We start from the raw sequence: 133,943 nt of genomic DNA, 5'->3' as shown, positions 1-133,943 counted from the left end.
GCCAATCGCATTCTTCTCCAAGACATTGTCCAGGGCAGAGAGGAATTATAGCCAGCTGGACAAGGAGGCGCTAGCAGCGATCACCGGCATGAAGCGGTTCCACGAATACCTGTACGGTAGGACTTTTTCCCTTATCACTGATCATAAACCACTCCTAGGAATACTGGCAGGGAACAAGGCCACCCCAAACATATTGTCACCAAGGATGACAAGGTGGTCCGAATTCCTTGCCGCCTACAACTACCAACTGATACACCGACCAGGAAAAAGCATCTCACACACAGACGCACTGAGCCGCTCCCCCCTACCTGACCTGGAAGACGACCCGGCACCCACCACATCCATACTACAGATAGAGACATTACCCAACCCACCCCTGACCGCATCAGACATTGCCAGAGAAACTAATAAAGACAGGCAACTGGCGTGAGTTTTGAACTGGGTGGAAAAAGGGTGACCGGAAACTGATGGCAGCGACCAGTTTAAACCTTTCCGGAACCGACAGACTGAACTATTTACACAAAGGGGCTGTATTTTATGGGAGGACAGAGTTGTGGTTCCAGGGACATTACAAAAAAGAGTGCTGGCCATGCTGCATAAGGGACACCCAGGCATCATCAAAATGAAAGCCCTGGCTAGGAGTTACGCTTAGAGGCCAGGGATGGACAAAGATATTGAGACATGGGTGGCAACATGTGGAAAATGCCAGAAATCCAGACCAAACCCCTCCTGTGCCTACTCTCGAATGGGAGACACTCAGGGGGCCGTGGTCAAGGGTCTATATAGATTTTGCCAGACCCACAAAGGGACATACATTTCTAATAACGGTCGACGCTTACTCGAACTGGTTGCAAGTTAGCGTCATGCAATCTACCACCACGGAGGCTGTTATAAAAAAACTAACAAAACTGATTGCCACCCATGGACTACCGGACTTGCTAGGGTCAGACAACGGGCCACAATTCATGGCGTTGTCATTCAAAAAATTTCTCGCCGAACTGGGTATACAAAACACTTTGACAGTGCCCGCTCATCCAGCGGTGAATGGGCGGGTGGAACGAATGGTTCGTTACACAAAAGACACACTAGAAAAAATGGACACCGGGGACATACACGACAAAATAAATAAAATGCTCATGATACAACACATAACACCCAGCACGTCAACAAACAAAAGCCCAGCAGAGCTACTGATGGGCAGAAAGTTACGATCACAACTAGATAGACTGCACCCAATATACAACCCTGACAAACCACCAGACTTGTCTAGTAAATACCGCATATTTGCTCAAGGAGACACAGTTTACACAAAATTTTTTACAGGGGACCCACTCTGGGTACCAGCCAAAATAACCCAAGTGACGGGCCCCCGGTCGTACCGGCTGGAAACAGAAGATGGAAGAAGCTGGAAATGACACATCAACCAACTAAGGTCAAGAACAACCACCGACAACACGGGTAACACACAAACACCACAAATAGACATTAATTAAAAAAACCAGAGGGGGGGAGAAACCCCAAACATTAACCAAAAGGGAGGAGAAAACCCTCCCAGAACGCAACAACAAATCGAACACCCCCAACCAACACCCATAGGCAGAAAGATAAACCAACAATACTTATCGGCAGATGACCTTGGCAGAAGAGGACCGGCCGTGGATGATCAGCATGAAGCCTCGCCTGGAAGGAGCAGCTAAGCCAGTTCAACCCGCCCAGAAAGACCAGGAGGGAGCAGCGGAGCCGACAACTCGACCGACCCAGGTAGACCGGATGGGAGTTGCAGCAATAGATTGGACTCACCCTTCCAGGTTGTTCCATTGAGAGGAACGGGAGCAACAAGAATCCCATCCGAACCAGCCGAAGACAACGCCACAACTGAGCTGCGCAGGTCAAGTAGACACGTAAAGAGGCCCCCCTACTTACGGGACTACATTACGTAGGACTGAACCAAGAGGGGAGGGGTGTTCTATATTAGCATACTCGAAATACCCTTGTCTGATTGGTCCACACATTCTACAAGCTGATCGGTTGAATGAACTACAGTGATTGGCTCCATACAAATCAACTGCGATTGGCCGGGCCGATTGCGGGAGATTCAAAGAGCCGTCATTGGCTGCGAGCCGCAAGCAATCCCTATATGAAGGGCTGCCATGGCTTCAAGATCTTGTACAGATCTATACATTGAATAAAGAGCTGTAAAGTCACACTGGTCTCGAGTCTCCTTCCCCGCGATCTAACATGTCTGACACTAGGTTTATGTTCCTACCATTGTAAGTCTTAGAAGAACTGTTATCAGTTAGAAAAGGTCTGTGCATATAGGTCTGTGCCTACTCAGAAATAGTTTTGGTTTTTTTTGGTGGGGACATGGAGTTATATGTGCAAAGCATGTGATCTTGATGACTTTGGCTGATCCCTAGAAATCTAAAGAATATTGCTTGATTAATACTTGGATGGAGAACTACCAGGCAATCCCAAAGTTGTGACAGTAATATGTATCTATCAATAAAATTAATGTATTAAAATTATTTTTAAAGCATCTTGGGGGGATGGCAATGCTAAATCATTTTTGTATTGCTGATAAGAAAACTACTTGGAGTTCATGAAGTCACCAGCTTAACTGAAGGAATTTTTTTCTATAAAAATCTACTTTTCAAAATTCTAAAGCAAGCTCATTTTTAGAGTCGAACTTTTGAGAATAGTGGTTCTCACGTGTTGGTGAACGCTGGTGTGTCCTCCAAAATGTTGTGGCATGTCACCTTTGACACACTGTCATTAGATTTTCTATCACTGGCCTAGAAAGTCCTTCTAAGTCTTTTAGAATATAAAATATCTCAAAAATAGAGAGTAAGTGAATTTTTCCAGAACATCAAAGCTAAGCCAAGTTACAACCGGAAATTTCAAAAAGCATCAAAAATTAGGTGACGTAAAAGGTCTTTTTGTGGTTCCCCTAAAAATAATTGAAACTTATTTTGAGAAGGAGATATAACAATGTAGATGCAGGCTGTGACTCAGTCTAAGTCAACTCTGTAAGACATGGGTAGGGGAGGAAGGGCTGTTTTCCTGTTACGGGATGCAAGGATTTCACTGGTGCTTAGAAAACAGACTTTTTACTTGGAGGTCTGGCATAGGCACAAACCTCCCCTTTTATTTTGTTTCTAACTGGTCTGGGAGCCATTGACCATCCTGTCACTTTGCCAGCTGGTATTTCAAAAGGCTCAGTATCTCCGGATGCTGTCCTCTGACAAAGCATTTGCTAGATATAAAAATAGCGCAACAGATCCAGGCAGCACTATCAAGCCTGCGTGCTTCCTGCTGACTCTCAGAAGCTTTGACAGATGCCACAAAGTCCTGCTTAGCACCATCATGTACTTAGCAAAACCAACCCTTGTATCTTCCATGTTGATATCCAAACAGTCTCCTCTGGCTTCCTCTCTATCCCACAAGTTTTAGGGAAGGGCATACTATTGTATTGAACAGCTTTGGTTATGTAATGCAACAGGATTGGACTGGGAAGTGTACTGTAGTCCTACAAAAAGGGAAGAGGCTCCTTTAATTTGCAGAGCAGTGCACTGGGTTCAAATATCACACTAAACCTTACTGTGGGTTGGCTCTTAGCAGTTGCATGAAGCCAGACACTGTGGTTTACAACAGTGGCATGGTGTGTTTGTAATGATGGTTTTGCAAGACCCTTAGTTAAGCAAGCTATGATTTTGTGCAGTGGGCAAATCCAGTGTGAATTCTGGAAAGGGTATTTTGCCAAACACTGGCTGAAATTTCTTCTTCTACATCAGGGATGTCAAACTCAAGGCCCACAGGCCAGATCTAGCCCATGTGGTGCTTAGATCTGGCCTGCGGAGCCACCCTGGAAACAGTGAAGGACCGGTCCGTGCTGCCTCTGCCAGCAAAAACAGAGCTCGAGAGGGCCATAGGTGGCCCTTCTGAGGTCCGTTTTTGCTGGCAGAGGGTTGCAGGAGGCTGTCCCAGCTGAAAATGGAGCTCGGGAGCCGGTTTTTACTGGGAGAGTGCTCCGGCCACCACAGGCGTCCCTAACCTGAGTGACTTCAAGCTGGCCACGCCCACCCTGCCCACACCCACCTCAGCCCCCAGAGGTCAAACACAACCCTGATGCAGTCCTCAATGAGATATATTAAGATATATGTAGATATATTAAGATATACAATATATTAAGATATATGTAGAACAGGGGTGTCAAACTCAATTGAGTTTGACACCCCTGTTCTACATATATCTTAAAAGTCCTGTTCCCTCATGCTACATTACAGCCCCAGTATGATTCGTGATCCAGCAAATAGAAATTATTACAAATTAAGTTTCCTCCTTGCAAAGATCAGACAGGAATAAACTGGAAGATGAATGGGTTTTACTTCAGTTTACATCTAGGTGAAAGAGAATGCTAGTTCAGGAGGGCATTAAAGACTACAGCTCCCAGACTTCCCAGTCAAAAGCTATTATGGCTCAGAATTCTGGGAATTGCTGTTCCAACACACCAGGAAGGTACAAGACTGAAAGACATTGCTAGATCTGAATTGTCAAGGTCAGCATATTTTCTTTGCTTATCTGTTATTAATCTGGTAAACTTTATCTGATAAATTTAATATAATCCTATATATGATTCAATTATATAGCATAGAAAGACCTTCTGTCTTTATATTTTCTGGAAAGGGACAGTTAGTGGTCTAATATAACCTCTAACAACCAGAAAGAGATTTCAAATCGATAAGTAATAAGATACATGAATTTTAATGCAAGCTGCCCAGGGTCAGTGGAATGCAGTGGGGTACAAGTTTTGTAAAATAAATATTTATTTTAAAAAAAGATTAGTTTGGAAAGTGTTTCGTATGGTTCCACTATGGTGGTGTGGTTGCACAGTAGTTAGAATGCAGTATTGCAGGCTAATTCTGCCCACAAAGGTTCTCTCAGCCTTCTAAAGCCAGTCAAATAAGGACCCAGTTTGTTGGGGGCAATAATATGCTGACTCCATAAACTGCCCAGAGAGTGCTATTGGACAATATATAAGTAAATGCTATTGCTATTTTTCAGTACGTTTTTGCATGTAGAATGGGCAAAAGGAAAACTTACCCCATTCCCCCAGAGTTGTCTAAGTGTATTTGTGCAATAAAGAAGAATTTGGGTTTTTCCCAGAATAAGAAACCAACCCTAATCAAAGGCTAAAAGGAATGGTGTTACCTGCTTCCTGGTTACAAAATGGAGTGACCTTGTACGCAAGGCTTTCTTTCTTATCTCCTCGTGTTCTTCAGAATCCCCTACATTCTTGCCACAGAGCAGATAGGGCTATGAAAAGAGACAAGCAGGGAGAGGCCACTCCTCAAAACCAAGATCACCTCAAAAATTAAGGACAGCTTGCACACAGCTCCAAACAGCATATGAATTATTGAATACTGCTGAGAAGAAGCCAGGTGGATTCAGAAATGCTGGGGGTGGACACAAGCAAAGAGCAGAGGCAGAAGCAGAAGTGGAGCAAAACGAGAGAGAAAGAGGATATTTTTGCTTCTGCCATCAGGAGGGCTGCGGCACCCTGTCTAACTTGGTTCTCCAGATCAACTGCAGAGGTGGTGATTTGGTGACAAACTTCATGAGGCTCCAAGCTAGCTTGTTAAGAAACATATTCAGATGTCTCCACTGTAACTTTCAGTGATATAGAAGCCATGCCTCTGCATTTTTCTCAGTGATTATGTACCATCAAGTTGGTATCAACTCTTATTTTTTTTCCAGAATAACCTGCCCCAACCAGTTCCTTCAAATCTTCCAATGGGATACCTATCACAACTGTAGATGAGCCCTACCTTGTGTTGGTCTTCCTCTTCTTTCTTTCCATCTTTCCCAGTGTTACAGCCTTCTCTATGATTTTCTAATCTTTTGGAGGAGGCAAAAGCCCACTCCCTTTGGAAGAGGTGGAAAGCAACTGTTGCCAGGAGATAACAAGGAAGATACATCATAAACCCTGTCTCCCCGCCCCCCTTGCATCCATATATAAGATGCAGGTGTAAACAAAGAGCTGGGGAATTGTTTCTCGATATTGAGGAGCAAAATCATTTGAGTTAGCTTGTTCCAAGGAAAGGAACATAATTGGTAGACTTATAGCACACAAAGGGTCTGCAAGGACATCTAGTCCAGGGGTCTCAGACTGGATTTCTTCAAAGGCCAGATCAACATTGTAGTTTTCCGTGGGCCTGGTGGGGGGGGGGTGAGATGGGATGGATGCCTCCTGCAGCACCCTGCTGGCCAAAATGGGGCTCAGGGGGCCTCGCACCGCCCCCCGCATGTCCCCTTTTGGTTGCCAGAGACACCATGGGATGGTTCTTTGCTATTTGCAAGCCAGCCCCACGGACTAGATTTAAACATCCTGTGGGCCGGATCTGGCCCATGGGGCCTTGAGTTTGACACCCCTGATCTAATCCAATGCTCTGCAATGTGCAAGAAAAGCAATGAAGATCAATGAGAGGTAACCCAAAGGTGCTTTTTCAAGAGGCAACTGGATTTTCAAATGTTCCAAGAAAGCTCCACACCCATTTGCACCACTCAGGTGACATTGATGAAACAGATAAACCTCCAGGTGTTCTTAATGACTGGCTGAAAGAATACAAATGACCAGCTGTCTGCCAGGAGTATAATGTTCTGACCAAGGCTTCCTGAGACAGTAACAATCACACGATGTTCCCAAAAATATATATTTTTTAATTTCAACAGTTGTGAATTATATGCACTCACAGCCCATAATGAGTCCCAAACGGTTTATAAATAGAAGTCTGCCACAGTCTTTCAGGATAAAGCTGATAAGCACCCACCTTTATCTCCCTTGAAATGCTGCCAATGACTAAATTGCCAATTAGCTGTACAAGACCAAAAGGACCACAAAGTCAGCACAGCTTCAGATTTTAAACTGACCAGAACAAAGAAAGTTGCTTCCTGCAAAGGCTCATGTCCCTTTGCTCCTCCTTTATGTCTTATGGGAGGGGCCAATCATCTCCAACCCCTACTCCCGAGTTGCCCCTTTTGTCTTTACTGTTCTTGCCTTCTGGCAGCTCTGCACAAGCGCACACTGGGAACAGGCTCCCCATGTTCCTCAGCCTCGCTGATGTCAGATTCTGGAGGCTCCAGAGTCAGCACAGAGCTCTCAGATGGCCCTGGCCCCATCTCTGTGTCGGACAGAGATCCCTCATCCGAGCCCACCCCAGACTCCAGAACTGGCCCATGTTCCTCCCCACTGTCCGACTCTGCTGCCCGCTCCGTAGGCCGGCGGCAGACCACAACATATAAATCCCTCCATTCCCCACTATCCAGTCAGAGCTGAAGAAGCTTCTTGGATGAGAAGCAAAAAGTTTTCAAAGAAAAACCAGAAAGTCCAGTTGCCTCTTGAAAAAGCACCTTTGGGACAACCATGACTTGGATGACCGAGAATCTCCGTAGACAATGAGAGGTAACATGTCCTTGAATAATATCTAGTGTCTGGGAATCCTGTACCTCAAACTTCCCACCTGGTACTCCTTGTTCTGCTAGACTGTAACTCCTATCATGCTGGTCGGCAAAGCTATGGCAGAAGTGTCCACTGGGTGCTTAGAGAATAAAAAGCATGACCTTGACAGAGAGAGGGAAGATCTATTAACAAGGCAATGAGCAGATAAAGGTTGCTTGAAACCAAACAAGGAAGGGATATGAAAACATATCAGACAGTTATCCCTGAATTCACATACCCATAAAAGAGGACTGAGAAAAAGCATACTGTATTCAGATTGGTAAGATCCTGTTACTATAGTTGATCATCACAAAGGTAGTTTAAGGCATATGTGATAGCTCTCTGTTGCTCTGGCCTACCTTGTAGGGCTGACAGAATGGAAGGGAAAGCCTTTTCTAGGAACTTGAGTGAACCTAATGCAGAAGAGGCCACCTGCTCCAAGCATTTGATTAATATATTGCATTGTTCATTCCATGTTCAAGGGTAACATTCCCACAACGGCAATTGTCCTCAAGCTGGTGTGTCAGAATAATCAGAGAGCAAAATGTAATGTCCAGTCAGCTTTTTAGCTGTTCATTCAACCTATCTGGATCGGGCATCTGTTTAGGGAAGAGAGCTTTAATTCATCCAGCTAGGTTTACCTGGATGCATTTAATATCATTAGCCAAGGCCCTAATCTAGGGTTGTTCAAACTCACGGCCTGAATGGTCACAAGAAGGTAATAAGGAGGGCACCCTCTGGCTTTGGAGGGGGCAATGAGGGAATTTTCTGGGCAGCTTCCTCCTCTGAATTTCCCTCCAAGCACTGGGACTCCATGTCTCGGTCCATAGCAAGAATACCTGTCAAATTCTGTAGAAGGCCCTTTTATATGCCAAAGAATTGACAACCCTACTCAGAAAGGAATCACCGTTTCAGCCTGGCTGTTAATATTTTGCTAGCACCCAAGCTGGTACCCAAATTTGAAATGCTAGCAAATAGGGGGATATGGGTTGAATAAACTGGACTACACTCTGCAGCTTTGGAAAGACTCCTTTCTGCCCTTCCACAAATAATCTGCTGGGATGGGGGCTGGAGTGGGGGAAGAAGAAGAGGAGAAACCTACAACTTGAGTAGCTCATCATGGCAACATAAAGGCCCTGTATCCTATCATCTGGCATGAATCCAGGGCTCAAGAGAAGGGAACAGTATGCACAGTACGAAGGCACCTCCCCCCTTTCCCAGTCTGGGAGGGGTTCTTGTCTCTTTTCTTTGTGATATTTTTAGCCTCCTTTTCAGCCAAAAAAACCTGGCTCCCCAAGCTTCTCACAGCAATTAGAAAGCAACACAGTTTGCTGTCAAAGGGAGCATCTCGGATGGAGCTGAAGGCATAGTGGAAAGGCTGCCTTTCTCCTGACCCTCCCTCAGGGGCAATTGATTCAAGAAAGCTACCCCTCCTTTTGCTTTTTATTGTGAGCACATCTCCTAAGTGCTATTTGGGAGCCTTTAAGCCTAGGAGTTCTCTGCTCCGGAAGGATAAGGTTTTCCCCCGCTTCCCTTTAAAAAACAAGGCAAGTTGATCTGAGGAACCCCTGGATTTGTGGGATCTTTCAATCATGTTTTTTTTTTAAAAGTGCCTTGCTAGGTGGCCCAGACTTTTACATTTGCTCTGAAAGGCAGGGAGTGACCTTGACCTGGGCTGTGAAGCTCACCCAAGGAATCCTGGACAATACAGAACAGAATAGCAGAGTTGGAAGAGGCCCTGGAGATCTTCTAGTCCAACCACTAACCCTATATCCTTTCAGACAGATGCTTGTCCGGTGTCTTCTTGAAAACCTCCCATGTTGAAGCGCTCACAACTTCTGAATGCAAGTTCATTCCACTGATTAATTGTTCTCACTCTTAGGAAATTTCTCCTTAGTTCTAGATTGGTCTTCTTGATTAGTTCCTATCCATTGTTGCTCCTTGTTCTGCCTTCAAATGCTAGGTTAACCCCCTCTTCTTTGTGGAAGAGATTGGAACAGGTTATTTGGGAATTGTGTTTGAATTACATTTGCATGTTTTGATGTTTTCATTTACTAGAGGTATAAATAGGAGTGTTATTATCTGTTTTGAATATGTGAACCAAAGTGACAATATTATTTAATCCATCAATGCATACAGGAATATACATTACCAATGTCTAGTTTGGCAGCTGTGAGCAGGGTTGAACTGTTTTCAAAATTCCCTTACTCCATCTTGCAACAATAAGGAACATTCCTGGAATCCCTGCTTTGCCTCTTTCTTGACCTGGCCTACAGTGAAGGGCTGACCGTTCTCTAGACAGGTGATCCTCGCTTAGGCAATAGCAAGTGGACTGGAATTTCCATTGCTAAGTGGCACAGTTGCAAAGTGTGGTGTGATGTAATCTAAGCATGCCACTTAGCAATGGCAACTCTGGCAAACCCTGCTTACCATCATTAAGTGAATCACAGTGGCCATTAAATAAGGAGGTCACATGACCACAACCTCTGACTTTCTGCCAGCTTCCCCATTGACTTTGCTAGTGGAATGAGGCAGGGAAGGTCCCAGAGTGTGATTGTGAGACATTGAAATAGTCAGGAACAAGGGTTGGTTTCTGAGCTCCTGGGTCGCGATCAAACAACTGTGATGTGTGTGTGTGTGTATGTGTATAGAGAATATATGTGTATGAGTGTGCATGTCTGTATATGGGTATATATTTATTTTTGAGAACGAGCATCAAAATTTCATTTTTAACATGTGCCAGTGTTTTCACAGAAAAAAAAGTGACAATAAAGGTTACCCTATCCTATCCCATCCCATCCCATCCTATCCTGTATCGTATTTCTTCTATCATCTCTTCTATCATCTATCTTATCATCTTATCTTATTTGTCCTCTACTCTCAGTCTAGAGAAGAATGTTAAAAGATGCTGCCTGGAACATTTCCTCAAGAAATGCCTGGGAGATTGACTCCAAGAAATAATCCTAAAAATAACAGGATGGCTTTTGAAGCATGAGCAAGCATCCTAAGATATGTTCCCCAAGACTATCCCAGTAGAGGTGCCAAAAATATTCTGAAATGTGGGGATGTTTGTTTCTTACGTATAGACGAACTCAATAAATATTCATCCTTAAATGTTTTCAGTCAACCAGACCAACATAGGACCATCTGTGTGTACTTGCCTCAATTCATGTCATTCTGAGTAACAGCCAACGAAAGCATGCTGAAATGGAAACCTTCCTTCATTTTCAAAAAATGTTTATTGTTTTGCTATTACTAATTGAACACAAAAGAACCCAACTAAAACATGAAAAAAAAAACAGTCCCAAGATTTTTTTGGGGGGAGGGGGGTGTTCAGAAAGAAGCAAAAACATACAGGGCACATATTCTTGAAGTTTTGTTTGTTTAATATTTGCTGGTCTTTGTGTGCATTGAGATATTTTTCTATTTTTGTTTCAGTTTCCCGAATTCACCCCCTTTCATCATTCATCACACCAACATATACACATAAAGTGACTTATCTATATTTATTTTTATTTATTTATTTGGTTTGTCAATTGCTTACAAGATAATAGGTATAAATAAAAACATAGTTATGAATACATGGATACATATAAGAAAAATAAAAGAAACAATAGGACAGGGACGGTAGGCAAGTTAGTGCGCTTATGTACGCCCCCTACAGACCTCTTAGGAAAGGGGTGAGGTCAATCGTAGAAAGTCTAAGGTTAAAGTTTTTGGAGTTTGGGGAAGAAACCACAGAGTCAGGTAGAGTATTCCAGACATTGATCACTCTGTTGCTGAAGTCGTATTTCCTGCAATCAAGTTTGGTGCGGTTAACCTTGAGTTTGTATCTATTGTTTGTTCTTGTATTGTTATGGTTGAAGCTAAAGTATTCATTGACAGGTAGGACATTGCAATGTATGATTTTATATACTATACTCACCTCACAGGGTTGCTGTTGTGGGAAAATAAGTGGAGGAAGGAGTAACAGGTATGCTTGCCACCTTGAGTGACTTATAAAAACAAGATAAAAATCAAATAAGTAAATAAATAAATTGTCAACAGTTCCCTGTGTCTGTGTAGATGTGGGAATACAATGAAAGAAAACAATCCCCTTCAGGGACTAAATCAAAATAACATGGTATCAGCTACTGCCACACATAAACCAGAGATTATAATATTGGGTTGACGCCATCACTTTCCTGAAGATTGTACCGTAGGAGTGTCAAATCAACTAGTTTTTAGCATCTGCTGTATCGAGCAGGGTAGTATGGGAGAAAATAGCTGAAACACTGCTTCCTTCTCTCTGGGGCAACTGCTTCTTAGCAATCTGTCACCAATTCGAGCTTCTCTGTGGCAAGGATCCACAATCTGTTGTCTGCTGAGGATGCCCCAAAGCTTCTTGTAGCACACTAGGATGCACATTCCAAAAAAGAAGAAGCAAAATAGGCAAAATGGACTGAACTTTCAGTATCCAGAATTACTAATTTGGGGGGGGGGGGAGATCAGTCTCCTCATATTGTATCCAAAACCTGATTATTTAAGCCTGATTATAGTTAGTCCTCCATTTATAACCACAATGGAGCCCCAAATTTCCATTGCTAAGTGAGGCAGTTGTTAAATGAGCTTTGCCACATTTTAGAACTTGTCTTGCCTCACTTAACTGTGAATCTGGCTTTCTCCATTGACTTGGCTTGTCAGAAGCTGGTCACATGACCCCCGGGACATTGCAAACGTCATGAATATAAGTCAGTTGCCAAACATCTGATTTTTGATCATGTGACTGTGGAGATGCTTCAATGATCGCAAGCATGAAAAGTGGTCATAAGTCCTTTATTTTCAGTAACTTGAGTGACAAAGTTGTAACTGTCACTCAATAAACTGTTGTTAAGTCGAGGACTAGCTGTAATATAGAGGTTCAGTTCTGGAAAACCGGTAGCGGAAATTTTGAGTAGTCCAGAGAACCAGCAGATACCACCTCTGACTGGAGATTTTACAGTTATCCTTCCTCTGCCACGCCCACCAAGCCACGCCCACAGAACCGGTAGTAAAAAATATTTGAATCCCACCACTGCTGTAATTGTAGCTTGAATGAGACCTCTGGATTGATTTGCTCTGTCCTTGGTACAAGTCAGGAGTCTTCTCCAATACCAAAGTAAACAAAGCGTCAATATGGGTAGTTCTCAGTTTATTGACTGAAGTTACAACAGACTTACAGCATGAGTTACTTATCACCTGATTACAAAGTTCCAATGGCTGCCCTCTCCAGTATCATGACCACATTTTGCATGCTCAGCAACTGGCTCCCATTTATTATGCCCATTTCCAGCATCCCATGTTCAAATGGCCCAGTGGTGGGATTCAAAAATTTTACTACCGGTTCTGTGGGCGTGGCTTGGTGGGTGTGGCAGAGGAAGGATAACTGTAAAATCTCCAGTCAAAGGTGGGATTTGCCGGTTCTCCGAACTATTCAAAATTTCTGCTACTGGTTCTCCAGAACTGGTCAGAACCTGCTGAATACCACCTCTGAAATGGCCACGTTTTATGAGGTTTTTGCTGCCAACCAGCATTTACTTCCAGTTTGGGGCAAACCAGCCAGAGGTGGTATTCAGCAGGTTCTGACCAGTTCTGGAGAACTGGTAGCAGAAATTTTGAGTAGTTCGGAGAACTGGCAAATACCACCTCTGACTGGAGATTTTACAGTTATCCTTCCCCTGCCATGCCCACCAAGCCACGCTCACAGAACCAGTAATAAAAAAAATTGAATCCTGTTGCAATATCATGACACATCAGTAGGAAGTCACGTACACAGAAAACCCAATACACATACAATACACATATAGGGCGACACTATGGAACAGCAACGTGTAAAACGTGAATTGGCTATAGCATAAGGTGTAGCCATATATGGCAATATTCCCTATTCCTGTCTAACTTCCTCATGTGTAACATAACCCCCCCCTGCTTGCTGCACAATAAAAGAGAGGTGCGTAGTACTATCTGGGCTTCCTCTCACCAAAAGAAACCTTTGTGTCGCTGTCATCTTTGCCACTAAGAGGAGGCCGCCCGGACAGTCTGCCCGGGTGCAGGTCGTCAGCTGACTAATTCATCCCGGCAGTGGGACCCGCAACGCATCAGAATCCCACCACTGAAACCAGCCCAAAGCGGATAATTGGTTCTGTTATTGACCATGGTGTTTGCTTAATGGCTGCAGCAGCTTCTTTATGACCACAGCATTTGCATAATGACTACCTGTTCTGACCCAGCTCCTCAAACACAACAAACCCTCTGAAGTTAACTCAATGATTCCTTTATTAGGAGTGCCAGCAGCCCCAGTAAAAAGTTTCTCTCTCAACACAGGCTAACAAGTCCAGCTGGCCGGAAGATGAATAGTTGTCTGCCACATCTATTCACCTTCACCCCCTGCCTTTTATCCCTAGAACTAGAATGGGGCCTCACTAGCAGCGGTGGCTCTTCCTTCCCAAGGATCAGCCCACAGATTTCCACTGCTCTCCTCTCCTGTGCCTTCTGCACATCTGCATGTCAGTCACTGGACCCAGCTGTTCCTCCTGTTCTTCATCAGCCACCTCCAGACCTGGGGGCTATTGACCCTCGATCTGAGGGCTGATGGATGGCCCAGACTCTGCCTCTGTCTCTCTTTGTCTCTCTCTGCCAGCTCCATTCCCTCTTCCCCCTCAGACCTCTCAGGTTGCCTTGATGCTCTCACCCTGACTCCCATGCTTCCTCCTTCTCCTCCGATTCAGCTGCTAGAGGGGCTGGCGGCCGACAGGCCCCAACACCACCACAAAATATATTTTCATAAAATCTAATATAAGTCAAGGATTACCTGTACTCTTTCTGCCCTGCTTCTTCAAAATTCAATTTTCCCTTGAGTATCATATAGAAAACCACGGCCTGCCCAATTGTGTTTTTATAGATGTAAGCAAGCACAGTCTCGGTTCATTTCTTCTAAGGCCTTCATTACCAGTAGTCCTCACTTACTAACAATAATTGGAACTTTGTTGTTAAGCAATGCGGTCATAAGATGTGATGTCATGTGACCCCATCAACTTATGGTGGTAGTTTATGATAGTTGCAGTGTCCTGGGGTCATGTGATTAACTGTTGTGAATTTCTGACAAGCAAGTCAATATGGAAGCCAGATTCACTTAAGAACTGTTTTACGAACTTAACAACTGCAGTGATTCACTTAACAACTGAAGCAAGAAAGGTTGTAAAACGAGGTAAAACATGCTTAACGACTTGCTTAGCCACAGAAATTTGGGGCTCAGTAAGTTGAGAACTACCTGGAAAAGCTATCCAGCACGGCAATTGTCTTTGCTGTCAGTTCTATGACTGCTTGCTGTGTTTGTTGTCATTGGCTTGATCTTTTTTATTTTCAATCATAGTGCCATTTTTTTCACTGTGCTGTAGTGTTTTCCCAATGAAATGTTTCTAATAATTTCTATGGCACATGTGCTACAAGTGGCATGCAGAGCCATTTGTGCCAGCACGCGAGCCACAGGCAAACTTACATCACTGCGCATGTGCAGGCTTCTCAGGCCGAATAATATGTCCGTTTCATCACTTCTGATATTACAGGAAGTGACAAAATGGGCCTATTCATCCTGAAAAGCCTTTCAGAGGCTTTTTCCAAGCTTCTGGGAGGCCGAACAAGGCCTGAAACCAGCAGAAAATTCAGCTGTGAGGCGCAGTGCAGGTAAGAGGGTGGTGTGTGTGGGGGAATTGCTTGTGCATGCGCAGGGGGCATCGGGGGTGGGTGCAGTGCATTCTGGGTGCTGGCACATGAGTGTGTTCACGCTAATCACACATAATTTTTGGCACAGGAGCCCAGAAAGGTTAGCCACCACTGCCCTAGTTTATGACTGAATTTAGACCCCTTTTTCTTTCTTTCTTTCTTTCTTTCTTTCTTTCTTTCTTTCTTCTGCTCTGTCAGTTTTCATCCCACTTAAATTTTCTAGTCTCACTCTTTCTCATGGTAATAATATTTTGAAGAACAACCTAAGTCAAGCATCATTATAGCCGTAACGACAGTGAAGCTTGGCCATAGGGATATGTTCAGCAGCATCAGAAAACTAAACTAAACAAAAAACAAGCATGAAAATATAGAATTTTGCTTCAGTTTCATACACGATCACGTTTCTGTCAGCCTCTCTGCAGATTTCATTGGTGTCTACGGGATCAAAACAAGCAGATGGTAGATACAATATTGATTCAGAATAGAGCTGGGATCTTGGAAGTCTTCTAGTCCCAACCTCCTGCTCAAGAAGGAGACCCTATATCATCCCAGACATGTGGCTGTCCAGTCTCTTCTTACAAACCTCCAGTGATGGAGCACCCACACTTTCTGAGAGCAATCTGTTCCACTGGTTAATGGTTCTCACTGACAGGAAATTTCTCCTTAATTCCAGATTCCTTCTCCTTGATTAGTTTACACCCATTGTTTCTTGTCTTGCCTGTTGATGCTTTGGAAATAAGTTGACCTGGAACTGAGGAGAAACTTCCTAAGAACAATTAACCAGTAGAACAGCTTGCCTTCAGATGTTGCAGGTGCTTCTTCACTGGAGGTTTTTAAGAAGAGACTGGACAGTCACTTCTCTGAAATGGTCTGAAATTATATAGGGTCTTCTGCTTGAGCAGGGGCCTGGCCTAGAAGACCTCCAAGATCCCTTCAATTCTCACTGTTCGTGGCAGCCCCTCAAATACTGGAATATTGCTAACATGTCACCCCTAGACCTTCTTTTCTTTAGACTGGCCATACCCAGTTCCTGCAACCGTTCTTCATATGTTTTAGCCTCCAGGCCTTTAATCGTCTTAGTTCCTCTTCTTTGAACTTTTCCCAAAAAGACTCCGCATCTTTTTTGTAATGTGGTGACCAAAACTGGATGCAGTATCGTGACGCATTCTCTACCTTTGGCTTGCATTCCAATGTTAGGCCCACCATCTCAGGTGTTTTGACATCACCTTCTATGGACACAGGTGAATATATAAGAATTGGATAAAGGCCACCCCCTAGCTGAAACATACAGTCAGTTCCTTCCATTGCCAGTGAGATTTCTGAGGCTTAAAATGCTGCCAAAAACAATATTCAGAAGTTGGTTTTAGCACAGAATGCCCTCCCATTTTCTACAATGCCTCCAAAATAGCCAAATTTAACATCAGTGAAACCCAGCCATCCAGCATTGTTCAGAATATGGAATGTCAATGAATACTTCATCTACCTGTCAATGAATACTTTAGCTTCAACCATAACAATACAAGAACAAACAATAGATACAAACTCCAGGTAAACCACACGAATGTTGATTGCAGGAAATACGACTTCAGCAACAGAGTGGTCAATGCCTGGAATACTCTACCTGACTCTGTGGTTTCTTCCCCAAACCCCCAAAACTTTAACCTTAGGCTGTCTACTACTGACCTCACCCACTTCCTAAGAGGCCTGTATTGGGCGTGCATAAGCGAACCAACATGCCTACAGCCCCTGTCCTATTGTTTCTTTTTTATTTTTCTTATATGTATCCATTTCATGTATCCATAACTATGTTTATACTTATACCTGTTATCTTATAATTGCTTGACAAAATAAATAAATAAATAGAATATACACTAAGGGCAGCTTAGAGCAAATCCCTGTAGAGCTGTTGCCTCTAGATGTGCAGACCACAACTGTCACGCTGAACAAAATCTCTCATTGGTTTTGTTTCCTGGATATATTGGGAGTTCTAGACCACAAATTTGAACAGCCTCCAGTAAAATCTGGAATGTTCGAAAGACTCTCCCATTCCCTTTTAAATCAGAAACGAGAGAGAGAGAGAGAGAGAGAGAGAGAGAGAGAGTTGACGAGCGCCCCTGTGTGGTAAAATGGTACACTTAAAACTTAGAAGCGCTGCATTGGAAAGGGTATCAGAGCCGGACTCACTGCTTAGTGCAGGAAACAAAATGAAAGGCTCCCCCTGGACAGATAAGATGATGTAGCCCTGCTCACACACACCCTGTGACAGGCAGGCCATCCACTTTCTGAGTAGCTGATTCCATGATCAAAGTATTCTACTGTTCAGAGGTGTTTTTTTCTAGCATTCATTTAGAACTTGTTAATTATGACGATCTATTCCTCCATGTCTTGCCTTCTGGAACACCACAAAACATATCTTGTGTGTAACTCCCTTAAAGGTAATTTGACAATGGCTGCTGTAGCCCCTTTCAGACTTCTCAAGTCTAAAAAGCACCCACCAACATCTCTATTTAGGGCTGATCATCCTTGTTACCATTCTTGTTCTTAAAAGTGGATGCTCAGAATTAGGATCAAAAAGCAAAGAGCATTAAAGTTGAGTAAACATTACTTGTTTGGTTTTGGAAATGATATATTGATGCAATTGATACTTGCATTTCCTTTTTTAGTCCCTATCACACTGTTGATTCATATGCAATTTACAATTGAATACTTTTTCTAAGCATTTTTTTTACAAGTAGTGCTACTAAGCAAGCTATGCTCCACCTGTAGCAAACACTTGATTTTTATACCCTCAGGGAAGAATTTTACATTTCTTTTGGTTAAATTTTATGTAACTTTCAGGTGGTTTTCTTAACCTATCAATATGTTTTTGAACTGTAGTTCTTTCTGCTAAGATATTAATAATGTCATCCATGTTATGATATTTGCAGATGTTATTTTCCTCTATCTCTTCACATAAGAGATTAATGTTGCAGAGTAGAGGGCCCAGAAGTGAAGGACATGGGTTTCATTTGATCTCACGCAAGAGCTTGATCTACAGTCATTGGCACAGCATCCCTTGCATACATTTGGAACCAACTATGTATCCAATGAATTGTCCTAACATGTGGTACATCTTCAGCTTGCCTTATAATCAGAAGGCCATATTTTATTTATTAAAATAAAGATATATTACATCTGTAGCATTCTCACTGGGTGTTAGAGAAATTACTGAATAAAAAACAGATAAAATTAATCTAGTGATGTTGATTCTGGACAACTTCACGCTGATTTCCGTAAATTCCTATTGTATTAGTATTAAAGGATGTACAATTCATTGTCATTAGAGTGGCTTCTGGAAGTTTCTGAGTGACTGCTGTCAAAATAGTCTATATTGCCGGATGCTCTTTGTTGTATTTTTGAAGAGGAAGACAACACCTGCTTTCCTCCAGCTAGCTGATACTTCACCAATCCTCAAGGCTATCTGAATGGTAATACATGAAGCTTTGGCCAGACCAGACTAATAGAATGCTGTTTATATGGCCCTGGAGAATTAAACTACTTCAAAGTAAATATGCATCCCCTGATCTAGGGGGTCAAATCCACCTAGGGTGAGAGTTAGGTTTCCATAAATTCGCTTAGGAGGGCACTGATGTTTCAAGCCTGACTTATCCACATTTCCTGGTAAAGTACTTCGGAAAACCCCATTGGAAGACAAATCAACATAGAGTTAGGGATAGATTGTGATGAATTTGGAGAGCAGAGTGGACATCACCAATGGATTCGGGATCCTTGATTATGCTTAGGAGGGCACTGACATTTCCAGTCAGTAATCTATGTTTCCTGTTAAAATACATGGGAAAATCCCATTGGAGGGAAAATACATCTAGGATTAGGATTAGGTTTTCATGAATTCAGAGAGCAAAATAGACATCACCAATGGATTTGGAGTGCTTTATTATACTTAGGAGGGTGAGGGTTAGGGCAAAACGGACATTGCCAAAAGATTCAGAGTGCTTGATTATGCTTTGAAGGGAGCTGGACTTTTCAAGTCAGCCTTATCTACGTTTCCTGGTAAAATATATGGGAAAATCCTATAGGTATTAAAATACATCTAGGGTTAGGGTTAGTTCCCTATGAGTCAATAAAACAAAATCGACATTGCCAATGGATTTGGAGCGCTTGATTATGCTAAGGAAGGTGCAGATGTTTTAAGTCAGCCTTATCTACATTTCCTTTTAAAATACATGGGAAAATCTCATTGGCAGTGTGCTGGTTAGACCAGTGGTCGCCAACCGGTGGGCGGTGGCCCACTGGTGGGCTGTGAGAAAATTTTGGTGAGCGGCAGAGAAATCTCACCCCCAGAGCACCCCCCCCCAAAGCAGTTAATCCAGGCTGTGCAGAAACACAAGGCTGCGCTGCCCACGTGGCCCACGGGAACCCTCCCCGCCCACTCGCTCCTTACCCGACAAACTTGCCTACTAAATTGCCATTTTTCCTTTTTCTGACCATCATCTGTTCTGCTGTGCCTGGAGATTTAGATTAGCTAGGAAGCAGGAAATGGTTGGATTTCTTGCTTTCTAGCTAGTCTTTAGATCTCCCTTAGGACTGAAGGTTCTATTATTCAGTGCAGACTCACAGCAAGCAAATTTGAGAGACTGAGCTAGCCGATGGCAGGTAGATAGATCACTGAATGATTCTGTGAGCAATTCAATCTGCCTGCCTGCTTTGCCTGCTTTTGGTTAAAAGTTGCTCTTTTTAAATTAAAAAATCAATACATGGTGTGTTGTTAGTTAATTTTGTGAGTTTGCTTGCAAGCAAATTTTATGTGACAGACTGAGCTAGCCAATGGCAGATAGATAGATCTCTGAATGAATCTGTGATTCTGTGGGGCAACCCAATCTGCCTGTCTGCTTTGCCTGATTTTGGTAAAAGTTGCTCTTTTTTTAATAAAAAAATCAATATTTATATAAATATTTATAATATTTACATACAAGCCATGTCCAGTCAGTCACATGACCACCAAGCCACACCCACAAATTAGGTCACACCCACAGAACCAGTTAGTGGTCCCTGGGATTTAAAATTATGAGTTTGGTGGTCCCTGAGGTCCAAAAGGTTGGCGACCCCTGGGTTAGACAGTATATACTTAGTTTAGAAATGAGACCTGCCCTCTTAAGGGAATGCTTCATGGGAAATGTAGTTAATACCTCATGGGAGACGTAGTTCATGTCACATGGTCACATCTGTAATCCTGATTGGTCACTGGCTTGATCTCTGGTTGGGCTGGGGAAGTTTTTTGGGCATTCTTACCTTGAACGGGAGATTTCAAACGGGTTTCCTTTGCTATAATGCTATGGGATGAAGATAACCATCTTTTCACACTATTGACACAACTATTGAGGCAGACATTGGACATTAGATGAATCTCAACATAATTGTGAGCTATACTTTGAGGATGCCTAATAAAATCCAATAAATTAACTTTGCATGGAAGCCTTTGTAGTGTTTAACTGCTGTCCCAGGAACTTTGGGGACATGAAAGGTGGTAAAATACACCTAGGGTGGGTGTTGGCAACCCATGCCTCCAGAGCTGCATGCAGCTCTTTCATCCCTCTGCTGCAGCTCCCTGTTGGGTGATATCATCAGTAGCTGGTCTGGCCCCTTGCCCTCCCCTCCCAGTCACTCCTTGTCTGGCCTGAGAAGGTAAGGGGATGGGGGGGATGGAAAAATGGCCAGGGCTGATGCTTCTTCCAGCCCTTGGTGCTGGGTGTTCCTTGGTCACTTGGGGAGACACGCAACCTGCTCTCTGCCCCGAGATACTGGCCCAACCTGGCCATGACTGACCCCGGCCTCAATAAAATGAGGGCTGGCAGGGTGGGAATGAGATCTGGGAGAAGGAGATCATGGAAAGGGGGATGGGCCTGCGGGGCCCAGACGCAGCTTTAAATCTTGCATGGGGGGGGGACTTTCACCACCTGGAGGATGCCTTTCAGTCAAAGCACTGCTCCGCTGGAGCAATAAAGAAGCTCAGGACAGTGGGAAAGGGGGCTGGTGCTGCTGAATCTTGCACACCCACCCCGGGGGTCAGGCTCAGAGAAAGGAGGAGTGCCCTCACCAAAGATGCTCACCCATCAGCCGGTCAACCCACCTGCCCCACATGCCTTTGCTGTGCTTTGGCTGAACCAGGTCACTCACTTGAGGGTCTCCCTGCCCGTGCACGCCCTCCCGGCCCCACCAGGAGGCCACGAGCGGAGAAGGAGGGGGGGAGGAGGTGGGTTTTCTTTGGGAATGCCATGGTTCACATTCATTCCTCAGCCAGCCCAGATTTCTGAAAAGTTGCCAAAAAGAAAGAAAAGAAGTAGTAAAGAGCTTCAAGGAGAGCCTGCCGGGTCGGCCAAGCCTCGGCTTTCTTTCTTTTTTTTTCAATATAAATTTTATTTGGGTTTTCACAAAAACATAATACAAATAAAACATCCTTTTTTGAGAACAGCATGATCCCGGGTTATCACTTCTCCATAGAGACACAAACTCAATTTCATATTCATCTTTGTGTTCTATTCCATATCTTATTACTATTTCAACATTTTCTCCATAATTTTTCCCCTCCCTTGGTTTTCTCAACTTTATTTTTAATTATCTCATATCTAAATTCAACTATATATCTTTTTCTAAGTTTCAATGTCTTTCTAATCATTATGTTTATACTTTTGTCCTGTTTCAATTTCATATTATCTTTTCTCATTAAACAAATTTTCCCCTGTAGTTACTAATTGGAGTATGACCCCTTTATATCTTTTAATTTTATCCATTCAACTCTTATTTAAACTTCAATTTATGCCTTTAGAATTATAACATTCAATATAGTACATAACTTCCAGTCGAATTCTGCTTGGTACATTCTTAAAATACACACTATGTTCACACACACACACACACACACACACACACACACACATATATATATTCTTAAGTTTCCGCACGTACTTACATGTATGGTATTCAGCTTTGTTCGGGTATTTTCCCACGTCATTATAGTTGTGCTTTTAAAGTTGTAGCAACGTTTTGGCAGAATCTCATCTGCCATCATCAGGCTTGTGTTTGTCTGTGAGTCAGACTTTTACAGTTGTTTCAGTTTTAAATTTGGGGCTAGCCTACTGCTGTGCCAGAATGGTTTTTTTCTTCATCCTGATTGGTTGGGAGTCTTGATCTGTGTTTATTGGTCTTGGAGTTTGCTGTGTTTTGCTTGATTGGTGTTTCTAATATCTTCTGTCTGTTTTATGGCTTTTTTTGTCTTGGTTGGCTGGCAACATTGTGTTCCTGTATTGGAGGCTTTTAGTGCAGCTTGGCTCTGAGTAAATGGACGGCTATCATTTGCTAGGAAGCTAGGTTTCATCTGGGTGCCTGGTTGGGGTGTGTTTGAGCTGGAGGTATCAGGGGGGATCTGTTTGTGCCCAGGTGTTTGCCTGGCTTGTGGTGTGGAGATTTTTTTGTTTGTGAGTGCAGGCTTCCAAATAATTGACAGTCTGGTGGAATCATCTCTTCTATTCATGCTTTCAGGTCTTCTTTTCAATCTCTATGGCTTCTCTGATAATTCTGTGGCTGGGGTTTTCTATAGTGGCTAGGGTTTTGGTGCCATTGAAGTTGATGCTATGACCTGTGGCTTTCATGTGTTGGACTAGTGAGGAAGTGTTTTCCAGCTTTTTCCCTGCATTCTTGTGTTCATCCAGGCGGGTACTTATTCTTCTATTGATCTGTCCAATGTATGTGGCTGGGCATGATGCATAGGGGACTTCATATATGCCTTGGTTTTCCAGGTCAATTTTATCTTTGGGGTTTCTAAGGATGGCTGCTATTTTTCTGTCTGTTTTGAAGGCAGTCTTGATGTGATGCCTGTGTAGTATCTTACTGATTTTGTCCATAGTGCCTCTTATGTAGGGCAGGACAGCTGTTCCATAGGTCTGTTCATCTTCTAGGTCTCCATTATGTCTCAGTGTGTTTTTGTGGACCAAGCCGGTGATTTTGCTTTTGTGGAAGCCGTTGGCTGTCAGTACTTTAGTCAGGGTGCATAGTTCAGTCTTTATGTGTGTCTTGTCTGCCAGGCATTTGGTTCTGGCGATTAGTTTTTTGGCCACAGAGTTTATCTGTGATATATATATTTATATATTTTTATATATATATAAAACAATAGTAAATAAGACACTCATTCCATTCCAATTCAATTCTATCATTAATATTAGTTACAGTCTTAACTTCTTTAACATTTCTTTTCAACTGAATATCATACTTCCTTGGGAAGTGGGAACACTTACAAACTTTCCATAATTAATTATTTTTTTCTCTTCGCTTATATTTTTATAAATCATTAATAATAGTTAAAATGTTCCCATCCTTTCTTGATTTCATTCTCTCATTCTCTTTATTTCATTTATTTAACAAACATCCCATTGCATTACAATAAGTATTTTATCCATCATTTTAATCATACATTGTTTCATATTTTCTAAAATTATTTCTATTTCTAATATAACAATACTACTATCTTATGTACCTTTGCAGAATCCCTTTTTCAATTAAATTTTCACCCATTATCTCTAAATAGGCTTATACTTTCAATCCTTATACATTTTCCCTGTTTCTCTTATATCTTGTTTCTGTCTTTTATAACTTCTTTTCCTTTCCTTCTTCCTCCCCTTCTTCTCCCTCCCCTTTTTGCCCCCTTGTCTCTACTTCTAATTCTCTCTTCTGTAATCCTCTCTTCCATTGCTTCCTAATATTGTAATTATTTTTCAAACTATTCTTTTTTTGGTTGTTTTTTCAAATCTTAAACTTTCCACTCTCTTTCCCCCCTTTCTTTTTCCCCCCACATAAAATTACTTGATCATTAAAGATGGCTTCTTCTTTGTCCCGACCTTTTTGTTCCACCAGTGTTTCTTGTTGTTTCTCATAGTTCCAGATCTCCATTTCTAAAAATTGAAATACGAAGCCAAAAAAACCTCTTCCTTCTTGTGCATCTTCTTTCTGTTTTTTAAGTTCCATTTTCAGTTCTTTCAAAAGTGATACCATTTTAAACGCTTTTAAACAACCCCCCGATTGATTTTAGTCATTTAAATTCAATAGCCAAAAATCCAAAAATCACCAAGGAATCCAAATAATCCAAAGCTGTTTTTTCTTGCTTCTTTTTTCCACTTTCTCTTCCTAGGGTTCTATTATTTTGTTACAAAGTTTCAGTTAGAATGTATCTTTTAGGAATCTTGTTAAAGTTTCACTGTAAGTTCCTTTTAGTTCCAGGCAGTCCCCTCCATTTTTCCAGATCCCGCCCTTTTATTATTTCCTTTTCTCTCCTTCCTTCTTTTAAAAGTTTTTGAGTATCCCAAAATCTTTAATATCCCTTTAACATTTTATTTTCAGCTGGACTTCCGGTTTGCAAGGCTTTGGCGGTGGCATGAATCCGCGATCATGCACGGTTCCTGCTGCGCTTGCCACTGGATTGCCCCCGATCCAGCCGGATTTGGGGGCTAATAGTTACCCCATAGAGGTGACTGAAGACAGGGGAGATCCAGCAGGGGTCTGGGGGAATCGCAACCCCCCTCCTCAGCTGGCTTAACTCCTTTTTCCAAAAGCAGTGGAGCAGCGGTCAGCAATGGCTGCCACAAAGAAGCTTTCATTCGGACAAGAATGTGCAGGAGGAAGCTGAGAAAGTAAAAGTTTTTGGCTGAACCGGGATAACAAGTAACATCTAAATACCCTGGAAACTTAACTTCATTAAAGATACATTGTTCCCAAAGAAGATCATAAAAAGCGGCGGATGAAAGTTAAAAGGGAAAGTTTGTTTTTTCTCACTCTCCTTCCCTCTGGAGATAGCAGATGGAAATTGGAAAAACCCATTTTGGCATCAGCAGGTAATTAAATTTGAAAACTAAAGCCAAGGGGACATTAAAGATTTTTGAACATTGGAATTTTTAAAAAAAATCTTTTTTTGCTTTAAGTGGGAAGGGAGAGGTAAAGAATTAATATTAAAACTTCACTGGAGGAGGTTCCTTGGAGCTTATAAGATCAGAGTTAAACTGTAACAAGACTTCTAAAAGATACATTTTGGAACTTTGTAATTGAACTGTACCCCAGGAAGAGAAAGTACAAAAGAAGAAAGTGCTAAATGAAACAGCTTGTGTCTATTTGGATTGCTTAGTGACTTTGGGACTTTTGGAAATTATTATTTGAAAGACTAAAAACATTTGGGTTGTTTAAAAAATTTCCACAATGGCATTATCTGTTGAAGAACTGAAAATGGAATTTAAAAAGCTAAAAGAAGAGGAACAAGAAGGGAAGGGCTCTTCTGGATCTGTTTTTCATTTTTTAGAAATAGAAATTTCTACCTATCAGGAATTACAAGAACAAGAAGGTTGGGATGATGAAGAAGAAGCCATCTTTAATGAACAAACAACTTTAGCTGGGGAAGAAAAGGGAAAGAGGGCAAAGAGAAAGGAGAATTTAAGACTTAAAAGAACAACCAAAAAAGGGAAAAATAAGGTGAAAAATCGATACAATGTCAGAAAGCAACAGAAAAGAGGAATACATAAGAGAGTGGAGATTAAGAGGGTGGAGATCAAGAGATGGGGGGGGTAAAAAGGCTAGATTAGAGAAGAAAGGAAGGGAAAAGGGGAAGAGAAGTTACAAAGGTTTCAAACAAGATGATAATTAAGGAGGTTTTATGTTTTTATATCTTGTTTTATGTTCTGTATTTTGTGTGTTTATGTTTGATCGAGAATAAATAAAACCTTGATAGAAAGAAATATAATTGAATAAAAGTGAAGGGAGAAACAATGAGAAATTCGGAAAAGATATATACGTGTTTAAATGGAAATGTGATAATTTGGAACTATGCTGTATAAATGTTTATATTTGAATGAGAATTAATAAAACCTTGATAGAAAGAAATATAATTGAATAAAAGTGAAGGGAGAAATAATGAGAAATTTGGAAAATATATATATGTGCTTAAACGGAAATGTGATAATGTGGAACTATGCCTTAAAAAATAATGTTTTATTTGCCTTGTTAAAACTCATAAGTAATTTTTAGAAAGGAGGTTTTATGCTTTTATGTCCTATGTTTTGTTTGTCTTTAAAAAATCAATAAAATTTGTTCAAAAAAAAGGTTTGAAACAAGATGTAAAGAAACAGGTTTTTTCAGAGATAAAGGGTAAAAACATACTTAAAAAAGAGATTCTGCAAAAGATTGTAAGACTGTATTGTTGTATTTGTATTTGAAATAAAGTTAGAAAACCGGAACATTATATGATTTAATAAAATATTAAAGGGAATGTGTAAAATGCTTAAGATTTAATGATAGAGTTTAATTTGCTATGGCTTATTGTCTTAATTATATCAAACTTATTATTTTCTTATTTTAAAATGTAGTTTGTAGCTTTAGAACGCACTAAGCAGAATCAGAATGAAAATTATATATTATTTTAAGTGTTAAATTTAGGGGAAAGATATAAAAGTGTCATACTTCAATCTGTGATTACAGGAGAAATATTGTGTTAAAGAGAAAAGATAATTAGATAATTGAAACAGAACGGACAAAAGATACAAGTATTATGATTTAAATTGAGATGAAATAAATAAAATAGAATTAAGAGAGTGAAAAGAGGGGAGAAGCCATATAGAAAATATAGAATGGTAAATAAGATATAAAATGGTATACAAAGTGAGCATGAATTTGACTTATGTCTGTACAAAAAGATGTAACCCAGGACTAAGCCGCTTTCCAAAAAGAAGTTTTATGTTTTCATGTTTTGTGTTTTGTTTGTATATGTTTGTTTATTGAAAATTAATAAAATTTACTGAAAAAAAAATTATTTTCAGCTTAAATGCCTATTGATGTCAAAGTGGATTTTTGTCAATTTCTTACTTAAATTTCTTAGCTGTTAGTATAAGGAAGGGGGAAAAAAAGCCAAATCCTTTCTCTTCCCTCTCTCCTTCTCTGCTTCAAAATCTTCTTTGGGAACAATGTTAATTTTTATAGTTCAAATTCCAGGGTACCTTATTTTATTGTTTTTTCAGTTCAACCCAGTCAACCAAAACTTTCTCTTCTTATCTTCCTCCTGCACATTCTTTTCCAGTCAAGTTCTTCTTTGAGGTGGGCCATTTCTGACCACTGCTGCAACCGCCTTTGGGAACAGGAGTAATGACCAGCTGAGGAGGAGAGATGTGGCTCTCCTCAACCCTGCTGGTGGTCTCCCCCCTCTTCACCACCTCTATAGGATGGCTTAGCCCCGAATCCAGCCATCTCAGGGTGCTCTGGCAGCAAGCACGGATCAAAACCACGCACGATCACGGATTTTGGTCCATCACCGAAGAAGCTCAAACTGGAAGCCAAGCCTCAGCTTTCTGAGATAGAGAGAAGAGACAGACAGACATGACACACAGAGACAGAAGGACAGAGAGACCCTCCACACTGAGAGACAGATACAGAGAGAGAGAGAGGGAGAGACAGACAGACAGAGAAAGAGGCAGAGAGTATGATGACCCGAGGCGTGGCACAAAGACAACACAGCCAGAGAATAAGAATTATTAGTTCCAACTTTGGCCCCAATGACCCAGTTACCTTCTGGTCTAGAAAAAACTCTCCCACGAACCTGCACCAGCCTTTGGCTGCAGATATTCCAGTCCAAACATTGTGAACTGAAAACTTTAAACTATAAATCCAACAAGACAAAATAAGGTAATAAATCTGGCAGGACAAGATATGGAGTTCCAGAAATGAAGTAACAAGGCAGTAAATCAAAACAGTTGGGAGGATGCCAGGAACTCAAATAACAGCAGCCAGCACAAGATAAACTCAATGTTTGTTCCCAACAACCATCCCTCCCATCTGCCTCTCTTTTAAATTCCATCCCCAGGTGTTTCCTTGTGAAGGGAAACAGGGCCCTTTCCTCTCTCATAAGCAATGCAACGCACATTGCTCTCTTCTCCATTCTTCCTTACGTGCACTAGGATGAAGAGTGGGTGGGCCTTAGTCTTCCTCTGAACCCAATCTCCCATGTTCTACCTCTCTTCTGCTCTGCACAGCCTGACTTTGCCCTTCCCATTTCCTACAGAGCAAATGGAGCCACTCTCCCACTTCCTGTCAGATGTTTGTCTTCCTCCTCAGATTCAGATTCCAAGGAGGGAATGACAGAGACAGACACACATATACAAACAGAAAGAGAGACAGACAGAGAGACAGAGTGGGGAAGAGAGGGAGAGGGGGGAGATATGGAGAGAGAAAGATACAGAGGGGGGAGAGAGAGACATAGAGAAAGATTCAGAGAAAAAGAGATAGAGAGAGAGGGAGAGGGGGAAAGAGAGGGGAGAGAGAGGGAAAGAAAGAAAAAGAGATATCAAAAGGCTTTTCTGGTTCTGGGTTTATTTTAAAAACTAGTTCTCTGCCCTAATGACAGGCCAAATAGGAATGCCTAGGGGGTCATGTTGTAGCAGCAAATCGTGTTTCCAAAACAGGACACGAGACCACGAAAGGTAGAAGAATACAGGTTTATTTGCGCAAAGCGTTCAGAGCATTAGCATGACAAATTCTGAACTCCCGTCCCCCATTCAGGGCAGTTCCTTTATACCTATTGTGACTTCAGCTGAAGTCTGGGCGTTCATCTTTGACATATTTACCAAATATGGATAATTGTGCTTACAAGATAATACAGAAAACTTGCAAAACATCTTTTTCCAAGAAGGAACTAGAAAGAGGATATGATAAACATATTTTCCTTACTTCGTTATCTTATACCACCAGATTCTTTCCATGCCCACCCTTGTTTATAGTGACAGCTACGTTGTTAGATCCTTAAAGTTATAGATTGCTTAATACCTGAGCAAGCTAAAGCAGAGGTATTCTGACCTTTCTTTGGTTATGACTTATGACCTATATAGGTTGATGATATGATTAACAGTGCTATTATTTTATATCCCCTTTTGGTCCCGCTTCATTCCCCCCTTTGAAACTTCACCTAAATCGATAGATTACTGTGCAGTTTCATATTCCTGGTTGGGCTGATATAAGGGAAGAAGTTCCTCATAGGTGTTTGAAGGGTCCCATGCCCACAGGGCCATTACCTTTTTGGTGGTTTTCTTCTCAACAAGGAGTGAAAGACTGCTGGAAATAGTTCACACAAAGATAGGGAGAACACATGGTAATATTACACATCCTGCGGCAATGAGTCCTATGAGCGTGACGATGGCCTGTAGGCCAGGTAATTTGGGGAACCAGGAACCAAAAAGTTCACCAAGATCCAGCCCATCCCATTTTTGGACCGGGACATGAGCCAGGGTTTCAATGTGCCTAGCTTGTTGTTCGATGATTTCACCCACATCATCAAATTCCAGGCAGCAATTTGTGAAGTTGAACTTTCCACACACCCCTCCCTCAGCTGCCAACAGATAGTTCAATGCCAGACGATTTTGATAGATGGCATCTCTAAATGTCTTCTGTTGGGCTGCCAGGGTGCGTAGAGACTGAGCAGTTTCATTGGCGATCAGCTCAACCACAGCCTGAAGCCTAATAACACGGTTTAGCATATATATGGGGGTACGGTACCCCCAAGACCCATCCACCGCTCGCATGGCCGGGTCATAATAATGAATGATTCTCTCTGGGGGCCACTTGTCATCCTGCCAATCTCCTATCTTGTAATCATTCCCCAGGCTGCCCAGTGGTTTTCGGTCATAGATTTGAAGGATGCCTTTTTCACTATACCCATACATGAAAACAGCCAATACTTATTTGCTTTTGAATGGGAAAACCCCACCACGGGTCGGAAACAACAGTACACCTGGACTAGGCTGCCCCAAGGACTTAAAAACTCACCAACTCTTTTTGGGGCAGCTTTGGCAAAAGATCTAGAGGCTTTACACATACCGGCCCCTGGCGTAGTGCTGCAGTACATAGATGATCTGTTGGTGACGGGACACACTGGGGAAGTTTGCTGGGACAATACGAGTGAGCTACTCTCCCTCTTACAGAGTCTAGGCTACAAGGCATCTAGAAAGAAAGCACAATTAGTCTTACAGAAGGTCAGATATTTGGGCTATGATATTGAACAGGGGAAACGGGCATAAGGCCATGAGTAGAAGGAGGCTATATGTCAACTTCCTGTACCGACAAATAGAAGAGACTTGCGGGGGTTTCTGGGAGCGGCTTGTTTCTGTCGTATCTGGATCCCCAATTTTAGCCTCATTGCAAAGCCCCTCTATGAAGCTACTAAGGGGGCCGACAGTGACCCGCTCCAATGGAATACTGAGGAGGAGGCCAGCTTCCAGTCACTCAAACAAGCCCTGTTGCAGGCCCCTAGCCTAGGCCTCCCGGACCTAGAGAAACCGTTTCAGTTGTTTGTGGACACTAAACGAAATGTGGCCATGGGAGTCCTTACCCAGAACCCAACACAGAACTCATTCACAATTGTATCCACACTATTGAGGAGACGTACGCCAGTCACCCTGACATGAAGGATATACCCCTCCCTACTCTGGATTACACCCTATTCACAGATGGCACTAGCTACCTACAGGAGGGAATGAGGAGGGCAGGCTATGCAGTGGTTACTCTGAACGATGTATGGGAAGCGGAGCCACTGCCCCCTGGGACAAGTGCACAATTAGCCAAATTACATGCACTTACATGAGCTTTAGAACTAGCCAAAGGATTGACGGTGAACATATACACAGATTCAAAGTATGCTTTCATCACGGTTCAGGTTCATGGGGACCTGTATAAGGAAAGAGGGCTCATCACTGCAGGGGGAAAGGATATTAAATATGGTCCCCAGATATTACGCCTCCTGGAAAGTGTGTGGGCTCCGAATAAGGTGGCAGTCATGCATTGCTGTGGACACCAGAAGGTGGTCATGGATATACAAAATAGGAATGAGCGAGCTGATAGATTCGCACGTGAAGCTGCCCTGGCAGATTTCACCCCCATGGAGAGGAACCTTGCCTGATGATCACCCACGACCCCATTATTCAGATGATGACATGGCTCGACTGGAGGCACTTGAGGCACGCCTAGATGGTCATTGGTGGGTCTTACCAGACAATAGGGTATACATCCCCACTCATATGGCCTGGGAAATTGTACGCCAGATACATCAGCAACTGCACCTGGGAAAAACCGTCCAGACGAAGGCACTCAAAAGGGAATTATATATAGACAAAATCAGTAGTATAGCAGCCAATGTATGTGCTCGGTGCGAAATATGTGCAGCTAACAACCCTAGGCAAGGTCCGCAACTACCCCCAGCCACCAACCCAGAGGCTGCTACCCTTTTGATTACTTGATGATTGACTTCACCGATATGCCTCGCTGTGGTCCATACTATGAGCTTCTAGTTATTGTGTGTACATATACAGGATGGCCTGAGTGTGTACCCACACGCACAAAGAAGGCCACCGAGGTCACTAGGGCATTGCTCCATATTGTAATCCCAAGGTACGGGTTACCCTCTAGGATCTCCTCTGACAATGGTCCGGAATTCATCCACAAAGCAACCCAACAATTGGCTAGGGTATTAGGTATTACTTGGAAGTTACACTGCAGTTTTCATGCCCCTTCTGGGGGTAGGGTAGAAAGAGTCAATAGAACCATTAAAGATGGTTTCCAGTCACCGCTTCAATGTGGCTGGGTGGAAATGAGACGTAACCCCAAAACTAAGTGGGTTTACCATCCAATAGGATTTTTCAATGTATTTATCCTGCAAAAAAAGAAAAGCCTAATAGAAAAGGGCACAACCCTCCTAAGCATACCAATGTGCTGCAAATACATCTGAAGCATCGATTTTGCTCTACAACTTTATCAGGACGTAAACCAAATCCTAAGTGGGTTTACCCTCCAATGGAATTTCTCCATGCATTTTTCGTAGAAAGGTAGAAAACCCTAAAAGAAAAAGTCACAACCTTCCTAAGCATACCAATGCACTGCAAATTCATTGGAAGAATCGGTTTTGCTCTTTGAGTTCATGGGGACGTAACCCTAACCCTAAGTGGCTTTACCCTCCAATGATATTTTTCCATCTATTTTTCCTGGAAAAGTAGAAAAGCCAAATAGGGAAGGGAACAACACTCCTAAAAATACCAGTGAGCTGCAAATTAATTGGAAAAATGGATTTGCTCTACGAGTTCATGGAGATGTTACCCTAACCCTAACCCTAACCCTAAACTTAACCCTAGCCGTAGCAATACCCGTAACCCTTGCCATAGCCCTAATCCTACCCCTAACTCTAATCCTACCCCTATGCTCAGCACAATGGGTTTTTCCAGGTAATTTTCCGGAAAAAGTAGAAAAGCCTAACAGAAAAGGTCAAAACATTCCTAAGCATACCATTTGGGTTGCAAATTCATTGGAAATATCGATTTTTCTGTACAGGTTAATGGGGAATTAACCCTAAACCTAATGCGAACACTAACCCCAGCCCTACAACTAACCAAATGTGATTTATCCATGTATTTTCCCTGGAAAAGTGGAAAAGCCTAATAGAGAAGGGAACATCCCTCCTAAGCATACCAAGGCGCTGCAAATTCATTGGAAACATCGATTTTGCTCTGAGAGTTCATGGGGACGTAACCCTAACCCTAAGTGGGTTTAACCTCCAAAGGGACTTTTCCATGTATTTTCCCTGGAAAAGTAGAAAACCCTGATAGAGAAGGGAACAACCCTCCTAAACATACCAATGCACTGCAAATTCATTGGAAACATCGATTTTGCTCTGAGAGTTCATGGGGACGTAACCCTAACCCTAAGTGGGTTTAACCTCCAATGGGATTTTTCCATGTATTTTCCCTGGAAAAGTAGAAAAGCCTGATAGAGAAGGGAACAACTCTCCTAAGCATACCAATGCGCTGCAAATTCATTGGAAACATCGATTTTGCTCAGAGAGTTCATGGGGACGTAACCCTAACCCTAAGTGGGTTTAACCTCCAATGGGATATTTCTATGTATTTTCCCTGGAAAAGTAGAAAACCCTGATAGAGAAGGGAACAACCCTCCTAAGCATACCAATGCGCTTCAAATTCATTGGAAACATCGGTTTTGCTCAGAGAGTTCATGGGGATGTAACCCTAACCCTAACTGGGATTAACCTACAAAGGGACTTTTCCATGTATATTCGCTGGAAAAGGAGAAAGGACTAATAGAGAAGGGAAAAACCCTCCTAAGCATACCAATGCGCTGCAAATTCATTGGAAACATCGGTTTTGCTCTGAGAGTTCATGGGGACGTAACCCTAACCCTAAGTGGGTTTATACTCTAATGGGATTTTTCCATGTATTTTCCCTGGAAAAGTAGAAAAGCCTGATAGAGAAGGGAACAACCCTCCTAAGCATACCAATGCGCTGCAAATTCATTGGAAACATCGATTTTGCTGAGAGTTCATGGGGACGTAACCCTAACCCTAAGTGGGTTTATACCCTAATGGGATTTTTCCATGTATTTTCCCTGGAAAAGTAGAAAAGATTAATACAGAAGGGAACAACCCTCCTAAGCATACCAATGCGCTGCAAATTCATTGGAAACATCGATTTTGCTCTGAGAGTTCATGGGGACGTAACCCTAACCCTAAGTGGGTTTATACGACAATGGGATTTTTCCATGTATTTTCCCTGGAAAAGTAGAAAACCCTAATAGAGAATGGAACAACGCTCCTAAGCATACCAATGCGCTGCAAATTCATTGGAAACATCGATTTTGCTCTGAGTGTTCATGGGGACGTAACCCTAACCCTAACTGGGTTTAACCTCCAATGGGATTTTTCCATGTATTTTCCCTGGAAAAGTAGAAAAGACTAATAGAGAAGGAAAAAACTCTCCTAAGCATACCAATGCGCTGCAAATTCATTGGAAACATCGATTTTGCTCTACAAGTTCATGGAGATGTAACGCTAACCCTAAGTGCGTTTATACTCCAATGGCATTTTTCCATGAATTTTCCCTGGAAAAGTAGAAAAGCCTAATACAAAAGGGAACAACCCTCCTAAGCATACCAATTCGCTGCAAATTCAGTGGAAACATTGATTTTGCTCAGAGAGTTCATGGGGACGTAACCCTAACCCTAACTGGGTTTAACCTCCAAAGGGACTTTTCCATGTATTTTCCCTAGAAAAGTAGAAAAGCCTGATAGAGAAGGGAACAACCCTCCTAAGCATACCAATTCACTGCAAATTCAGTGGAAACATTGATTTTGCTCAGAGGGTTCATGGAGACGTAACCCTAACCCAAAGTGGGTTTAAACTCCAATGGGATTTTTCTATGTATTTTCCCTGGAAAAGTAGAAAACCCTGATAGAGAAGGGAACAACCCTCCTAAGCATACCAATGCGCTTCAAATTCATTGGAAACATCGATTTTGCTCTACGAGTTCATGGGGACGTAACCCTAACCCTAAGTGGGCTTATACGACAATGGGATTTTTCCATGTATTTCTCCTGGAAAACTAGAAAAGACCAATGGAGAAGGGAACAACCCTCCTAAGCATACCAATGCGCTGCAAATTCATTGGAAACATCGGTTTTCCTCAGAGAGTTCATGGGGACGTAACCCTAACCCTAAGTGGGTTTATACTCCAAAGGGACTTTTCCATGTATTTTCCCTGGAAAAGTAGAAAAACCTGATAGAGAAGGGAACAACCCTCCTAAGCAAACCAATACTCTGCAATTTCATTGGAAACATCGATTTTGCTCTACGAGTTCATGGGGACGTAACCCTAACCCTAAGTGGGTTTAAACTCCAATGGGATTTTTCCATGTATTTTCCCTGGAAAAGTAGAAAACCCTAATAGAGAAGGGAGCAATGCTCCTAAGCATACCAATACGCTGCAAATTCATTGGAAACATCGATTTTGCTCTACAAGTTCATGGGGATGTAACGCTAACCCTAACTGGGTTTAAACTCGAATGGGATTTTTCCATGTATTTTCCCTGGAAAAGTAGAAAGGACTAATAGAGAAGGAAACAACTCTCCTAAGCATACCAATGCGCTTCAAATTCATTGGAAACATCGATTTTGCTCTACGAGTTCATGGGGACGTAACCCTAACCCTAAGTGGGTTTATACGACAATGGGATTTTTCCATGTATTTCTCCTGGAAAACTAGAAAAGACCAATGGAGAAGGGAACAACCCTCTTAAGTATACCAATGCGCTGCAAATTCATTGGAAACATCGGTTTTCCTCAGAGAGTTCATGGGGACGTAACCCTAACCCTAAGTGGGTTTATACTCCAAAGGGACTTTTCCATGTATTTTCCCTGGAAAAGTAGAAAAGCCTGATAGAAAAGGGAACAACCCTCCTAAGCATACCAATGCGCTGCAAATTCATTGGAAACATCGATTTTGCTCTACAAGTTCATGGGGATGTAACCCTAACCCTAACTGGGTTTAAACTCGAATGGGATTTTTCCATGTATTTTCCCTGGAAAAGTAGAAAACCCTAATAGAGAAGGAAACAACTCTCCTAAGCATACCAATGCGCTGCAAATTCATTGGAAACATCGATTTTGCTCTACGAGTTCATGGGGACGTAACCCTAACCCTAAGTGGGTTTAACCTCCAATGGGATATTTCTATGTATTTTCCCTGGAAAAGTAGAAAACCCTGATAGAGAAGGGAACAACCCTCCTAAGCATACCAATGCGCTGCAAATTCATTGGAAACATCGATTTTGCTCTGAGAGTTCATGGGGACGTAAGCCTAACCCTAAGTGGGTTTATACTCCAATGGGATTTTTCCATGTATTTTCCCTGGAAATGTAAAAAAGCCTGATAAAGAAGGGAACAAGCCTCCTAAGCATACCAATGCGCTTCAAATTCATTGGAAACATCGGTTTTGCTCAGAGAGTTCATGGGGATGTAACCCTAACCCTAACTGGGATTAACCTACAAAGGGACTTTTCCATGTATATTCGCTGGAAAAGGAGAAAGGACTAATAGAGAAGGGAAAAACCCTCCTAAGCATACCAATGCGCTGCAAATTCATTGGAAACATAGTTTTTGCTCTACGAGTTCATGGGGACGTAACCCTAACCCTAAGTGGGTTTATACTCCAATAGGATTTTTCCATGTATTTTCCCTGGAAAAGTAGAAAACCCTAATAGAGAAGGGAGCAACGCTCCTAAGCATACCAATGCACTGCAAATTCATTGGAATCATCGATTTTGCTCTACAAGTTCATGGGGACGTAACCCTAACCCTAACTGGGTTTATACGACAATGGGATTTTTCCATGTATTTTCCCTGGAAAAGTAGAAAAGACAAATAGAGAAGGGAACAACGCTCCTAAGCATACCAATGCGCTTCAAATTCATTGGAAACATCGATTTTGATCTGAGGGTTCATGGGGACGTAACACTAACCCTAAGTGGGTTTATACGACAATGGGATTTTTCCATGTATTTTCCCTGGAAAAGTAGAAAACCCTAATAGAGAAGGGAACAACGCTCCTAAGCATACAAATGCGCTGCAAATTCATTGGAAACATCGATTTTGCTCTACGAGTTCATGGGGACGTAACCCTAACCCTAAGTGGGTTTATACGACAATGGGATTTTTCCATGTATTTCTCCTGGAAAACTAGAAAAGACCAATGGAGAAGGGAACAACCCTCCTAAGTATACCAATGCGCTGCAAATTCATTGGAAACATCGGTTTTCCTCAGAGAGTTCATGGGGACGTAACCCTAACCCTAAGTGGGTTTATACTCCAAAGGGACTTTTCCATGTATTTTCCCTGGAAAAGTAGAAAAGCCTGATAGAGAAGGGAACAACCCTCCTAAGCATACCAATGCGCTGCAAATTCATTGGAAACATCGATTTTGCTCTACAAGTTCATGGGGATGTAACCCTAACCCTAACTGGGTTTAAACTCGAATGGGATTTTTCCATGTATTTTCCCTGGAAAAGTAGAAAAGACTAATAGAGAAGGAAACAACTCTCCTAAGCATACCAATGCGCTGCAAATTCATTGGAAACATCGATTTTGCTCTACGAGTTCATGGGGACGTAACCCTAACCCTAACTGGGTTTATATGACAATGGGATTTTTCCATGTATTTTCCCTGGAAAAGTAGAAAAGCCTGATAGAGAAGGGGACAACCCTCCTAAGCATACCAATGCGCTGCAAATTCATTGGAAACATCGATTTTGCTCAGAGAGTTCATGGGGACGTAACCCTAACCCTAACTGCGTTTAACCTCCAATGGGATTTTTCCATGTATTTTCCCTGGAAAAGTAGAAAAGCCTGATAGAGAAGGGAACAACCCTCCTAAGCATACCAATGCGCTTCAAATTCATTGGAAACATCGATTTTGATCTGAGGGTTCATGGGGACGTAACCCTAACCCTAACTGGGTTTAACCTCCAATGGGATTTTTCCATGTATTTTCCCTGGAAAAGTAGAAAAGACTAATAGAGAAGGAAAAAACTCTCCTAAGCATACCAATGCGCTGCAAATTCATTGGAAACATCGATTTTGCTCTACAAGTTCATGGAGATGTAACGCTAACCCTAACTGGGTTATACGACAATGGGATTTTTCCATGTATTTTCCCTGGAAAAGTAGAAAAGACTAATAGAGAAGGGAACAACCCTCCTAAGCATACCAATGCGCTGCAAATTCATTGGAAACATCGACTTTGCTCTACAAGTTCATTGGGACGTAACCCTAACCCTAAGTGGGTTTATACTCCAATGGGATTTTTCCATGTATTTTCCCTGGAAAAGGAGAAAACCCTAATAGAGAAGGGAACAACGCTCCTAAGCATACCAATGCACTGCAAATTCATTGGAAACATCGGTTTTGCTCTGAGTGTTCATGGGGACGTAACCCTAACCCTAACTGGGTTTAACCTCCAAAGGGACTTTTCCATGTATTTTCCTTGGAAAAGTAGTAAAGCCTGATAGAGAAGGGAACAACCCTCCTAAGCATACCAATTCGCTTCAAATTCATTGGAAACATCGATTTTGCTCTACGAGTTCATGGGGACGTAACCCTAACCCTAAGTGGGCTTATACGACAATGGGATTTTTCCATGTATTTCTCCTGGAAAACTAGAAAAGACCAATGGAGAAGGGAACAACCCTCCTAAGCATACCAATCGCTGCAATTCTGGAAACATCGGTTTCCTCAAGAGTTCATGGGCGTAACTAACCTAAGTGGTTTTCTCAAGGACTTTTCATGTATTCCTGAAAATGAAAACTGATAGAGAGGAACTCCTTTTCATGTTTAATACCACTGAAGCATACCAATGCGCTGCAAATTCATTGGAAACATCGATTTTACTCACAAGTTCATGGGATGTAACCCTAACCCTAACTGGGTTTAACTCCAAGGGATTTTTCCATGTATTTTCCTGGAAAAGTAGAAAAGACAATACATAGAGCGGGAAACAACTGCTCCTAAGCATACCAATGCGCTGCAAATTCATTGGAAACATCGACTTTGCTCTAAAAGTTCATGTGGACGTAACCCTAACCCTAAGTGGGTTTATACTCCAATGGGATTTTTCCATGTTTTTTTCCTGGAACAGTAGAAAAGATTAATACAGAAGGGAACAACCCTCCTAAGCATACCAATGCACTGCAAATTCATTGGAAACATCGGTTTTGCTCAGAGAGTTCATGGGGACGTAACCCTAACCCTAACTGGGATTAACCTCCAAAGATACTTTTCCATGTATTTTTCCTGGAAAAGTAGAAAAGCCTAATAGAAAAGGGAACAACGCTCCTAAGCATACCAATGCACTGCAAATTCATTGGAAGCATTGATTTTGTTCTGAGAGTTCATGGGGACGTAACCCTAACCCTAAGTGGGTTTAACCTCCAATGGGATTTTTCCATGTATTTTCCCTGGAAAAGGAGAAAAGATTAATAGAGAAGGGAACAACCCTCCTAAGCATACCAATGCGCTGCAAATTCATTGGAAACATCGGTTTTGCTCAGAGAGTTCATGGGGACGTAACCCTAACCCTAACTGGGTTTAACCTCCAAAGGGACTTTTCCATGTATTTTCACTGGAAAAGGAGAAAAGCCTAATAGAGAAGGGAACAACACTCCTAAGCATACCAATGCGCTGCAAATTTATTGGAAACGTCGACTTTGCTCTACAAGTTAATGGGGACGTAACCCTAACCCTAAGTGGGTTTATACTCCAATGGGATTTTTCCATGTATTTTCCCTGGAAAAGTAGAAAAGCCTAATAGAGAAGGGAACAACGCTCCTAAGCATACCAATGCACTGCAAATTCATTGGAAACATCGGTTTTGCTCATAGAGTTCATGGGGACGTAACCCTAACCCTAAGTGGGTTTAACCTCCAATGGGATTTTTCCATGTATTTTCACTGGAAAAGGAGAAAAGCCTAATAGAGAAGGGAACAACGCTCCTAAGCATACCAATGCGCTGCAAATTTATTGGAAACGTCGACTTTGCTCTACAAGTTCATGGGGACGTAACCCTAACCCTAAGTGGGTTTATACTCCAATGGGATTTTTCCATGTATTTTCCCTGGAAAAGTAGAAAACCCTAATAGAGAAGGGAACAACCCTCCTAAGCATACCAATGCGCTGCAAATTCATTGGAAACATCGATTTTGCTCTACGAGTTCATGGGGACGTAACCCTAACCCTAAGTGGGTTTATACTCCAATGGGATTTTTCCATGTTTTTTTCCTGGAACAGTAGAAAAGATTAATAGAGAAGGGAACAACTCTCCTAAGCATACCAATGCACTGCAAATTCATTGGAAACATCGGTTTTGCTCAGAGAGTTCATGGGGACGTAACCCTAACCCTAACTGGGATTAACCTCCAAAGAAACTTTTCCATGTATTTTTCCTGGAAAAGTAGAAAAGCCTAATAGAAAAGGGAACAACGCTCCTAAGCATACCAATGCACTGCAAATTCATTGGAAACATCGATTTTGATCTGAGAGTTCATGGGGACGTAACCCTAACCCTAAGTTGGTTTAACCTCCAATGGGATTTTTCCATGTATTTTCCCTGGAAAAGGAGGAAACCCTAGTAGAGAAGGGAACAACACTCCTAAGCATACCAATGCACTGCAAATTCATTGGAAACATCGACTTTGCTCTACAAGTTCATGTGGACGTAACCCTAACCCTAAGTGGGTTTATACTCCAATGGGATTTTTCCATGTTTTTTTCCTGGAACAGTAGAAAAGATTAATAGAGAAGGGAACAACTCTCCTAAGCATACCAATGCACTGCAAATTCATTGGAAACATCGGTTTTGCTCTGAGAGTTCATGGGGACGTAACCCTAACCCTAAGTGGGTTTAACCTCCAATGGGATTTTTCCATGTATTTTCCCTGGAAAAGGAGAAAACCCTAATAGAGAAGGGAACAACGCTCCTAAGCATACCAATGCACTGCAAATTCATTGGAAACATCGATTTTGCTCTACAAGTTCATGTGGACGTAACCCTAACCCTAACTGGGTTCATACTCTAATGGGATTTTTCCATGTATTTTCCCTGGAAAAGTAGAAAACCCTAATAGAGAAGGGAACAACCCTCCTAAGCATACCAATGCACTGCAAATTCATTGGAAACATCGATTTTGCTCTACGAGTTCATGGGGACGTAACCCTAACCCTAAGTGGGTTTATACTCCAATGGGATTTTTCCATGTATTTTCCCTGGAAAAGCAGAAAAGCCTGATAGAGAAAGGAACAACCCTCCTAAGCATACCAATGCGCTGCAAATTCATTGGAAACATCGGTTTTGCTCAGAGAGTTCATGGGGACGTAACCCTAGCCCTAACTGGGTTTAACCTCCAATGGGATTTTTCCATGTATTTTCCCTGGAAAAGGAGAAAACCCTAATAGAGAAGGGAACAACTCTCCTAAGCATACCACTGCGCTGCAAATTCATTGGAAGCATCGATTTTGCTCTGAGAGTTCATGGGGACGTAACCCTAACCCTAACTGGGATTAACCTCCAAAGAAACTTTTCCATGTATTTTTCCTGGAAAAGTAGAAAAGCCTAATAGAAAAGGGAACAACGCTCCTAAGCATACCAATGCACTGCAAATTCATTGGAAACATCGATTTTGATCTGAGAGTTCATGGGGACGTAACCCTAACCCTAAGTGGGTTTAACCTCCAAAGGGACTTTTCCATGTATTTTTCCTGGAAAAGTAGAAAAGCCTAATAGAGAAGGGAACAAGGCTCCTAAGCATACCAATGCGCTGCAAATTCATTGGAAACATCGGTTTTGCTCTATGAGTTCATGGGGAGGTAACCCTAACCCTAAGTGGGTTTATACTCCAATGGGATTTTTCCATTTATTTTCCCTGGAAAAGTAGAAAAGCCTAATAGAGAAGGGAACAACGCTCCTAAGCATACCAATGCGCTGCAAATTCATTGGAAACATCGATTTTGCTCTACAAGTTCATGGGGATGTAACCCTAACCCTCACTGGGTTTAACCTCCAAAGGGACTTTTCCATGTATTTTCCCTGGAAAAGTAGAAAACCCTAATAGAAAAGGGAACAACGCTCCTCAGCATACCAATGCGCTGCAAATTCATTGGAAACATCGATTTTGCTCTACAAGTTCAGGGAGACGTAATCCTAACCATATTTGGGTTTACCCTCCAGTGGGATATTTCCATGTATTTTTCCTGGAGAAATAGAAAAGCGTAATGGAAAAGATGACAACCCTCCAAAGCATACTAATGTGCTGCAAATTCTTTGGAAATATAGATTTTGGTCTACGAGTTCATGGGGATGTAACCCTAACCCTAAGAGGGTTTAACCTCCAATGGGATTTTTCCATGTATTTTTCCTGAAAAGGTAGAAAAGCCTAATAGAAAAGGGAACAACCTTCCTAAGCATACCAATGCGCTGCAAATTCATTGGAAACATCGATTTTGTTCTACGAGTTTATGGGGATGTAACCCTAACATTAAGAGGGTTTATACTACAATGGGATTTTTGCATGCATTTTCCCTGAAAAATTAGAGAAACCTGACTGAAAAATGAGCACCCTCCTAAGTATACTGATGCGCTGCGAATTCATTGGTAACATGTTTCCTATGTTTCTATGTTTCCTAGTAAAATGCATGGGAAAGTCCCCTTGTTGGTATAATCCAGCTAGGGTCAGGGTTAGGTCTCTATGTATTCCCAGAGCAGAATGGAGATATCCAATGGATTCAGAGCAGATGATTATGCTTAGGTGGACACTGATATTTTGAACATTATTTATCTACATTTGCTACTATAATATATGGGACAGTTCCTTTTGGGTTGTAATCTCCCTGTGGTTCAGGTTAGGTCGCCATGAATTTAGAGAGCAAAATGGGGATCACTGACGGATTCGGAGCACATGATTATGCTTAGAAGGGCATTGACTTTTTGAGCCTGCTTTATCTACATTTCCTGATAAAATACGTGAGAATGTCCCCTTGCAGGGAAATCCTCCTAGAGTTAGCATTAGCTCTCCATGAATTTGTAGAGAAAAAAAGACATCACCAAAGGATTTGGAATGTTTTATTATGGTTAGGATTGTAGTGACTTTTCTAGCTTGGCTTATCTTTGTTTCCTGGTAAAATATATGGGAAAATTATTATTAATTTTTGCCAATTTTGTGTTTCTATCACTGCAAACTTCTTTCTGCTTTCTACAAAATCCTGTTGGAATACCTTCATTCCTGTTGGTAAAGACTAAATGAAAATAGGAGCTGAATAGCTCTATCTTTTTCTTCATCTAGAACAGAAACATTGCATTCAAATAATTTCCTTCCTTTGGTCAACATCGTCTGACGAATCGTTCCATACTATTTCAACAAGAATCTGCTATTATCTTGTGCCAACCTGGCTCAATGCAGAGATATGCCACCAGGAGGAGCTGCCACATTAATTGTGTATGAATGGCAAATATTTCACTGCCAACTCATCTTGTGTCTAAGCTGTTTTCTACCTGGCACGCTGCAAAATGAAGACTATTTTAAAAGTGTAACTTAATAAATAAAAGTATTTATTTTATTACACTACATTGTATTGTATGGAATTTATGTCATATAAGTATAGATTGCTTTGTTTTTCTAAGCAGGCTGTTTCTTTGATTCATGCAACGTCTCCAGACCAAACATAATTGAAATTAATGGGAATGTAGTTATGGGGGCTGATTACCCCAATTATTCCAGTGATACTTTATACGAATTACTTAATTGACAAGCCAAAATAATGGCACTGAAAGGACATTTTTAAAAGAACAACAGAACTGGATAACATCTCAAACCGTACGAGTTAAAGTTGCTTAAATTAATTCAATGGTGCACTTCCAATAAGGAAGTTGGAGGGGAATGACAGTGGTGGGATTCAAATATTTTTACTACTGGTTCTCTGGGCGTGGCTTGGTGAACATGGCATGTCGTGATGGGCATGGCTTGGTGGGCATGGCAGAGGAAGGATACTGTAAAATCCCCATTCCCTCCCCACTCCGGAGGGAAGGTTACTGCAAAATCTCCATTCCCTCCCCACCCCACTAACCTGCTTTCCAGCTCTATTCTCCTGTGCAGGGCAACAAAAGAAGATCCAGCCGATCAGCTGGGACTCAGGAGGCAGAGAATAGATGGGGGCAGGACCAGTCAGAGGTGGTATTTGCTGGTTCTCCCAATTACTCAAAATTTCTGCTACCGGTTCTCCAGAACTGGTCAGAACCTGCTGAATACCACCTCTGGAGAACAATACAAATTATATTACAGTATTGTAAAAAGAAAGACAAAAAAATTTAATCTGAAAGATGGAAGAGTTCCTAGAAATGTAGGACTGGTGCTAAGCCAAGCATCAGCTTAAAAGAGTAATGCTTCCATCTAGTCAGGTTCAATTCCTAAATAGCTATGTTGACATGTCAATGTAATTTCTTGGCAACAGAGCAGAATTGATTTCTTGTTGTCTTCTCCCAAGGTGAATTTTGACTTCCCAGTTTCTATAATAGTTCTAGGACAGGAATGTTCAACTTTGGCAACTTTTAAGCTCTGTGGACTTCAACTTCTAGAATTCCTCCACCAGCCCTGCCAAAGTTGCCATGTTAGGATACCCCTGCTTTAGGATCTCTTAGTGGAGTCCCAGCCAAGCACTAAGATCTGACCCTGCTTCGCATTTTTAAGAGCAATCACGTTTGGCAATGGGCTGCCACTTTAGCCCTTACCTAACTTGCAGAGCCATCCATTTTTAAAAGAGGTTAACAGTGGTATTTCATGCAAAAAGCCAGCAAATATTATGTTTTTCATCATGGAAAAACACTGCAGTAGTGGTGATGGCTGTTTTTATCACAGTACTGATAAAGGCAATACAGGTGGCAATTCTATTCCTCTTATAGTATTTGAACTATCCACAGAATGGCAATAGAGCAGCAGCTACCCCAATGTTGCTCTTCTGGTTCCAGAACTTCCTAGAAATGTTTCCATGACAGCCTCTCTAAGGCATAGGCTTTGGAACACAATGTTTACATGAAACACTTAAGCTGATGAACCATACTTTGCCCTCGTGTTTCTCAACCTCATAGACTTTAAAGACTCCCAGAATTCCCCAGCCAGCTGGGTGATTTTTCCCCAGTCACCCTCTCTCAGCCCTACCTACCTCACAGGATAGTTGTTGTGAAGAACATAGGAGGAGGAAGGAGTATTAGGTGAGTTAACCACCTTGAGTTATTTATTTTAAAAAAACAGGTGAAATTAAAAAAAATATTCTGGGAATTGGAGTTGACATATTTTAAAGTTGTTATACTGTAGTTGAGAAACATTGTTTTAGCCTGACAAGACCAGCCTGTGTGATGAGTTTCATGGTTTAGCATATTCTCGGAATCCAGAAAATTGGATTAAATTCAATTAATCATAGATTTGTTGTCCTCAGTAGAGCAGTCCCCAACAGGAAGGAAAGTAGCCTGCTGCTGTGATTTTGAAATTGCAGTTTTATGCAGATATAAGATGGGGGGGAATGTGTGGCATGGTTTACAGACATGTTAAGTCACTGTTTGTTTGTGTGTTATTTAATTACTGACAATCAATAGGCTTTGTGCACTTAACCACAGTAGAGATATACAAGCAGTTTAAGCACAAAGTAGGTTATGGGTAAAGATGCTGGTGAAATAGTTAAATAAAATCAGCAAAAAAAAACAACCCACTTGCTAATAATTGTTAAAGCCACAAGATCACAAGGGGCATTTCTGAACAAGTCACCATCCTTCTTGCCACAAGATTACAGGGGAGAAAATGGCTGTTGTGAACAGGAGAATGACCAGCATCATTTTACAAGGAAGGTCTCTAAAGGGTTGCTTCTAAGCTCCTGGCTTCTGACACTTTCTTTGCTGGCACAAAGGAGTGTCCTTGAACCACCAGTTGTGCAACCTGTAACCTTATCTGCCATGTGATGACTTCATGGAATTAACAATCATCAGAAGAAAGGAAAGAAGCCAGCAACAACAGTAGACACTGGAGCACCAAGGTGGTGTTTATTTACTAATGTTTTGAATTAGGCTATATCACCTAATCATGCTGGAGTTGTAACCCAGCATATCTAGAGAACATCAGATGGGAAATTTAACATGGATATAAACAATGCGGTGTTGGCCAATATCTAAATTTTATAGCAAAAAAAGGGTTTTTTTCTAAACTTTGAATCTCTAGATTTTGGAAGTTTACAAAGCATATAGCCCTAGGCTATGGTCCATGGAGGCTGAGGTTGATAACTACTAGAAACTTAACAGCTTTGCTGGGTCAACCAAAATAATGAAATGTCATTTAAAAAGCCCCTCCCTTTTGAAAATAGTAGGATTTTCATCATTTTTTATTTATTTATTAATTGATTTGATTTGACTTGATTTGTCAATCGCTTACAAGATAATAGGTATAAGTATAAACATGAGTAAGAATACAGGAAATAGGTACGAATGAATGGGGACAATAGGACAGGGGTGGTAGGCACAATTGTGCACTTATGCACACCCCTTACAGACCTCTTAGGAATGGGGTGAGGTCAATAGTGGATAGTTTAAGGTTAAAGGAGTGGAGATTAGAGGATGTAACAACAGAGTCAGGTAGTGCATTTCAGGCATTGACCACTCTGCTACTGAAGTCGTACTTTCTGCAATCAAGTTTGGAGCAGTTTACATTGAGTTTGTATCTGTTATGTGCTCTTATATTGTTGTGGTTGAAGCTGAAGTAGTTGTTGACTGGTAGGACATTGTAGCAAATAATTTTGTGTACTATACTTAAGTCCAACTGTAGGCAGCGTAGTTCAAGGTTATCCAGGCTCAAAATTTCAAGCCTGGTGATATAGGGTATTCTGTCCATGATCTTGCTGATTTTGACCAGGGCCAAGAGCTCTGCAAAAGCATTTTCCTTTATACAGTGGGCAAGTGCATTTAGGAAACTAACAAATATGGACAAGTAAGTAATTCCTCTTTTCCAATCCTGCATTACTAAACAAAACAACATTGGTAGAAACCCAACAACCAGTACACCAGCGCATGGCACAACCTAAGAGATCAAACCCATCAGGACAAGATTCAGCAGTCCATCTGCATTTGAAAGACGAAAGGTCACTCTTTTGAAGACAGTGAAGTCCACATGTTGGATAGAGAGGACCATTGGTTTGAAAGAGAAGTAAGAGAGGCCATTTATGTGAACACAAAGCAACTCAATAGAGCAGGAGGAATAGAAGACACCACCTATTTCCAGTCTACAATTCAGCTTTTGCAGGAGTTCTAAGAAGATTCCATAACCAATTGTACCCTGATTCAGATGACCCTGAAATGAAAGATAAACCCTCAAGTGGCCTCACCACAAGAGCTCTCAGGGAGAGTGTTAACAACCAGATGACTGCAAAGAAATACAATCCTTCCCTTCTGCCCCACTATCACCATCCGATCAGAGCCTATCCTTCCATCCCGCTACCATCCAGTACCTATGTTTACACACACACACACACACACACACCCCATCACAACTGATGAAGCTTCTTGGTTGAGAAGTGAAACATTTTCTTCTTCCTCAGGGGAAAAACAGTCCAACTGCTGTTTGAAAAAAAGTGGGGGGGAGCACTTTTGAGACAACTATGACCTTGTCCTGGATGACACAGAATCTCCACAGACACTATGGACATACTAGCCTTAAATAATAGTGGATGATGAGACCGTAATAATTTACTGTAGGACAGTGTTTAAGGTACTGGCCTGGGACTAGAGAGATCTAAATTTGTCTCAGTCATGGAGTTGGTTTTCTTTCTCAGTCCAACCTATCTCACAAACTTCCTATCTTGGAAACTATCCTGAGATCTCCCCACATGCCAGCTTAAATTCTCAGAGGAAGCATGGGATATTAGTAAGATGATATCCTCACAGCCATCACCACCACAAGAATTGCTAGTGACTAGAACCACTGCCAAGCCTCACATGGGTGGAGCTATTCTCAATAACTGAATTCTGCTATTGTACGAAGTCATAGCAGTTTGTTTGTTTTTGACTCAATATGTTTTGTGAAGCAAATCAAGTGGGATGGCACCGGACGTATTTCTACCCTCACAAGGTATCTTTATACCTCTCTGTATTCGTTTACAGCTTCATTTTTAACTATCGGCCTATACATACTGGACCTGCTTGCCTCACGTACCTGCTTAAGGCACTGTCAGGAGGTAGGTGTTCTATCAAGAATAATAGCCGGGTAGCTTGGCAACCGCTCCTCCACAAGCTTCATGCCACAGAAATATCTGCACATAAGTTTGAACACATTTCTGCTTCCTCAAATGAAATACTGAAAACAAGTATGAGGTTTAACAATCAGATATGGAAATATGTAGTTCTTCAGTGATCTCTAAAGGTATCACTTCTGGAAGATTAGCAAATGCTGGGTAAATATAAAAATGTGACACAGGTCCCAATCCAGTGATGGGATTCAAAAATTTTTACCACCTGTTCTATGGGTGTGGCTTGGTGGGCGTGGTGTGGCTTGGTGGGCATGGCAAGGGAAGGTTACTGCAAAATCCCATTCCCTCTCCACCCCACTAACCTGCTTTCCAGCTCCGTTCTCCTATGCAGGGCAACAAAAGAAGACCCAACTTATCAGCCGGGACTTGGGAGGCAGAGAATAGATGGGGGTGGGGCCAGTTAGAGGTGGTATTTGCTGGCTTTCCGAACTACTCAAAATTTCCGCTACCGGTTCTCCAGAACTGGTCAGAACTTGCTGAATAGCACCTCTGTCCCAAGCACTTAATATCATGCAGGGGACCCTTAAGTAGCACTAGCCATATTTACATTAGCACCATACCATAAGACTGTTAACTTTTTGCATGCACAGAGACCCTCCGTTTTTTAAACAGCAAAGTTTACATTGTAAAAGGGGTCATGCTATCAACTTCTCCCATGCAATCTGTTTGCAATGGGAGAATAGCTAACAGGGTAACATCTTTTCTTTTTCTGGGTAGTCAGCAACCATGCTTTCAGGTATGGGTGTTAGATCCAACTTTTCTGTGCTGATAATAGAAGGAATTCCCTTTTTTGGGAAACAACGAGATCCATTGCAAACTCCCTAGTTCAGTGTTTCCCAACCTAGGCAACTTTTAAGTTGTGTGGACTTCAAGTCCCAGTGGAATTCCCCCAGTCAGCATGACTGACAGTGGTTCTTTGATCTCCGCCTTCATAGAAGAGATGTGTTGTACACTGGAACATTTCCTTTCCTTTCTTCTAGGAGACTTTTCAGGATCCAGACATCTCCTTCTCTGCAGTGGAGACTTTCGAGAAGTTTGATCAGTAGCAGAACTGAATGAAGGAGATAAGCCAAGAGCCAGGGAAACAACACACAACACACAAGTACACACTTGAATCAGGAAGACGGTTGGCTGCTTAAGATACTGCAAAGAAGTTTTTCATCCCACGTGAAAAACTTCTTTTTCTCACTTCCTCACTTTCAGAAAGACCTAATGGTTGGCCTAACTAAATGTATCAGGTGAGTTGAAACTATTGATTCGAGGTGGCAGCTACACAGGTAGAAACCCTGCAGAAATAGGCAGGTGTGCAGATTATTTCAAACCTAAACTGGATGGATTACAGCACGGGTGTCAAACTCGTTGCGTCAGATTGCCATCACGTGACATATTGCAATGTTTTTCCCCTTCGCGGAGCTGGGGTGGGCGTGGCCTGTGCGTGATGCATCTGGCTCGTGCACTGCCAGTTTGACACCCCTGGTACAGGGACCCTCAAGGGCAGGGGTTCCCAACCTGGGGTGCTTCCACCCCCTGGGGGTGCGAGACGATATTCCAGGGGGTGCGAGAAAAGTCCAGGTAAATAATAGGATATTGGCTATATGTTGGCATTTTTATTTATTATGCAATAGATTAACTTTGTTTTCATTTTAGAGTTAAGTATTGTTATTTAGTGGCCGTCACATACATAGCTGAAAAGATTCAATCCTACCATATATTTAACGCGTTCAGTAGTTCCTAAAGTCTAAATTTCAGGGGGTGCGAGGTTTGAGTGAAATTTCTTTAGGGGTGCGGGGCGAAAAAAAGGTTGGGAACCACTGATCTAGGCAATGTTGTATGCTTTGTGGAAATGAGACCATCTTATTGCTCAGGAGACAGAAATGGAAAAAATAGAGCAATAAAACTATCTGTAATTAGTACAGAAACTTATCATAACATGGACCTTCTATGCTCCTTTTTTATGTTTCCTTTAATCAACTGCTGAGGCATATTATTGTGGCAACATAGAAAAATAATAGATAAATTAATAAAGAAAAGTACATAAATACCCATTCACCTCTTCCCAGATTAAAAAAGTTATTTCCTGTATGATCAGGTTTACAGTAACCCCAGTTGGTGGCAGCTGACATCAGGAGGCAAAAATTTTGAGCCAAGCATAACAAGGAGTGAATTGGCAGGATGGCTTGTTAGCCTGATTTTGTTCCGTCTTTTTCCTCCCCCACCTTTTTAAACCTCCCCACTCCACTTTTTATTGTCTGTTGTGCAAACACTAGTCTTATAATCAGCTAGCTAGCCCTTCAAAACAGCTTCTGAACAGGGCCATTTTAGTATTTCCTTTATTGCTGTGGTTTGTTTAGCAAATGTGCTATTTTGTGTGGCCTCATACTTTAATTTGACATTCCAAATTATTAAAGTATTTTCTCTGGAAAAAAAAACCAGCTATATATTTTTTCTCCAACAACCATTTTCCACCATGTGAAGCTGAATTTTTAGAAAACTTTTTTTTTGTCAGTATGAAATTCCTTTTTCTCACCTTCTACAGGTAGTCCTCAACTTACAACAGTTCACATAGTGGTTGTTTGAAGCTACAACGGAACTGGGGAAAAAATGACTTACAACCATTTTTCACACTTATGACCATTGCAGCATTCGCACGGTCACTTGATCAAAATTCAGACCCGTGGCAACTGATGGTTGCAGAGTCCCAGAGTTGTGTAATTCCCTTTTGCGATGTTCTGGCAAGCAAAATCTACGTGGAAGCCAGATTCACATAACAACCATGTAACAAACTTAACAACTGCGGTGATCCACTTAACAATGCTGGCAAGAGAGGTCGCAAAATGGAGCAAAACTCACTTAACACCTGTCTCATTTAGCAACAAAAATTTTGGGCTCAATTGTGGTCCTAAATCAAGGACTACCTGTGTTAAGTCTGGGCAGTGGGTCCCAAGGAGACGAGACTCGAGATAGTGACAACAGCTCTTTATTAGGAAACCAGATACTGAGACAAAACTCCCAGCCGAGGCAGCTCCTTTTATAGAGCTGGCTGCAGCTAGGCAGCCTGTGACATGCATTTGAGCTTGCCGCGCTTGGTTTTACCCAATCGCAGCAGCTGAATAAGAACCAATCAGAATGCTTAGTTCTGTCCAATCACGGCCCAGCTTTTCCAGACCAATAGGAATGCAGGCCTACAAGCCTGCTAGTATGGAATCCTTGGAATCAGTCGCTATTGTACTGCATTGTTGCTCACTGCTGAAAGCACAGATTGTCAAGAACCGGAGAGATGTTTAAGCAGAGGTGGGATTCAATTTTTTTTACTACTGGTTCTGTGGGCGTGACTTGGTGGGCATGGCATGGCTTGGTTGGTGTGGCTTGGTGGGTGTGGCAGGGGAAAGATACTGCAAAAATCCCCATTCCCTCCCCACCCCACTAACCTGCTTTCCAGATCCGTTCTCCTGGGCAGGGCAACCAAAGAAGACCCAGTTGATCAGCTGGGACTCGGGAGGCAGAGAATAGATGGGGGCGGGGCCAGTCAGAGGTGGTATTTGCCGGTTCTCCGAACTACTCAAAATGTACACTACCGGTTCTCCAGAACTGGTCAGAACCTGCTGAATACCCACCTCTGTGTTTAAGCCTGTCTCTGGTTGTTGCCCAGCACTTTCTCTGAGCCCGAGTTGATGATTCTGTCTGTTGCTAAGCAAAGCAGTTGTTGAGTTTTGATCCATTTTACAACCTTTTTTTTTAAAACGTTAAGCGAATCACTGCAGTTGTTAAAGTGAATGATGCGGTCATGAAATGTACCTGGCTTCTCACCGCTAACTTAGGCTCGTCCGAAGCCGGCTGTGATGGTCGCAAATGGTGAACCCACATGACATGACCCTGGGACAGTTGAACTGTCCTAAGTACATGCTAGTGGCCAAATGCTCAAATTTTAATCACGTGGCCATGGGGATGCTTCAATGAAAGTGTGAAAACCAGTCGTCGGTCACTTTTGTTCCACTGCCATTGCAACTCTGAACCATCACAAAATGAATGATTGTAAGTCGGGGATTAACCGTACAGCCAGTGGCAGTACGGGGGACCCGTTGGGGGACCTCAAAGACCAGGTTAGAGGTAGATCATCACGGAGAAAAATCTATCTGTGGAGTTGCTAGGAATAAATTAAAAAATGGCTACTATGGGGCACGTAAGCAACCCCATGTCCTTTGGGGGATCAAGATCGGTTAGGCCCGATTGTTTCCATAGTGCAATGATTCACACCATGGAAAGAATTTCACTTGGCCACAAACAGCATCATGCAACTAAGCAGGTGGGGAGGGTGTCTCAGGAATGAAGCTACTGTTTCAACTCAAGTGAACTGTGAAAAGCTTCCTGGCAACTGGGTGACCAGTACGCCTGTCAGACCCACTGCAAGGGGCCTCCAAATCTACCTCAAACGTGTGGAAAATTGCAAATGAAACATCAGCAAAGACCTACGGGGAGCAATTTTAAAGGCACAACTGAGGTGCCCGCTGGAAAATGTCAGAATCCCTACTTGGCAAATAAGAGTGAAAGGGATATCTATACCACCTTTTCGTTAAAATACTCAGAGTTGTATACAGGTAGTCCGCGACTTACCAGCAGAGGTAGTATTCAGCAGGTCCTGACCAGTTCTGGAGAACCAGTACTGAAAATTTTGAGTAGTTCAGAGAACTGGCAAATACCCCCTCTGACTGGAGATTTTACAGTATCCTTCCCCTGCCACGCCCACCAAGCCACGCCCACAGAACCGGTAGTAAAAAAATGAATCCCACCACTGCTTACAACAGTTCATTTAGCAACCGTTCAAAGTTACAACATCACTGAAAAAAGTGACTTATGGCCATTTTTCACACTCGCCAGCGTTGCAGCATTCCCATGGTTGTGAGATCAAAATTCAGACAGTTGGCAATTGACCCACATTTATGACAGTTGCAGTGTCCTGGGGTCCTGCGGTTGCCTTTTGTGATCTTCTGACAAGCAAAGTTAATGGGTAAACCAGATTCACTTAGCCAACATGTAACTAACTTAACAACTGCTGTGATTCATAGAACAACTGGGGCAAGAAAGGTCGTGAAATGAGGCAAAAGTCACTTAGCAAATGTCTCACTTGGCAACATGAATTTTGGGCTCGACTGTGGTCGTAAGTCGAGGACTACTTGTATATGCTTCACCTTCTCCTACCTTAGAAGGGATGTAGCTGGGCCGAGGTCCCGCAGTTTTGGGCAAAGGGCTCTGCAAATGAGCTCTGCAACAGTTTGTACAACAAACTGTTTTTTTTACTACCAGTTCTGTGGGTGTAGCTTGGTGGGCGTGGCAGGGGAAGGATACTGCAAAATCTCCATTCCCTCCCGACTAACCTGCTTTCCAGTTCTGTTCTCCTGTGCAGGGCAACAAAAGAAGACCCAGCCGATCAGCTGGGACTTGGGAGGCAGAGAATAGATGGGGATGGGGCCAGTCAGAGGAGGTAGTTGCCTGTTCTCTGAACTACTCAAAATTTCTGCTACCGGTTCTCCAGAACTGGTCAGAACCTGTTGAATACCACCTCTGCCTGTAAGCTATCCCTTTATGATCCATTCTGGTATGTGATGTGTAAATGCACAAATCCGCTTGCAAACGGACGGCTGCACCCACACATCCAAACACTCAGAAATGCACACTGTTTTTAAAATAAATAATTAGTAATGTAACCAGCGTATTCAGCATCACTCCCATGTGTAATTTTGGATAGGGTATGTAATGAGTATGTAGAATCATAGTAAAGCAAACCATATTCAGCAGTTGCACTCTGCTGAGGAGTGGAGGGGGAAAAGACAGGAGACTTACCACCCAGTAGCTCCTGAGTGTGGACAAACTGAGCAACAAAGACCAGCATTTCCAGAGCACCGGTCTTCAATTCCACAACTGCTTTGTCTGGTGCCAGAATAATTCATCCTGGTTCTGGCCTGCCCTAGATTTCAAGATCTATCCAGGAATAAAACTCAGCGGGAAACAGGTGTGCAGTTCTACCCTTCACTAAGTGTGATTAGGATTTGGTTGCCCATTCAGTCGATATGTAGATTGGAGGCAGTTAGGGTTCCTGATCAGAAGAGCATTACACACTGCTACCCTTCTCCTCTGAACAATCCCCATGTAAACTGCCAAGCCTGACTGTAAATTTGAGCAAAGCCTTGGTCAGGGCCAGCCTCAAGGATCAGCACTGCTGTGTGTACCTGCTGAGGTTGCTACCCTCTTCCGCCAGTCCCTTGCTGCTCCGGCAGTCTCCTTGTCTTGCTGCCTGACCTAACGCTGTTTGGCCTTCTACTTGTTCTCAACTGATTTTTAGAACAGGAAAGCAATGAATTAAATGTGTGAAGGGAAGCAATGAAAATTGAGAAGCTGGACTCCTTCATGTCTCCCTCAAACTCTGGCTCTGCTCTTGATGTTCTCGGTTTGCTGCCTGCCACAGGGGTTCCCAGGTTTTGCTGCAGCAGTGGGGATATTTTCCAGGATTGCTTTTGCCACCAACAGAGTGTGCCTGCTAAAGACTTACGACTCCTATTTCTATAGTTCTCCTTCTTTCATCCATGTGGATGTTGAGCATGATATGTTCATATGTGTATATGTCTGAGGCATACACATGCGTACTGTACACCTACTTAAGGCGCCATGTACTATCTTCTTTTCACACCTTCATTCTACAGGAATGCTGTCTGCAAGGTCACTCTGACTCAGCCCTCCATAACCTTCAGATTTCCTTTTTTGATAAAAAGATATATGAGAAGTAGAAGTCCTGCCAGCTATCTGCTGTTTTCGAAGCAGCAACTATGAATTCAGTGGGCATCTTTAAAAAAATGGAAGTCAGCAGAGGTGAACATAGCAGAACCCATTTGCAGGACCGCTTTTGACTTTCAGCAGTTTGGAAACAATATGCAGTGAAACTCCTCAATGGCACAGATTGCTGCAGTGTTCTGCACTTGTATCCAGTGTGTGTGTGTGTGTGTGTGTGTTAGTATGAGGAGGAGGTTTGTTCTCCAGTAATGACTCCAGGTATATCGAAAATGTAAATGAGGAAACAGGAGCATGAGGGGATTTTAAATTACTGCATAGAAGTGATGTCACAGGAGACTGGAACATGTGCTAGGACACATTTATATTCACAAGAGCCAATAATGAAGCTCAACATATAAGGTCAGATGCTTTCCTAGGAGGCATTCAGGAATGTCTTTGCCATAAAGGCTACCTGGGAAAGAATATTTGAGGGTAGATTTGTAAACAATTACCCTTAAAAAAAACAGCATTTGTTGAAATCTTCCCCAGTTGTAGCAGATCCAATGGATCTGGGTTGTGCCACATTGGTGAAGGGCTGCTGGGACAGATTAAGCAGGGTAATAACCAAAACATCAGTTAAAACCTTATATAGGTATTTCTCGACTGACAATTGGTCACTTAATGGCCATTTGAAGTTATGACAGATTACCCCCAAAAGCTACTTATGACCTGGTCCCAAAGTTATAACTGCTGCAATGCCTCCACATTTATTTGTCCTTATGACTAACTATAGGGATGCTGCAGAACTCTCCATCTCCCCACTGACCCCTCACCTGGTCCCTGCAAGCATTTCCCGCACCCAACAGCTCCCCCCTGGTGTTTGGCCTGATTCTCATCACCTTTACTGGTAAAATAACCCTCCTCCTCACATTCTGAAGCACTCCAAAGCCAGATGACACAATTCTGGAATTGTGCTGTGCAGGCAAGGCACAAACCACTCTATTTTTCTGACTGTCTCAACGCAGTTTTGCACAGCTTTCAGAAGCTCTCCGTAGTGCTGCGTAACCTAAGGCAAGAAAATGGAGCAATTTGTCCTTTGCCCACATAGCACGATTCTGGAATCACATTAAGTATCCGAGTGAAGGCTTTGGAGTTCTTCAAAAGGTAAGTGAGGAGGAGGCTATCTTGCCTGGTGGGATGGGAATCAGGCCTAAGACTTGAGGGGACTCAGTGAGACTGGGGAAAGGCCTGTGGGCAACCAAAGGGCAGAAAGCAAAGCATGGGTTATCTCAGGTGGTGTGGGAGGCCTTGGGAGAACCAGGGTAGGTAGCCCTGGGTCTATGCTAGGCCCCCAAGTGTCTCCCCTATCCCTGTAACTTCCTGCCCTCTAGTTAATGACCTGCACCTTCGTTTAAGAATTCATTAGGAAGAGCAGAGATGGGGTGTCATTAAGTGAGCCACCACTTCCTTTAACTACTGTCACACAATGCATCGATAACGGGCAGGCTCCCTTATAGTCATGTCTCTATGCTGGCTGAGATCAATGGGAATTTTGATCCAAAATATACTACTATTATCACCATCACCTTGAAAACAAAGGGCCACAGGAAATGCCTTGGCGAAAGAAGTTTCCCGCTTTGATCTCTTCTTCTTTACAATCCCTCCAGAATTAGGGATTAGAACTGGATCCACAGACCAGGTATAATAATTCACAGGATGGCACTGTCTTGGGCCTCCCCTCTCAGCTGAACCTACCTCCACAGGATTGCTGTGAAGAAAAAAATAGTGGCTGTTTGTGAATAATTTTGCATGCTGTCTTTTGCTTCTTGAAAAAAAAAGATGGGATATCGGTATAAAATAGAACAGAAAAATTTTATTGTCATTTCAAATGTACACTAGTCGGCGCACATTAAAATGACATTTTGTTGCATACAGCTCTCAAAAGGTCACCACCTCCAATATACATAAATATGACAAAATAAATACAAAATGTGTCACATATGTGGGTATATGCTTACACAGAAAAACAACACAGTCTAATCTGGATGTATACATATACATATTATTAAATATTACTAAATATGTAAAAAACTGGACACTTCCTATTGACATTTTTGTTCTGGGCTCCCAGGAATATTTATTCCAAAAAGGAATGAATATAAATCAAATAAAAGTGTTGCGAGAGGAATTTGCAGCCTTAGCAGACCTCCATGGATTCCCACCAAATTTCCTAAGAACTGCGTCACCATCTTTCTCCCTCTCCCCACCTGGGACACTTCCTGTCCTCTCTCCTCCACACCCACTGTCTTGTCCACTAATTCGTATCTTCCGTCCATTGGTTGCCACGGCAACTTTGTTTACCGATGTCATTTGGATCAATGGAACCTTAGGCCGAGTAAGGAAGCGGCTGGTTGCCAGGCAAAGAGAAGCCTGGAACCTTGCAACTCCCAGCGTTCCTTTCCTCTTTCTTCTCCCCCCCCAATTCCCCCCCTCTCGTCAAAGGAGTCACGGTGGGACTAAATAGAGTGACTCCCTCGGGCGAAGTAGAGGTTGCAGCCGAAGTCCGCATAGGAGCCACATCTTCCCTGGGGAGAAGTTCCGCGGCTATTTTGGTCTCTACTTTCCCAGAAAAAGTAGCGTGGGAAACGCCGTTCAGAAGGGAACTTGCACGTGACTCCGGTTTATTTCTTGCCCATAGGAGGCGCTGTGGTAGAGACGAGCCTGCCTGGCCGAAACGAAAGCGGGTCGCTCGCTCTCTCAAGGGAACCGGACGGTGGCTCCTTTTAAAATTGAACATGTTCTGAAAGGGGACCCATATGTCATTTCTAATCTAGCAGTGCTAGAACAATCTGGGAACCATACATTTATATGCCAACTTTTTCCGAACAAATGAAGGAACTGCAACAAAATGCTGCAGCACATCTCCCTCTCTTCTGAACAGGCAGGCCTCTGTTCAGGCAGCACAAGCAACCATTCATAAGCAATGGGAGACATTCGGCTGAATATCCCTCCCCCTCCGATAAGCCTGCTTTTCTCTTCCCTTTTTTTCCTACCATTATAATATTGCAGGCGTATTAAGCAGGCTCAAATCCTTATCAGACCTGTTTGGGCACTGGGTTTCAAATTATTATTCTTTCTGACCGACACCCCCCTCCCCCACATTCGAACCAGCCTGTGTCTTCCTCTCGGTTTTTTTTAGTGGCTCTTTCTTTTCTTGCTCAGGGCTTGATTTCCACAGAACTGGCCTAAGTGTCCGTTTTTTCCACCAGAGCTACGGGCCACAAACGCTTTGAAAAGAGGTTCTAAAGGCAAAAAAGGAGCCGGCCTGGTAGCGTTGAGATTTTCTTTCTCTTGGTCTCTTTCCCCCTCCCATTCCCTCTGGATTCACCCAGGGGCCTGGAATGTTTGGGGTGGCACTGTCTCCGACTGAAACCTTTGTAAATGGGCCTTTGTTCTAGGGAGCCATTTCCTGCTGCCACGGCTGCTGCCACTTTATCTGGAAGACAGCAGAGTGGACTGGAAAAGTAGTCACTCTGGTTCAGGGTGTGGGTGCAACGTCATTTCCTGAGTCAGAGCTTACTTTTACTACTGGCCTTGAAACAATCCTTTTACTGCTCTTGGCTGGAAAGATGAGCCAAAAATTTGCTTTTTCAGCTCAGGAAAGCTGAGCAGAGAGATCAGCAAGGGCCGACACTTTTATTCCTTTTAAAAGTTATTTTGTTTCATTAAACTCTTTTTTTTTTCTTGGTGCTTCTTCCCAGGGCTTTGGAAATAAGCCTTGAGGAAAGCAGCTGCAGCAAGTATCTTGATATACTGTAGGAAGTTAGCAGCCACCCCTCTCCTAGAAAATTGAAATATCCTAGGAAATATTAAAAAGGCAGAATGTTTTCCCTAAAGGGAGTAGAAACTCAGAAGTAGATGCTCACCCCCACCTTTGTTAATGGGTGGGTCATTAAGGCCTGGCCCAGAATACTTTACATAACAAAGATTTCCAGGTAAAACTATAGCAATTGCTCAAAAGCCCTTTCAGTGCATCATCATCCAGCAAGGCTCAACCAAGCCTGGAACTCAGGACAGCTTACAGAGTTGCCCCTGCATGGCCCCATGGGAGTCTGACAACCAATCAGAATACAAGCTCCAATTCAAACCCCAACAAAGGTTATGAAACCCAGGCACTCTCAGCACCTCAGTCCCTTTTTCTTGATCTCTTCCTTCACCTCGAAGCATGTGATCATCCTTCCTTTTCATTCTGGAGCTCCAGGCCATGTGGTCCTCCTGTCCACCATTAAACCTTCCAAACAGCCTCCATGTTTCCAGTGTCTTTTTCCCCACTTGGAACTGAACCCAGGAAGATATTTCTTCCAACAATACATTGGCACCCCAGTGTATACAACTAGACAGCAGGAATTCTGAGATAAAGATAGGAAAGTTTCCTAGGACAGCCATTCTGCCTCTTACTTCTCCATGTTCTTTTCTTTCTGTTCAATCATGTCAGAATTTTGGAGATTGCCTGGACAAGTCCCTGCAGTTTTCCCCGCAAGATTTTTCATAAGTTGTTTGCCCTTGCATAGTTGTTCCTTGGCCAGAGAGTAACTGACTAGCCCAAGATCACCTAGCTGAGTTCGTGCCCAAGACAGGATTAGAACTCAGTGTTTCCCAGTTTTTAGCCTGATGCCTACACCACTACACCTCATTGGTTCTCATTTCTCCACTCATTTAGAGGCCAAATCCATTCTGAAAGAGCAATAGGTGAGGCTAGTACTCTTTGGGAAGCAGCAGCTCAGGTAGGGAACTTTAAAACTTATATTTGTTGTTAATCTTAGAGGTAACTGCTAGGATAAAATCTGCGTTGTTATAAAAAATAACTCTGGATTAGTGATACAGAAGTTGGGGAAAATAAAAACAGTTGCAGCCATTCTTTACAACTCTTCAAACAACAGGCTTTACAATTTAATGACATAAAAAGTTCCTTGCTTGGATCAGACTAAGGGGCCATCTGGTTCAATTTTTGTGTTTTCTTCTTACAGCTGTTAGCCAATTTGCCCCTGGGACTTTTACAAGGCCAGCAGCTTTCCTCATGTTTTGCCTGCACATTCACTCTTCGTTCCTTTTGTGAGGGGCACAGCCTATCTTCTCTAGTGCCAGCCCTTCCTGAACCATTTTCCTTTGAGAGGAAGCCTTTATTTTTCAAAAAGTCACGAGGGTTTCATTCCATAAAGTCACTAAGGTTTAATTCACCAAAAATAGTTAACAAGCACCAGGTGCTTTTCAACTATTTTTCCCCTGGCTATTCTGGGAGTTACAGTTCGGACACTCCTAGGGAGCACTAGATGGGGAGAAGTTTCTTTCCCTTTGCCTTCTAGAGAAAATGCTCGGTTGTTTTGCCTTTAATCTGAACTTTCTCTGAACCCATGGACAGCATCAGAATCTGTTGCCCTCCTCCCCACGTCCTGGGCTGAGCTGCCATTTTAATATTCCAGAGTTCTCTGAAGCAACATTAAGCAGGACCGCTTGAAAAGTTCCACATCAAAGCAACCGGTGGAGTAGTAGTGGGGCATATTTAAGCATTTGATTCAGCCTCAGTTTGAGTTAGTCCTGAGCTCTGTAGCAAGCTCCTCTGTTGAGGAATTGTGGAGCTCTATAAATATTGCAGAATGACTTTGCTGGCCATGATGGCTTTTACGGTAGGGGAGCATCACAAGTTAACTTTTCTTCTGTAATGCCATTTCTGACGTAAAGCAGCCACAGTTTGCATGCATATAACACATTACATTGATCACAGATTATGGAACCTGTGGGTCAAGTCTTGTTTTTGAAGATTTGCACTTTCCTAAAATGTTAAAAACTTTCTATATTTGAAGGACTTTAACATTCTTTATTTCATTGAGAAGGAAGAAGAAAGTTTAGGATTGCCTTCTCTTGGTCTTGGTCCAACCCTTCTTGTACATACATACAATCTCCCTGGGCACACTCTGATAATATTTGTCAAGTGTGTCAGAATGGCTAACTTCTATTTTCTATGGATAGTTTTTGTTCTGTCAGATCTTTATCTATATTTGAAATGAACTATATTGTTCCCCATCTCAGAACTATAGTTTCTAAGTTTCCACAGAAAGGATGAAGGGCTGCTAAACTCCTAATTTACGTCGCTGTGGCGCAGATGTGAGCCTCAAAGACTGCATCAGCTCACGCTTGTTTTCTTATTCTGTAGCTCCGCTGCATTGTAGAGCTGCAAGCAGAAGGGAGGAATGACTCCACAGCTACGCCACCCGGCTTATGTGACACAATCATTTAACTCCAGATAAAAGGGCTCCATCTCAGCATGGAGAATTCCATGTTGGAAGACTCTAAGCTACTAAGAAGTACAAATAGTAGGAAGCCAAAAATTATGGGCTACTGTGAGACTAGGTGAGGGGGGAGACCAATTAAAACATACTTATGGTGTCAGCTCAGGCATTGTGACATTCAGAAATGTTCTACTAAATGTGATGTTCTAGTGGTAAAAAGGTACAATCTTTGAAAATATGCTACTTCTGGCACTCATTCCATTCCTGTCTTGCCTGATAAATCACTCTTGACATTGGACAAGTCTCCCACCCTATTTTCCCACCCTTGGTCTCCCTACAACACAATAGAGTTGGTTCAGCTTGTTTCATGGCCAATGGTGGCACTCAGTTAATAAACATCAAGTCCCCAAAGATCTTTTGGCAGCTTCTCCTTATCGCTGTTCTGGAATCTTGCAGCCAGAAAAAAAAAAGCCATTGTAATAATTAACCCTGCAGAGGTCTGAATTCTGAACTAGCAAGCTATGCAGGGCTTTGATTTCCTTGCTTAATAGTGAGACGCAGTTCTCTGTAGGGAGGATCTGCTGCTATAGCAGCTCCATAGTGGGGTACAATGGGGCTGGACAACTATTCAAAACGGAAGCTGTGGAACATGTCCCAAATAAGCAGAGGAAATTGTATAGAAAGTAGATCCTGATTGCTTGAAGAATGAAGTTTCCATGAAAAAGGCAAATTCTCCTTTGAATGTTGCTGAACTGGTAAATTCATGGACATATTCATGTAGTTTTCTTAGCAACGTTTTCCTGCTATAACTCTCTTCCAGTATGTTTGTTTTGTATTTCCCATTTCCTGAGGTTTTTATCCCATTTTTTCTTCTACAAATGATGATGGAGGATTGTAGTGGAATCTCCATAGTAAATATGCTCAGAATCAGAAGAAGATAGGACCCAACTCTTTCACTTTTCTGTTGCAAATCTTCCATTCCCCCACCCCAATATTTGCTACTACACAATAAGGGCAAGGTATTTATTTATTATTCACCCAGGCATACATGCTGTTTCAAACTGTACTGAGACTTAGCAGTGAAAACTCCAGTTAGCAGATTAAAGTAATACAATAACAAAATGTAATGACAGCAAAATTCAAATCATACTACACTGGGAAATAACAAGTAATCATGCAAACCATCAAGTACATCAAGTTCATTTCATATCAGTCCCTCAAGGTTTCCTGGAATGGCTAGGTCTTGATGGCTTTCAACCAAGCTTGGTGGTCATCGAATCCTGGAGGCCACTAAAAAGGCCTGTTTAACAGCTGTTAATTCTTTTTTAAAATCTCTCTTTCAGATCTTAGTGGATGGACAGAGACACTGCTGGCAAAGGGCAATCCTGAAGTCACCCAGGACATGAGCCATAGAGGCTTTTCAAAATGACAACCAGCACCTTGAATTTCATCTAGAAACCAGTGGAGCTCCAGTAGCAATTTGATTCTCCAGGCAAAATGAGATGCATCCCTCCCTAACCACTCAGGCTGCTGCATCCTGGACCAACTATAGCTTACTTGTAATCCCCAAGATCTGATCCATACAGGATATTTTACAATAACCCTAAGGCAGGGGTGTGAAACTCATGTTGCCACGGCAGTGTCACTTGATGTATCGGGACTTTTTTCCCCCTTTGCTAAACTGGGCGTGAACGTGGCCAGTGTGTGAAGCATTTGGCCCAGGAGTTTTACAGCCCTGCCCTAAGGATAGATGATGAAGGAAGGAATGATTGTGAGCAGGGCCTCTAGATCTTAATTGGCACACTTGGTGGGGCTTTCTGAGTCAGAGCTGCTGGACTTGAGCAAGAGCTGTGAATTCAGAGTAAAAAAGGAGTGAGAAGTGAGCATATTATTTGAAAACCCTTCTTTCTTAAGGAAGGAAGGAAGGAAGGAAGGAAGGAAGGAAGGAAGGAAGGAAGGAAGGAAGGAAGGAAGGAAATCATCTGGTCTAGATGAACTGAATTAACAAATACCGGAACTTAAGAAACTAACAATATTATGAGAAGGTTAAGTGACTCCAAAACATATCTACTATTTTCAAAGTGAGTTTATCCCACAATGTAAATTGTTTATAAGAAAAAGAGTGAAAGTTGTATCTGAGGCTCAGCATTTTCTGTTTTATACTATTAAATGCAGCTGTTCTATTTTTTAAAATGAGATTATTCCCACAATGTAAGTTGTTTATGGGAAAAAGAGCAAAACTTGTATCTGGACTCAGCATTTTCTATTTCCAGTATTCAGTGCAGGTGTCCAAACTATTACAAGCACAAACATGGACCTCAATGCTTGTCATGAATTCAGTGGGGCAAAATAATATTCAAGGCCAAAAAGAAGCTGAATTCTGAACCCCAAATTAATTATTTTCCTCTATGAACTTAAATTTAGCCAGTTGTTGCTTCTTTTTATAGGAGCATAAATCTTTTAATGGTGTCTTATAACAGTGACAGATTAACCAAGTCCCTGTTATTTAAAAAGAAAACTACTTCCTATTCTATCTTCTTACTAGGCAGCAGAAAAGATATACTGTATTCAAGAACCAATTTAAAATATTTAAATTGCTAATCGGATAAAACCAAAAAGGAATAGTCAGTGGAGCTCCTAAACTAACAGGCAGGAGCATACTCTAGTATGAAATTGAAATTGTGACTATGTTGTGGGTTTTAACTTTAGATGTTCAGTTTACTACAAAATGATATACAGTATATATTGTGGTGCCAGACCACCACATATATATACTAACGAATGAAAGAAAATAATCTAACTAAACCAGTGCTTGCATATGGGAATGCTAACATAACTAACATATTCAAAGGAAAAATAACATGATAAAAATACTGTAATAAAATTAAAAGTCAGTTCTATATATCCTAACAAAAGTTTAAAACTTTATGCAATGTATCTTTGCTACATACAAACAAAAATATATGAATTAAATATATTATTCTTTCAAGTGATGTGAACCAATGTTGTGGTAATTTATCTATTAAAATACATAAATCTTAAATGTAGATCAATTTTATGATTTTAAGTTTATTTAGATTTTAAATATGCAGGCTTACAAAGAAAAAAGAGGAAAAGGAAAGAGGACAAGGGGGAGAAAATACATAACAGAAAACTGCTGTTTGTAATCTTGTTTGTAATGAAGGACATAGAGACACACTGTAACAGCCATTTGAGAGCCAGAGATAATGAACTTTAGCAGCCTGGATCCAAGTTAAGTATCATATCAAAACATGAGGAATGTTTTTATCCTCCTCCTTCACCAGGAATTTATCAAGAGACACTGTTTTCCATCATCCACATCATCATGATGATTTCTGACTGGAAGAGTTGCAGATATCTCCATGCCTCTGGATGCTCTGAAACACCTTTCTGGAAGTGTATTCCAAGGACGGCACAGCCATAATACTGAACATTTTTCTGTGCTGTTGAATGTAATTGGAGTAATTGGAGGAAAGTATAATATGAGATTTTAACTTTCTTCATTAAATTCCTCTAGCTGCTCAAGCCTTCTGTAAAAATTTATTCCTAATGGCAAATCTAAGGAATTTCAGAATGAATAACCAATATTTTATCAGCTTTACCAAAAGAAAAAAAAAAATCACAAGATAAGCCATGTGTAAATTTAGCTTTGGCAAAGCCAGTTGTTTCCCATAATAGGGTTTCTAGAAAAACAACTGCTGAATCTTTCTTTAGTATTACAACATTAACAGAATCTTTAATAGTTTTTATGTACCACTTTCCTGAGCAGAACGGTTATCACATGGCTGTAGTAGCTGCTGACACTGTAGCATGAGTGGAGAAAGATGATGGTAGAACTTCTTTGGATGGCAACCAAGTGAGCTACTCCAGTACAGTAATTTTTTTTTTAAAGGAACCTCTGGTTTTTTGGCTCTTACAGTAATGAAGTCGCTCTTAAATAGTTACCAGGATGAAAATATTGGTAGGGAATGCACTATCTCACTATATTACCATATCTTGACTGGAAGTCACCCCAATTTAAAGCTTTGTGGAAAGCTCTATTTAAGCACAACTTCTGCGCATGGCTCAAATATAATTGTCCAGATTGGTTTTAAAAAATCACAAAATAATATAAATGCCTTTAAGGATATTTAATTCAGCTAAGATTAAGAAGAAACGTATTCAAGTCAGAGAGCAGGCTATCACCTATTTGAGTAGGAATTAACTGCTGACTTAGTAACATATTCAAGAACCCTCTTGTGCCTAAAAGTGAGAAAATGGCCCAGATAAGGCAAACTATGTTGTTTCCCACACTATTAGTAGTTGCTCTGCATTTTTATAAATCATCTGCCACCCTGCTTATTCCAATGTGGCCTGAAACAGCACAGTTAGCAGCATACAGCAAAGTGAACTACTGTAGTATTAACACTGCAATTGCCACCATGCAGACACTGGGACAGCAAACACATTGGCCTCTAGGGCAGATATTGTGTTTCAGTAATGGTGCATCAATGCATCGCCATTACATAAAAGATGCATGATGCATATACATGGTACATATTCCATAAATTAATTTCACCCAAGAGCTACATAAGCTGGGTATAAATCTGCTGTGTTGTACCCTCAAACCTATATACTTATGTCTTAAAAAACTTCTTATGCTAAGAACTATTACTCCCCATTACTCTAGTATTGGAAAAAGGTTTTTTTTAAAAATTCAGATTAAGCTAAAGAACTAAGCTTCCCAGTTCACTGATAGAAGATTGTCTTGATTGTTTTTCCATGAGTCAACAGAACCAGCCAGCGAAATCTAGCCTCTAAGGAAACAAACTTGGAGCTCTGCCTAGGAATAAGCCTCTCTTGATATTTAAGGTTCTCGCTTCCATTATTTCCCTTTTTCCTTTAAGATGGGTTGCAGTTCTTCAGATAATTAGTTTGCTCCCCTTAAACCTATAATGTACTTTCATATCATAGCATTCAGTTCCCCAATTACTCAGAAGCCCATTTGAAGCTTGCACCAAGTTCTCATAATTGTTGCAAACTCAAATTACCGAAACAACTGTAAGACAATTAATGCTCCCGAGCTAACCAATCAGTGAATTCAAACATGGTTTTCATTTAGTGCCCTACTCCTGTCCATGCTTGAAGTACACACTGTTGGCATTTCTTTGGCAATTTCTCCATTTCTCAACTGAATGTTGCTACAAAGCAGGATACCATTCCTTAGAACCACTAATTAGTATCATAGCATTTTAAATATGGGGCTAAAATCTGTTGGGGAGGAGGAAAATGTAGTTTGCTCTGCTACATTGATTTAGGGACTGGGGTGACAAAAGGGCATTGACATACCCCATAGCTGAGCCAGATATAAATTGGATCAGGGATGGAATCTCAACATCTTCAACATCACTTCATAAATGGGGCAAAGATCATTAGTGACTGTACCACTGCAAGGCAGTGCAATGTTTTGTCTAATTTGTATGTTCTATCCATACGAGTCCAAGTCTGTTAAAGATTCCCTTGAGTCAAGCTTGATCAAGCTGAGTAGACAAGTCCATGCAATCTTATGACAGTCTTAATGAAGTGGCTCTACTTTTGAGGATGTTTTTTCAACTTACTACGGTAGTCAGTTTAAAGCTCTGAGATGTCTTGATGACCTCTTATCAAAGTACTAACTAATCCAGGGGTCTCCAAATTTGGCAACTTTAAGGCTTATGGACTTCAACTCCCAGAATTCCTTAGCCAACAGTGGACTTTAAGACTTGTGGACTTCAACTCCCAGAATTCCTCAGCCAACAGTTGGCATTCTGGGAGTTGAAGTCCACAATCTTAAAGTTGCCAAGTTTGGAGACCTCTGAACTAATCTAACTTCAGTTGCTTTGAGATGATTTTAAAAAAAAACATGGGGTGGAGGAGAGGGACCAGCAATATTAAACAGCAGATGTGACTGGCATGCAACATAAAATAACAAGTCTTGGTGCTTTGATTACCTAGCTGCATTCACCATTTGATATCACAACATCCCTACCACAGGCACCACTACATACACAGCTGGCTAGATGCTGCTGGCTGTTTTTTTTTTTTTAAGCAATTTCTTCCCATCAAAAAGAAGGAGAACACTTGCCTACACAGAAATGACTGAATTAAGCTGGGGTGAAAGAGAACATCCTAGGGTAGAAGAGTAGGCAGCGGCAAGTCACTTTAGCAATTTGCCTCTTATATAAACATCTTTTTAAAGAAAAAGTCAAATTAAAGTCAATGGAATAATTCTGGGTAGCATCTCTATTGCTGCAGTTCATTCCATACATGTTATATCCTTATAGCTGTTACAATGCTTCTGAACTAAGTTTTTTTTTTAAGTTATTTATTTTGGTGCCCTTTTGGAAAAGCGTTTAAATATGAAATAAAATGTGCATATTGCTACCAAGTTATCTCTACCTTTATCTCCCTACCTCCTCCACATGGTTTCTCCTTTGTTTAAATGGTTTAATTGTTAAACTCACTGAGACAGGGACATGTCATTTTATAAAGCACCACGTGTCATGCTAGTATTATATTTTCAATGGCTGTGCCTAGGGGCTGAATTCTACGCAGTCTTCCTCAAGCCTTTCCTGATTATTAGAAAACCTTGCTTCTGAGGATGGTTTTTGGCTGGGTCTTTCCTTATTTTGATAACCAAGGATAGCTGGCCCTAATAATCACCCTTCCAGGTATCTTTGGATTATAACACCCATAATTCCCTGCCAGCCTTGTCCATACTTTGGAGGAATTCTGTTAATACCAAAACATCTAGATTGCACAAGGCTGAGTGTTCCAGGCTATTTTTAATTTCCTTTTAGTTTGCTTATTTGCTATATAATCTCCTTATATCCCTGTATGAATTTGTATATGATTATTAGTTATTTAAACTACAATACTTTGTGTCCCCTCCCCCTTTGTTCTGGTCTGTTGCTTTTTTTCTAATGATTTTATTTAATGGCTTTCATTATATTTTATTCTAAGGTGTCTTGAATTCTTAGAAAAGAGGATATGCATCTTGAAAATGAATAGAATATTTGGCACATTCTTTTTCTGTTTAATATTTTGTTTGGTTTAAGAGTCCTTATACATAGTGATGAGATCTGATTTTGGGCAGTGGTGAAGGTTCCAGGCTAGAAACCCAGCTGTGAGTTCTAATTCTACCTTAGGCAGCAAGCCAGATGGGAAAGTTGGACAGTCTCTCCTCTCAGTCCTGGGAAGGCGGCAATGACCAACCACTTCTGCACAATCTTGCCAAGATAACTGCAGGGAATGGTCCAGGTAGTTGCCAGGAGTCAACACTGCCCCCCCACCCCCCCAAAAAAACCAAAAACCAGGCAAAGCAGATAAAAAGACCTGGTAATGGTTAAGAAAGAGATGGAGGGGCTAACTCTGGCTGCACAAGCCCAAGTGTTAAGAACAAATGCAATACAAAGCCAAAATTGGGAAGATAGCAACAGAAAGCAAATGCCACCTTTGCAAAGAAGCTGAAGAAATGGTGGGCCACCTAGTTAGCTGCTGCAAGAAGATCGCACAGACAAAAGCATATGACAAAGTATCAACAAGGGTACACTGGAATATTTGTAAGAAATACCACTTGCCAGCAAGCAAGAACTGGAGAGACCACAAAAGACAATATGATAGAAACTAAAGAAGCTAACGGGACTTTAGAATTCAAACAGAAGATTACTTACCACATAACACCCTAGATTATTGATAAGAAAGACAAAAAATCTGGATAGGGTTAGGGTAGCAGCAAAATGGTAAAAGAAATCTACCAATAGCAATAGGCTCAATTGCAAAAGTGCAATTTGAAAACCCCTGGAGCACCACTTGAATGCCATCAACATTGACAAAATTATTATGATCCATTTCAAAAGGCTGCTTTCCTTGAAAACCTATGTCTTGTGAGGATACCTTTAACATCATCAGACAATATCTGCCTATCCAGGTCCTTGAGAAGGATTCGATAGGTAGATGATAAATGCGAAATCCAATCTAATCATATGGCTGACTGACCAATGGCCACCAATCATAATATAGAAACCACACTATCTCCACACATAAAAACAAATTAACTTGCAGCAGAATCATACTCTTATTCCAGAGAAACTTCTTTTACTCCAGTAGTTTCCCCCCCCCAAGTTAGAATAACATTATGTACTTCATTTAGTCATTACAACATTTAAATAAAAATGGATTGTCAACATTCAATCCCAAGGGATTCAAAATATCAAAATATAAGTTTTAACCTGTCTGTTACCTATAGCCATGAGATGAAGAAAGGAAAAGGAAAGGAGTGGGCGAAAGTACAATTTTGTACCATCTCTGAGAAGAGGTTTATGAAGTCCCAAGGTTCTAGAAAGACTAAAATATTCTACCCTTTTCTCCTCAAATCCAGAACAAGTAGGAAATTGCCTTTCACAAATACAGTACCAAGCCAAATTGATAATTTGTAGCATTATTTTTCAGAAACCATTAGAAAGGAATGTGGCAGGGAAAAGAACAGTTTTGCTTTCTTGCTGGCAGGAACCTTCTCAAAGAAAAGGAGAAAAGAAACCTGCTCTTTGAAGATTTGGTAATGTTCTGGCTTCCAGTTCAGGAAGGGTTAAAACAGCCACATGATACTCACCTCAAATTCCCATGACACCAAATATGATGCAATGGAACATAAGGACAAAGACACTGGAATCAATTAATTCATTAGCACCCCATTCCCCGTGTTTCTTGCCTGGGGAAAAGCAAATCAAGAAGGCCCAGGGGAAGGACAGATCTTTTGTTTCTGGGATAATCACTCCCAAAGAGTGCTTTAGTAAGTTGCTCTGTTAAGGAGATTTGTTGGCATTATTCCATAGCCAGCCAGTCAGGAAGCCAGAAGGGGTCTATGGGCTATGCCTAGCCACTCTGCAGTAATGCATGTTTACAGCAGCAGAAGGCTCTGTCAGACATGCCTTTAAAAGACTACACCAGCCTCTGAGGCCTCTTCCCAAATCCCCATTGGGGCTTCCTTCAAGTTAAGAATCTAGCTCCCCTCTTGGGAAGCCTAGAGGATTTGCCTTCTCTGTTTTCCTTACAAGTACAAATTGAGAGGAGTTAAACAGTTAGAGGGTGTGTGTACACACACACACACACACACACCTCTCCCTGGGAAAGCTGAGGACAAGCAGCTAACTAGCTGTTCCTTTTCCTCCAGGAGGAGCACAAATTATCAATAAACCTAACTTGGGTCTCCTCAGCCAATACCAATGTTTGCCAGCAGGGCATTTCTTAACCCATTGGCCTACTTCCCAAGGTCAAATGTCCCTCAATACCTGGATCTTGTCAGAGATTAGAACTAGGGCTACCTGATATTTTGGCAGAGCAGTCTCCTGGCCAATTTATGCACATAGGGAAAAAAAGAGCAAGCTTCTTCAGAGTTTAGGAGAAAAAAAAAATCAACAGGTGGCCACAGAGCTAAAAGACAAAGCTGGACTCCTCCCCGTGTTGACACTGTTTTGGGGGAATCGCTTAATTTGGGGTGCATACCTCCTTTATACTGGAAAAAATGCAACCGCAGGAGAGGCCCCATTGCGGAAGCTCTTGCTCTGCAATTAAAACACACGGCACAACACATAAGAACGACTGCAATAGAACCGAGGTTATGTTTCATCCAGGTGGTAGATGTTTGATATCCCCGGAAAATCAGGTTGAATGAGGGCAGGCTTCTAAGGCGACGAGTATCAATCACCCACCGCGGGGAGCGAGGTAAAAGCCACCGGGCCACCGGGTGCCCGCTTCCCTTTCGTCCTTCAGCCTGTTTGCAGCAGGTGCCCCCTGCCTGCGTTGGACAGCCTCTCCTGACTCCGTTGCCAAGCGCATTCGCTGCCAAGAATCACGGCTCTTCTCTGCACCTTGGAGTCTCTCTCTCTCTCCCCGCCCTCCACCTTCCTCCACAACTCCCAACGCGACAGGGGGGAAAGGGAAGCAGACAAAAGGGATCTTGTGCCTTTAAGGCCTCCCGCTCGGCGATCCCCGGTCGGGAGCGCACACAGAGTGGGGCGAGCCTTGTGGATCCGGGCTAGAGGGCGTTTACTCTGGACAACGCGGGAGGGGAGGGGAGGGGAGGGGACGGGCCCAGAGCGAGCAGGCAGGAATGGAGAAGAGGCGGCGGCGAGCGGGGGACACGCCGTAAAAAACACAGAACGAGGGGCTGGGAGACGAGAGCTGCCGAGCACAAAGGTGGGGGACGCTGCCCGCTTCCCCGCGCTGGCCCGAGAGGAGGGCGGCCCAGCTTTTCCACCGAAACCGCTCGGGCGTTGCGAGGTGAATTGAGCGAAGGAACGGCGGGAGGTGGAACGGGGCGCAACTGCGGCTCCCGAGCGCGCAAGGAGGAGCCGAATGGTCTGACCGAGAGGCGCCCGCCTTGCGCCTCTGGAGCCTTGGAAGCCTTGGCGCGGGGCGGGGGCGGGGGCGAGACAGGGGACGGGGGACAGGCGGCTCTGGAGAGGCCGGGCCTTTGGGGGGAAATGCTTCATCTCGAGAGGGATGAGAGAGAAAGGACGGGAAGAGGAGCGAGGAGCCCTTAGGCCGTCTCTACCTCAGCTCGGGGGGACGGCGGTCTACGAATGAGTAGGGGAGTCTTCGCTTAGATAGAAGCGCCCTCCGTTGGGGCGCACGACAGGCCGGGCGGTGCGGAGACTGCAAGGAAAAGGGGCGTGAGGACGCACCTGTCCGGTACACGGACTCCAGGCCCCTCTGTAGGCACCGTAGTTGCTCAGCGCCGGGAAAGTTCCCTTGCTGCAAGCCCCACACCCACCCGACTGAATGGGCTTGTCGGGGTTGCATCCAGTACACCGACGTGGGATAAGTCTCCGTTCTCTTTTGCTTCGGATGTTTGCAGGCGAAAAAGGCCTAAGAATTGGAATTCCAATTCGTTGCATTAAAGGGGGGTGGGGGACGCGGAGGAGGGGGTGGGAGCCTTGCACGTGTCTGAAATGTATGGCCTGGGCTGTCAGGCCGTCGGTCGTCGCTTTTTTTTGGTCCCCCCCCCCCCAAAAAAAATGTTTTTTTCTGGGATGCCTGAGAAAAGGGATGGTTGGAGCCAAAAAATGAGCCTAAGCTAAGCAACGCTTCAGCTTCTCAGGTCTGGAGAGGTTACTTAGCTAGAGGAGGAACAGGTGGGCTTTCCTTAATCTTTTTTCCCCTACTGCTGTGGTCTCTGGCTGTTTTGCACATGCCTCCTACGAAGAGGAGTGGGGGGGAATGAGTGAAGGAAAGGATCCTGCAATGTGGAGCTTTCTCCCCTATGCAATATTGCAAGGGGCCAGGCAGGAGGAGGAGGAGGAGGAGGACCAGAGGGGGTGGGAGAGAAAGAATGTTGACCTGTAACCTGCACTCCTGTGCTTTGGGGAACTTGCTCACGTGCCTGGCGTGCACTCTGCCACAAAAAAAGTTTTGGGAGGTTTATATGTATCCTGCCTTTTCTCCTGGTGCTCAAAAGGGTGAACCTATGTGTGTGACCCCCACAAGGACAGCTGTATGAAGAAGATGGGCCCAAAATTAGCTTCACAGTCCAGGGGAGAATGGGTCTACCCAAGCTCATCCAATACTGTACAGGTAGTCGTGAAATTTATATTGCTGAGTGAGAAGTTAAATGAATTTTGCCCCGTTTTATGACTTTCCTTGCCATGTTTGTTGAATCACTGCAGTTGTTAAATTAGTAATATAGTTGTTAAGTGAATCTGGCTTTCCCCATTGACTTTGCTTGTCCGAAGGTCACAATTGTGAGTCAGTTGTCAAGCATCCGAATGTAAATCTTGTGACCATAGGGATGCTGCAATGGGCATAAGTGTGAAAAATGATCATGTCACTTTTCAGTGCCATATCTTCGAACAGTCACTAAGCGAACTGTTGTAAATTGAGGACTACCTGTAATTTGCTAAATCTCACACACATACACACACAATACACACAACTAACACTACTAGGCCCATCCAGCTACTGTTGCAGTTCAATCACTGTTGGTATTCTTATTGTATCATTTGATATATTTTTCTGCATTTAGGGGAGTGACTTACTCTTGCTGGGAAAATGAATTCTGAGATGTGCTATTTTAGTGTTATTTAGTTGTTTTTTTCTCTCCAAAAGCATGCATCTGTCATTTTATTCTGCAAAGCACCCCCTGGCCTATATTTGTAGCCTGCCATGAAGCTGTACTTGTCTCTCACTCAGGCTGCTGTGTCCCACAGTGGAGGTGACTTGGCCAGAGTCCTGGTGGACTAGGATGGGGTTATTCTGTCTGGGTTCAGAGGGAACAGGAAGAGGGGCTGTGTTTTGGTGTGTTTCTCAAGTGCCTGTGATAGAAGGGTGCTCTCATAACATTGTCCCCATCTCCCAGAATAGATGGAGACAAGAATTCTGTTGAATGGTATTGGAATCATTCTCTGAAGAGACCGAAGCTAAAACCAGCTCTGGTTTTGGCTGACAGTCAAGACAAATAGAGTTTGAAAGGAGAAAACTATTCCAGTTTGGTTTCATGCTGAATTGCAAGTTAGGCTGCCCAAAGGGACAATGCTGGGAGATGCTTTTCCCTTCACACAAATGAAATTCATTGGGTCACACACTGGGATAAACTCTCTGGAACCTAGAGAAGAACCTGGACACATCATAGAGGGTTATTGGTTTAAGGAGCTAATTCAGGCCTTCTCAAACCTTACCTTATATCAGGAGTCCCCGAACTTGGCAACTTTAAGACTTGTGGACTTTGACTTCCAGAATTCCTTTGAGAATTATGCCTTATACCTTTGAGAAGGATTAATCAAGATGTGGGAGCATTCCTTGCAAATAAAACTAACAAAGCAGCTGTGATTTGGGACAATTTGGATGGATAACCAACTCTCAAAATATGATTGGGTTTTATTCTTGCTTGAGCTTTTTGAGACAAAGCAGGAGTGAGCTTTGACAAGTGTTCCAATTCTACCTTGCAAAAGTTGCTTGTGTCTCCCTGGGCATCCCAATCCATAGCTTGAGAACCCTGCTGGGTGAGCATTTGAATATTGGTAGAGTTCAGTATAAGGATCCTTTCACTTCTGGTTGCTGCTGTTTGTTGCAAAGGTCAGATGAGCTAGCAAGTGAAGTAGGCATGATAGGGAAGAGTCTTGGTATCTTCTGGCTGTTTTTATATCACAAACAACCTTCCCAACCAGGAAACATTTCAGTTTTATGGATCTCAACTCCCAGAATTCCCAGATAACAGCCCTTGTTGAAAACTTGCAGAAGTGACAGCCACATATCTGAAGGCTAACCAGGTTGAAGAAAGTGCTTATAGGTTTAGTTATCTCTTCTAATACAATATGTTAGGGTAAAGGGCTTGCTTTTTTTGAACAGGAGATGTATTCCAGGTATTAATACATTTATTTCTCTGTGATTACATTCATTGAAGACTAGTCCATCTGTTGTCTGGGCAGGGCTGACAATTGACTGCACGCTCACCCTCCTCTTTTTCAATGGAAATAAATGATAATTAGTTTCTGTGAGAGAAAGTGAAAACATGTAGGGTTTTTTTTAATGCTTCTTGCCTGTTATGGCTTTAGAAGAAAGAAGACCTTAAATTTAAGATAGCATCACCCTAGATATTAAAACTCTATTGCTTGTACTATAGATAGTCCTTGACTTATATCCACAATGTAGCTCAAAGTTTCCATTGCTAAGCAAGGCAGTTGTTAAATGAGTTATGCCCCATTTTACCATGGGTTTTTTTGCAGCAATTGTTAAACAAATCACCGCAGTTTTAATTTGTGAATTTTGTGTGGTTATTAAGAGAAACTGGCTTCCCACATTGACTTCCCTTGTTGGAAGGTTGAGAAGGTTACAAAATGGTGATCAGGTGACTCTAGGACAACTGCAAATACATGCCAGTTGCCAAGTATCTGAATTTTAATTGCATGGCCATGGGGATGCAATCAAAAGCTATGCTAGCTGGATAATTCTGGGAGTTGAACTCCACAAGTCTTAAAGTTGCCAAGTTTGGAGACCTCTGCTTTTAAGTCTTTTAAGTTTCCACCTAAAGAATTCTATCTGCTGAAAGACCAGGTAGGGCCTAGAAAAGGAGATTAGGTAGGACCTCTGCCCCACATCCTACTTTCTGTCTTCTCCAGACCTTGCAAAAGGAGATTTAGGGGTCAAGGCACTACACAGTTGTTTGATTACTCTGTTAAAGTTGAATGCAGGGACGTGGCTTAAATTGGGTTGAAATCTATCTGTCTTTTGGGATGAAGATAACATTAGCATACTGATAACTGTTTTGTTACTAGAGCAACCTCTGGATATACAGCAGATATTTGGCTGGCTGTGTTAGATTCTACCCAGGATAGTGGAGGTTTATAAACTGAAAGCAGTTACTGCTGGTGGTCTTCTTTGAAGTAAGTCTGGGGAAAAAAGTAGGACCTCCAGTAAAATTGAGTGAATTTATCTGAGAATCATTTTCTTAATGGTGTTCTCGTTGCAATGAGTGTAATCCACATATTTTTACTTTGTGTATGTACTGTGTGCATCTCCTGCAGTGTGAGCCTGGGTATGTGGGGAGGGGAGGGAAGGACAGAATGCATAAGTAATAAACAATTCTTTGTAGAAATGTCTGCTTGGATATGAAGGAAGGAAGCTATCAGTTCAAAGTGGCCTGAAATGGGAAGGAAATGTGCAAAGAGAGTTGTGGATGGGTAAAGACTTGGGAGGGGGAGAGGAAGGAAAAACTCCTAGCTTTGGGTTCCAGAGAATGAGTACAGCTAGTGCTTCAGCCATGGAATGAAAACTAATGTGTGACCAGCTGACAGTATGTCTTCTTCCTGCAGGTTGCAGCCTCAGCTTGATGAAGAGGAAATAAGAGACCTGACACCGAGGGTGCTCCTTTACGGAGACCCATGTCGCCTCATTGTGCCCTGTTCCTAGGGGCCTTCCAGGTACTGGGGCTTCTCCAAGGCCGAACAAATGATCTGTCATGCTAACAGGGATATCTGTTGTTGTTCCCAGAATAGGACTGGGACAGAAGCCTTTCCCCCCCACACACAGGTGTTAAAACTCTCCTCTGTAGAATCTCCTGATACTTTTTGCCCAGAATCTGGCATTTGGCAGGGTCTTGTCTTTCCTTGCCATCTTGTGTCAGGTTCCCTCTGGCTGTATCTCCTGCCCCTCAAGCCTGGTTTTTTTCTCTCCCAGAGCTACGTTCTTGGGCTATGAGTCAAACAGCTGAAAATATTCCTCAGAGAAAGAAAGCTGCAGATCTTTTGGGTCCCAGGGCTTTGTGTATGCAAAATGCTTGGACTCTGCAGGGAATGGGAATCCAAAGGGATCTCCTTCCCCATCCAGTTACACTTCACCAGGGGTGATTCCTGCAGTGGAAGCTGTTCGTGGCTGTTGAGCTGTTGGGGGAAGAGCGTGCACCTTGTTCTCTTGGAGAAAAGAGATCTCCTTTCCAAAGCTGCTTCTAACTCTTTTCTCTTTCCCCCACAGTATGTCCTGGTTTAGTGGCATCCTGGTGCCCAAAGTGGACGAACGGAAGACTGCTTGGGGGGAGCACAATGGGCCCAAGCGCCATCGCCCAGCACTTTGTGGCCCACGCTACATGAGCTGCCTACAGGACCAAGAGCTGGAGCGCAGAGGCAGTGGGGTGCTGGCGTTGAACTGTTCTTGGCAGGAAGACCACTATGGCAGGAAACAACCGCCATCACTTCCACCTGGTTCTGGAACCGGAGATTTGGGGCTCAAAGCTGTGGACCTGGGATTTGAGGATGGTGGTGGTGGTGGCGGCAGCATGGGGGTTGAGACCAAGGGGCTGTCGGTCAGCGATTGCGGCTGGCGCCTCCTGCAAGTGTTCCGCTCCAAGCGCTTCCGTTCAGCCAAGTTGGAGCGTCTCTACCAGCGCTACTTCTTCCAGATGAACCAGAGTTCTCTGACGGTTCTGATGGGCGTCTTGGTGCTAGCGTGTGGCATCATGCTGCTCTTCCACTGTGTGCCTGGCACTCCCAACTGGTACTGCACCACTGCCCTTGCCGTGGCTGCTACCCTCTTCTTCTCCCTCATGGTCCTCTGCAACCGAAGTGGCTTCCACCAGAACTGCATGTGGGTGGTGAGCTATCTGGTCATTGTGGCGCTGTGTGGAGTGCAGGCTTTGAGCACTCTCCAGGTCTCGCCACGGAGTGCCTCCGAAGGGGTCTGGTGGAGCATCTTCTTCATCTACATCATCTACACCCTTCTGCCTGTGCGCATGCGGGTGGCAGTGCTGGCTGGAGCCTTGCTGGCTGTCCTTCACCTGGTGATCTCTTGGTACCAGAACAGTACAGACTCCTTTGTTTGGAAGCAGGTATGGGGGAAAGTTGGGCTGAGGGAAGAGATGGTGGAGCTCCTTGGTGATAAATGTTTTGTATAACTGGCGGGTGGGACAGAATAGAAACCCTGTGCAGTACTAATTAAAGATGCTTTGTTGAAGGACAGCTAAAGCCTTTGGTGTCGAAGAAAGGCTATGAAAGACTAGAGGTGGTAAAGGCTTATTAAGGGGAGCGGGCAGCAGCCAGGTCAGGAAATTGAAGTCCTCCCATCAAGCAAAAGGAATGAATGAAGAATGAACAAGGCCCATTGAATAATATGGGAAGGAGCAAGTTCTGTGACCTTTCCCCATCCCCACAATCACTCCAATTGTGGATGGAGCTAAGTGGAGTATGCATGTCCTCAATTCCATTAAACATAGCTTGATCTCTGGATTTTGGTGGTGAATACATTTGAGCATGCTTTTCTTTACTGCTGTATGTTGTCTAGTTTCTTCGTTTGATGATAGCCGAAGTTTGCCTAGAAATCCATATAGCTGGAGTTGGCGCTACCAAGGTCGCTTGTAGCATTTGCAGCATCTCTATCTATTGTTCTGAAAATAGTGTTTTTAAGCTAATGCTGGGTGATCAAAGAGCCTGTTTCTGCAAAACCCATCATTTTGCTTCCTTTGCTATTACAATGAATTCTACATTCTTTCTCCGGTTCCTGTCCATCCCTTTTCTCTCTTCAGCTTCCCCGTTGTTTCTACAGTGCCACCCTCCTGATCTTATCTATATTTGGGATGAATTAAGAAAGGTTTTAATATAATGTGGATGAGAAGAGATTGTTCCGAGGGAGGGAAAAAAATCCATGTTATTGAATTTTGTTGCAGGCTAGACAGAAAACGCTTCCTGAACTGTTTTATTTATTGGTGGGTGGTCTGGCAACCCCTCCCTAAGCATTTGCACTTGAGACATCATTGTGTTACCATCATCAGTGGAGAACCAATGCTGTGTAACCTGATTTAGGAGAAACCCATTGGCTCTGGAGAGCATCAACTTAGGGAAAGGTGTTTTCGGATTGGTTCCATATTACAGGTAATCCTCGACTTAATGATCCACAATTGAGCCCAACTTTTCTGTTGTTAAGCAAGAGAGTCATTAAGTGAGTTTTGCTCTATTTTACATCTCTTCTTGCCATAGTTGTTAGTCACTGCAGTAGTTAATAATATAGTTGTTCAGTGAATCCGGCTTCCCCATTGACTTTGCTTCTCAGAGGTGATCATGTGACCTTGGGATACTGCATCCGTCATAAATACGAGTCAGTTACCAAGCATCCAAATGTGGATCATGTGACCATGGGGATGCTGCAATGCTTGTGAGTGTGAAAAATGGGACGTAAGTCATTTTTTTCAGTGTCATAACTTCAGTCAGTAAACAATTGGTTGTAAGTTGAGGTACTGAGTATTACTGTACTCAGTTGAATTAAAGGCAGAATATATTTTTCACTATGCATATCTGGAAAGAAAACATAAACGTTTAGCAAGATCTATGTTAATACGTAGTTGATCACCCATTTGTGCTTTTTTTCTCTCTCCTAAAAACCAACAACAGAATCTTCCCCTTTCTTTAGAGAATTTATCCTTTTGAAATCTGTCAAATATAGTGAATGATAGTTGCACAGGTACACCGCAATTAAAATGTTCTAAAGCCACCTAACATTCTCCTTCAACACGAATTATTTAACTTGTGGTGGCAAAGGCTGGGATAGAAATAATGCAATACTCAGGCACATAATGTATGCGTAAAGAGGGAGAAGATGGCAGAAAGGGAATGAGCCACAAGTGCGTGTGTGGGAGGCTGCATAGAACAATGATCTGATGTTCTTCTAGTGACATACCTGTGTTACCGTACTGAGATGAGTTCTCAAAGACTTTAAAAACCCCTGCAGCTTGTTCCCTCTGCTCCCCCCAAACAAGGAGTTCTGCTGATTTTTTTTTCACTAGTTGCAGATGGAGGCTGCAGGTTTTTTTTTTTTAACATTCTTAGGATAGATAGTAAAATGCTTATTTATCAATATAAATATTGTAACAGGGAAGGAGGGAAATTTTCATCTTCTTACCCCCCCCTCCTTTATCCCTCTGTCTCCTCTTAAGCAAACTAGTAAGATTTCAGTATTATTCCTTTTCTTCTGATCCTAGGGCAGGAATGCTTCCTTACTGGAAGCAAAGGCCAATCCAACCGGCTCCCATTGACCCTCCCTTAGGCACAGCTGGTAAATAAAGTAGATGTTGCTGAAGACGATAGGTATTTGGGAAGGGTCAACTCAACATCATCAAAGCATTCCTACATCTTCCAGGGCCTTAAGTGTAAGAAAGTATTTACTGAAATATGCTGCGGAACGGAGAAAGAACCTAACTCTTTCAAAGGCCAACCCACAGGACTGATTCTTTAGCCCTCTGGGGTTACTGACACAATTACTCCAGTGTTGCACATTGTTATATGGTTAGATGCAATAAAGTATTTTGGCTTATGATTGTGAGCTAAGCAATAAATGAACAGGGGTAAAAAAAACAAAACAGCATGGCATTAATTGGAATAATAACGTATGAAAAGTGTATGGCTGACAGGTGGAGAATTTTTCTTCAATTCTCCAGTAGGAGTAGGGAAAATTCAATTTCTCACCCTTTAGAAGTTAGGAATGAAAATATCAAAAGCTCACATCCTTTTTTTTAAATCCGGCAGAAATAAACTTGAGAAATATGCTAATTATAACCCAAGGGGTCTTGTCTAAGGCTTATTAACTGTCCACTGTGCTGTTTCTGAAGACATGTATTAATCATTCAGAGAGATGGCTGACTATTGCCATGACTAAGGAAGTCTGAACTAAAGATGGGGGAATGTAGCAGTGTCACAATTATGGCAATCGTGAAGTTATCAGCTCGCTGAAAATTTGAAGTATGGTGGCATGTCTTTATATAGGGCCTGGTGTGCTACACTGCTACCATCACTGTGTTTCTTGTTTCCTTCCAAAGGAAATTTAAGGATGTAGTTAATTTGCTAGGATGTAGTTAATTATATCATTAATAATAATCATTATTTTTCTTCACAGAATAGTTACTTGTAGCTTGGGTCTTGCACAACACACTCAAAAAGATTACTTAAAAATATAGCAACTGTAGTTGTACAATTTTTAATCTCAGTTGTGGATTTAAGGGTGGTTGGTTTTGCTGTTATGTTTTCTTTTTGTGGGGTGGGGTGGGGGAAGGTTTAGCAATTCCATTTTATGTTGTGTTGCCTGTTTGGTTAGCTTATTGTTTAGTGTACTGGTAAACCGGAAACAGTCTTAGTTTGGCAGCCCAATTAAGTTTGGGTTCCATGCTTCCAGCCCCCATGTCTTGAATTTGCTGCACAAGATACATCCAGTTTCTTCTTTGGTGCTTTGAATTATTTCAGATAGCTCTAGTCTAAATAGACTAAGTATATCCAGATACTCCTGGACCAGAAATCCCAGCAGCTGAGTTTTGCATGGCCAGCAGTGAGTTACTGATTTGTCAACACCTTCTGAGCCCAGATTGTTTTCCTCTCTTCCAATTCTTAATGGTAATCTAAATATCATTGAACAGTCTTGAGATTAGCAGATTTTGGAATCTGAACTAACATTCAAGATTCAGTTTCCACCTATGAGAAATTCACAATGAAAAGAAGCATTTACCTGCCCTGTTATTTGCAAGAGAGATTTTATTTTATTTCATTTTAGCCTCCTTTGAGAACTGCAGACAAGATTAGTTTGCTTCAGTAAAACTAAAGGTACTGTAAGATTTAATCTGTATTTTATATCAGGTTTCCCCAAAGTGATCCCCAAACAGTTGTTATTGCTATTATTGTTCGTAGTACTATTAATATGGTATTTGTAGAATTATTTTCATATAAAGTTTTGGGGGGGAGAGGGGTTGATGAGCAGTTTGAAACTTCATGAGGGGTTGATAAGTTGAAGAGTTTAGGGTTCCCTAATTTACACACACACACACACACACACACACACACACACACACACACACAGAGAGAGAGAAGCTCCATGGTACTAAAAGCAGTTCTGGAAGATTCTTTCAGTCCCTGGTTCCCTTTAAAGTAAGATTGCTGGGGTTGGAGAACCCTTCACCTTCTCTAGGCCTAGATGTTAGATTCTAATTCCTACCAGCTTTAGTTTAGTTTACTTTATTGTCACTGCACCTCGTACAACTAAATCAAACACCATCTTCAGTGCACATCATGACCATGACCATGAAAATAAACACAAACACACATCCTTCACCCTTCACACATTGAACCGGAAACCCCCGACACCACACCAACATTGCACTATACAGCAGAATTCCAAAGAGCTACTGCCCCAGGATAGAAGCTGTTTTTCAGCCTATTTGCCCTTGTTTTTATTATTCTGTACCGTCTGCCAGGTGGTAATAGTTCAAAAAAGGGGTTCCCAGGATGAGATGGATCTTTGGGAATGTTTTGACCTTTCTTAAGGCAGCGGGAGCTATAAATTTCTTCCAAAGAGGGGAGAGGGCAACTAATGATCTTCTGGGAAATGACATTAACCCTCTGGAGTGCTTTCCTATCTGCCACTGTGCAATTAGCAAACCATACAGAGGTGCAGTATGTTAAAATACTCTCTATGATGCAGCAGTAGAAGGTCACAAGCAGTTTTTCATTCAGTTGTTTTCTGAGAAGTCTCAGGTAGTATAATCTCTGCTGGGCCCTTTCGACCTTGGGCTGCAATATGGGCACCCCAGGTCAGGTCCTCTTTCAGGGTAACATCCAGAAACTTAAAACTGGCCACTTGCTCCACTCGGTCTCCATTGATAAGTAAGGGCTGCATGTCTGATCTGTTCCTTCTATAATCCACTAGTCAGCATGAATATGGGAAAGGATGGATGGCAAGAGTAATCCAGCAATATTTAGGGAAACAGGCATTTCACCACCTTGATTTACGATGTAAAATGTCATCTCTTTCATGGGTGCCCAAGTACTGTAGCAGATACAGTACTATAAATTCTAGTTTTGTGTTATGGCACCAAGAAGCAGTAGCAAATAATGCCTTTTTCATTGTGTATTTATTTTTTTATGTAGAACCTTTCCTGGTTTGGGGAAGATTACAGGGTTTTCCCCACTACTCTTCTGTGAATTAATGTCAGACTCAGAATTGGTCCATGCTGTTGGGTGACCTTTCACAAATATTGAGTATCCATCACTGTTACAGGCTATTTCAGGGAAGGAGTTGGGAGTAAGCTACACCAGAGGTACAGTGTCAAGTAATAAGAACCAGTAAGTAGTTCCCAGATAAACAAACAGATCTGTGATGTTTGGTTACCTTAATTGGCTGAAAAATATTTATTCAGCTAGAAATGTAATCCAGCACCAGAGTTTTATACGCATGGACATACATGCCTATATATCATGCAAGTTTGTTCAGAAGCAGCAGATGGCAAGCATTATCTGAAAAGAAAGTGGAAGTTTCAAAGTTCAGTGGTATAGCCGTGCATATGTTTCCATGCATGCCATCCAAGGTTCAATCCATGACTTCTCCATTTTCTTTTTTTTAAAAAGAAGCAAGTAATAGGTGATGAGAAAGCTTTCTGAGATTCTGGGAAACTGCTCACCAGTCAGTAGACAATGATGAGTTTCATCAGGGTAGGCAACCTGACTGTTACTTTGGACTACAACTCCCATAATCCTCTCGTCACTGACCATGCTGGTAGAACTGGCTGAATTGAAATTAAGAATACCTGAAAGCTCCCTTATCACCTACCATTACGCTCATATGGACAAACAGTCTGAAGTGGTACAGATCAAGGCATAGTTGTACACAAGGGATGAGGGGGGGCGGGGGAAATGCTTCTAAAATATATCGAACTTCATGCAGATGTAAGCGGCTAATCCATTAAAATGCTCACCATAATTGAGACCTTTGGATCATATCTCTAATAATACAGGTCTGCCGTCGTCCTCTCCTTCTGATCACTACCACTTCTAGGCAAACCATTGTCTATGCAAGTCTGTCTCAGGCTTTCAAGGGCCTCAAAGTGAAGCTTTCCTTAGCCTGAGACTGGACCAGGGGTTCTTATGACCCAAGTTCATCTCTTCTGAGATGAGTTGACTTGGGTATGAAAGTTCATAGCCTGAAAAACAAAGTACTTGCCTAGTTGGATGGCTGGAGGAGGGGCAAAAATTTCTCAGGGTTGCCAATATGGGCACAGAGAAAGGTCAGGGTGCTTCATTTCCCAGCATGAAATGCCTGATCATCTTTGGCTATCATATTACAAACTAAGTTTCAAAATTTTAATTAATTGGAGTGTCAAGATAAGAGTTTTGTAAAACCAAAGAAGGACGCTGCTATAGACCAGAGATTTAGCCCAAGACTTTCTTGCTATAGCTGAATATAGCCATCTTGGGATGGTTTATCCCTTGATGCTCAGTCCTATAAGTGTGTGCAATAACCTATCAATGATTAGATTCATGCATTGTTCAAAGCCAGGTTTGCTTAGCCATAACTGATTGGATTTACATATTATGCTAATTGTGGTTTGCAAACTTCACAGACTGAGTTCATTCAATATGCTAAGCCAAAACCAGGCAAACTGCATCATTATAGTATCATAGAATGGAAAAGTTGAATGTACCATCTAGTCCAACCCAATGCCCAGAACAGGAATCTATTACTATAGCATCTTCAACCCAGGGTGGGTAAAACAGATTATGCCCCTTTTTTGTTGTGTAAACTCGATTAACAACTTCAAACAGTAATGGTGTATGTAGGTCTTCTTACATTGTTCTGTCATTCTTTGGTGAATCAAACTGAGATGCCGGATTGTAGCTGATGAAATTACAATTAGCGAAATCTTGTGTTTCTGTAGCAGTGATTTGAGCAAGCACTTAGCTGGTAATGCTGGACCAATCATTACGTTCTGTAACTGAATATGTCTGTGTTAATTACTGTGGAGAGATGTTTTCATTTTGGAATATAAATGGAGCTGTTCCTGTTAAGAGAACTGAATATTTTTTGTAGGCCCGTGGAGTCTGTTTTCTTTAGTTTAACCAAGTGCAAGTACCCTTTTAACTATATTTTTAAACTTGCTTTGGAAACGTTTTACGGAACTTTGTGAATGTTTTGTGCTTGGAAGCAGTGTGATTTCTGGACCGCAGCCCCTCTGCCTACATGGTGGCTCTGTGTGAAAAGATTGTAAACAGGCACGGAATAGGCTGTTGTGCTCTCGCTTCTGATATTTTTGCTCTATCTTGGTGACTGCAAAACATCAAGGCAAGAAACAGTGGCGCCATTCTGGTGCCCAGTAGGAATTAATGCCAGCGGAAACTGTTAAAACACGCAAAGCATTTCACTTTCAAGACAGCATTGAGTGCCAGTAATTTTGGCCTCCATTCAGCCCCATCAGTTTTCTTCCCAGGCATCCACCGTCAACAGCTCCAGCTGCATGCGGCTGGTTATTGTATGGGGAAACCTTAAGCTGACCTCTTTTGAAAAATGGACTTTTGACTTCTTTGGATTCTCTGCCTACCCAGTAACTTACTGCTTGTCAAATATTCAAAACTCATTGTTGTTTTTGCTTTCCAGAGCTTACAATAAACTGGCAGGGCAGGGCACAATTATTATAATATTTCAGTAAAGTGAGGCAGACACACCACAGAATTGTAGGGGTATGACTTGTGCCTGGTTGGTTTGAACAGACCCCTGCTGTTGCTTGGTTGGTTTTCTGCCTCCCTTATCCTCCTTATCAATAGCTGCCTTACCTGGTCACAGAACTTGTTAGTAATAGGCCTTTCTTCCATCATGGGGCTTGTGTGCATCATTCATGAGTAGACTCCCATTTGCTCAGTGCCAGGCTTAGCCTGGGGATCTGTGCCCTGGCCTGAGAATATATGTTGCTTTGGGACAATAAGCTCATTGCCTAAATTGGCTTATTCCCAGCAAGTCTCTTATTCTTGTCATGTAGCATGTTATGTGTGCAAGGACAATTTATCTTTGTGGTGTGTAGAAAATGGTAGACGGTTGAATTAATTGAACTGTCATTTAAGGCAAGGGTCTTGAAACTTGGCAAGTTTAAGACTTGTGGACTTCAACTCCCAGAATTCCTGAGCTAACATAACTGAAGGAGTTGCAGTCCACAAGTCTTAAAGCTGTCAAGTTTGAAGACCCCTGATTTGAGGGATGAGCAAGTGACCCTTTGGATGTTACACAGATGCGCACATAGAGTGTGTGCCTACATCATCACTGTGGCCTGGCAGATGAGCCTCGAAGGCAGGGAGCGGATGCCTTTAGAGTGTGTGTGAATGTGTAAACACATAGGTAGCTATTCTAAATGATTACCACATCTAGCCCAACATTGCTTATTCTTGTTGGCAATAGTCTTCTTGGGTTTTGAGGAGGAACGAGTCTTCCACATTATTAGCTGGGCCTGAAGGTAGGGACGTCTGCAAATAAAGGACATGCCTTACATATAACGCGGGATCCTTTCCCACAGAAAACATACTCATTTCCCTAGGAAGGCCATTGTAGATGAAGGATTGTTTGAAAAACGAACACACATGATTATAGATTTGGTCTTCCAGCTTCACCTCCTGGCGTAGACTGCAGTGGGTTGTTTTCCAGTTTCACTTCCCATCCTCTCTCCCTAAAAGCATTGGGATCTTCCTGACACCCGTTCTTCCCAGCAGAATCCTTGGTATCGTGGGCATCAACAGAGGGGCAGGGAGAGAAGTACAAAACCTTGATTGTGTTCTGGGAAGCCTTCCTCACACAAAGCTTTTAATTCATTCTTTATGCTGGGGTGTGAGGGAGGATGGCTCTTTCCGAAGACAGTGGGAAACGTGAAAGCCAAGATAGAAACTTTTTTTTTTTTTTTTTGTCGTCATAAAATACTTGGATTTTCCTCTTGTGCCCAGTTTGTATGGGTCTTTCCCTTGCTTGCAGCTTGTTGCAAATGCTTTGATCTTCCTCTGTACCAACATCATTGGTATCTGCACCCACTATCCAGCTGAAGTGTCACAGCGCCAGGCCTTCCGAGAAACACGTGGCTACATCCAGGCTCGACTACACTTACAACGTGAAAACCGACAGCAGGTGGGGAGCTAATCAGAGTTGGGAGTGGGCAGGGTGGGACTGCGGTGGGGAATGGGGAGTTCGAGTTGGGAAAGCAGAGCATGCACTGTGTTCTTGAGTTCCTGCATGTTAATATTGAGATGGTTTTGTTGCTTGAGGATGGGATGCCCCAACTCTGAGACTCTTTAATGCAGCTTAAATATCCTTTATAACACTGGGCCATGGCCTGATTGTAACTGGGCTGCATGAGTGAAGGGCAAGCGTGCATGGACGTGAAGCTCCACTTGTGAGATCGGTAGGCCCCTGCACTCGCGTGCGAAGCTCCACTTAAGTAAATGGAGGGTGCTTGTGTGCAAAGCTCCATTAGTGCCTCACACGTGTGCTCCCACTGCTTGCACAAGTGGAGCTTCGCACACGAGCACAAGCACCCTCCATTCAAGTGCCCTCCACTCACATGTGAAACTCCATTAGCATGAGTGGAGGGCGTGCACATGCACGCTGCTCTCACCAATGGAGCTCTGCTCACCTGCCCCTGCCATTCACATGCTTCCTCCGTGTCCTGTCTCCCCCCCTCCCCCACGCTGGGCTGGGCTGCCAAGGTGGAAAGGATGGGGACTGCTGCTTTACAGAATTCAGTAGAAATTACAATTAGAGTCTTTCTCACATTTATACTGCACCCATTCTATGAATTCAAGATCAAGAACAGTTTCTGGGTTGTTGTTGTTGGGTTTTTTTTGTAAAATATACAAAGTACACTCTCCTCAGATTTCCTCCATTATTTTTGTTCAAATTAAATTAGGAAGGGTCCTGCTAAGCTTTTGATCATATAACTTTTGCTTGCTCTTTATAAAGGCATCAATGTATTATTCAGCATTGCGGGTTTTTTTAATCAAGAAAATCCTGTTGCTAGAAACATACATAGGTAGATCAGTTCACTTTAATGTTTTTCTTGACCCTTAAACGTTGAAAACTATTTATTATATCCTCAGAGTCTTTCTGCTGTAACTTCACATTGGTAGATCGAAATTAGGTAACATTTACATCTTGTACTATAGTTTAAACTCCTTGCACTGGTCTGCTTTGTATTTAAAGTCAGACATGTTGCATATGGGCTGAACATCTTCCTAGATTGCAGACTTGTAAATTAATTGCATTGGCTTCCTGAGATCAATGACACTAATTATTTTGGAGTTTATTTCATCATTCAGTTATGCATAAATTTCAGGATCTTTAATTCTTGAAAGAATGCATAAAAATGAAATTTGTTCTTCTCTCTATGATCCACAGATCCAGTTTATCTGTGCCAGCACATTTTCTTCCACAGAGGTTCTGTGGAAGTGAATAAATACGTCATTGCTGTTATTTAGTACTAACACTGGTCTCTTCCAGTGAACCTCATGACTTTATTAACTAGGCAGAAGGATATAATATTATATACACATACTTGAGCATTATCTTTAACACAGATTCCCTTTTCCCCTGTATGGTAATAAATGTTGCCATCGTGGGCCTTCTTCCTTTCTGCTATGTTTCAGCCTGTCTGCCATTCAAATGAGGTGGGAATAGGTAGCATGGCAACTCAACTCTGCAGGCCAGAAAAGTATGAAGTAAAACAGCATTGGTACTGGGGTGGGTTAGTATGTTCTGATCTTGGTCTTTGGTTCATTCCAGCAAAATTATTGCTGTAATGAAGACCATAATGGATCTTTCTTTCTGGACCCCTGACAGGAACGACTTCTGCTCTCAGTGCTGCCCCAACATGTTGCCATGGAAATGAAGGAGGACATCAACACCAAGAAGGAAGACATGATGTTTCACAAGATCTATATCCAAAAGCATGACAATGTCAGGTAATATACATGTCTGTGACTTTGATGACAGTGAAACCAGTTAATTAACATCATTCTGTTAGAAATTTGGAGATCATAGCATAATTTCTTGGCAGATGAGGGTCAGTGGGGTTGAAGATGTTGGCTGAATTACCTCATGAATATATGTAAAAAAGGAGCCAAATGGCTTTTGGCTGTTTGTGGGTTTCTGTTCTAATATCTGATTCTGCTTTTCTCCCCCTACAGCATTCTCTTTGCTGACATTGAGGGCTTCACTAGCTTGGCGTCCCAGTGCACGGCACAAGAACTGGTCATGACACTGAATGAACTGTTCGCACGATTTGATAAGCTGGCTGCGGTAAGGGAGGAGCAGGCTAGGCTTACGGAAGAAATGATTTCCTGAACTTAGTGCTATTAGATATGCTGGGCAATAATCCTTATAAAACTCAGTGAGGAAGCGCAATGTTCAGCGAGCAAGGACACCATGATGCCTGTCCTCTGAGAAAAGGGGCATTGTGTTGATGGCTGGTACAAGTCAATACGACTTGTATATTTTCTTTTATGACCATCGCCGTCACAAAGTCCCCTTGGATTTTCTTGCCTTGCCAAGTACAGGTAGCCCTCAATTTATGACCATAGTTGATCCAAAATCTCCAATCCTAAGCAAGGCAGTTGTTAAGTGAGTTGTGGCCCATTTTACAACCCTTTTCGACACCGTTATTAAGCAAATCACTGCACTTGTTAATCAAATCTGTCTGGCCTCATTGACTTTGCTTGTCGGAAGCCGGCTGTGAAGGTTGCAAGAGGGAATCATATGACCCTGAGGCAGTTCAACTGTCATAAATATTTGCCAGTTTCCAAGTGCCCAAATTTTGATCATGTGACCATGGGGATGCTACAATGGTAATGCAGGTGAAAAATAGTCATAAGTTACTTTTTTCAGTGCTGTTTTGAACAGCCGCTAAATGAACGGTTGTAAGTTGAGAAGTACTTGTAACTTCTAATTCTTCCTAGGGTTGTTGATCTGTGTGTCTTTTTTTTTTGTGCTACATTCTGCTGCCTTTGCTGTAGTATATATCTCTTCCAAACTTCCTTTGTACCTACCTTGGCAGCAATACCAGTTCTGGGCCATAATGTTGATGTATAAACTTCATTAGAGTTTGAAGTTTCATCGAAGTAACAGGAATCACTCTCCTCTCCCTTCCCCTCATTATAGGGAACAAGTACTGGATAAAAAGTTCTGTATTTGCAATAAACTGCAAATTCTCTGATTACTTGTGAAGTAAATATTAACTAGCTAATATGATTGATCAGTGTATGGCAGGGAATACTGAACTCAGGTGGGATGACTGGAGGGTTGCAGTTAGCATTGATGCCTTTTCTGAAACTCCCTCCTTTTCCCTTTTTAGGAAAACCATTGCCTTCGCATCAAGATCCTCGGGGATTGCTACTATTGTGTCTCAGGGCTGCCAGAGGCACGGGCTGATCATGCACATTGCTGCGTGGAGATGGGTGTTGACATGATTGAGGCGATTTCGTGAGTGCGCGAGGGATACTTGCTAGTGTTGGGAAGGGTGGATATAGTTATTGGTGAACTTAATGATGTACAGAGATAACATTTTCCAGAATGGCAGCTTCATTAGCCTGCTGAAGCAAAATGGCAGAGAGCTTTGTGACCTTAGATACTGTTTAGCTTTTGTAAGGTAATGCAGTGGTGGGATTCAAATTTTTTTACTACAGGTTCTGTGGGCGTGGCTTGGTGGGCATGGCAGGGGAAGGATACTGTAAAATCTCCAGTCAGAGGTGGTATTTGCCGGTTCTCCAGACTACTCAAAATTTCCGCTACTGATTCTCCAAAACTGGTCAGAACCTGCTGAATATCACCTCTGAGGTAAACGGTATAAACATAAGCTCTGATGCCTCAAAAGAAAAATCTAGTCTAGCTCCACAGCCATTCATGGCTAACCAGGTGCTTCTGGGAAAGACAGCAGTGTACTTAGCACACATCCACTGTATTGTTCCCACGCAGTGGGTATTTGGAGGAATACCTGGAGTTACTGAAGTGGCCATTGACAGCTTCATTCCCCACTTCATCAGATGCCATGGAATATTATCTTCAGTTGCTGGTGGTTCTATACTCACCTGCAGGGCAAAAGGAATTAGAAGTGAGATCACATGGCATTGAAGTACAAAATACGTTTTATGTGGTGTTTGGATTACGTTACTAGCTACCAGAGTAGCAAACAATCATACTATTGCAGTATTGCTATTGTCACAGATCACAGTATTTTAAATCCACTTCAGTCAGCTCCTCTACACTGATACACAGGTAGTCCTCATTTAACAGCCACTTTTTCAGTGGCTGTTACAAACTACAAGGGTGCTGAACAAAAGATGCAGTCCTTGATGTTCCAGCCACCCTAGAACCTCTGCAGTCATGTCAATATGATCTTTTCTAGACATTTGACAACCAGTTAACACAATAGTTGCAGCTTCCCATGGTCAAGTGATGGGCATTTACAACTTTCCCTCTGGCTTCCCACAAGCAAAGTCAATGGGGAAGCCAGCAAGGAAGATTACAAGTCTCTTCAGTACACTGCTTGCATTTTCCTCTGTAGCAGCCACACTGGACCCCATCATGCCACACTTTGAGGGCCACCAGTGCACCCTCTCCATCTGGTAGCAACCAGCGCCACCATGCTTGTGTTACACACCTCAGGAGCCACTTACATATCCTCCCCCTCCTGACAGCAACCGTCCCTGGCCTCATCACACTCTCACTTTGCCTTGTGCTGTGCCTTGCTTGCCTACTGACCTGTTTGCAAGCTGCCAGGGGACTTGCCTGACAATCCACTTAATGACGGCAACAGACTGCCGTCACTAAGAGATACAGTCATGAGATATCACACTTTACAGCCACATTGCTTAGCGATGGGAATTCCAGTCCCAGTTATCCTTGTTTAACTGAGGACTTACCTGTACATCGTATTCAACTTATTCAAAGCGCCCCTGCATCAGATTAATTGATTCTTGTCTTTGGAAGCTTATCATATGACGTGTCCCTTTTTGCTGCAGCCTCTTTATTATGGCTGCTGCTTGAGATGATGATGCAGTTGGCCCATTTGAGACATGACAGTAAAAACTGGAGGCAGGCCATTTTTCTTGTGCAAAAGGCAGGAGGGCAGGGGGTGGGGCTAGGCCGCAGCCTCTCCTTGCTTGCACACATACATGCAAACTCGTTATCTTCAGGGACCTATTGGGAGAGGAGGACCTTTGACCTCACTCCTAGTGATTTTAATCAAGGTTGTTACTTCCCAGCTGCTGCTACTAGCGGTTGGGAACAGCATTCGTGAATCTCCTCCTGCTAACTGATAACTCCTCAGTGAGGGAAATGAACTGAAAGCTATCTAGACACAGGAGCAGAAGTGGGATGAGATCAGAAAAATTCACTTCCTCTTTTTAGAGAATTGCCCCTTGTTGTTTTTTCCAGACTTGAACTCTGCTTAATCTTCACCAGTTGTGTTTGAAAGAAACCTGATTAAGTCATGACAGGGGGTAATTAATCTAACGTTAAAATGAAAGCCTTTGGTTTCCTCTTTGTTGCAAAAAAACAAAGAAAAAAAGGATGGGATGTGGAAGCCTGAGGCTCTCTTCCTTCGTGGATTATTTCTGTCATCATAAAGCCCAACTTAGCCTACTTTTTAAATCGGCTTACCCTGCATACAATACGCTAATCATAATTATCTTTCTTGTATCTAAATTTGACCTGCAAGGTACGGTATGTGATTCAAAGGACATAAAACCATCCAGGCTTCTTTCTCACAGGACCGGAAAATTTCTTTCCTAATGCAGAAAAATCACATCCTTTTGTTTTGCATCATTTCTACACATTTCTCAAAACTTACTCCCAAAACGTCTTTCCATATGGATGCATTTTCAGTAACCTGCAAAGAGCCCCTGGACTCTTCTCTTATATTTATTTTGAACTGGCTCTGGTAGTTTTGGATATTCAACTGTGGGAAGTTCTAACATTTGTCCGAAGAAAGCCAAAACATTAAGTGACATCTCATTAAATCAAATGAGTTGCTTAACCATGATTAGCCATGGTGGCACAGTGGTTAGAGTGCAGACCTGCAGGCTACTTCTGCTGCCTGCCGGCTCCCTGCAATTTGGCAGTTCAAATCTCACCAGGCTCAAGGTTGACTTAGCCTTCCATCCATTCGAGGTGGGTAAAATGAGGACCCAAATTGTTGGGGGCAATATGCTTACTATGTAAGCCCTCTTAGAGAGGGCTGTAAAGCAGTATATAAGTCTAAGTGCTATTGCTATTACCTGGACAAATCACAATAGGTTGCATTGATACAACATAAGCAGCTGAAACCAAACACAACATCATGCTGTGGCTTAGGAAGGTAACTGATCCAGCTGCTAAGTATTATACTTTACAGAAATTTCTGCTTTCTCCCCATAATCTTTATTGTTGCTTTAGCTCAGGGGTCTTCAAACTTGACAGCTTTAAGACTTGTGGACTTCAACTCCCAGAATTCATCCTCAAGTCATGTTAGCTCAGGAATTCTGGGAGTTGAAGTCCACAAGTCTTAAACTTTCCAAGTTTGAAGACCCTTGCTTTAGCTGATGGTAGAATCGGAAAAGATGCTGTCTCCCTTGGATCACAAAAAGTCCTCTTGAGAATGTCTCTGTTCCCTATCCATTATCCCTCCTCCGGTGGTTGAAGTTTTACTGGGCAACGTCTATGCTTTTTCGAAATTATCTTTATAAGCCACATGGCCCTACAAGCTTCCTCTCAATAAAAATATGAAAACCAAGGTCTTTTCAGGATATGTTTTTTTTTTTGTTTCCCCAGCAAATTCCTTATCAAGACTGACTTTCATTTTGCATGGTGAAACTTGGAGAAGCACAACGCTTCTGCTTTTGATGCGTTAAGCTGTTGTATCCACCCGAGGGGATGGGCATAACAGTGGGGAGGGGGACAAGACCCAAGGGGATGTTGGTAGACAGCAGTAAGGCTAGAACTCCCTCAAGCAACCAAGATTGGGTCCATAGGCTTTTGGAGGCAAACAAATGCATGCTGTTCAATGCTTCTAGCGTTGACTGGCAGTACTTTGCCCTAACATCTCGATTCACAATTGGCTGTGTTCGTACATAAACGTTTCACTTGAGCCATAAACGTTTTGCTTGAACTCAGCCCTTGAAATTTATGAACCAAAAATTTACAACTTAGCATGACATGTGAACTTTGTCAGTTGTGTATGTTCAGCAAACAGTGATAAAATCCAATACAGATCTTAGTGAGTGAGTGAGCCTGGCCAGTGTGTTTGTGTGCTATACAGGTAGTTCTCGACTTACGATAGTTCACTTAGTGACTCTTCAAAGGCACTGAAAAAAGTGACTTATGACCCTTTTTCATACTTAACCATCCAGCAGTCCCAGGTGATCAAAATTCAGATGTTTGGTAACTGACACATATTTATGACAGTTGCAATATCCCGGGGTCATGTGATCATCTTTTGTGAGCTTCTGACAAGCAAATCAATGGGGAAGAAGCCAGTTTTACTTAACAACCATGTTACAAATTTAACAATTGCAGTGATTCACTTAACAAGTATGTTAACAAGTCTGGAATCAGCATTGCATATCAGACATTAATACAATTGAGCGAGTCCAAAAGTATTTCATGAGAAGAGTACTACACTCCTCTGCTCGCAACAGAATACCCTATATCACAAGGCTTGAGATTTTGGGCTTGGACAATCTTGAACTATGCCGCCTAAGGTTAGACTTAAGCGTAGCACACAAAATTATCTGCTACAATGTCCTACCAGTCAATGACTACTTCAGCTTCAACCACAACAATACAAGAGCACACAACAGATACAAACTCAATGTTAACCGCTCCAAACTTGTTTGCAGAAAGTATGACTTTAGCAACAGAGTGGTCAATGCCTGGAATGCACTACCTTACTCTGTTGTTACATCCTCTAACCCCCACTCCTTTAACCTCAAACTATCCACTATTGACCTCACCCCATTCCTAAGAGGTCTGTAAGGGGCGTGCATAAGTGCACCATCATGCCTACCGTCCCCATTTATTCGTACCTGTTTCCTGTATTCTTACTCATGCTTATACTTATATCTATTATCTTGTAAGCGATTGACAAATCAAATAATAATAATAAAAAAATATTCAAGAAAGCTTATAAAATATGGTCATTAGTCAAGGACTACCTGTATTGCATGTTTCAGATTTATAATAGCAAAATTTGAAACTGCATTCTAATTACTATGGTTTTGTGGAAAACAAGAGATAATAAAAACACATATAAAACATCTACTTAAAATTCAGAAATTAATCAAAGGAAATCAACAAAATTAATAAAAACCTGGTATGTAGGTCCCCTGTGAACTGTAGTTATTGATCTGTTTTTTCCTATTCCTGTAGTTTTTTTCTCCCAAGTTGTGAATCCTCTTTTCTTTTTTACTATCTACTAATCCTGTCTTCCCTAAAATAATTCCATGGTTTTGAAACCAGGTTATCTGTTATACTATGCATGATTTCCTCCATTTTGGAACAAACTTGGAAGTAGTTTGAAGCAGGGTCTACTTACCTAAGCTTATATTAAGCAGGAATTCCTTATAGTGTATCTGCTGAAAAGAGAGACTTTTTCAGTTTCTGTGAAATGCAATCCCATATTCGATACAGGCCAGCCCAAGCATTCTTCTCACTATAGCCTGAGTTCTGATCTCTTAATGTCCTGTATGGTTTTCCAGATTCTCTGCTGTGTCTGAATCTTGTCTCTAAGGCCGCAGCATTTTCCTAGCCAAGCAGTTAATTTCATTTCCAGTCCCTTCACATTTTATTTCTTTTTCCAAGAGGTTGAGTCACTAAGCATAGTCAACAGCCTTGTGGATAATCGTCAAGGTAATAGAAGCAATAGCTGTTGTTGTTTTTTAATGGACTGGCAAATTCATGTCCAGAGGTCTTGCAGATTTCCAAATGTTTTCCTTTGAAAATACTTCCTTTAGCTTTTGTATAGCTAATTGCACAATAGATTATCTTTAAAATTAACAACAGTAGCATAGAAATGAGCAAAATCTTCCCCTCAGAACCAACCCCATTTTGTCCAAACATTCATCTGTAAGACTGTGTGGTGACTTGGAAAAATAGTAGTTCCACTTTTGTGGCAAGCTATTATGCACATGATAATAGCAGTACATAGTACACCTCTCTCTCTCTCTCTCTCTCTCTCTCTCACACACACACACACACACACACACACGGAAAGAGGGAGGGAGAAAACACACATTGAACAAGACAGTCATACCTCAGGATATCGGGATATTGGTTTGTGTCATATCGATCTATATATTTTGAACTTCCTTTCTTGGCCCACTATTCTAGATTGATATGGCTATCTTGTCCAATCTTTGGCATTCTTTTCACAACAACCTTTTTCTTAATCCAGTTGAATTATGTTTCTGGGTCTAGTCTTTTGTGTTCCAACAACCATTTCAAACTGGTTGTTCAGTTCCCGCAGCTGTTTTAGGGTGGGGATCTGTTATTTTGTCCTTGCTTAAAGTAATGTAGACATACTACCTCACTTCTCCCTACCAAGAAGAGAGATTATTTCTCCTTTTTTGGGGTGATTCTTGTCTAAGATATCTTGGTGCCAGAAGTTGTGTGCAAATAGAGAGACCTGCTCTGACATTCATTCCATCCTCTTTCTCCTAGGCTGGTGCGGGAAGTGACAGGTGTCAATGTCAACATGCGTGTTGGGATCCACAGTGGCCGTGTGCACTGTGGAGTGCTGGGGCTGCGCAAGTGGCAATTTGATGTCTGGTCTAATGATGTCACCTTGGCCAATCACATGGAAGCTGGTGGCAAAGCAGGGTGAGTTGAGCCCTTCAGCGTTTGAGTGAAACAATGGTGAATACTCATAGAAAGTAGTTCCATTGAAACAGGAGATGGAGATTTTTTTTTCCTCCTAATGGCCCGTGTTCCTTCAAAGAAAATTTGTTTGGAAATGGGAAAGTCATGTTAGTATTGGGTGTGACTCCATTTTTCCTATTGTTCTCTTTTTGCCTTATCTCTTATTCTTCTGTCTCTTATATACATAGCTTTAAAATTACTCTGTTCCATTCCTTGTCTATTACCTAAACATGTGGAGTTAACCTGTCTGTCTGTTGGAGAAGAGTAGGGGAAAAAAAACTACAGAGCTTTACTAGGCTCCAGCCCCACATTGCCCTGAGGCTTCTGGGACAACACCAGGTCTTCACAGCTTTTCAGAAAGCCTGGAGGGTAGAGGCTTGCTGGATCTTAGGGGGAAGGTGCTTCCCTAGGGCAGAGACCACTACCAAGACAGTTCACTGTTTCAATCCCACAAGGTGGCAACATTAAAGGAAGGACCTGGAGTGTGCCCAGACCTGGGTAGTCAGTCCTTGTGGAATGAGCATATTGGAGACACATTCTTATCAGTGGAAAACTGGCCCGCCACACATACTGCAAAAGAGATGGCACTTGGATATTTGGGACAGTTAAGCTAGACAGGCAACTGGCTTGGCTGCTCAACAGGGATGCTAACATGGGAATATAAAAGCACAATGCTGTTATGTGAGTGGGATCAAAATTCTCATGTGGAAATGCTTTACATTTCTCCATGTGACTTACTGATCCAAATGAAGTAATATGTTATCTCCACATTGGTTCTACTTAAGTTTCCTTATGAGCATTATACCATATTTTCATACAGGTTCATTGGACTTTTCTCCAAATCTTCTTCAGCAAGATTTCTGACAGTATTTTACCTGCATTCCTGCAGCTAACTGCCTCTTATATTACTTATTTTTATTTTTATTGGTCAGTCCTGCTCTTTTACTCAGAGCTGCTGAGGAAGGACCATATTTGCTTCTTCGTGGAGAGAGCAGCTTCTTCCATTCTTAAGCGAGATTATACATAGTCTAATGAGGGGGTATCTCTGAGAGTGGGAGCAGTGGGTTCCAGCACTTGTCTTGGTTGAATGACAACATTTCTGTGATAGGAGGATCCACATTACCCAGGCTACTCTGCAGTACCTGAATGAGGACTATGAAGTGGAGCCAGGGCACGGAGGTGAGCGTAATGCTTACCTGAAGGAGCATAACATTGAGACCTTCTTCATTGTGGGCTGCAGCCAGAAACGGGTAAGTCCTGGGGATGGGGCAGAGGGACAACTAAAATTTGCTTGAGGACAGGAAGAGAGAACAGATCACCATAATCCAGGAGACAAATGTTCTAGTCCCTGGAGCTGAAATAACAAAAGCTATGGAACAAGACATCCCCGCTCTAGGGAGTAATGTCTTAAAACACCTGCTTCCATTTGTTGTTCTTTCTGTTTTGTATCTTCCCCATTCCGCACTTTCTGCCAATAGAAAGAAGAGAAAGCAATATTAGCTAAGCTGCAGCGAGCCCAGGCAAATTCCACAGAAGGGCTGGTGCCCCGTTGGGTCCCCGAGCGCTCATTTCTACGGAACAAGGACTCTAAGGCGTTACGACAGATGGTAAGTCTTGGGTTTGCTTGAGACTGTATCTGGGAAAGGAGGTAGGACGGCATACCATATTATTGGATTCTGCTTTGTTTTTTCATTCCTGCTTAAAAATGCTGTACAGCATATCTTTCCTGGCATTGAACTGAAAGGGGGATAACCCCAAATTTGAGAGAAGCTGAAGGAATAGATGCAAAAGGGCACACACACACACCCAAAAAATCTAGGCAGTGCCCTATGCCTGAAAGCAGTTCCTGGAGATGTTTCCCCCACAACACCCCTCAGTTCATTAAACTTCTTTGGGTGATATACATGTATATTAGTACACACATATGATTGTATTCACGGTACGTGGTGGCTCAGTGGCTGAGATGCTGAGCTTGTCAGTCAGAAAGGTTGGCAGTTTGGTGGTTCGAATCCCCAGCACTGAGTAATGGAGTGAGCTCCTGTTATTTGTTCCAGCTTCTGCCAACCAAGCAGTTCGAAAGCACGTAAAAAATGCAAGTAGAAAAATAGGTACCACTTTGGTGGGAAGGTAACAGCCTTCCATGCACCTTTGGTGTTTAGTCATGTTGGCCACATGACCACGGAGACGTCTTCGGACAGTGCTGGTTCTTTGGCTTTGTAACGGAGATGAGCACTGCCCCCTAGAGCTGGAAACAACTAACACATATGTGCGAGGGGAACCTTTATCTACCTTTATGATAGTATTAATATGTGTTAGAAATCATGTTCCAAAAAAATAGAAGGGTCAAGATAAAAATACATTTATATTTCTATTAACTGCCTTAAATACTATTAACTGAAATTAATTGCCTGGGAAATAAGTATCTTTTGAGATACCTCTCTGGGAGTGAAGAAGCTTCTTGGTTGAGAAGCAAAATGTTTTCAAAGAAAAACCAGAAAGTCTAGTTGGAGAAGGAAAGAATTTAGAGATAAGTCCTCTTTAGGCATAAAAAGGGGTTTAAAAGGCAAACAGCCCTTCCCCCAAACAAGCTAATAATTACCAGATTAATATTAAAAGAGACCAATGTGTCTACACTTCTTAGAAAAAAGAAGAAAAGAGCCTTCCCTACCCACCGATTCACAGGTAATTTTTTGAAGAAATACTTGGTTATCCTGTTGATAAATACAGTAGAGATATGCAATTTTGAGATGCAAAGGACAGGGATATTTTGGATCTGTGGACAAGGGTGTTTCAAATCTAGTATGGGGACCTTCGCCCAAAGGTATAGCAAGATAACCTCTTGCTGTACCTTTGGGTGAAGGTCCCCATACTAGATTTGAAACACCCTTGTCCACTGCAGATGTAAAAACTGCAGATCTTTAAATACAGTATCCTTCAACCCAGGATAGAAGTTCTGCAAAGCCTTTTCTCCATAAGCTCTGAACCCCAAAGCCTGTGATAATTCACATATGATACTAAGCGAACTTGTATTAAGGTTTGTTCAAATCTCCAGCAAGAGCTGTTTTTCTTTTTCCTGCAAACTGGCAAAGGAGAATGGAATATCAGGAAAGGGGAAAAGGAAGTGTCGTGGAAGGAATGGTTCTCTCCATGTATGGGCTGTTTCAGTCTTATTGATAGATTATCCTTTAGGAAATAAAGTCCTCCACCTAAAGAAATATTGCTTGCCCTTTCGTTTAAATAAAGGATATCTGTCAAGAGGAAAGTTATACTTCTGGAAAAAAAACAATGCTCCAGAAGTTTCTTTTGCTGCATGTGCCAATGGGACAGTTGAAATTATCTATGGTTAGTAAAGTTTGCACCTGTACAGGTAGTCCTCAACTTACAGCCACAATGGAGCCCAAAATTTCTGTTATTAAAGGAGACATTTGTTAAATTTTGCCCCATTTTATCTTTCTTGCCTCATTAAGGGAATCACTGCAGTTGATAAGTTAGTAACTCGGTTGTTAGGTGAATCTGATTTCCCCATTGGCTTTTCTTGTTAGAAGGTCGCAAAAGGGAATCAGATGACCTTGGGACACAACAACGGTCATAAATATGCCAAGCATCTGAATTTCCATCACATGATCATGGGAACGCTGCAAAGGTTTGTAACTGAAAAACTGCCAGAAGTCATTTTTTTCAGAGAGCTTGTAACTTTGCACGATCACTAAAGGAGCTGTTGTAAGTCAAGGACTACCTATACTACCCTGTGCATAGGTAGTGTAGTGAAGTGTTCTTTCTTCATCTTGACACTTATTATGCAGTAAATATAGGCACAAAACCTGAAAGTTGTTTGCAGCCTAGAATGGTGCTTAAAGTACATGAACATTCTCTTGGGTTGAAAAAAAATGGCCTTGAACGCAGGGCTGAGGGAATGGGATCGGGCGGGGGAAATTGTTTAAGGCCATAACAATAAAACTACAGTAGTATAACATAGTAGGATGATTGTCAATAAAACTGTACCTATAACCTGCCAGAGCTAGAGTTTATATCGTCTTTCTGAAAGATAGACTGTTGTTGACCTGAGGAAAAAAAGTAATATGATCACCCTTATTGTATCGTTTATTTGTTTGATATTTAGCAGTAGAACCTTCACTTCCATGCCCACACCCATAACTCTGTCCCAGTTGGAAGCTCTGGGAAAAATCTGCTTAAAACTTCCCATAAATGAATGGCCTGAAGAGTAGGCAATATGGAGTTGTCCTTCTGTCCCGTTTCCCATGAACCAACATGAACTTTTAGGGACTCTGATCCACCTCTGTCTCCTGAAATATTTGGAGGCTATTCATTCATTCACTGTGTTTCAACAGAAGCTTTGTCTCTACCTTTTTTTTTTCCTTACTGTTGTGCTTATTTTTTAAAAAAATTATTTCAATTGATAAGTGCTTGAATATACAGTATTTAAGCTTCTTTAAGATTGATTGGAATTTACAAAGCTTAAGATCAGAATTATGATCAGAATATTTATTATAAACATTCAAAGACTAGGTTTCTACATTTTACTCAACATAATCTGGGTATTGTATTGGCTTAATGTGATGCTTGAATGCAACTGCTTTTTATAAATGATCATTTATGGCTTAGAGGAATAAAGGAACCATTGCAGCTTATTTGACAAACATGGTTAAAATTGAGACAATAGCATAAAGATTTAAAGAAGTGTCCTGTTTTAATACTAGAGGATATAATTTGCCATTTATTCACAAACCATGCTTGACATCATAGGTTAATATAATGTATAATCTCAGTTACTATCTAAATACCTATTAATGTTATCTAAATACTAGAGAGGGCAGTCAGTTGAAATAAAATGCTGATTTGTGCATTTTAATTTTTTTTAAAAAGTAAATTTATGGGAAGATGAGGCATAAGTATTTGTTAATGTATAGCTAAATCATGTCATTTGCTAGCATAAAATACAGTGATAGTCACTGAGTTAAATAGATTTAAAGGGAGTGAGATGAATTTATGAAGTTAAGGCTGTCAGTGGTTAATACTTTGACTGCATTTTACTTCCAATATCAAGAGACAGTCTTTTCTGAAATAATGTTATTGCTGGGGGAAGTGAATAGAAGGGTGCATTTCTCACCTGTTTTGTCCGCATATGTATTGGCTTCTAAGAGGTTGTTGCACGTTTTCCGTAAGACCAGAATATTGGAGCAGCAATTGTCTGTCCTGACTCTTCTTATACTCTTAAATGAATTCTGCATCTTTGTAAGAAATCAGCCAAACAGAGCTTAGCACTGTCAATTGGTATACTACTGTTCCTGGTATGTGGAGCTCTTGAGATGTTTGGCAGCTGGGAGTGTTCCAAGTCTGATACCTCTCTGAATGGGTTAGCTTTGGCCATGTGGGTAGTAGCAATAGCAATAGCATTTAGACTTATACACCGCTTCACAGGGCTTTACGTCGTTCTCTAAGTGGTTTACAGATTCAGCATATTGCCCCCAGCAATCTGGGTCCTCATTTTACCCACCTCAGAAGGGTGGAAGGCTGAGGCTGGTGGGATTTGAACTGCCAAACTGCAGGCAGCCTTGCAGTCAGCAGAAGCAGCCTGCAGTACTGCACTCTAACCACTGAGCCACCATTTAAAAGCAAAGGATTCTCCGAGACACAATTTCAAATGAAATTTTGGTTGTAAGTAGATGTCTCTAATAATAAGGAATGTTTATTAGCAAGGGAAAATACTCTGTGTTTCTTTAAAAAAAACTTTATTGATTATAGAACTAAAATATCAAACAAACACATACACAACACACAGGAAAAAAAAGAAAAAGGGAAAAAGAAAATAATTAAAAACTAACAATTCATGATATACTCTGTGTTTCATGCTTGAATTATTCGGAGCAATTTCGCTTAGGTGAAGGAATGAGGATTGCGGGTTTTACACACACACACACACACCATGCCACACCCCCATGAGCCCTCCTAGTGGTGCAGAGGAATCCTGATCCAGGTTTTTTTCCCCGGTTTCTTCTGCACCCTCCACTTCCACCTACACCAATCCACTTGTAGGCCTTGAACAGTTCTTCCTGGGCTGTTTTCATCCTCCGCTGGGAAATAACTTTTTTTGCCCTCAATGTGTGTGGGCTTTTTTTTTTTTTCCTTTTTTACTCCCACAAGAGTTTCAATTCTCTTGTGGCCATCTTTTAACTGCAGAACTATATAAGGATTAACAACATGCAGTGCACTGAGCTTGCTCTCGATGTACAAAATTATGCCAAGGAAATAGAATGGTCTGTTCAACTCCAAGCCAAGAACGAAAGTCTCTTATCCCATGTTGGGCTATATACCTCTTTTGTTTGCAGGAAGTTGTCTAACATGGGGAAAGAATTGAGCTCTCACTCTCTCTATGCTACAGTTTTCCGCTGCGTGTAGGAAGCAGAACTACAGAGGAATTTGAAACAAGGAACGTTCTGTTACTATTACCCATAACAACAACTCACTGCTTCGCTTTCCCTTCCTTCACATCCCAGCTGCCTCTGGCCTTTCTTAGGGGATGTATAATGTAGTTCCCCTGAACATTTCCTTCTTCCTTCCTGCCATCACTTCCTTAGGTTTTCTGCTTGTCTCTGTCCTTTGCTTCTTTTTGCTGAAGAAAAATAGAGATTATGGGAAAATAACACACACACACACACACACACACCACACACACATACACACAGACTGTACGAGGGAGCAGCATGTGAAAGTGTAAGGCCATATTGGAACTGATTTTGAAATGGTCAGGTTTGTAACAACGCTTTGAAAAATAGAAATTCGCCATTCATGTTAAATGCAGGTAGTCCTCGGCTAACGATCACAATTGAGTCCAACATTTCTGTTGCTAAGCGAGACATTTGTTAAGTGAATTTTGCCCTATTTTACAACCTTTCTTGCTCTCGTTGTTAAATGAATCCCCGCAGTTGTTACGTTATTGGCACAGTTGTTAAGTAAATCTGCCTTCCCCATTGACTTTGCTTGAAGGAAGGTGATTAGGTGACCCCAGGACTCTGCAATCATCATAAATATGAATCAGGTGCCAGGCATCCAAATTTTGATCACATAACCTCAAGTGACGCTACAAGGGTCATTAAGTGTGAAAAACGGTCATAAGTCACTTTTTTCAATGCTGTTGTAATTTTGAATGATCACTAAGTGAACTGTTGTAAGTCGAAGACAACCTGTATGTTGCCTTCTGCAGAATCTAGAGAATACTAGTTGTATTTCATCAGCTGAAATAAGGGGAGATTTAATAAGAGAGTTATGAAATCCATAAATTTAATTCTGGTGTTTCGGCGAATTGCCAGAATCCTGTTGAATCTTGCTGTTCCCGCATTCAAATATATATACATATATAGTTATTTTTAATGAATCACAATAGGTGCTGATTTTTCCCTCAGGCCCCTAGTCCTTTCCTTAGAAAAGGAAAAGCCTTAATGAACAGGTTTGTTGTTTTTTCTTCTTCTGCATTAATTTCGAATCATCAGGGATTGAAACAGATTGCCTGGCTTCAAACATTTTGCTGAGCCAGGATGTGGTTGTTTGGTTTTGATTTAACATGTTGTAGGAGCCTAGCTATTCTGGGTATATAAACATGCTCTGGGTCTTACTGAAACCACATAATTGTTCACAGCAAACTATGTTTTTGACATGATAAGTGAATCCAGTCAATATCAGCTCTGTATGGAGTCTGGCTCCTTGAAATAGTTGTGCATTATTTTATTCTTTTAGTAGGTCGTGTGATATGCTTCTTCGTTTGTGAATTTGTTCAAGTGTTTCTTTTGGCAGCTTCTTCACTTCATTGTCAAGGGGCAAATTAAATCTGCTATCCAAACAAAACAAGCTAGTTTTTATCATTATAATCACCCTCACCTATCACATTTGGGGGTAATTTGCTCTCCATTAGTGGCACTCTTGATGGTTGCTAAGTGAGAATTCCTAGTGCCCTGCCATTCATTGATACAGGTTGCTTTTGATTTGTTGTGGGCAGTTTGTTGCTATGGTACAGATTGTTTATGACATTTGGTAATCTAGCATCTGTTGCTATGATACTGCTTGCATCTGAGAGGGAGTTCCACTGGTATCGTCTTTGTAGCGGTGCTGCCAGTTGTTGACATGCGTTGTCTGACAAGTTTTTGTTGCCCTCGTAGTAGTGGCTATAGCACGTCTTATTTAATCCATTGCAATGGAATAGTTTACTAGTTGTTAAAAAATGCAGAAGGATCCTATCTGTTAGGTGTTACTATGAAATACTTCGAGGTCATTGTATTCCTTTCTTGGTAGGAATTCGACTTCGTTTAAAAACAATGGCCTTTTGTGTCAATTTCCTTATCCCAGTCAAATAACTTTACATCTCTTTATGGTGCTGCCTTAAAGCACTAAGTCTGCTCCATTGAATGGCAGGATTTGAAAGAAAGATTCCAAGCCCATTCATTTAAATAGGGTTTGGATTTCTCCAGTCCAATTCCACCATTGTTCCTTAATCCTGGGAGGCTCGAGATGACGATGACATCCACATATGCATTGATTGATTATGTGCCATCAAGTAATTTTTGATTCCTAGTGGCCACATATTTTTTTTTCCATGACAGTCTATCCGCAATCTGTTTGTGAGTCATATTGATACGTCTCTGTAATCTGTCTTGTGCATTTGAGCAGAACCAGAGAAAACTGCAGGATTTTCTTGGAGCTGCAGGATGGCTTCCATTGATGAGAGTTCTAGCTTTTTCTCCCCTTCCCCATCCTAAAGTCAAGGCGCGGCGGCTTCTTCCAGTAATTTCTCAGACCTCTTTAGTGAATCTGAGTTTGCCACATCCCATAGAATTACTTTTCTTTTTCTTTCCAACTCAATGGAAAATTGGGACAAAATTATGTGAAGGGATCAAGATCTTTCTGTCCATCATTGGCGTAATAATTTTGAAAATGGAAAAGAAAGTTGGTGTTAGGGAAAAATCTGGTGAAAGTATGATTGGGATTGAAAATAGAGAGAAGGTGGCCATATTATTCTAGTCACTGTCAGGTGAAACTGATTTTCGGGTTCCATTTCAGTATGTTTTCTGGCCTTTTTAGCACAAAGAATACATTGCTTTAGGTTGAGAGAAGGAAGAATGATGATTCTCCTGGATCTTTCGGTCAAAATGTCCTCTTCAAGCAACTAACTGGTAGAACAATGTGGAAGTGCTTCTCTTAAATGATTTCAGCTTTACCACAACAAGCTATTTTCAGAGGGTGATTCTGCAATAGTGTTGCTAGCAGTTATGCTGTGCCTTCCCTAGTCTTCCCTGCACGCATGAAATGCCTGAGGTCATATGGAATACAATATTGTCAGTGCACTGAAACCATCCAAATTACTACCATATTCATTTTCATCTAATGCAGGAGATGTAATTAAAATGCTGAACTTGCATTTAAAATAAATCAGGGAGTAAATAAGGCCTAAGGAATTGAAGTTCAGTACAAAATGGAAAGACTGTGTGGTCAGAGAAGGACAGGTATGGGCCTGCCTTGGAAAAATTTGTATTTTCCACAAGGTGTGGATTTGCCATTCTGGGATGTTGTTACCACAGAGTTGACTTTGTCTTGGAAGTTCAAAGCAGATGCCGTGATATACATTTTCCTCTCCCCATCTTCAGTGGTATGCTAAGGGTATCTGTTCTTCACAAAGGTATCCAGGCTGCAACATTGTATGCCCAGATAATATCCCATTTAAATTACTGTAATGATTGATTGTAGGCAGCACTGCCTTTTTTAGTTAGGTCAGAAGTTTTAGCTGCTACAAAATACACAGATTGTTGATCGGGACTGGATGGTTTGATTGCATCTCAATCATTTTGAAACAGTGGCAGTGGCTTCCCAACCATTTTGGGATATGACTGTTTTTAATTTCTGAAATAATTAGGACCCAGTCCACACAAGTTCTTCACTTTTCTATGTGAAGTAAGGTAGGTAATGAATTGAGGTTGGATTTTCTCTGTGTGGCCCTTCATATCTATCTTGGAGAGGTTTGCCTGATGGCAACTTTGATTTTCTTAGATGGCAGATAAAGATTGTTTTAAATTAGCTCAGGTTTTCTAAATGCCGTTATTACTTTCACCTTACTGATACGATATGGTTATACCATCTATCTCTTGTCATATTCTTCAGCTAAAAATAATTAGTTAATGATGAATACCAGTTATAAAATAATTGCAATTGATGATTACTCTAGAAGGCTTTTGGGCTCAAGCAACAGACTATATACTTATATAGTACAGGTAGTCCTCTACTTAAAATGATTCATTTAATGACCATTCAAAGTTGCAACCGCACTGCCAAAAAATTACTTGTGACTTTAAAAATGTGACTTTTTTACACTTATGACTGTTGAAGCATCCCTTGGTCATGGGATCAAAATTCAGGTGCTTGGCAATTGATTCATATATATGACCGTTTGCAGTGCCCCAGGTATGTGTGATCACTTTTTGCGACCTTCTGCCCAAGTCAATGGGAACCCATGTTCCTCACTTAAAAACTGCAGTGATTCACTTAAAAACTGTAGCAAGAAAGGTCGTAAAATGGGGCAAAACTCACTTAAAAAATATCTCACTGAGCAATGGAAATTTTGAGTTCAATTGTGGTTGTAACTCAAGGAAGACCTGGAGTAAGAATATGAGGTGTCAGGGCCACATCCCCCTCCCCTTTTTGGCATTATTTGGTCAACTAACTCCAAAGACTATCAGGATGAGAAATACTTGAATTATGCTTGAAGTCAGAGGCTGAATACGAAAAAGGAGAGGTTTTTTTTTTAATGGCAGAAGAGATTGGTAATTATTGTTCTCTGCAAACTCACTCTCAGCCTCCCAAACTCTCTGTGAATCTCTTTCCCACCCTTATTAAGTTGAGCATTAACCAGCCGTCAGGTGGCCCTGCTTCTTAGCTGTAAATCTCAGCTATTCTGAGGCAAGCTGTAAGGGGATGTTATTTTGTTGGCCAAAGGCCAGCCTGAGCCAGTCGGATTTATTGCACCTACCTGTGTGTTTGAAATGGGAGAGTCCAGGGAAGGGCTCTGCTTCTGTTCCCTCTGTTGGTATAATAAAGTGCCCAGCCAACCAGCCTATTAGATTTCTTTTCTCAGCTTTTCGAGGTTTGGAACAGAGAAAAAGGTTGACCTTAGAGGGTTCTGTCTTTAAATGTTCTTTTTAATTAAAAAAAAAAAGGCTTGCAAATACTACCACCATCACCCTTCCTTATCCAGTTTGGGTGAATACTGCCAGGAATACTTAATTTGGTACAGGCAGTTCTCAACTTATGACCCACAGTTGAGCCCAAAATTCCTGCTGCTAAGCAAGACAGTTGTCAAGTGAGCTTTGCCCCATCTTGCAACATTTCTTGCCACAGTAGTTAAGTGAATCACTGCAGTTGTAAAATTAGTAACACAGTTGTTAAGCGAACCTGGATTTCCCATTGACTTTGCACGTCAGAAGGTCACAGAAGGTGATCAAGTGAGCCTGGGGCACTGCCACCTCATAAATACATGCCAGTTGCCAGACGTCTTAATTTTGATCATGGGGATGCTGCAACGGCCGTAAGTGTGAAAAACAGTCGCAAGTCACTTTTTTTCAGCGACATTGTAACTTCAAATGGTCCCTAAACCTACGGTTGTAAGACAAGGACTACCTGTATACATGTGTGGGAACACTAATAATCCCAAGGATGTCCAGAGAATGTCTGCCCAAAAAAAGAGAAGGAGGGAGGGAGGGAGGGAGAGAGAGAGAGAGAGAGAGAGAGAGAGAGAGAGAGAGAGAAAGAAATGTTGATTGAAAACTATGTTGCTGGCAACATTCTCTACTTGCACTCTTCCCAAAATTGTTGCTTCCCAAAGATATCAAAACTACAATATCTGGATTTTCTGGTATCGTAGCCACCAGCACGATGGGAGTTATAGTCTGAGTTTGAAGAATGCTGTAACCCCACTATTACAAAACTTCACCACATATAGAATTAATTATGCAGGTACTTACCGACCACTTAGGTGCAATGGTGCTGAACGTGTAGTACGTACGACCGGTCCTTGAAGTTCTGGCTACTGCACCACACCAACAATCATGTGATCACAGTCTGGATACTTGGCTTGTGTTTACAATTGCAGCACCTGCAGTCACATGATCACCGTTTGCGACCTTCCCTGCTGGCTTTTGATGGGAAAGCCAACAGGGAAAGTCCCAAGTCTCTCAGGTAAGTCCGCCCCAATGGCAGCAGCCATCCCTGAGCCTGAAAACACTTACACATGCTACTGCGCCCACCCACATACCCTTCCCCCACCAGGCTTGTGAGTTACCTGGGACTTGCGACTTCTTACCGCCTTTCGCACTGACGGCGATTGTGGGAAGGCGGTAGGAAATTGTGAGGAGGTCCTTGCTTAATGAGCCACAATTCTCGCTTAACAACAACGGGAACTGCTAGGATTGCCATTGCTAAGCGATGTGGTCATGTAACGTCACATTTTATGACCACATCACTTAGCAGGGGAAATTCTGGTTCAAATGACCATCGTTAAATGAGGACTACCTGTATTCATTGCAATTATCAGGTTTTTCTGCGATTTTTTGAAATTTACCGTAAAGGGAATGGGTGGTATCAAAACTGTTATATATACTGTGTGCTCTTGAACATGATACTTTCTCTCTTTCTTTCTCTCTCTCTCTTTTAGGGTATTGATGATTCCAGCAAAGACAAGTAAGTGCCATGACTTTATAACCTCCTTGAGATTTTGACAGTGGGGATGGAGAAAATCATTCAAACCAGAGTCCCTAACTATCTTGTAGCAATATATGAAAGATGGTACTGATTGCAGGATAGAATGGAATAGGAATAGAATAACTTTATTGAAACTTTGAATGTACACCAATCAAGCATACATTAAAATGAAAATTCATTACATAGAGCTCGCAAAGGGTCTCCATCTCTAATATACACTAGATAAATACATACATACAAAAGTATGCATATACCCACACATAATATATATAACACAGAGAAACAACATAGTCTAGTTTGGATGTATATACCATGTTTCTCCAACAATACGCCGCCCCCCCATAGGAAGACCCAGCATGTTTTCTAGGCATAAGGCTAAATTAAGCCCCTCCCCCCCAATTTAGGCCTAGTTTAAAACATGCGAAATGGGAGGGAGGGCGGGGGGAACTTGCCGTTAGGAGTGCCCCGCAGGTAGCCATGCCTCGCCACCAGCCACTCCTAACAGCCGATCATGGCAGAGCTCGGAGAGCTCCCTACTCCCACCAAGTACCTTTGCTGCCGGGGGCTCTTGTGCAGGAAAGACGGGGCCACACCAAGAGGTGGATGCTTCCGCTTTCCCATCTGCGCAAAGGGCACCGGCTCCCCCCTCCCCTGCCACAGCCCCGGCAAAGGCGCGGGAGCTAACTTTAAAACAGACTCCATCCACGTCCCCTCAGGCAGCCAGAGCAGGGCTCGGCAGAGATGCCTCCAGCAGGACCGCAGAAGAGTGAGCCGCCCAGCCTGCTGCTGGCGCGCCAACCTTTGACCAATGCTTCGCTCTGGGCATAAGTGGGCACAGCGTCAGCCCAGCCCAGCCCACGTCCCTCTCCTTTCAGGGGACTGCAAGCTCACTTGCCCTGCTCAGCCTGGCTTCTAGCGCTACCACCAGCCGCTCTTACCTAACACAGCAGTGGCACCTCCTCCTGCTGGCCACGCCTTGCAGGCTGAAAGCGCAGCCCAGTGGCGCCCAAGCCAGGGCTGCACGCTTTTGCCCCTGCACCCCACAGAGCCGGAATCTGCCCCCCTGCCACGCAAACCCCAATGAGCAGACTCACCTGCGTTCGGGGGAAGAGAAGCTGCACTCTGCCAGCTCATTTTCCCCCAAGCATAGGCGAGGCTGCTCATTGGGGTTCACGCGGCAGGCAGCAGATTCCAGCTTTGCTGGGCCCCGGGGCGACAGCGAGCAGCCCCCACTTGGGCTGCGCTTTCGACCTTCCGAGTGCCTGCAGGCACCATTGTGTATACTTCGGCGGTGGCTCTGTAAGCAGAGAGTCTGTATCCTATGCATCTCTGGGAGCACCTGAAGCTTGACCGGGCTGCCTGGGCCCTTGGTGGACCCATGCCCTGTTGCAAGCTTGGAGTCCATGGGTTGGAAAACAACCCCCGGACTTCCAAAGAGAACTTGTTGAGGGAAGAAGTCGGGGCAGGTTGGTCGTGGCCACTGCACCTGAATGGCGCAGCTACATTGTTTTGGAAAGGTCTGGCTGAGAGACTTGGGAAAAACCCAGGAGGTTAGAGAGGGTAGAACAAAATTGGTGCACGAGACTGGTCAGCTGGTATTTGCACTGGGGGAAGAGGAGCTGGCGGAGCGCCAGCTGTGGTGGGAGTGCCAGAAAGGCAGCCCGCTTGCCTTTGTCTCTTGCGCAGTGGCAGGAAGCCGGACATTGCCGGAGCCGGGGGCTCTAAGCGACCCAGCAATCAGCAGGGCAGGTTAAGAAAGCAGCCTCCTGACTAACGGTTCCGAGTGCTGCAGCTTGATCCGAGCTCGAGTATGTGCACATGGCATGCTGAATTTGGCGCTTAATGGAGCTCTGCAGGTTTGCCAATGCACTGGACCAAGAACTACCCGCACAGGCTGAGCTGGCATGATGCACAGGGTGGAAAGTAGTTGGCTGTGTGGATGTCGTGGGAACACGGCCATTCACTGATAAGGGTGTAAATACACACGCACACACACTACTACCAGGCTGCGCGTGGGAGGAAAATTAAAACATCCTCGAAAAGACGGCCTAGCCGTTTTTGGGGGGGTTCAAAAAAAAAAAAAAGACCCAGCCTTATTTTATGAGAAACACGGTATGTACATGGCAAGAGAAACAAATCTTGCGAGTTTACCAGATGGATGGCATAGGGATCAAAGCTGTTACAGAATTGGGAAGTCCTGCTAGAAATATTTCGAAACCTCCTCCCAAAGGGGATCAACAGAAACAGACCGTAAAGTACATAACAATGCTTTGAGCTCTAAGCACATAGTGCTCATAAGCACTATCCCGAATGACAGGAAGAGAGCTTCCTATAATCGTCTCTGCTGTTCTTACCTCTCTCTGTGTGGACTTTCTGTCTGAGGCACTGCTATCACCAAACCAAACAGGGATGCGGGTTTTTTTTAATGTTCTCAATCGTGCCTCTGTAAAAAGTGGCTAGGACAGAATGAGAAAGATGTGCTGTCCTCATCCAGTGCAGGAAATGCAGACACTGGTTTGCATGCTTCACTAAGGATGTCATAGGCAGAGACCAGTTCAGATTGTTAGTTATCTGAACCCCCAGATACTTAACATTGTTGACCACCTCTATAGCTGCATCCTTGATACAGAGTGGAGTATGACCATGCCGGCTCTTTCTAAAATCCACGATGATCTCCTTTGCTTTATTAACATTTAGAACCAGGTTACTTTTACTGCATCAGTCCACCAGAGCCTTCACCTCTTCCGTATATGCATCTTCATTGTCGTCCCGGATAAGGCCCACCACTGCCTTGTGAGCCGCATAATTCACAATATGATTTGTAGCAGGTTCAGCACAGCAGTCGTGGGTCATCAAGGTGAACGCTGGCGGACTCAGGACACAGCCTTTTGGGGAACCTGTTCTCAGGGAGATGGAAGCTTGTCTTCCAACTCACACAAACTGGGTCCTATCAATAAGGAAGTCCAGAGCGGTTCACATTATTCAGTCTGGGGGTTAAGGCAGCAGGCTAGAAGCCAGGAGACTGTGAGTTCTAGTATCACCTTAGGCATGAAAATCTGCTAGTGACTTTGGACCAGCCACTCTCTCAACTCATCTAACCTCACAGGATTGTTGTTGTAGGGAAAAATAGGAGGAGAGAGAAGTGTTAGGTACGTTTGCTGCTTGTGAGTTATTTATAAAAATAATAACAGTGGGATACAAATAAAATAAATTGTCTCATGTCTCTCTCTACTCTCTCCTATGTGAACTTTGCTTTCCCGTAGCCGAAGTACACAGGAAGCCTTAAATCCTGAAGATGAGGTTGATGAATTCTTGGGCAGGGCCATTGATGCCCGAAGCATTGACCAGCTGCGCAAGGATCATGTCAAACGTTTTCTGCTCACTTTCCAGAAACCTGAGTTGGAGAGAAAGGTATTTCCCTTCTCTATCTAGAATTGAGATTTCAAATTGGAAACAAAGTCATTTGTTCCTCAATTCTTGCTAATTTTTTCCCCTTCTCTTTTAATCCTATAGTATTCCAAAAAGGTGGATACCCGCTTTGGTAGTTACGTGGCTTGTACCATGCTGGTCTTCTGCTTCATTTGTTGCATCCAGATAGTCATCCTCCCGCAGTGAGTGACACATGTACAAGAGTACGTTCATCATGTGCTCTTTTTGCATTATGCACATACCCTGTTTCCCTGAATAGAAGACCTATCCCAAGTATAAGCCCTTGCATGTTTTTATGTGTGTGCTTAATATAAGCCATACCCTCAAAATAAGCCCTACTTAAGAGCCTGCACAGCTGGCCAGCCACCCATTCCATCTGGTTGCGGTGCTGCAGCCATGGGGAGATGGGTGGGGAGTGGAGCTGTCCATCGCGCCTTGCCCCAGCTTCCTTCAGGGCCCCTGCAAGCCAGGCCATCCACGCCCCAATACCTGCCTCGCGGTGGCAGCACCAGCAGCCATGTGCAGCAGGAGCCCATGTGGCCACCAACCCACTTCTTCTCCTTGCTCACAGCTCAGCAGGAGGTTGAGTAGTGTGTTGATGCCATGGCTACGAGACGAGGCAGGTGTGGACATGGATGGCCTGGCTGTGGGGGCCCTGAAGTAAGCTGCTGCAGGGCGTGTGAGGCAGCTCCATCCCCTCCTGCCTTGCCGTGGCAGTGGTGGCACGCCATGAGCAAGCAGAAGAAGTGGGCCTCCCGTACATGGAAAAAAATAGGGCACCCCCTGAAAATAAGCCCTAGTGCTTATTTGGGGACCCAAAAGAAAATAAGACCCAGTCTTATTTTCAGGGAAACATGGGTAAGCATGTGCATGCCCATGATGAAGGAGGAAAGATCTTAATGTACCCAGTATAGATAGTCCTTAATTTATAACCATTTGTCTGGTGACCATTCAGAGTTAACACGATACAGGTAGTCCTCAACTTACGACCACAATTGAGCCCAAAATGTCTGCTGCTGCTAAGTGAGACAGGTAATACAGAACGCAGTGAGTTTTGCCCCACGTTACGACCTTTCTTGTCACGATTCTTAAATGAATCGCTGTAGTTGTTATGTTAGTAATGTGGTTGTTAAGTGAACCTGGCTTCCCTATTGACTTCGCTTGTTAGAAAGTCGCGAAAGGGGATCACCTGACCTCGGGACACTGCAGCTGTCATAAATATGAATCAGTTGCCAAGTATCTGAATTTTGATCACGTGACCCTGGTGATGTTGCAATGGTTGTAAGTGTGAAAAATGTTCATAAGTCACCTTTTTTAGTGCCATTGTCATTTTGAATGTATTTAGTATTTTAGTATTTATTTGATTTGTCAATCACTGACAAGATACAGGTATAAGAATAAATATAGTTTTGAATACATGAGATAGATACTTATAAGAAAAATAAAAGACAATAGGACAGGGATGGTAGGCACATTTGGTGCACTTGTGCACGCCCCCTACAGGCCTCTTAGGAAGGGGGCGAGGTCAGTAGTAGACAGTCTAAGGTTAAAGTTTTTGGGGTTTGGGGAAGAAACCACAGAGTCAGGTAGAGTATTCCAAACATTGACTACTCTATTGCTGAAGTTGTATTTTCTGCAGTCAAGTTTGGTGCGGTTAACCTTGAGTTTGTATCTATTGTGTGCTCTTGTATTGTTATGATTAAAGCTGAAATATTCATTTGCAAGTAGCACATTGCAATGTATGATTTTATATACTATATTTAGATTGGACCGGAGGCAGCATAATTCTAGGTTTTCTAGGTCTAGAGTTTCAAGTCTGGTGGCATAAGGTATTCTGCAATGAGTAGAGGAGCAGAGAACTCTTCTTGTGAAATATTTCTGGACTTTTTAAATTGTGTTAATATCAGATACATGATATGGGTTCCAGACTGATGAGCTGTATTCAAGTATAGGTCTAGCAAATGTTTTGTATGCTCTAGTTAGTAGTGTGATTTTACCAGAGAAGAAGCTACATAGGATTAGATTAACAACTCTTAATGCCTTTTTGGCTATGTAGTTACAATGGGCTCTTTAATCATTTGAGATGAGTACTCCAAGGTCCTTGACAAAGTTTGGATCCTCAACAAGATCTTGACTATTTAGCTTGTATTTTATTTTCTGATTTTTTTCTGCCAATATGTAAGACAGCATTTATTTGTTGAGATTTGAAGTTGCCATTTGATTGACCATTCTGATACATAGTCAAGGTTTTTTTGAAGGGTAGCAGTATTGTCTGTGGTGTTGAATAGCTTTACATCATCAGAGAAGAGAACACGGTTGCTCTTAATATGATCACAGAGGTCATTTATGTAGAGCATGAAGAGTTGGCCCTAAAACACTGCCTTGGGGGACACCACTATTGACAGGTACAGAATTTGATAGGACGCTCCCAATTTTGACCATTTGTTGTCTGTTTGACAGGAATGCTTCTATCCAGTTATGCAAGTGTCCAGAGATACCATAAGATTTTAGTTTTAGGAGTAGTTTGTCGTGTACCACTGAATCAAAGGCTTTACAGAAGTCTATGTAGATTGTGCCTTGTGCTTTGCCCTGATCGAGTTGTGTAATCCATATGTTTTTGCAGTGTAAGAGTTGCAGATTACTGGATAGTTTTTTCTGAAAAATCAAATTGTTTATTAGAGAGTATGTTGTTTGTTTCTAAGTGGAGGATGATGGATTGGTTAATAATTGATTCCATGACTTTACAGGTGACACAGCATAAGGAGATTGGTCTGTAATTTTCAACTAGGCTGGGGTCTCCCTTTTTGAAGTTGTGGATGACCATGGCTTGTGACCATAGTTTTGGCAAGGAGCTGATCCTGAAAGATTTTTCAAAGATTAAGCTTGGAGGTTCAGCTATGGCAGTGGATAGCTTTTTCAAGAAGTAGGCACATATTCCATCCGATCCAATAGATAGAGATGGTTTTAGATTGCGCAGTGCTTTTTCAACAATGTCTTCTGTAAAATAGATATGTATTAGATCATTGTAGTTGTCTGTGGTTCGACTAGGAAGTACTGGGCTTGATCCATTGCTGTTTACAAATACTGAGCCAAAGAATGTGTTAAAGAGGTTTGCTTTGATGGTGTCATCGTTGCAGTCTTTGCCATTAGGTCCTTTCAGGGGTATGATGGACCTTGAGTCTTTTAGTTTATTGTTTACAAAAATGTAGAAAGCACGAGTGGAATTTGTGCAAACAAATTTTCCTGTTGTTTGATGTGATAATTAGTGCATTCAGTTTTTATCTGGTGGCATAGATTTTTGTATCAGCTTTTGAAGATGGCAACATGACCAGATTTGTTTTTTCACCAAAGTGATCTCTTTTTGGATTGAAGCTTCCTTATGGTTATGGGTAATTTGTTTTTCCTGTTTTGGGAGTTGTTATTGATACATATAGTTTGATGGCTCTTTTGATTTCTAGTAAGAATATGTTGTAATGGTCTTCAACAGTATTGCACCCAGTGAATAGAAATTGCCAATCAAGGGAAGAGGGATCATTGATTATAAGATCATAGTTGCCTTTTGTGAGGTTATAATTGGGGATTTTGTCATTGTGATGATTTTTGTGTGGACGTATGTTGAGACAAAAGTCAATCCTGTTGTGGTCACTGTTGGAAAAGGGTTCTTTAATTTGTATTCCGTAAATTGAATTCAAACTATTGCAGAAGATGAGATCGAGGCAGTTGTTAAGCCTAGTATTGTTGATTACTAGTTATTCCGGTCCCAGATTTGTTACAGCATTGTAGAAGATTGCATGTATGGGTTCAGTTGTACATTTGTTTAGGGTCCAGTTAATATGAGGTAGATTGAAATCACCAAGAAAGATAAAAGCGTGTAGGCAGGATGCTGCCCATGTTAGTAGTGTATTTAGCTTGTTTACATGTTCGATGTCATAATCAGGGGCTCTGTAACATAGTAAGAACCAAAATGTGATATTTAAGGTCAGTTCACATATAATGGTCTCAGGAAGAGCAAGCTCTTGGGTAACTTGGATGTTTTTTAGATGTAAGGACTTTTTATAGAAGATAGCAACACCACCTCCTCTACGGATTTCACGATTGGATCGGTAAACATGATAGTCTCTTACTGAGGTAATAGAGTCAGGGAGAGATGCGTTGAGCCATGTTTCACAAACAAATATGATGTCGAATTTAGCCGTATTTAGTAAGAGGAGAAATTCAGATATTTTATTTACAGGGCTTCTTGCATTGAGTAGCTTGCATTTAAGGACAGTTGTAGTTTGAATTGAGGTAGTTTGGGGCGTGCGTGCCTAGACTTGGGTGACGGTGGATTGGTTGAAGAAGGTTTGGATGCTGAGTTGTGGGTTGTGTCCTTCTCTCCGTTGTCTAGATGATTTTTGAGTTTTGTGCGTAGTACACGGGAGCTGTTGTAAACCAAGGACCACCTGTACTGAAAAAATGACCTATGATCAGCATCACATATACGACCATTGCAATATCGCCATAGTCATGTGATCAGAATTTGGGGACTTGGCAGCCAGCATGAATTTATGAAAGGTGCAGTGTCCTGGGGCCATGTGATCACTGTTTGCTACCTTCCCAACAACTTCTGAAAAGCAAAGTCCATGGGAAAGCTGGATTTGCTTATTGACAATCAATTAACAACTCCAGTAATTACTTAACTGTGGCAAAATAGCTTTGAAAAATTAGGCATGACTCAACAAGTGCCTTGTATAACAACACAAATCCTAGTCCCAACTGTAAGTTGTAAGTCAAGCACTATCTGTGTTTGGGGCATATATAGGTAAAGTAGCCATTTGCTACATAGTACACAGAGATGCAGAAACCCAAATTCCAAATCACGTACCATATTGTGCTACAAACAAATGTGCTGTTCCTGGAAGCAACATTAAGTAACTCCTAATGCTCCAGCGATGCTGAACGTTCAAAAAGAAGTCTGCAAGACCTAGAAACCCGCTTCAGCCAAATTACTGAAAAATTATCCAAATAAAAATGGCAAGTTGTATACATACGCACCATCCATGTACATATCTAACTACATGGATTTCCAGGTTTCCCTTCATATTATTAGCATATGAAAACATACTTCAGCGCTGCGGCATCATAGGGCAAAATTGGTGCAATGTACTTTAATAACGTTATGTAAACCCTCCTAATCCAATGTTTCCAAATGTGTTGGTTTATGACCATTCAGCCAACAATGGATGTGCTGGGGGTAATGGGAATCATCTTCCAACATAGCTAAAGGGCTCAAGTTGGGGAAGATCAGGCCTGTATACTAGCAAGTACTGAAAAGGTTAATTTGATGACAATGTCTGGATTTCTCAGTCTAACTGCGCTCCTTATTTCCACAGTTCCTCTCTGATGCTTGGTGCCTACATCAGTATCTTCATCATCCTGGCCTCCATTCTTTTTGTGTGTGCCCTTTATTCCTGCCTTGGGGTAAGTTACACTCTCACAAATCCCACCATCTTGATTTGTTCTCCACCAGCTGCTTGGGCACATCTTCTTATCAAGAATAGAGATGCAGTTTTTGTGCAGTTTTTCCAGCTGGAGCATTCCTCCCCAGCTGGGTACCTTTGAGGTATGTTTGGGATTACCCTGCATAGAATTTCCAGCCAGCCTGATTTTAACACATTTGAAAAGCACCTGCTTCTGGAAAGCTGTTTCAGAACCTATTATTATGTTTTTTTCACTTGGCTCCTGCCAAGTTGCAGATGGAGGGAAGTACTAATTGGTGTTGGACCAATAATCAAGCAAGATTTGGAGTTTCTTCTTCTTTTTGTCCAGATTAGGGAAATAGAAAAATGAAAGTTGTTTTTTTTTTAAACAAGTTTTATTGATTTTACAAACAAACAAACAAGACAAAACATCATTAAACATTAAAAACATAAAACCTCTTTCCATTGTAGATCCTTACAAGGCAGGTAACATATTGCTTTATATCACATACTTATAATTTATCCCATTTCCATATAAACACGTAAATTCCCTTTACCAAATTCCACATTGTTTCTCTTTAATCATTATTCAATCATATTTCCTTTCTGATTTATCTGCTATCCAGTCATCAACTTTATATTTCCCTCTGGCTTACTTATAATTATTCTCATCTAGTCTTCTTCCGAGATTTTATTATTTAATTCTTAATTAAACACACACACATAAAACACAGACATAAAAAACATAAAGCTTTCTTCTAGAAAGTAACTTGGCCCCAGATTCCCTCTTTTTGTATGGACTCAGTTGTATTCACGCTTTTCTTATATACCATTACCCATCTTATTTACCATTCTATATCTATTATATAACTCCTCTCCACTTTTGCCTCATCTTAATTCTGTTTTATATATTTAATCTTGCTTTTTTTAAAAAAAAATATTTTTATATCTTTTGTCCATTTCTCCATTTACATCTGTCTCATTTCCAATTTAAGAAATAATAGTTTCCCCTGGAATCACTAATCGGAGTATGATGCCTTTCTATCATTCCCCTAAGTTAAAATTTAAAATAACACCTAAAGTACTAATTGGTGTTGGACCAATAATCAAGCAAGATTTGGAGTTTCTTCTTCTTTTTGTCCAGATTAGGGAAATAGAAAAATGAAAGTTGTTTTATATCAGGCCAGATTATTCATCCATCTTCTCCAGGGTTGTCTCCGCTATTATTATCCAGTGTTATTGGAAAATAATAATATCTACAGTGTCATTAATATTATACTGTATTATTGTTGTCTGCTGAGCACAAGTCAGCTTCTCAGCAGAAAGCCTGAATCCCCACTGTAGAGTCTTTTTGATTAAAGACTGCCATGAGTTTGATTCCTGGTATCTGGCTCTGGTGTCATCAGGCTAAGGAGGATAGTTGGAACTAGTTGGAAGTGATGAATAGTAATATCAGCACCCCTTTTACTCATTCAACCTTTTTTTTCCAATCCCTTGTAGCCCTTTCCTGCCGCTTTGCAGAGTGCGTCTCGCAAGATCATCCAATCCCGAATCAACAGCACTATTACTGGCGTTGCTTCCATCCTGCTTGTCTTCATCTCTGCCTTTGTCAACATGGTATGAGAAGCAGGGAGGGGCAAAGATGCTGGAGGAGGGCTGAAGGTCAAAGGCCTTGAATTCACAAGATTGGTCAGATGATAGTAAATTGTGCAACTAAGATTGCTATAGGCAGAGACCATGGTGCCAACATTTCTGTTGTTAAGTGAGACATTTGTTCAGTGAGTTTTACCTCATTTTGCTATCTTTCTCGTCACAGTAGTTAAGTGAAGCACTGCAGTTGATAAGTTGGTTGTTAAGTGAGTCTGGCTTTCCCATTGACTTTGCATACTGTCCCAAAAGGTGATCACATGACCTTGGGACACAGCAACGGTTATGAATATGAACCAGTTGCCAAGCATCTGAATCTTGATCCTGAGATTATGGGGATGCTGCAGGGGTCGTAACTCTGAAAAATGATTCACGAGTCACTTTTTTCAGTGCCGTTGCAACTTTGAACGGCCACTAAACGAGCTGTTGTAAGTTGAGGATTATGTGTATTACAGCAAGTTATAAGATACATTTACCAGATGCTGTACTTTACAAGTGAACTACAGAGACCTGGTTCACATACAATGCCAAAGTTATAAACCATGCTTTATAAACCACGATTGGCTGATTTTGTGTATCCCCTCAAGCAAACTATACTAGGACTTAGCACTGTTAGGTATTTGCATATTCTACTTTGTTAGGTTTTGAACAGAGGGGTTGTAGACATTTTATTTTTCTTGCTCTGCTACAGTTTTCTGATCAAAGATTCTGATTGCACTGAAGATTTCTAAAATTATGCAAAATGTTGTTTGCCAAGAAAAAAAACCCCAGGAAACCGTATGCATTAATATTTCCCTAAATCGGTATCATCTCCATATGTTGGTATTAACAACTATCAGAATTCCCAAATGGCAAGGGAAAGCTGAGGAAAGGACGCTGGACAAAATCCCTATCAAATCTCTTCATTACCTGTCTGCATCCCTAGAGCCTCAGGGATTTGTCATAGACCCAGTTACAGTAGGGGATCGAGGGGTTCTAGAACCATTGAGCAGCAGTTCCTTAGCTGAATTACCCTACCCTTTAGTTTGCTTGCAGTCGGATCCGGCTCCAAGATTGCGTGGTTAGATTCTACAACGTTACTCCGGCTACAGTAGACCCCTGTTACCTCTATGGTCTCAATTATACCTTGGCATCAGACACAACACCCTGCCAAGGGAAGGATGATCTGACCTGCAGTTTCCCTGAGGTATGTGCATCAGAGAAGGCTTCGGTGTGGAAAATGGGGTTTGGGTAGGGCGCGAGGGAGGACGTCAAGCTTTGTGTGCAGCGATGTGGAGCATTTTCTTTCTGAGGGTTGTCTCCTTCCTCCTTCACTCCACGTTGCCCTCCTGGAAGTTCGTTGATAGGTGGACTGGCCTCTCTTGGCCATGAAGGTTGCTTGAGTTTGGAATGGGGAAATGTGTTGGTGGAAGCAGGAGGGAGAATAAGAGATAAGAGGCCTGCTGGATGGGAGATCTGAACTGTTGCTAAACGGTAAAAGTCGGCCTCCATCATTTGGCTGGCTGTGCTGGAATCAGAGAGCCAATTTCCCCCTGGCAACTTGGATGCTTATTAACCTCCTGCCTCTGATACTGAAGGAGGAGACTTATAGCATCCATTGTGATTAGTTGTTAGCACATCTCATTTCAGGGGAGAAAACAGGGTTGAGAACGCTTTGAAGGAGCGATTGTGGGACTTCTGGGAACACATCCGGGTTTGTCCTTACAAATCTCTATCCTTTCTTCCTTTTAGTACTTCACTTACTCAGTGTTGCTGAGTCTGCTGGCCTCTTCCGTCTTCCTGCACATCAGTAGCCTTAGGAAGCTGGCGCTGCTGGTGACGATGGAGGTGGTGTACCTGATACTGGCTGAGGGCCCACAGGGTGTCCTGTTTGACAACTATGACTTGCTGGTGGCCACTAATGCTCTGTAAGAACCTCTCTCTCTCTCTCCGGGGGTGGGAAGAATCTCAGTCTTTAGTCATGCCTCAAACACCTCTCAAGATTTTGGGGTGGGTGTGGTGGTTCCCTATAATTCTTCTATACCGATAGTCCTTGAGTTGTGACAGCGATTGGGGTTGGAATTTCTGTTGCTAAGTAATGCACTTGTAAAGTACTGTACAGTGCCATGGGCTCACATCACTTAACGACAGCAATCCTCGCATTCCCTATTGCCATCATTTAGTGAAGATTGCAGGTCATTAAGCAAGCACCACCTTGCAACTTTCTGCCAACTTCCAGAGCCAAAGCAAGTCCCAATTGGTTGGCAAGCAGGCGGGGAAATGGCTCATGGTGTGGGAGAAGGTGTCAGAACACTGGACAATGTGCAGTGTAAATGCAGTGCAACCAGAGTTGGCTGTTCCGGGATGTGTGAGGTGGTGCAAGTTTTAGAGGAGGCATGGTGCAAGCACAGTGGGGCTTGGATGGTTGCTGTTGGGTGGGGGAAGGTGCAGAATTGGCCAGAGAGGGCTGGCCAGGCCTGGATTTACCCAAGCAACATGTGGCCTTCCTTGCCAGCATCCCCACTGACTTTGCTTGTGGGAAACCAGCAAGGAAGGTTGCAAATTGCAATCATGTGATTGCAGGATAATACAACTGTCGTGTGAGCTGATTGCCAAAGATCACGATCACATGGCTTCAGGGGTCCTGGAAAGGCCAGAACTTTGAAGACTGGTCAAAACCATCGCTCATTCAGTGGCTTTCTAATTTTGCATGGTTTCTGAACAAGTGGTTGTTAACAAGGACCACCTCTTCCATTATTAGATTTGACATCTCCTTGAATCTAGTATTAGAAATTATTACAAAAGTGTTAATACTAGTTGTAATGATAATATAGTACCATCTTTTCAATCAATCAGAATAGAGTTGGAAGGGACCTTGGAGGTCTTCTAGTCTAACCCCCTGCTTGAGCAGGAGACCCGATACCATTTGAGATAGGTGGCTATCCATTCTTTTCTTAAAGACCTCCACGGATGAAGCACCCACAACTTCTGAAGGCAAGCTGTCCTACTGGTTAATTGTCCTCCCTGTTAGGAAGTTTCTCCTTAATTCCAGGTTGCTTCCCTCCTGGATTAGTTCCCATCCACTGTTTCTTGCCCTACTCTCTGGTGCTTTGAAAAATAAATTGACCCCCTCCTCTTTGTGGTAGCCTCTCAAATACTGGAATATTGCTATCATGTCCCCCCCCCTCAGTCCTTCTTTTATCAGTATGTTCTCAAATGCAAGGAAACACTCTCATTTTTTTTAAAAAAAATGCACCTGATGTTCCTTAAGAGCATTGTATTGGCAATGAATAGCACTTCTTGATTGGCCAGGCAGGCAGCAGTAGGTGGACTGTGGGTGGAGCAATCCATCAGTCATTCAGTGTTAAGGGCTGTGTTTTGTGGCTGCCAAAATTCTGCCAGTGAGTCCTTCAAGTGCTCCCTACCTAGCCTTTTTTTTCTTAGAAGATTCATTTGCCTTTCTGGACGTCCTACTTTTACTAGATTGTGGTGTTCACACAACATGGCTTTGACTCAGCATGTTGAGCAAACCCAACTAGGTTTCCTGAAAGTCCTAGACCCCAGGAACAAGGAGAGAAAAATAGATAGCATCCTGAAAGACAGCCTCTGGGTAGTTGAAGGCCCAAAAGTCACATTTGTATAAACTTTCTCCAGCGCACTATAGAAATGCTATTCCATGTATGGGTCCTTATCCCTTTGGACATACACACACAAATTAAGAGTGAGGGGTTTACCCTTCCTGCCCACATGCATATCCTTGACTTTTTTGGCCACTGGAAGGAGAAGAACAAGAAAAAATATTCATCTCTTTTCTCCTTAAGTGATGGTTTTCTCTGAATAAGAGGTTGCAACTGTGGCTTTTGCAGCAGTAGATGGTACCTGCTGACCTCCAAAATTTGTATGATTCTTATTTAATTATTTAAATTAAATCACCGGAATCTTTTTAAATATTTTTGTTTTCACATGAGAATCAGCATGGTGTAGTGGCTAGGTGTAGAGTGGATAGATGTGATGTTATGAATCAATGGGATGGACTGTCACGGAGGAGACTTAGGTTCCAGATCCACTGTCAGCCACAGAAACTCTATGAATTATTTGGGCATTCCACTTTCTCTCAGCTCAGCCAATTTCACAGGGTCGTTGTTCTGAGGAAACATTGGAAGAGGGACTAGTACAAATGCTGCCTTGAATTCCTCAAGGAACAGGGGAACGTCAATCTGACAGTAATTATCTTTAAAGTGTTTTTCAGCCATGGTATTATGTAAAAACAACAACCCCACAATACTCATTGCTTTAAGAAAAGCTACCGGTTCCATCTTTAGACTGTGCATTTAGGGATCTCCGTTAGGGTTTTTTGAAAAATAAAATGTGGGAATAGACAGAATTAACCTGTGACATAACTTCACATATAAAGTGAAAGCATTCAATAGATGAGATTGTGAAGGCAGGGAAAACTAATGGGGCAAATCCATGAAATGCTTCTGGCTGCCCAAGAAAAAGAAGAGTGGGATTGTGGAAGACTATAAAGTATGAAAAAACGAAGCCTGGCTTGGAATTAGAATGTTGGCATTCAGAAGTTGACTTAAGCCTTGTGAGCCTTGTGTCACAGTGAACCTTCAAAATCTTGCAATTAAAATATAATCTCTTATCTGAACATATTTTTTAAATCAGGGGTCTCCAAACTTGACAACTTTAAGGCTGGTGGCCTTCAACTTCAAGCATGGCTGGCTGGAGAATTCTGGGATTTGAAATCCACTGATCTTAAAGTTGCCAAATTTGGAGTCCCCTCTTATTAAACAAAGGAAAAGAGACCAGAATAATTCAGACTTCATTAAGGACTATTACTAAAAATGTCTTCTTTTTTTCCAAAACAGGCAAGCCTCCAATGGGACTCAGCCCTGGTGAGTAGGAATTGGGTGTGGACTAAATGGAGTGGGGGGTGGGGGGAATGATGGCAGGGAGAAAGAGATGGGGAGGTGGGGAGGTTTCAGAAACCAGTGAAAGTATCACCAAAGTTTTGTGAAGCATACTTGGAAGTTAATGCTCTTAGGACAAAAATAAACATTACTCCCTTGAGCATTAGAACTGAACAGATGACTAGGGACATTTTGCCCATTCCTCTTGTTTTGGCTCATGCTGGTTTTGGGTTTCCATGAGTCTTGTTTGTTCTACCACAAAACTGATGATATTATTTAAGTAGCAGAAGGACAAGATAAGTTCATATCCAGAGGATCTTGCAAATCTAAATTTAAAATGAATGGAGTGCTCGGCGGGACTTAATTTAATAGAAGGGAAGAGAAGCAAATTGTATCAAGGGACCACAGTAAACAACTGCAGTTGTGCACTAAGTTTGGAAATACTTTAAGTGAGGAATGATGATTAAAGAGATATGGCAGAGGTTTCGTGGTCAAGAAGAGGATTAGAAAATAAAACGTGATGATGAGGATGAGGATTTTGACCAGTATCCTGCCTTTCTGCTTCGATGAGCCCTCAAGGTAGCTGACAAAAAAAGATACAAAAAGTTGAGAATAACAGTGTTAAATTTTTGGTAATTTGGAAAAATGTTTCTTTAGACACCTGCGCAAGATAGGGACCCAACACAGTTCCCAAGGAACACCCTCCATGGCTTGGGAGCAATTCAGGAGAAAGACTTCTCCAATTTATAGAAAGAGAAGCTTCAGTCAAGTAGATGTGTCCAAGATGGCCACTCCTGATGACTAAATAATCACACCAATTGGCTATAGGAGAGGCAATCCCTTAGATAGCTGGGCTGCAAGCCATTTAGGGCTTTAAAAGTTGCTACTAACACCTTAAATGGTACCTGATGAGCAACTAAGAACCAATGTAAGTCTTTCAAGATTCATATTACTTTATGTTTATTCTTATTAATTTTTTCAGGGCACCTCCTGCCTTTCTGCATATGGCTCCTTTCCCCATGTGTTACCTCCTAGATTTGTTTGGACTGAAACTTGCTCTGGTTGAGGATTCTGTGTCTTTTTGTCCCTAACCAGTCTCATCAGATTAGAAAGGGCTGGAATATAGCATCTAAGGCCAGCTGGCAACAGTGTAATTAGGAGGGCTGATTGAGTTGGAGTGGCAAAGATCATGGGGTAAAGTGCCGAGGTGTTAGGGACATGAGAAGTGAAAAAGTACTTTGTGTTTTTTTCTTTACTCTCTTGTTTTCCCTCTCTCAATTTAATTTAATAGTTCTTCACCGAAGAAAGTAGCTCTGCAGTACATGACACCTGTTATCCTGTTGCTTTTTGCTTTGGCCCTCTATCTTCATGCCCAACAAGTCGAATCAACAGCGCGCCTTGATTTTCTCTGGAAACAACAGGTATTGGAGAAAAAGTAGAGATTCTGAAAACAAGTTGCAAGAGAGAGTTTTTAGTATTGGTGAATACCCAGATTTGCGGTTGGGTCTTATCTTTTGTCCATTCCTATTTAACATTCCTTCTTCTCATTGTCAGGGTCTGGACAGGAAAGAGCCTTAGAGTTTTTATTAGCAGTAGGCAGGGAGAAGATTAGCTGCCCAGCTCATCTTCTTATATCCTATTGCCTATACTTTGCCATACAAGCTCTTAACGATGTAGTTGTACAACAAGGGTCCCCAAGGGTACTGGGCCACGGCCTGTTGGGAACAAGCTGCGCAAGTTGTGGGCAAACAGCTGAGCATGCAAAACTCCACTTGTGCAAATGGTGGTTGCCCTTACATGGAACCATCCCCTCTCCCCACCCGGCTGCTATGACCGCCTCTGCCACGCCCCTGCCGATCTGCAGAGCTGGAAAGGGGACCACTGTTGTACAACATCCAACCCTGAAGATACCAGTTATCTGAGATATAGTCTCTGGAAAATTCTGGTTTGGTCTTGAAACATTTGACTGAAGCATGGTGAGACAGAAACTTTAAATCCTCAAGTAGCACCCAGTCTTGCAAATATATTATTCCTTTCTTATTATATAACTAAAATAACATATTGAGTTTGGTTGTTATCTGCTTAATGGAAGGCTTAGATGCAATCTACATTTTTTTCAAGACTCCTAGCAGAAAAGTTCTTGTTGACTTATGGATACAGAGATAACTTCTGCGTAGTACAGGTAGTTGTTGAAATACAACCCTTCATTTAGTGACTGACCAAAGTTCCAAAGGCACTGAAAAAAAGTGACTTACCACAGATCCTCACACTTATGCCCATCACAGCATCCACATAATCACGTGATCCAAATTCAGGCGCTTGGCAATTGACATGTATTTATTACAGTTGCAGTATCCTGGGGTCATGGGATTGCCATTTGTGTTCTTGCCAGCTGGCTTCCAACAAACAAAGTCAATAGGAGAAGTCAGAGTCACTTAACAACAGCATGATTCAGTTAAACTCAGCGATTTGCTTAACAACTGTAGCAAAACAAGTTGTAAAATTCGGCACAACTCACAACTGCCTTGTTTAGCAATGGAAATTCCGGTCAAAATTGTGGTTGTAAGTTGAGGATTACCTGTACAAATGAAAGAAAAATGTCCTTTTTTTGGTGAATTTTTTGTGATTCCAAGAGTACACAGAGTACATAATAATATGTTCTCATATTAATTTCTAAATAACTGGCGATTCAAAAGATCATGAACATCTATTAAAAATTAAATGGATATTCCAGAACAAAATGAATATGTGAAATATATTACAACTCTCATTATCCTCAACTAATACAGATAATAACTATGGTATATGGGGATGACAGAGACTGTCAGATTGAGGAAAACCAGTTTATCTTATTAACTTGTTGTTTCTGAGGAAACCAGACCCAATCCAGATATATGTAAAACAGAGGTGGGTATTCAGCAGGTTCTGACCAGTTCTGGAGAACCGGTAGTAGAAATTTTGAGTAGTTCAGAGAACCGGCAAATACCAATTCTGATTGGAGATTTTACAGTATCTTTACCCTGCAACTCCCCCCAAGCCATGCCCAGAGAACCAGTAGTAAAAAAAATTGAATCCCACCACCTGTAAACATACATGTGTATTTAAAAGCTAAATGTACAGAATTTTATATGATGCAGAATTTAACTTCTTCTTTTGAGGCGTTTGCAAAACGGGATTGCTCTTTCTATTAATCTTTCGTGTATTGAACATGAATAAATTACAATTGATTGTATAACTCAGGATGGACAGAGTACATTATAGTATCTTTAGACTTTTGAAAAATGAACACTAAAATTAAATGAACCAAACCCTCCTTCTATGCAGAAATCCAGTTTAGCCTATCCAGCCATCCTTTTATTTCTTCAAAAGGATAGCTAGCATTTTGTGAGTAAGAGAACCAGGAATTCTTGTTGATCCACTTGTAAGTCCCAGAGATGATCTATTCATATGTTAAGATTTGCCTTCTGTTTAACGCCTGCATAAGGGATGACCTGATTTCTCCCAGGCTACAGGTGAGAAGGAAGAGATGGAAGAGCTGCAGGCTTATAATCGTCGGCTGTTACACAACATCTTGCCCAAAGATGTGGCAGCTCACTTTCTGGCACGCGAACGCCTCAACGATGAGCTGTACCACCAATCGTGTGAATGTGTAGCTGTCATGTTTGCCTCGATCAGCAACTTCTCTGAGTTCTACGTGGAGCTGGAAGCCAACAATGAGGGTGTCGAATGCCTTCGGTTGCTCAACGAGATCATTGCTGACTTTGACGAGGTGAGTGTGTATTTTTTAGAAGATTGGAAAATGGAAGGCACTAAAACTCGGTGGGGTAAAAAGTCTCAGTTTTTCAGGAAGTGGCATGACATGGCCCTCCAGGCGTTGCTGGACTACAACTCCCATTAGCTCTAAGCGGTATGGCAATAGTTGACGAGAGGGATTGTAGAGTTGCATTCCAAAAACATCTGGAGAGCCTTGAAAGGAAAATAGAAAGATCATGTTATAATATGATTTCCCTCCATAATACTATCTGCTATTTACAACAGCAGAAACCTGCATAGTGAATGCTGGTGGCTCCAACAGTGACTGGCTTCACACATCTCATTAAGCCAAGATGGTTTGGTTTGGATGTTATGTAGACTCAGATGTTGTGGTTTGTCAAGCATTGTTTATAGACTCAGCTAACTGGACTGAAGGATTCCCCCCCCCCCATTGTTTGGGGTGGGGAACATCATTTGGGGGGTTTCCCCCCAATTTTTCCATTTTTTCCCCAGGCATTCCCATCTCTAGACTGAACCCTGGTTAAACAAACTGTGGCTTAGCAGACTACAAATCCTGCAATTATATTCCTTAGTATACTTTTTCTTCACTCACTTTTAACTTCAGAATGAATCTAAATTGCTTGAAGTGGTCTGATAGCCAACATTCAGCAGCCATTACATGTAGAAAAAGATGTAATGTAAATCCAGTTGGTCCACTAAATAACCTTAAGTTTGTCAGGTGAATTTAGATAACCTTGATTGATAGAAAAAACATTGGTTAAGGACACAGAAGCTAGCTGTCTGAATATGAATATTAATCTTCAAAGTTGCAAATAGAGAAAAAAAAAATCTCCCTGAAAATTTTAAAGGATCAAGAATGTTTGATTCTAAGAAATAATCATCTCTTCTCTGCATGGGTCTGCTGGAGACCTATCTGGCAGAATATGCTCTGCATTGCAATAGATTTTATTAAAAGTAACAAGTCATCTTGATGAAGGATAGTGTGTGTGTGTTTGTGTTTCTCTCTGTGATGGTCATAAGTGTGAGGATCACATTTTCACTGCCTGATGAATGAACACCAATCAGATAGTAGTAAGTCGAGGCCTACCAGTGCTCCTTGTTGATCTTTAGATTTTTTGCAATCCAGGTAGCTCCGTCAGAATTCTCAGCCTGACTATTCAAAAGCTACACTTGCCCTTTTTCAACATGTTCTCTTCAGTTGTTCTAGGCCAGGGGTCCCCACCCTGTGGGCCACAGCCCACTACAGATCCGTGGCTTATTTGCAACCAGGCCGTGTGAGTGGCCGACTGGTGTGCGCACTCAGCACCACTCACACAAGCATCAAGGGGCTTGTGCCCCACTCATGTGAGCGTCGCAGGGGATCCTCATGCGAGCGTTGCGGGTGCTTGGGGCCGCACTTGTGCTTGTGTGCGCACAGCTGCCCCTCCCACAAAACCACCCCCTCTTTCCCCCTTCCCTCTGTTTCCAATCTGGGACATCAATCTGGAAAGATTGGGGAACTATTCTAGGCTATTGTGACAGCAATAGCACGTAGACTTCTGCTTCACAGTGCGTTACAGCATTCTCTGGGTGACTTACAAAGTCAACATATTGTCCCCGACAATCTGGGTCCTCATTTTACCAACTTTGGAAGGAGGAGAGGCTGAGTCAACCTTCAGTTGGTGAGGATTGAACTCCTGGCAGTGGGCAGAGTTAGCCTGTATTCTAGTGCATTCTACTACATTCTAAGCACTGCGCCACCACAGAGCTCCTGGCAGAATCAGTCAGGTCTTGTTTTTAGCCCTGAACAACTTGGGACCAGATTATTGGCAGTCACCTTCAGCGTTATGCACTGCTGATAGCCCAGGGAATTGGAGGAGTTTCAAAGGGGAAGGCTTGTGCCTGCATAGATTGTAGCAGTGCCTACCCATACTATATAAATCAGCAGTTGCTTAAACCATATTTTTTCCTGGACTCACATGACTACTGTCCCATGACTACGGTCCCAGGAAAATACCCATTTGAATTTAGAAAGGCAGTGACAGGATGCAGCTACCTATAATACAGGTAGTCCTCTACCCTGCTATGGGGAGAGGCACTGCTACAATCTAGGCAAAGGTATCCAAGGCTGAAAAAGATGCCCATTTATAAAGTTTTCCCTGACTTGTTGACCCTTTATCAGGAGCATAAGAAACAATTTTGGGAGCAGAGCCAAGTTTCTGCCGATCTGAGAATATTTTAAACGGTGATATAATAATGCTCTTCACATTATTAAATGGCATGATCCTTCCTCCTGTCTATAGATCATCAGTGACGAACCATTCAGGCAGCTGGAGAAGATCAAGACAATTGGAAGTACTTACATGGCAGCATCAGGGCTGAACGATAGCACCTATGACCGAGAGGGGCGCTCTCACATCACTGCACTGGCCGACTATGCCATGAGGCTGATGGAGCAGATGAAATATATCAATGAACACTCTTTCAATAATTTCCAAATGAAAATTGGTCAGTGAAAGTTTTGGAAGTAGCAAGGGTGGAAAAGAGGGGTTGCAATGCATTTAAGTTGTTGTTTCATTCTGACCTTTGAGATTCTTTCCGCCCTTCTAGGACTAAACATTGGGCCAGTAGTGGCTGGTGTGATTGGAGCCCGAAAGCCACAATACGACATCTGGGGCAACACTGTAAATGTTTCTAGCCGTATGGACAGCACTGGCGTCCCTGACCGCATTCAGGTGAGACCAGTTATGGGGTGACCATTTTCCCATCATGAATAAAATGATCACTACTTAATCTTAAAATAAATTTTTGCCCTAAATTGAATATTGCATTATTCAAACTCATGCTAATTTTTTTAAAAAATGGATGGGATTTTGCAAAAAGCCAAGCATCACATTGATTTTTATTTTAGAAAATGGGTCTTTTAGCTGGAGCCAGCAGTTTCTTTGAAGATAAAAATAAGTGTGCTCTTATTTGGATCTAGTTTGGAGGTCTTTACTAAATGAATTGAAGGGACGCGGTGGCTAAGACGCTGAGCTTGTCGATCAGAAAGGTCGGCAGTTTGGCGGTTCGAATCCCTAGCACCGCCTAATGGAGTGAGCTTCCATTACTTGTCCCAGCTTCTGCCAACCTAGCAGTTTGAGAGCATGTAAAAATGCAAGTAGAAAAATAGGGACCGCTTTGGTGGGAAGGTAACAGCGTTCTGTGCACCTTTGGCATTTAGTCATGCCGGCCACATGACCACGGAGATGTCTTTGGACAGCGCTGGCTCTTTGGCTTAGTAACAGAGATGAGCACTGCCCCCTAGAGCCGGAAACGACTAGCATGTATGTGCGAGGGGACCCTTTACCTTTACTATATGGATCAGCAGCTGCTTAAGAAAACCACACTTTTTCCTGGATTCACGTGACAGCTGTGTTGTCCCAGGAAAATACTCATTTGAATTTAGAAAGGCAGTGACAGGATACCGGTACCTACAGGTAGTCCTCTACTTACACTACAATTGAGCCTAACATTTCTGTTGTTAAGTGAGAAATTTGTGAGTTTTTGCCCCATTTTACGATCTTCCTTGCCACAGTTGTTAAGTGAATTACTGCAGTTGATCAGTAAGTAAACTGGTTGTTAAGTGAATCTGAGTTCCCCATTGACTTTGCTTATCAGAAGGTTGCAAAAGGGGATCACATGACCTTAGGACACAGCAACGGTCATAAATATGAACCAGTTGCCAAGCACCTGAATTTTGATCATGTGACCATGGGGATGCTGGAAAGGTTTTAACTGGGAAAACAACCACTTTTTAAATGCCATTGTAATTTGAACAGTCATTAAATGAACTGTTGTAAGTGAAGACTACCTGTAGTTTTATAGTTTTAAGAGCTGTGGTGGCTCAGTGGTTAGAATACAGTACTGCAGGCTAATTCTGCTGACTGCCAGGGGTTTAATCCTGACCGGCTCAAGGTTGACTCAGCCTTCCATCCTTCTAAGGTCAGTAAGATGAGAACCCAAATTGATGTGGGGCAATATGCTGATTCTTAGAGAGGGCTGTAAAAGCACTGTGAAGCTATATATAAGTCTAAGTGCTATTGCTGTAGTTTTAGATTTGATTAAGATGAAAGTGCTTTGATTTTTGCAGCTTTGGCTATATCGTGATAATGAATTTCATGGCTACATGGGGAAGAAGTACTTGGTAGAAATGTTGAGACTCTTAGACTCATTTCTTTGGCTGATTACTAAGAATTTTTGTCCCTGCTTTTTTTTCCTCCCCTAGGTGACAACTGACCTCTATCAGGTATTAGCTGCCAAAGGTTATCAATTGGAGTGCCGTGGAGTCATCAAAGTCAAGGGCAAAGGCGAGATGACTACCTATTTTTTGAATGGAGGCCCTACCAGTTAGCAAGAACCTTTGGAACCAAGGAAACTTTTAAGCTGGGTTTAAGCAGCCACGGGGTTAATCGGTTCTCTCTGTTTGATCTGAATTTTAGAACCAAACTTCTAGAAAGGAGAGCCCTTACGTTTCTATCATGGCATCCTCGACGGTGTTGACAAAGAGAAGATGGGTGTTATCACTCTGCCCCTTAAGAGACTTATTTTTTATTTATTGGGAGCAAAGCCTAATTTGGAGTGCCCCTCCATCTGCCGGCCCATTTCTTTGGGATCAGGAAAACAAACTCATTCTTGTAGAACTTACTCTTCTCCTAGCATTGACCAAACAATCTGGCGAGGGGAAGCTACAGCAGTGGTTAAAAGTCACACCGATTTATAAATCTCTGGATCCAGAAAGCTGATATTTTCACTTTCATTCTGAAGAGGGCTGTTCCTCCCACTTGCCTCTCCCCAAAGTTGCTTTGAGGCTCTTGAAAAGAGGCTGTATTTCTCTTGCCGGCGGCACTTTACCACAACTTTGGGAAGTTCATCAATGCTGCTTGCCCTCAAAATGCCTATTGAACGTCTCATTAGAACATCACATCTCTCACAGCAACACCCGCTTAGTCTGTTTTTTGCACACGTGCACACATTTGTCACTGTGAAGTTCAGGAATGCGTATTTCTTGGGAAGGGGTGATTGTTTGGGGAAGGGAGGGGTACAGTTCTTATTTGCCAAACAGCTGTGAGGAAAGAAGGGTGAGGTTTGAGGTGCTTCAGAAAAAGGGACCTCGAGACTCCGGCTTTGATACCAAAGAAAAGGTGTGGGGTGAGGCAGTTTGTTTTCTCCACCAGTCCTGCCTTTCCAAGATAGGCAGAGAAAGACATAATCTTCCACCTTATGGAAGAGCAAAAGGAGGAGATTGACCTATGACTGGATGAAGTGGTTTGATAGGCTTACCTCTTTCACTTTCTGCAGGAAGCCCCCCAAAGAAAAGAAATGGCAATTGTTAGCTCCTAAGTGTGAAGGACGCTTTTCCTTCCATGTAGGCCTTCGGTTACAGCTGTTTCCCATCCACCTACAATTTTCTTCAAAATTCCCTATCCTATGGTCTTCCTGTCGTTTTTTTTTTGGCTGGGAGGGAGGGAACTGCAATGTTTGCGTTGAACAGTCCAGGATTGAGGTGTCCTTGAATTGGTCCTCCCTGACTTTGGAAGAGAGGAGGAGGGAAAAGGAAAGGGCTTACAAATCAGCAACAAGAGCCAGTGTTACACACTAGTGTAAATTGGGGAGAATTTGGTGCTGCAGATGTGGGTGGGCCCGGGGCTCTCTCTGTCCAAAGATTGCTGGAAGATCGGAGAAATTAAGCTTGAGTATTGCAGTAAAAATAAATTAAAAAATGTTTGTTTTGTTTGCACACATACGATAAAAAGGGATGGAAATCCA

General features: G+C 42.2%; 1 protein-coding gene across 2 annotated transcripts; it reads left to right on the top strand.

Moving 5' to 3' along the window:
* The first annotated feature begins 71,118 nt into the window (after positions 1-71,118).
* On the top strand, positions 71,119-133,113 carry ADCY6 (adenylate cyclase 6). 2 transcript variants are annotated; one of them, XM_026714714.2, is made up of 23 exons: positions 71,119-71,329; positions 75,856-75,963; positions 76,514-77,363; positions 86,291-86,440; positions 88,148-88,269; positions 88,495-88,606; positions 89,658-89,785; positions 95,999-96,157; positions 97,305-97,446; positions 97,675-97,803; positions 108,906-108,931; positions 112,216-112,363; positions 112,466-112,563; positions 117,754-117,841; positions 119,341-119,457; positions 120,512-120,673; positions 121,219-121,394; positions 124,341-124,367; positions 125,674-125,803; positions 127,888-128,151; positions 130,439-130,643; positions 130,746-130,870; positions 132,403-133,113. In XM_026714714.2, exons 3-23 carry the CDS (start codon positions 76,515-76,517, stop codon positions 132,526-132,528), a joined length of 3,483 nt encoding a protein of 1,160 aa, XP_026570499.1. In that variant the 5' UTR covers positions 71,119-71,329; positions 75,856-75,963; position 76,514; the 3' UTR covers positions 132,529-133,113. The 2 variants fall into 2 exon arrangements, with proteins under 2 accessions (XP_026570499.1, XP_087781416.1); XM_087925290.1 differs by having other exon boundaries at positions 71,129-71,245.
* The last annotated feature ends 830 nt before the right edge of the window (positions 133,114-133,943 follow it).

This window comes from Pseudonaja textilis, chromosome 2 (genome assembly GCF_049901715.1).
Source record: "Pseudonaja textilis isolate UNSWEBS1 chromosome 2, rPseTex1.2, whole genome shotgun sequence".
NCBI classification, from domain to species: domain Eukaryota; kingdom Metazoa; phylum Chordata; class Lepidosauria; order Squamata; family Elapidae; genus Pseudonaja; species Pseudonaja textilis.
This window is presented reverse-complemented; position numbering and strand designations above follow the sequence as displayed.

Coding starts and splice junctions, on each gene's coding strand:
- ADCY6 (XM_026714714.2), top strand. CDS start 76,515: ATGTCCTGGTTTAGTGGCATCCTGGTGCCCAAAGTGGACGAACGGAAG. Junction 77,364..86,290: donor ACTCCTTTGTTTGGAAGCAG/GTATGGGGGAAA, acceptor CCTTGCTTGCAG/CTTGTTGCAAATGCTTTGAT. Junction 130,871..132,402: donor GCGTCCCTGACCGCATTCAG/GTGAGACCAGTT, acceptor TTCCTCCCCTAG/GTGACAACTGACCTCTATCA.